The sequence below is a fragment of the Oryctolagus cuniculus genome, chromosome X (genome assembly GCF_964237555.1).
Source record: "Oryctolagus cuniculus chromosome X, mOryCun1.1, whole genome shotgun sequence".
Classification (NCBI taxonomy): Eukaryota; Metazoa; Chordata; class Mammalia; order Lagomorpha; family Leporidae; genus Oryctolagus; species Oryctolagus cuniculus.
The window spans coordinates 47,115,200-47,259,378 of NC_091453.1; positions in this window are offsets into that span (position 1 = coordinate 47,115,200).

Consider the following 144,179-nt stretch of genomic DNA (forward strand, 5'->3'; position numbering starts at 1 on the left):
GAGAGAGAGAACGAGAAAGAGGTCTTCCATGCACTGGTTCATTCCCCAAATGGACGAAATGGCCAGAGCTGGGCCCATCCAAAGCCAGGAGCCAGAAACTTCTGGGTCTCCCATGTGGGTGCGGGAACCCAAGCACTTGGAAGGCAGCTATGCTCACCACTACACCACCAACGCCTCCTGGCCCAATCACTTGGGACATCTGCTGCTGCTTTCTCAGGCCAAAGAAGAGAGGTAGATTGGAAGTGGACCAGTCGGGACTTGAACCAGCACCCTTATGAGATGCCGGCGCTGCAGGTGGTGGCTTTACCAGCTGTGTCATGGTGCTGGCCGCCTTATGTTGTTTCTAAGATCATGTCACTCAGCAACCTCAATGAGTGGTTGAGGAAATTGAGGCAAAGAGACAGGAAGACCTTTGTCTGAGATCACAGTAAGTAAGTAGTGAGGTTTGGACTAGATCCATAGTACCTTGTTAAACTTAGAGACTCATACCAGTCATATTAAGCTCCTAGGTCTGTCCTCTCATTCCTAAAATAAAAAGAAAAGTCATTTCTCTATCCCTGAGTTGTTATTGCTGATCTGAAGAGGCAATAAATGTGAGAGTTGTTTGGAATGATCACTTCTTGTGATTATAGAAGTAGGAGAAGTATCAAAACACTGGAAACCTGAAAAAGGCTGTCTGAGGTGTGGGGTCCTAAAATGGATTGAGACAGGGGACAACTTCAAAAAGGAGAGCTGGGGATCTCTTAATGTAGACTTCCCCTTGCTACCGGATGATTTGGACAGTTTGGTTTGTTTATAATTAAATCAAAACCCTGCCTATTTGGTTTATCAAATACTTACATAGTGTTCAGACCAAGCTGATTGATCACTTCCGGGGAACAATGCTCTTTCAGCCACGAGAGGGTTCCACTAGAGCAGATGATCTTCTACTTTTAAAGCCTCTAGATGCCTCAGTGAGAGTACGGTTCCATGAAAGTTCACTTTGTTGTTTTTCATTTAGATTTAATAAGGTAATTACTGTCTGTTATTTAAATGTTATTGGGTTATTAAAAGCATTAACAATTTCTTTCCTTTCATCATGTTTGTTTACTGTCTATTTGGGAACAAAATGTGATTAAGTAAGCATTATTGAACATATTTTTGTCTTTGTGCTATAGATGTTAATTTAATTTTGAATGGTAGCTCAAGACATTGTCACAATTTTCCCGCATGATCTTGGGACTATCATTTAACCTTGGTCATCCTGAATAACCAACCAGCCAGGAAGGAGACCCCTTAATAACCTGAGCACTGGCCTTACCGTTAAACAAAAGTACAGTGTTGTGGGGGGATGAAATGGACCTCTTATGTATAGCAGCTGCCATCCATTTTATGTTTGAGGAACCCAAGGGCAGAGAAAAAGGGAATTGCTCATGAGCCCACTATGAGTGGCTTGTAAAGACAGGCACTGGATCTAATCTATTTTCCACAGTCTCCTCAATATTGAATATAATTCCAGACTCAAAAAATGGCAGTTAGAAACTATCGTGGACCAACTGACACAATCCAGGACTCCTGACTTCCAGTTGAGAGGTCTTGTCATTTAACAATTTTAAGGAGCCTTAAAAATCACATGGTCATAGGGAACCATGGCCTGAAAGAAATGAAGCTGCGAATGAGACAATTTTTCTTTTGGGAAAAAAAATAACAAACTCTCCCACCTACTGTAATCCTCACAATCTCAGTGCTGGTCTTCATGCTCCAGCTCCTTACAGTCCCAAATAGGCTATGTTGTGTAACAAGGCGGATGAAAGATTTTGGGAGTGAAGACTTAAGGAGGAGTGGCAGCTGATACAGCCAGTCCAGTGTACTGTTACCCATTTTGTTTTTCTAGTTTTATTATCTATTGTTACACAACAAATTATACAAGACTTAGCATATTAAAACAATGCACATTTATTTTTCACAATCTTGGGGGGTCAGGAAATAAAGCATGACATAACTGAGTGCCTCTGGAACAGGGTCTCTCAAGGCTACAATTAAGGTGTCAGCTGGGATTGCAGTCATCACGAGTTTTGGCTAGTGTAGGATGAGCTTTGAGGCTTGCTCAATTGGCCGCTGACATGATTAATTCTTTACTGGCATTTGGACTCAGGGCCTTAGTTCCTAACTAGCTGTTGGAAGGAGGCATCCTTCAGTTTCCTGCCATGTGGGCCAGTTCGTGAAATAGCAGCATGCATCATTAGACCAAGAAAATGAACGTGCAAGACAGGGTAAGCAAGAAGTTATGGTATTTTATAATATAATTTCAGAAGTGACATCCTATCACTTTTGCCACATTTTATCCATTAGAAGCAAGTCACAAGTTTCAGTCCATACTCAAGGGGAGAGAATTATGCAGGGATATGAATATGGAAGGTAGGGATCAATGCATACCATCTAAGAAACTATCTATCACATTGGATTTTCCCAGCCCCAGCCTTAGCTTCACACAAGATAAGAACTACATGGTCTTAGGGGCAGTGGACAGCAGTGGTCAGAACATTGGAGAAGTCTGTTGTAGTCACTCCTCCCACTACTTATTGCGTGGTCTTTGGTGACTTGACTTTCTTTGCCATATTCATTGTCCTCACAAGCAAGACAGAGGTAAAGAACCTACCCTTAGAGAGTAGTTGTGGGAATGCAATAAGATCATGGATTCCAATGATCTGATAATCTAGCAAAGAGTCATATTCATCCTCACAGCAGCTACAGCAGTGCTAACTCATGTTGCATGGGGTGAGGAAGTATTACACACAGAGATTTTTGTGGTTGCTTTCTAGAGACATTATCCTCATGTAGGTTATACAAATGGTGACTATCAGAAGTGCGATGAAGGAAGTGAGCAGGAAGTGCTTTGGCAGACTGTTGTCTGCAATTCCATTATTAGTGTGTAACTGCTTTTGTTTAAGGCAGAATTAGAAAATGGAAACCCTGGAATCTCATGTGGCCTACAGGGATGTTTTCTTTAGTTTATTAAATGTTTTAAATGCATTTTAGAATTGGAAGATTTATTAGAACCCATGATTCTCAATGTATACAGAAAACTTGGAAGACCTGATAACCTTGAGTGAGCACAGTAGCAACATGTGGACTTAGATGAAGTATTTGCTTACAAGCTTACCATAGTCCCTGCCACTCACCAAAATATACAGGTATCATTTTATATTCAGCCTACTCTCATTACAAACTTTACTTTTCCAACCACTATAGGGATTGAAGTTAGTATTCACTTGGTAATATTTTGCTCCCCATCAGTCCCTCAGGAAAATATTAGCATCTCTTGGGACATACAGAGGCAACACAAGGCCTCCTGTCAGTCATTGACACCTCAGGGTGAATGAGTGTCTCTGAAACTTTCCTATGTACAGCATTTGATGGGGAAAGAGGATAGATCTCCTGGAGAGAGCAGGCATAAAGGTACAAGGAGAAGAGAGTGAGAGATGGCTTTTCTAATTGTGTCATTCATGGTGTATTATGTTATTTACTAGAGGATCAGCCAGGATTAAATAGTATGTTTTAGGGTGTATGGTGGCAGTAAGGCCTATGGAGTAGACCTTGAAAAGGAAGACAGATGATAAAGCTTAAATCACTTGAATCTGGTTGGATTTGATATGATTTTCATAATGTTGGGTTGATAAAAGAAATAACAGGGGTGAGTGTTTTGTCTAGTGGTTAAGACACCAATTTAGATGCCCACATGCTGTATCAGAGCCTGAGTCTGATACCTGGCTCCTGCTCCTGATTCCAGGTTCTGGCTAATCCAGACCCTGGAAGCAGCAGTGATTGGCTCCAGTAATTGGGTTCCTGCCACCTGTGTGGGAGACCTTGATTGAGTTCTCAGTTCCCAGCTTTAGCCCCAGCCATTTCAGGCATTTTAGGAGTAAAAACAATGGGCAGTTGATAAAGACCCTGTTGCTCTGTGTGTGTGTCTCTTTTTAAAATTCATTTATTTATTTAAAAGGCAGAGTTACAGAGAAAAGAGACAGACACACACACACACACACACACACACACAGACATACAGACAGAGAGATCTTCCATATGATGGGTCTCTCTCCAAATGGTCACAAAGGCCAGAGCTGGGCTGATCTGAAGCCAGGAGCCAGGAGCTTCTTCGGTATCTTCTGTGTGGGTACAGGGGCCCAAGCACTTGGGCCATCTTCTGCTACTTTCCCAGACAGATTAACAGAGAGCTAGATCGAAAGTAAAGCATCCATGACTCAAACCAGCATCCATATGTGATACTAGCACTGCAGGCAGCAGCTTTAATCGCTATGCCGCAGCGCTCGCCCCTCTCTATATTTTTCCCTCAATCTCTCGCTACCTAGAATAAATTAATATATAATGTTTTTAAACTAGTAAAAGTGTCTTTCCTTTTTTATGTTAACTGCCTGCTTGTCCTGGAGCACAGTATGTTTAAAATTACCATATAATCAGACTTCAAGCTCCTCCTTCCATAGAAAAGTGTCTCTGCTGAATCCTTAACCACTGAAGATTTGAGATGCACAGCTTGCTCCTTTCTGGACCTCTGTTTTCTTATTCATAGATGTAGGAATTTGTACAGTGTCAGAGAATCAACCAACCTTCCTTCCTTCCTTCCTTCCTTCCTTCCTTCTTTCCTATGTGTATTTTACCACTACTGTGTTCTATAAATGTCAAGTAGATGCTCTTGTTTTTTATGGCATTGTTGAGTTCAATATATTTGCTAAATTTTAAAAATGGTTTATTTCTTTTGAAGGCAGAGTTACAGAGAGAGAAGAAAGCAGACACACAGAGATTGTCCATCTACTGGTTCACTTCTCTAATGGTTGCAATGCCCAGAGCTGGACCAAGCCAATGCCAGGGGCCAGAAGTTTCATCTGAGTCTCCCATGTGGATGCAGGACCCTGAGTACTTGGACCATCTTCCACTGCTTTTCCAGGTGCTTTAGCAGAGAACTGGATCAGAGATGGAGCAGCCAGGACTCAAGCCAGCATCTGTTTGGGCCAGTCCCACATGTCAGAGAATCTTAAATTTCAAGGATGGAGTCAATTGGAAAGAGAAACCAATTATGTGTTATGCACAGCTATGTGCCTTATTTTGCAGAGAGAGCCTATATATTTTATCAGTTTCAAAGGAATATTTTTTCCTTAAAATGGAATCAATGAATTAATCATTGATTCCTTCCACATTTAATACACATGAATTCTCATTCATTTGAAAACTATTTTTGAGCTCCTATCTTTCTTATTACTTTCATTCTAGTTAGGAAGATAGCAACAAGGAGAATAGGTAGAGCAATTATGTTAGGTAGTGTTAATTGCTAAGCAGGATAAAAGTAAAGCAGAGCAGACTGTCAAGTATGGCCAAGGAAGACTGGAAGTAGCTGAGAGTGAGCCATGTGAGTAAATGAGGGAATACAGAGAGTGGCAGCTGCAAAGGTCTTTATGTATATGGAATGTTCAAGGAACAGCAAAGAAGTTTGAGAAGTTGAATTGAATGAACAAGGCAAAGAGTAGTGGGAGATGAAGCCAGATAGGTGGTAGGGAGATCTTAAAGGGTCTTGTGGTTCACTTCAAGGAATTCTTAGTGTCATTATCACTGGTACTCTTTAAACCACCTCTGGTTTCCTTCAGCCATTTCAGATGGCTCTTCAAGCTGACTTCACTTTGTTCCTCTGGGCCCTGATTCAGTCACTGAACTCCTGGGGTGATTAAGGCTACTGCTACTGCCTTGCCTTCCTGCATGGTTCTTATGTGTTTTCCTCATGGTTATTCTTTCAGAGGTCCCTACAAAGCAAGGCCCACACATTTTTGCATCGCTGAAGTCCCCACAACTAGCTCTGTGTTGACAAAATATATGACTGATAAGAATCATTTAGCTGAATTTTGTTGAAGGAAATGATTTTCCTACCTCAAGCCTGCCTCTCTGGGGCTTATGAGTTGACAATGCTCTTTTAAAATGATAAGTGTTGTGGTACAGTGGGTTAAGCTGCTGCTTGTTCAAGCTAAGTGCCAGTTCAAGTCTTAGCTGCTCTTCTTTCAATCCAGCTTCCTGCTAATGCACCTGGAAAGGCAGCAGATAATGGACCAAGTGCTTGGGCCCCTGCACCGACATGAGAGACAAGTATGAAGTCCTGAGCTCCTGGCTTCAGCCTAGCTCAGCCCCGGCTGTTGAGCCTTTTGGAGTGTGAACCACTGGATAGAAGATTGATCTCTCTCTCTCTGCCTTTCAAATAAGCAAATAAATATTCAAAGAAATGATAGATTGTGATGATCAATTCAGGTTACCCTCCCTTTATGGCCAGAAGTTAAGAGTCACAAATTCAGAAATTATTCAAATGGTAATACTATTCAGCCCAACCTTCTCCTAAGCTAGTGCCTGTTAGACTCCTATCATGTGCCAGACATGGTGCTAAATGATCTATTTTAACCTTTAGCATGACCATCTTTGCAGATAAGGTGAGAAAACTAATGCCCAGATAGTGAGAATCAGAAAGAATTTGCCTGACACCACACAGTTTGTCAAAGGTGATGTGTGTTGCTGATACTGTGGACTACATAAATGGGGATGGAATTTACCCTCCTGCCATCCCAGCATCAGCTCTCATGCTCAATGTAACATTAGCAAGATGACTCTAAGATGTGAGGGGTGGAGCTTGGGGCCATTGCTCAGACTCGAGAGGTTCACTGTTCAAAATAATGAAGGTACTCCATTTAGAGTGGGTAGAGCTCAAAACTTATCCCCTTTCCCCCTCTTTCACTAGACATGGCACCTTGGCACTACCCACTGACTCTGACATTGTCACTGGAAGAAAGGCAGTTTCTAAGTGAACTCTGAACACAGCTCCAGAGAAGCAAGGAGCTATGGGCCTGCTCTGCAATTCCCAGATCAAGAGGATAGTTGTAGTTGTCAGCAGAATACATAAGGAACCCAGGGAGACCATGGCCATGCTCTCCACAGCACCAGAGTTTTGGAGATCAAAGTAGAAACAAAGAGAGTTGCCATGGAGACTACCTATGAGCTTTCCATACCTAGGTGCTAGTTATGACAAGATTGAGGCACTGATAGACTTGGAATTGTGCGAGAGCAGATGTTCCCTGGACTTGAGGGCTGCAGGTAGAGTTGGAATGGTGAAATAATGTATTTAAATGTCTAATTTTCCAGGGTCGAGAAACTGGGCCTAGAAAAGAAACATTGCCAAACCCTATTCACCTTTTTTATAGTCCACAGCCATTCCCATCCTTGACTACAGTTCAATTCCTGGAATTTACCAAGTATCTAATTGCTCAGATCTCACATGAAAAACTGTTTCATGTTATGGGACCCACACTTTGGTGGGGATACATTAAATCAGGAAATTTTACAGAAGGGAGTGAGCAGGCTGATGAGTGAGATCCTCAAGACCCATGGGGAACAGTTGAAGGAAATGAGGCTGTTTGAGTGGAAGAAAAGAAAACTTGTGGGGATATGGTATCCAGAGGCTTTCCATAGGGTAAAGCAAATGGCTATAGTGTGGGGATACCAAGGGAACAAAGAGCAGATCTGTGGATAGACTCCACAGAGGTCCAGAGTTCAAAGTTTAGCCCAAGGAAATGAGCCATTTCTGGGAGCAGAGATCTCTCCATTGCTGGATTTGATTAGGAAATTGAAGCATATCATTTCATGTATTCCATAACCCTGAGATTCTGTTGTTTGTGGTCAGCTACCAAGAGATGAATCAAGGGCTTGAGATTCATGAATCCTGAGGCCTTGTAATGCTCTTTGGATCTCAGATCCTGCCTCTTGGCTAGTGTGGGAATACAGTCAAGGCTCAAACTCTAAAAAAAGTACCAATACTGCTTGTGGAATATTTCATGCCCACTTTGGCAAACCTCATTCTTTCAACTCATAAAGATCTACCATAATTTCTACCACACTGTCCCTGCCCCAGGACTCCTAGAGATATTCAAATGAAGAAGCCATGGAAGTCTGAATTTTCAGGGTTTCTCTTGAACCCTCTACCTCCTTTTCCTTTAGCCTGCCTTATTTCCTTTCACCAGTAGCCACAAAGAGTATGTGTATCTGTGGGTTCTGGTATAGTGGTGGGAGGCAGTAATTTCCCTTATGAAAGCTGGCCTGCAGGCAAGCTGAACACCTCCACTGCTCCTCAGAGATGAGAACTCACCTCAAGTGCACTCATTGCTTAAAAAGCTTCAGTTTCCACTCATTTTACTCACCATTTAATTTTCTTGAATTTGACAGGCAAGAAAAATATGAGGAGGGGGATAAAAGGAGAAAACAACCCAGAAAGGGCTGAAGGGTGTGTGTCGGGTAGTGGGGGCACTAAAACCTCTGCTATGTAACCAGCCAACAGTGATACTGCATGTTTATGGACTTCAGTTGCCATGGAGACAGTTCTGTAACTCCAACTGGTGGTGAAATTTCATACTGCTTGTGGTGGTGAACGATATTTCAGTCACTTAGGGCTACTTTTAAAGAGAACAAATAAAGTAGCTGAGGGGCCCTTTGTCTTGCTGGCAACAACCCGCACTGTTTCAGTCCCACATGCCAGTCGTTTTCCAGTTTTCTGTGTGTAGCAAAGTGTTCCCAATTATTCTTTGAGTGGAGCTGGGCATTTACTCCTCTCCTCAGCCCAGAATGGCTAGGCATGAGGCTCAGAGCGAAATGAAAAGGAAGTAAATAAATAAATAAAAGGCCCCTTTTGGGGTGGAAAGCCTGTGTGGAAAATTTCAGGTTGGAAAGCCTATTTTCTGAGAAAGTAAAGAGCTGAAAGGAAGGCATCTATTCACTAGCACACAGTTCAAAGGCTAGGGTATGTCCTTTGCTTTCTCCTGCTTTCAATCTTGCTTTCTCTCCAACGCATACACACATTTGAACCTGCATGCGTGCACATGCACTCCCATGCTCAATCATGTCTTTCCTTCTCAACACTTGCATTTGCATGCATGCTTGTATAGATTCATACTTCTACATGCTCTGCCAGCAATGTACACCTTTGATTGGGCACAAAATTCATTCTCATGAAAAATACATGTTTGCTTGAACATACACATTTACACATTCACACATGTGGCTTGGCTTACACACAATTCACTCATACATTTCTGGAGACATTTTTTTTTTGACAGGCAGAGTGGACAGTGAGAGAGAGAGAGACAGAAAGGTCTTCCTTTTCCGTTGGTTCACCCTTCAATGGCTGTTGCGGTCGGCGCGCTGCGGCCGGTACACTGCGCTGATGCGAAGCCAGGAGCCAGGTGCTTCTCCCGGTCTCCCATGTAGGTGCAGGGCCCAAGGACTTGGGCCATCCTCCACTGCACTCCCGGGCCACAGCAGAGAGCTGGACTGGAAGAGGAGCAACCGGGACAGAATCTGGCGCCCCAACCGGGACTAGAACCCAGTATGCCAGTGCCGCAGGCAGAGGATTAGCTTATTGAGCCCGGCGCTGGCCAACATCTTTAATAGATAGTAGGATGAACCATAGGAAACAGCCAGTGTTAGAGTGTTGTGGACATTTCCTACAATTCAACCTATACATTTACATTCATTCATACACATCCATGCAGACACACATACTATCAGCCACATTTACTGTCTTAAAGATTCTCCGGATTTCATAAGCCCACACATATCTGTATTTCCTCTTTCATATCTCTTCTTATGCACTTTCAAATACATTAACTTACATAAATATCCACACACAGTTATTTTCCACATCCCCATTTTCACATCTATCCTCTCCTACATACATTTGCACACCTTCCTCCATTTTGTCAGACCTAATCATGCATACTCAGTTACACACACTGACACACTGAAATTTGAACATCTATATACATTATATCATTCACCCAATCGCTCATATGCTCACCATAGAAGCATTCTGGACTCAGAATTTTACATAAACTTTAGTTTCCATCTGTGATCTCACTAGGTTCTCAAAAGCCAACTTGGGGAAGGATGCAGGAATAGGACTATTCCTATTAGGTGAACTAAAACAGAGAGAGCAATGATTAGCCCAAATTCTCAAAGGATTAAGAAGAGATTAGAACCCAGATGTTTTGATGCTATATATACAGCTACTGCACCTATGGCACCCGCCTGTCATGGGTAGAGACATTTTGGTTGAAAACACTCTACATGAGGGATTGATATCGTAAATCTCTGCCTCTGAAGAACCCTGTGGCTTGAAGGTGATATCTCTGGCACCTTTTCTATGTTACGTAATACTGGGAGAGAGGTCATTCCAATTAACTGGGTCAATATTTCCCTTGCATTTCGTGTCCCTTTTTGCTTTCTTAATCCTTTAATTCTCTCCCATTCTGCTTTGTTAGTCTCGGCAGTGTGCAATGCCAGCCTTTGCTTTATGATACTCATCTTTCAGATTACTTACAGAGTGAAAACAACTCACCTGTATGGTGTCCAGAGGATCAGGGGAATCCAATATTTGTCCTGAGGATGAAGCAACTTAACTGTGCTGCTCGTACTCTAGAAAAATTGATGGGGAAATCATTTCTCAGGGTCAATTGGACATTCAGAAACAAAAACTTCAGAAAGTTCTTTGTGGTAGTAGATTTCTGAAGTCAAAACTATCCAGAAATTGCTGACCCTAGATGCTTCTGAAAGTAGAATATTTGGGATTGAACGTTAGAGCCAGAAGTCTCTGGAGTCAGAGGATTTGGATCTGAAAGAATGTTAGAAATAATGAGGGGCTGGCACCGTGGTTCACTAGGTTAATCCTCCGCCTGCGGCGCCGGCATCCCATATGGGTGCTGGGTTCTAGTCCTGGTTGCTCCTCTTCCACTCCAGCTCTCTGCTGTTGCCCAGGAGGGCAGTGGAGGATGGCCCAAGAGCTTGGCCCCTGCACCCGCATGGGAGACCAGGGGGAAGCACCTGGCTCCTGGCTTCGGATCAGTGCAGCACCAGCCGTGGCGGCCATTCGGGGAGTGAACCAACGGAAGGAAGACCTTTCTCTCTCTCTCTCTCTCTCTCTCACTGTCTAACTCTATCTGTCAAATAAATAAAAAAAGAAAGAAATAATGAGAGAGCACAGAAATATTTTGTTGTAGAGGTAAGGTGCACCTGCCTAGGTGCAACCAACCTAGGCAGGCTAGCTTTCATTTGCATGACCAAATCTGCTCTTCACCTCCCCACAACCAGCTCTCTGACACAGGAAGCTGACTTGGACCTCAACAGATTCCAGTGCGCTCTGACTACTGAGTGGTCTTACTCATGGGAACACCTGGCAGGAGATAGGAGGAACGGAAGAGAATGGAGTCAAGGTCTTTATTTTCTGAGCTTCCTCTTCACAGTATTACCTTGAGCTGGCTGTCCCTCTCAACCAAAGACCACATTTCCTCTCAACGTAGACCTCTTTTTTATTTATTTGACAGGTAGAGCCGCATACAATGAGAGAGAGAGACAGAGAGAAAGGTCTTCCTTCCTTTGGTTCACTCCCCAAATGGCTGCTACGGCTGTTGCTGCGCCGATCCGAAGCCAGGAGCCAGGTGCTTCTTCCGGGTCTCCCACGTGGGTGCAGGAGCCCAAGCCTCTGGCCATCCTCCACTGCCCTCTCGGGCCACAGCAGAGAGCTGGACTGGAAGAGGAGCGACCAGGACTAAAACCCGGCGCACACATGGGATGCTGGCGCTGCAGGCGTAGGATTAACCAAGTGAGCCATGGCGCCAGCCCCCAAAGTAGACCTCTTTACAGGATTCTTGCTTTCTAAATTTTAGTAGCTCCCTCTTCCCACACCTTCAGGCTTAACCAAGGTGACACAGCCCCTCTATAAGTACTGTACTATGCCTTGTGGCTTCCGTACAATCCTCTCATACTTTGTAAATAGTTTTTGAACACCTAATCAATGCATGCTGTCTGTTTTCTCGTGAGACTACAGTGCAAGGGAAACTTGTAGGGAGCACGTCTGTTACTGTTCCTCTGATTTCTAGATACAAGTTATGGAGAAGAGGAACTTGGTTAGATTTTTCTGTGTTAGTCATGGTGTCCTAAAATACCTTCTCTTTGTTACCATAGGGATTCTCTAACAGTGACCTCTAAGCCATACTCAACATATGTATGTGAGTGCATTTCTTTTCTTTTTTTTAGCATTTATTTGCTTATTTGAGTTACAAAGAGAGAGGGACACACACACAAACACACACAGAGAGGTAGAGAGAGGGAGGGAGGTAGGGAGAGAGAAAGAGAAAGAGAAAAAGAGAAAGAGAGAAAGAGAAAGAGAGAGAGATATCTTTCATCCATTGGCTCACTCCCCAAATGGCTACAATGGCTGGGGCTGGGCCAGATCAAATCCAGGAGCCTGAAACTCCATCTGGGTCTCCATAATGGGTGGTAGAGGCCTAAATGCTGGAGTTGTCTTCCACTGCCTTTCCCAGGTGCATTAGCAGGGAACTAGATCTGAAGTAGAACAATGGCTGGTGCTGTGGTATAGTAGGTTAAACCTCTGCCTACAGTGCAGCATCACATATGGGTGCTGGCTTGTATCCTGGATGTTCTTTTTCATATCCAGTTCTCTGCTAATGGCCTGAGAAAGCAGTGGAAGACGGCCCTAGTCCTAGGGCCCCTGAACCCATATAGGAGACCCAGAAGCAGCTCTTGGCTGCTTGCTTCAGATTGGCCCAGCTCTGGGCATTGCAGCCATTTGGGGAGTGAACCAGCAGATGGAGGACCTTTCTCTCTATCCCTCTCTGTCTGTAATGCTGCCTCTCAAATAAATAAATAAATAATATTAAAAAAATAAGTGGAGCAGCTGGGACTTGAACTGGTGCTCATATGGGATGCAGGAGTTGCAGGCAGTGTGACTTAACGTGCTGCACCACAACACCGACCCCATGTGTGTGGGGAATTTCTAAGCTACAGACACATTTTAAGGAGTCATAATCCCACTCATTGTGGAAATGTGTCATTTCTCTCATTTAAGCTTGCATTCTACTTCATGTCTTTCATGAGCAGGACCCAAGGTCTAGCTTCCAAGTTGATACATGTTCATTATCAGCTCTGGGAAGGGCCCAGAAACTAAAAACCAAAAACCAAAAACCAAAAAACAAAAACAAACAAACAAAAACTATTGATGACACTTGGCAAGACTGTTTGAGGGAGGAAAAATGCTGAGGAATGTTATGATAGGGTAGGGAGCAATCACAAAGGACAGGCTTTTAGCTCCAACAGCCAACATTTCCATCAGAGTTGCCTGAGCCTACTCATGATGTTGATTGATGTTGCCCTTCCTAGTGTCAAGAAGGTAGAAACAAACCTAGAAAATGAGAGTTATTTATTTAAGAAAAGTTGCAGAGCAATTTGGGGCTGAAATAATTTGAAGACTTAGGAACCCTTGATTCCTGATGCTGGCTACACCATTCCCGATTACAGCTCTTGAATTCCTCACTCTCCTGCCTCATTCTTACACTTAGAAGTATGGATGGGGAGGGGCATCACTTTCTCAACCTCACTCACTACCAAGGTGTCCACCAGTATTCTTCATTTTTAATTTTTCCATGGAATGTTGAGAAGGGCAGTTTTAGTTACCTTACCTTGGCCTTTTTTCTTTTTTCCTTTTCCCAGGAACCCGATTTTCCCTACCACCATTGATGGTAAGAACACAATTCAGATGAGAACCTTGAGACTATTTGGATGAGAAGGCTTCAGACTGTGTTCCATCAAGGTGTTTCAGGACTACCCTGGCAGTGTGAAGGAGACTATAAGCAGGTAGACATCTGTGCCCCCTAACCATTACCATTCCTGCTATTATCAACCCAATTTTCTGTTTTATATCTTGGGTAGTAGTTTAAGATTGCATTTAAAAAAGTAATTTCTGCCTGAAATAATTAGAAAACCATTGATTTACTCTAATTTCTTTGTTGTACAGATGAAAACCTAGGCTCAGAAAGAAAATGGATTTGCTCAAGATCACACATTAAGGGCCAGTACTATGGTACAGCAGGTTAAGTCACCATCTGCAGCACCAGCATCCCATATAGGCACCAGTTTGAGTACAGACTGCTCCACTTCTGATCCAGCTCTCTGCTAATGTGCCTGGGAAAGCAGCAGAATATGACCCAAGTCATTGGGCCCCTGCACCTAGGTGGTAGACCTGGAATAAGCTCCTGGCTCCTGGCTTCAGACTGGCCCAGATCTGGCCATTGCGGCCATTTAGGGAGTGAACCCAGTGGATGGGTGTTCTCTCTCTCTCTCTCTCTCTCTCTCTCTCTCTCTTTCTTTCTCTCATCTATTTGTAATTCTGACTTAAATCTTAAGAAAAAATCCACACAGTAAATCAGTAAGTAGAAGATCCAGTCAGACCAGACATACTGAAGATTCTAAATGACCCAGCCCAACTATCAGTTGGCATTAACCATATAGCCTTCTCTGCATTGGCCTTGTGGTAGATAGGGGCAGGAACTAACATATTATATCCCAGAGTGCTAGAGGATAAGTTCTCAAAAGACAGCTACTATCTGGATGTTCATGGTTCCTAACAGGTCCTATCCCAGGCAGCTTCTTGGAATGCTTAGGACTAGATTGTGCAAAGAGCACCACTTCTTGCCTGGCAGCCTCCTCAACTGAATCCAAGCACCTTAGTTGACCAGCCTAGTGTTACCAAACATCTTATGTAGCAGTCAAGAGCAAAGTCTCTAAAGTGGCAGATTGCTTTGGTTCAGATCCTGGATCTATCAGTTACTAGCAACATACTGGGTACAAATTATAGAGCCTTTTATATCTCAGTTGTCTTATATGTAGAATGGAGATAATAAACTATATTCCAGGAATGCTGTGAGGATTAAATGAGATGATACATGTAAAACATTTAGTTCAGCGATTGGGCCCATAGTAAGTGCTATTTAAGAGTTAGCTATTGTCATTACTGTTTTCTCAGCTCTAAGAGCCAATCTGGAGTCCTAAAGGGCAGGACTAAGTCAATCTAGGATGCACTCAGAAACAGAATGCTACATAAGTAGTTCCCAGGTGGGAATGGAAGACAAAGATGAAGAAGCTATCATTTGTCTAGTCCTTGTTCTATAGGGGATATTTTATTATTCCATGAAAGTTGTATCTTTATAACATTCCACTTTTATCATGTGGCTGAGAAAGTTTAAGTAATTTTCAAAAGTTTACACGGAATTCATAGCCCCGCATCTCCTTTTTTACATTTTATTTCAGAATAGTTTTAAACTTACAAAACAAAAATTGAGGTGTAATTATACTAAGAATTCCCATATACCCCTTATCCCATATTCCCTCTTTACATCTCATAATTATCTTTGTCAGAGTCAATGAACCACACCCAGCCTCCCCTATTTTTTTTAAATTCAAAAACCTGTTATCCTTCTCATCTCTCCCACACTCCAGTAATCAACATTCTGTGTTTAGATTGAATTTCATTAAAAAAAATTTTACCTTCTACAGTTAAGGAATAACATACAGTATTTTTTGTGTCTGGCTTATTTTATTCAACATGATGCCCCCCCAGTTGCATCCATTTTGCTATAAATCACAAAATTTAATTGTTTGTGTTGCTGAATGTTTCACTGTGCATATGCACCACATTTTCTTTATCTATTCATTTGATGATGGACCCTTTTGTTGATCCCATACTTTGGCTATTGTGAATAGTGGTACTATAAACATGGTGGGGCAGGCCTACTTACATCCAGGTAATTCATAGGGAGCTCCAGGGGAAAAGTTATTGTTGGAGAGGTGAAAGAAATGAATTAGAAGTGGTAGCACTTTGGCGGTGCCTCAGAAAACTGAGAAATCTTCAAAAACAGAAAGAAGGTCATGGGAATCTCTGGCATCTTGTTTTGGTATCTAAACTATTTTGGCCTCCTCCAAAAGGGGTTTAATGACCATTTCCATTTTATTATTCTCTGTCTTCGGAGCATCCAGGAATGAAGAATCTGGGACGATCATTTATAACTCCTCTCTGAAGTGTGCCTGTGCGCAGTGCGCCTAGGACATTCTCAGCAGTCAGAGATGATTTCTCTGAAGCTTCATTGGGCAATTGGGTACGAATACATAACCCAAGAAAAGCAACCAAGGTGGAGCCAGGGAAAGTGTTGGTAGATAGGATCTGATAACACTAGAGCTAACATAGTGGGAGAGTCGTTTCAGTTTCACCTTGCCCATTCTACTTTAGAATACTACTGCTAGACATGAGAGAACACATGGCTAACTATAAAGTTCTGCCTGCAATTTGAAATATGGGCTCTGTTTCTGTTTTTGTGGGAAAAACATGGGGTCAAGATAAGCAGACACGCTACTCTTTGTCAGGCTCAGTTCATAGGATAGGAGAGGAAATTGTGACTTGGACTGATGGAGGCAATTGCAAACCAGGAAACAATAATTTAGGCCAAGAAAGTGTAGGCAGTGACATGGATAATGAAGAAGTTGTCACACAAGCAGTACGCTTTTGACCAGATCACCAAAGAGTTAAACTTATAATGAGCATAACACAGCATAAATGGCTATGTTATGGGAAAGCAAGGAAGAAGTTTAGGCAAGCAAGGAGAGAATTTCAGCTGGCTGATAAAACAGTTGGAACATACTCTCTATACCAAACAGGGAAATTGGAGAGTTTGTGGGGATAGTTAGGTGTGAGTGATGGGTGTTTATGGTCTTCGGAAGAGTGAAAGGTCACGATAAGGAAAGGATGACACTAGGCTTAAGCTACAACTTCTCCACCAGTTCCCAAGTCCCAAGTGCTTTACACTGCCCAGCATACTGTTGGCATTCAGCAGAAAAGATTTATTATTATGTTCATCGGATGAGACAGGCAGGAGTCATGAGTCTTGGCAGAAAAACAAGGCCAAAAGATTTGCTTTGACTAAAAGTCGTATAACTTGAAAGGTTTATTGCTGAACTGATTATGTAATGTAGCTTCGAAAGAACAGTATTTAAGATAAAGATTTGAAGCCCTCAGGCAGGCTTGGAAAGAAAGTTGGGTAAAGGCCTGGATGCATTAATAGTCCATTTAAGAACTGCTTGCCTCTTAAACTCAGTTTCAGACTGTGAAGTGGGAAAGCAGTAGGGCATGGTAAAGGGCACTAATTTGGAGTCAGCAGATCTACACTCTGCCAATGTCTCACTGTAATCTTGGGCAAGTCTTTCCCCTTCCCTGGACATCGGTGTTCTGTACAGACTGGGTAAAGGGTTGCAGTGGGAAGAAAGAGTTAGACTTGGGAATCACTAAGGGCTCTTCCATATCTGGCATCTTCGGCTTCATTATAACTCTTCCACATCTAGGTGTTTGGTTACCTACAGCCTCCAGAGCCCATGGAAGGACTTAACTGGACCAGCACTCCAAGTGGGCATTCCTCCCTTATTCCTTTCTCTCTTGGTAGTATCCAGTTTTGCTTGGCCTATTCCAGTAGTTTTCCACTCTGGCAGTCCATTGTACTCACACAGGAACCTAAAAATGCCAAAATTCAGGTACCATCCCTGGAGATTTTGACTTAATAGTTTCTGTGATGATCCTAGTATACAGCCAGGGTAGAGAACTCTGACTTGGACTAACTGATAGACTCATGTAAATTTCTTGCCTTGTTTATTATTTTCACATTTGCTCAGTGGTCCTTTGACCATTCACAAACCACACACTTCTAATGCATTTCTTTTCATGGGCTTATTATTTTCAAACTGGTTAACTCTTCAAACTAAGTTTCCTAATGACTCCAACCAAGTTAACATCCACTATTATCTCTACGTACTTAGATAATTAATATTAAATTATTTTGTACTTGTTGGTTCATAGTTTTGTAATGATAAAAAATCTCATTCATAAATACCATATTAATTCAGATTTTGTGATATTTTATTAAGAGTTGAACTTATATTTATCTCCAATTATCTTCATTTAGTCAGCTATTCACTCATTGTTTCTTTTTAAAATCGTTTTATAGTTTTTAAGCCACATAGCTCAACCATTTAAAACGTAAAGTTTGATAGGATGGATATATCCACAGATATATACCATCACCATCATAGTCAATTTTTTAAAATGTTCATCATGCTGCAAAGAAGCCCCACTGCAACACCTCATCACATCGCTAAGTAATCACTAATCTACTTTCCATATCTACATATTTCCCTGTTCTGGAGTTCCATGTGAATGGGATTATATAGTATGACATCTTTTGTTACTGACTTCTTTCACTTAATATAATTTTTTTCAGGGATCATTCATGTTGTAGCATGCATCAGTACTTTATTTTGGTTTATATTGCTAAAATATATTCCATTGTAGGGATATGTCACTTTTTTATATATGTTATCAACTGATAGATATTTGGATTGTTTCAATAATGCTGTTCAAAAATTTTTAAAAAGGGCTGGCGCCGCGGCTCACTAGGCTAACCCTCCACCTGCGGCGCCGGCACCCCGGGTTCTAGTCCCAGTTTGGGCACCAGATTCTGTCCTGGTTGCTCCTCTTCCAGTCCAGCTCTCTGCTGTGGCCCGGGAAGGCAGTGGAGGATGGCCCAAGTGCTTGGGCCCTGCACCCACATGGGAGACCAGGAGGAAGCACCTGGCTCCTGGCTTCGGATTGGCGCAGCGCGCTGGCTGTGGCGGCTATTTGGGGGGTGAATCAATGGAAGGAAGACCTTTCTCCCTGTCTCTCTCTCTTTCTCACTGTCTAACTCTGAGTGTCAAAAAAAGAATTTTTTTAAAAGGTTGTGTCTGGGGCATGGTACTGTGGCATAGCAGGTAAAGCCTCTGCCTGCAGTGCCAGAATCCCTTATAGGAGCTAGTTCGAGTCCTAGCTGCTACACTTTCAATCCAGCTCTCTGCTATGGCTTAGGAAAGCAGTAGAAGATGGCCCAAGTCCTTGGGTCCCTGTATCCATAGGTGAGACCCAGGCAGAAGCTCCTGGCTCCTGGCTTCAGATCAGCCCAGCTCTGGCCGTTTTGGCCATTTGGGGAATGAGCCAGCGGATGGAAGACTTCTCTCTGTCTCTCAGCTTCTGCCTCTCTGTAACTCTGTATTTCAAATAAATAAATAAATCTTAAAGGAAAATTTGTTCCTGGAAATACAAAAGTACCTCAAAAAATTTGTGGGAAAGTGGAACTAATAATATGAGTTGGGGCAGCATTTGCATTAGCTGTTAAGAGACACCTGCCCGAGTTTGATAATTGACTGCTCCTGACTCCAGCTTCCTGGTAACAGAAACCTGGGGAGGCAACAGTGATGGGTCGAGTAATTGGATTCCTGATATCCACGTGTGAGACCGGGATTGTGTTCTTGGCTCCTGGATTTGTCCCAGCCCTTGACATTGTGGGTATTTGGGAAGTGAACCAGTTGATAGGAGATCTTTGTCTTTCTCTCTGTGTCTCTCAAATAAATTTTAAAAATTAAAAATTTTAAAAAATAACATCTGAGTTTTAATGCAAAAGATTAATGAAAAATTTCTTTTTATAATATATAGAAAGTGTGTATTATGAAAAGTTTATGTATAGATTTTTAAAAATTTCCATGAAAATAGGCTCACTCTTTTGATTCTATTTTTCTTTTTGATTCTATTTTTGAAGTGCGCTAATATATTTTCATTATTCTCTGGTATATGCCTAGGGTTGGAATTACTGAGTCATATGGCAATTCTGTGTTTTAGTGATTTGAGGAGTTGCCACACTGTTTTCCAATGGACTGCATAATTTTATATTGCCACCAAAACTATAAAGAAGTTCTAATTTCTCTATATCCTTGTTAACACTTCTTTATAATAAAAATTTTTAACTTTACCTGTTCTAGTGGGTGGAAAGAGGCATCTCATTGTAATCCTCATTTGCATTCCCCAGATAACTAGAATATTGAATATTTTTTCATGTGCCTGTTGGCCATTCTATTATATATATATTGAGAAATGTCTTCTCAGATTCTAATCTGTTTTTAGAATTGAATTATTTATCTTTTTATTGTTGAGTTGCAAGAGTTCTAAATTAAAGCCTTATCAGATGTATGGTTTGAAATTTTTTTGCCATTCTTTGGGTGGTCTTTTCACTTTCTTTACAGAATCCTTCAAACACAACAATTTTTAAATTCTGTTAAAGTCTAGTTTATTTTGTCCTTTGTTCATCATGTATTTGGCATCATATCGGATATTCTCTTGCCAAATTCAAGATCATATAGATTTACCTTCATGTTGCCTTCTAAAAGTTTCATGTTTTGTTTTTATATTTAGGGCTTTGATCCATTTTGAGTTCAAATATTGTACTTTTGTGTGCATCTTCATTTGTCCCAGCATCATTTGTTGAAAAGATGCTTCTCTATTGAATGGTCCAGGCACCCTTGTCAAAAATCGTTGGATCTTAGATGTGTTATTTCTCGACTTTCAAGCCCATTACATTTTTCTTTATATTCATCATTCTGCCACTATAATATTGTATTGACTATTGCTTTGTAGATAGTTGAGAAACTGGGAAGTGTGAGTTCTTCTATTTTATTCCTTCATTTTCGATGTTTTTATCCAGAATCCCTGAAATTCCATAGGAATTTTAGAATCATTTTGTCAATTGCTACAAATAATTGAAATTCTGATACATTATGTTGAAACTATAATTCAGTATGGGGAGTATTGCCATCTTAGCAATGTTAAGTTTACTGATCTAGGAACATGCAATATTTTTCCATTTTAAAAGATATTCTTTCATTTATTTCAACAATTTCGTACTCTTAGAGTGTAAGGTTTTTTTTTTTTTTTTTTTGAAGATTTATTTAAGGACTGGCCCTGTGGAACAGCAGGTTAAAACCCTGGCCTGTAGCACTGGCATCCCATATGGGTACCTGTTTGAACCCTGGCTGCTCCACTTCCAATCCAGCTCCCTGTTATGGCCTGGAAAAGCAGTGGAAGATGGCCCAAGTGCACGGGTCCCTGCACCCATGTGGGAGACCTAGAAGAAGCTCCTGGCTTTGGATTGGCTCAGTTCTGGCCATTGTGGCCATTTGGGGAGTGAACCAGCAGATGGAAGGCCTTTCTCTGTGTCTCTCTTTCAAATAAATAATTTTAAATAAATAAATTTATTATTTGAAAGGCAGAGTTACAGAGAGGCAGAGGCAGAGAGAGTGAGAGAGGTCTTCCATCTGTTGCTTCACTCCTCAAATGAACACAATAACTGGAGCTGGGCTGATCCTAAGCCAGGAGCCAGGAGCCAAGAGCTTCTTTTGGGTCTCCCACACAGGTGTAGGGGCCCAAGAGCTTCAGTCATATTCTACTGCTTTCCCAAGCCATAACAGAGAGCTGGACCAGAAGTGGAGTAGCCAGGACTCAAACCAGCACCCATATGGAATGCCAGCGCTGCAGCTGGCAGCTTTGCCCACTATACCACAACGTTGGTCCCCAGACTATGTTTTTAACTTCAATTCTTAGATTTATTCCTAAGTATTTTATTTATTTTGATACCATTGTGAATTGACTGTTTTCATTTAATTTTTGGATAGTTCATTGAATTTATATAGAAACACAATTGATTTTTGTATATAGATTTTGTATCCTGCAACCTTGATGAACTCCTTTATTATTTATAATTTTTCTAGTGGATTCCCTAGAATTTTTCTACAAATAGATCTGGCATCTGGGAATAGAGATAGGACTTTTTTTCTTATTTTCTAATTTGGATGATTTTCTTTCTTTTACCTAATTACTCTGGTTAGAACCACTAGTATAGTGGTTGGCGCTGTCGAGTAGCAGGAAAAGCCACCACCTGAAGTGCCAGCATCCCATATGGGTGCTGGTTCGAGCCCTGGCTGCTCCACTTCCAATCCAGCTCTCAGCTATGGCCTGGAAAAGCAGTAGAAGATGGCCCAAGTCTTTGGGCCCCTACACCCATGTTGGAGACTGGAAGAAGCTCCTGGCTCCTGGCTCCTGGCTTTGGTTTGGTACAACTCCAGCCATTGTGGCCATCTGGGAAGTGAACCAGCTAATGGAAGACTTCTCTCTCTCTCTCTCTCTCTCTCTCTCTCTCTCTCTCTCTCTCTCTCCCCTCTCCCTCTCCCTTTCCCTCTCTCTCTCCTTCTTCCTCTCTATAACTTTGCCTTCCAAATTAGTAAAACAAATCTTAAAAAAAAAGAACCACTAGTATAATATTAAAAATAAATGGCGCGGCTGGTGCCGTGTCGCACTAGGTTAATCCTCTGCTTGTGGCACCAGCATCCCATATGGGCTCCGGGTTCTAAGAAACTCCTGGCTCCTGGCTTTGGATCGGCATAGCTCCGGCCGTTGCAGCCATTTGGAGAGTGAACTAATGGGAGGAAGACTTTTCTCTCTGTCTCTCTCTCACTGTCTGTAAACTCTACCTGTCAAATAAAAAAAAAGAAAGAAAGAAATGGGAAGAGTGGATGAATATCCGTGTCTTGTTTCTGACATTAGAAGAAGAGTATCTCGTCTTTTATCATTAAGTATATTAGCTGTGGATTTTTTTGCTACTCCATATCAGGTAGTAGAAGTTCTCCTCTATTCCTAGTTTGTTGGGTGTTTTTATCAAATAGATGCTGGATTTTCTGAAATGTGTTTTTCTGTATCTATAGAAAAACATTTATATTTTATTCTTTTGATATTGTTATATTAATTGATCTTCAAATATTAAGGCAACCTTCTGTCCCTGGGATATATATGGTCATAGTAGTTAATGATTTTTATGTTTTATGGATTCTGTTCTGTAATACTTTCTTGAGAAATTAAGAATCTACATTCATAAGAGATATTGATCTGTAGTTTTCTTTTATTGTGTTGTCCTGTTTGCTGTTGGTGTTGGTAACACTGACCTCATAAAATGAGTTGACAAGTAAGCTCTTATTTTCTATTTTTGCAATAATTTGTGAAGACTGGTATCAATTCTTTAAGTGTTCAGAAGATTTTTCAGGTGAAGGCGTCTAGCTTTTCTTTGTGGGTAGTGTTTTTTTTTGATTAATAATTCAATCCATGTTTGTAGGTCTATACAGATTGCCTGTATCTCTTGAGGTACAGATTGCCGGTTTCTTAGATTTCCTGTGGCTTTTGTGTTTCTATAAATTTGCCTGTTTTGTCTAAGTTTTCTAATTGGTGGGCAGAGAGTTGTTCATACTATTCATAATCTTTTTTTCTTGTAAAGTTAGTAATGTTCAGTTTTCATTTCACACTTCAAAAATTTGGATTGTCTATAAATTTTGTTTTCCAAGATATTTTATTTTGTTGATATATTCAAAAATGTAGTTTTTGGTTTAATTGATTTTTCTCTACTGTTTTCTATTATCTATTTCATTAATTTCAACTTACTAACATTTCCTTCTTGTTGATTTGCTTAGGTTTAATTAGGTATTCTGCTCTAATGTCTTAAGTTTGGAAGATTAGGTTATTAATTTGAGAAATTTCTCTTTTAATACAGTCATTTACAACTATAAATTTCTCTAAAAACATTGCATTGGCTATGCGCCTTAAGTTTTGGTACACAATGTCTTAATTTTCATTCATTTCAAAATATTTTCTTTTTGACTTGTTCTTTAAATCATTGTTTATTTATGGATGTGTTGTTTAATTTCCACATATTTGTGAATTTTCTCTACTTCCCAATTTTTGATTTTATTCCAGTTTGATCACAGAGCATATTTTGTATTATGTTATGTTTTGAAATTTATTGAGTTTTTTTTATGACCTACCATATGTTCTACTTTGGAAAATATTCCATGTGTACTTGGAGAGAATACATATTCTGTTTCTGAGTGGAGTAAAATTTCTATTAGGCCTACTTGGTAGGTAGCATTGCCCAAATTTTCTAATTTTTTGTTGACCTTCTGTTTTTTTTAATCTATTGTTTTTTTTTTAACTTTTATTTAATGAATATACGTTTCCAAAGTACGAATAATGGATTACTATGGCTTCCCCCCCATACCGTCCCTCCCACCCACAACCCTCCCCTTTCCCACTCCCTCTCCCCTTCCATTCACATCAAGATTCATTTTCGATTATCTTAATATACAGAAGATCAGCTTAGTATACATTAAGTAAGGATTTCAACAGTTTGCTCCCACACAGAAACATAAAGTGAAAAATAATAGATGATTTTTTTTTAATGATGATGAAATCAGATCAGACCTATTGTCATGTTTAATCCCAGTGAGAGTCAAGTTGGGAGTTGATAGTTTCTTTTCTTTTCTTTTTTTTTTTTTTTTTTTTTTACAGAGGATCAGTTTAGTATGCATTAAATAAAGATTTCAACAGTTTGCACCCCCATAGAAACACAAAGTGAAATATATTATTTGAGTACTCGTTATAGCATTAAATCTCTGACATTTCCAGCTATTATTGTTAGATTGTTGTCCCCTCCTTCATTTATGCCACTTTTGCTTCATCTATTTTGGTGCTGTTATTAAATGCAAATATGTTTATAATTGTACTTCTTGATGAATGGAAGCTTTTATTATAAAGTATAATAATTTTTGTTTTAAAGTTAATTTTGTGTGATGTTAGTATAGCCACTCCAACTTATATAAAGTTCCAATTTGCATGGATGCATTTTCGCATTGAGTTCATTTTAACCCGCTTCTGTCTGAATTTAAAGTATGTCTTCTGCCATATAGTTGAAACTTCTGTTTTATATAGTCAACGTCTTTTGTTTGTATTATTTAATGTATTCAAAATTCTTGTTAGTATATTTGGAAATATGTCTGACATTTCACCTTTCATTTTCTGTATGTCTCATGTTTATTTTGTTAATCTATTCCTCCTTTAGTTCTCTTACATCGAACAAATATTTTTAATGTAGTATCTTAATTTCACTTGTGATTTTTAGCATATTTTCAAGCTTAATTTTAGTGGTTACTCTAGAATTTTTCAACATATGGTAACATCAAAATCAACTTTAGACTTTTACTGTTAACTATAGTAATACATAGAAATGCTGTTCCCATACATCTTTTTTTCTACTCATTTTTTAGTATTTTTGTTGTATACACTGCATCTATAATGTGTGTACCTTAACAGTATATTGTTATAATTATTATTTTATCATTTCTTTTATTTTCTTAGCCCATTACAATTTTTTTCATCTACTTTCCTTGTGCTATAATTTGCAAATATGTTATTAATGTATTACATTTCTAAGTTATAGGCCACAAAGTACTTTCTATTTTCATGATTTTATGCAATTGATTTTTTTTAATTTTTTGACAGGCAGAGTTAAACAGTGAGAGAGAGAGACAGAGAGAGAGTTATAGACAGTGAGAGAGAGACAGAGAGAAAGGTCTTCCTTTCTTTGGTTCACTCCCCTAATAGCCGCTACAGCTGGCGCTGTGCCGATCCAAAGGAGCCGGGTACTTCCTCCTGGTCTCCCATGCCGGTGTAGGGACCCAAGCACTTAGGCCATCCTCCACTGCCCTTCCAGGCCACAGCAGAGAGCTGGAGTGGAAGAGGAGCAACTGGGACTAGTACCTGGCACCCCAACTGGGACTAGAACCCGGGGTGCTGGTGCTGCAGGCAGAGGATTAGCCAAGTGAGCCACGGTGCCAGCCCTGCAATTGATTTTTATTGATTGATTTTAATTTTTAAAAAAATCTAGAAGATTTTTTAAGGTGAACAAATTTCCCTTACTTCATATGTACAGATTTAGGAGCATTGTGAAACTTCCCATCCTACTCTCCCTCCTGGCCAGGCTCTCACCCTCCCTCCTCTTTCCTTTCTTATTGTCTCTTTTAATTTGTGCAATGATTTACTTCCAGTTTATTATGGTTAAATTTATTCCAATGTACTTTACTATACTTAGTAAAGAATTTAAAAACTATCAAGAAGAAAAACACTGTCCCTCAACAGTATAGAAAAGGGCTATAAGCAATAATTGAATCTCAAAATGTCAATTTTGCTCTTATAGATTACATTTTGTGTACCCTGTTACCGCAAATCAGGGAAAACCTATGGTATTTATATTTTTGGACAGGATTATTTCGCTAAACCTAATGATCTACAATTGCAACCATTTTGTTCTGAAATACAGCATTTCATTATTTTTTACATGTAATCCATTATATATATATATGTATGTGTGTGTGTGTGTGTGTGTATATATATATATCACAATTTCTTTATCCAGTCATCAGTTGATGGACATCTGTGCTGATTCCATATTTTAGCTATTGTGAATTAAGATGCAATAAACATGGAGGTACAGAAAGCTCTTTCATATACTGATTTCATTTTCTTTTAGTAAATTCCAAGAAGTGGGATTGCTAGGTCATATGGTAGGACTATTTTCAGATTCCTGAAGTATCTCCACACTGTCTTGTACAATGGTTGTACTAGTTTACATTTCCACCAACAGTGAATTGAGGTACCTTTTTCCCTACAGCCTCAGCAGCATCTATTGTTTTTGGATTTCTGTATGAAAGCCAATCTCACCGGGGTGAGGTGAAACCTTTTGTGTTTTTGATTTGCATTTCCTTGATGGCTAGTGATCTTAACCTTTTATTCATGTTTCTGTTGTCCATTTGAACTTCCTTTTTTTAAAACTTTTATTTAATGAACATAAATTTCCAAAGTACAGTTTATGGATTACAATGGCTTCCTTGCTGGCTCAAGTCCTTTGCCCATTTCTTAACTGTATTGTTTTGTTTTTTTTTGATACTGAATTTCTTGAGCTCTTAGTATATTCTTGATAATAATATTGTATCAATTGTATAGTTTTCAGACATTTTTGCCCATTCTGTCAGTTGCCTCTTCACTTTGCTGAGTGTTTCCTTTGCAGTGAAGAGGCTTCTCATCTTGATATAATCTCATTTGTCAATTTTGGCTTTGATTGCCTGTGCTTCTGGGGTCTTTTCCAAGAAGTCTTTGTCTATGTCAGTGTCTTGCAGAGTTTCCACAATGTTTTCTTCAAGTAATTTGATGATATCAGGTCATAGATTTAGATCTTCGATCCATTTTGAGTGTATTTTTGTGTATGTTGTAAGGTAGGGGTCTTGTTTCATACTTACGAATGCAAAGATCCAATTATCCTAGCACCATTTGTTGAAGACTATCCTTTCTCCAAGAATTGATTTTAGGTCTTTTGTCAAATATTAGTTGGTTGTAGAAGTGTGGACTGATTTCTGGAGTTTCTATTATTGTATCATAGATCTACATGTCTATTTTTGTGCAAGTTCCAGGCTGTTTTGATTATGACTGTCCTGTAGCATGTCCCAATCTGGTATTATGATGCTTATAGTTTGTTTTTTTGTTGTTTAAGGATGTTTTTGCTATTTGGGATCTCTTGTGTTTCTGTATGAATTTTAGCATTGTTTTCTCTAAATATTAGGAATTAAAGTGATGCTGGCCTCATAGAAGGTGTTTAAGAAAATTATCTCCCTTTCAGTTGTTTTGAATAGTTTGAGAAGAATTAGAATTAGTTCTTTAAAAGTCTATTAGAATTCAGCAGTGAATTTAGGTTTTCTATGTGTTCATGACTCAATTTTGGTAGTGTTTATGTGTCCAGATATCTATCCATTTCTTCTGTATTTTCCAATTTGTTGGCATATAGCTGTTTGTAGTCATTTCTAATGGTTCTTTTTCATTTCTGTGGTATCTATTGTTACATATTTTTTCATATTTGATTTTGTTGATTTGGGACTTCTCCCACGTTTATCTGGTTATTTAGTGCAAGATGTAGCTGAATCTCTAGGCAATCACTGGGTATGGCTCCACATACTCAGAGCTCCTTGGTTGCTCATAGCAGGTCCTTCCACTGGGAACTGTGCTCACAGTGAGGACTACACAGGTCATTTGTGGGGTTTATATGATGTTGTGGAACACACTAGGGGCTAACACCCAAGCATTGTGATCTACCATGCCCAACTTGGGTGTTACCCTGAATATTCACCTCACCCTGGAGCACTGACCAGGGCTCCCTGGCCATACCCACCACACATTTCTTGGTATTCACTGAAAGTGTGGACATTCAACTAAGCTACAGAGGCAAAGTCCAAAGATAAAAGCCATCAGAAGAAAAAAAAACAGCATTCTACAAATGCTTAAAAAAATGCAGCAATTAAAGAAATAAGAATAAGGAAGACACAATGAATCCCAAAGGAACATAATAAAATTTCAATATTAGGATGTAAAGAGGAAGATATTGAGAAATCAAATTAAAATTTAATCATAGATTTACTCAAAAGCTATCAGAAGCAAATCCATGAACTAAAGAAAACCATAGATGATATGAATGAAATTTTTCCCATAAAACTGAGATTTAAAAAGAATTCAAAATGAAATATTAGAAATGAAGAATTAAATAGATCAAATAATAAATGCAGTGGAAAGTCTTAACAGCAGACTTGGCAAGGCAGAAGAAATAATACCCACATTAGAAGACAAATCTTTGGAAATATTACAAGCAGACAAAAAAGAGAGAAGAAAATAAAAAACTGAAAAAGAGTGTTGGGGATTTATGGGATACTATCAAAGGATCCTCCATACAGGTCTTAGGAGTTCCTGAAGGCATGGAAAGAGAAATTGGACTAGAAGGCTTAATTAGTGAAATAATTATAGAAACCTTCCCCAATTTGGAGAAAGAAAAGGACTTCCAAGTAGAGGAAGCACATAGAACTCCTAACAGACACAATTAGAAAAGATCTTCACCATGACACATTGTAGTCAAACTTTCCACAGTAGGGCATAAAGAAAAGATCCTAAAATGTGCATGAGGAAAACACCAGATTACATTCAGAGGATCTCCAATTAGACTTACAGCAAACTTTTCATCAGAAACTCTTCAGAATAGAAGGGAGTAGTGAGATATAATCTAAGTCTTAAAAGAAAAAACTTGGCCAGTGCCGCAGCTCACTAGGCTAATCCTCTACCTTGTGGCGCCAGCACACCGGGTTCTAGTCCCGGTCAGGGTGCCGGATTCTGTCCCGGTTTCCCCTCTTCCAGGCCAGCTCTCTGCTGTGGCCAGGGAGTGCAGTGGAGGATGGCCCAAGTGCTTGGGCCCTGCACCCCGTGGGAGACCAGGATAAGTACCTGGCTCCTGCCATCAGATCAGCGCAGTGCGCCGGCCGCAGCACACTGGCCGCGGAGGCCATTGGAGGGTGAACCAACGACAAAGGAAGACCCTTCTCTCTGTCTCTCTCTCTCTCTCACTGTCCACTCTGCCTGTCAAAAAAATTAATTAATTAATTAATTAAAAAAAGAAAAAACTGTCACCCCAGAATACTGTACCCTGCAACCTCTCATTTATGAATGAAGGTGAAATAAACGCCTTCCATAAAAAAAAAAAAAAACAGAAATTGAAAGAATTTTTGACCACTCATCCAGCCTTACAAAAGACGCTTAAGGACATGTTACACACAGACAAAACAATAGCCACCATCATCATGAGAGGATGTGAAGGCAGAAAAGCCCCCAGTAAAAATACAAAAGAAATCCAAAGTAAGAAATGAAATATGTATGGAAAATTTCAGGACTGAATTGTTACTTATCAATAGTCACCGTAAATGTAAATGGCCTCAACTCTTCAGTAAAAAGATACAGACTGGCTGAAAGGATTAAAAAACAAGACCCATCTATTTGCTGACTACAAGAAACACATCTCACCAACAAGATACACACAGATTGACAATGAAAAGATGAAAAAGATATTTCATGCTAATGGAAAGCAATAAAGGGCAGGTGTTTTCATCCTAATATCAGACAAAATAGACATTAACATAAAACTGCTAAAAGAGATGAAGAATGGCACTATGTAATGATTAAGGTATCAATTTAACAGGAAGATGTGACTATAATAAATATATATGCACGCAATTAGAGGGCAACTGGCTATTTAAAAGAAATGTTAATGTATCTAAAGGGAGACATAGACTCCAGTACAGTAGAAATGGGGAAATTCAACACCTTACTTTCAACAATGGACAGATCAACTAGACAGAAAATCAGCAAGGAAATAACAGATTTAATCAACACTATAGACCAAATGGATATAACTGATATCTACAGAACTTTTCAACCCACAGTTGCAGAATACACATTCTTCTCATCAGTGCATGGAATTTTCTCTAGAATAGAATGTATGCTAGGCCATAAAGCAAGTCTCTAAATTCAAAAAAATTGAAATTGTACCAAGGGTCTTCTCTGATCACAGTGGAATGAAGCTAGAAATCAACAACTCAATGATCTCTAGAAAATATGCAAACACATGGAGACTGAACAACATGCTCCTGAATGCACAGTGGGTCATAGAAGAAATCAGAAGAGAAATAAAAAAGTTTTTGGAAACAAATCAAGACAACAATACATCATATCAAAACTTATGGAATTGACCGGTGCCATGGCTCACTTGGTTAATCCTCCGCCTGCGGTGCTGGCATCCCATGTGGGTGCTGGGTTCTAGTCCCAGTTGCTCCTCTTCTAGTCCAGCTCTCTGCTGTGGCCCGGGAGGGCAGTGGAGGATGGTCCAAGTGCTTGGGCTCCTGTACCCTCATGGGAGACCAGGAGGAAGCACCTGGCTCCTGGCTTTAGACTGGCACAGTGCCGGCTATGGCAGCCATTTGGGGGGGTAAACCAATGGAAGGAAGACCTTTCTCTCTGTCTCTCTCTCACTGTCTAACTCTATCTGTCAAATAAATTAAAAACAAAACTTATGGAATACAACAAAAGCAGTGTTAAGAGGGAAATTTATAGCCATCAGTGCCTACATTAAAAATGGGAAAGGTACCAACTAAATGAGCTCTAATGCATCTCAAGGACCTAGAAAAACAACAACAAACCAAACCCAGAATCAATAGGAGGAAAGAAATATTTAAAATTTGAGAAAAAATTAAACAAAATTGAAACATTACAAAGGACCAGTGAAATAAAGAGCTGTTTTTTTTAAATAAACAAAATTGACACACCATTGGCCCAATATCCAAGCAAGAAAGAATACCCAAATCAATAAAATCAGAGACAAAAAAGGAAATGCAACAACAGACACCCAAGAAATAAAAAGAATCATCAGGAATTACTACAGAAAGCTGTTTTACAACAAATTGGAAAACCTAGAAGAAATGGATAGATTTGTAGACATATACAATCTACCAAAATTGAGTCATGAAGATATGGAAAACCTAAACAGACGAGTAACAAAGATGGAAATTGAATCAGTTATAAAGACCTTCTCAGCAAAGAAAAGCCCAGGACCGGATGGCTTCATTAATGAATTCTACCAGACATTTTAAAGAAGAACCGATTCCAATTATTTTCAAGCTATTCAAAACAATTGAAAGGGAGGGAATCCTCCCAAACTCCTTCTAGGAGACAGAATTACCTTAATTCCTATACCAGAAAAAGATACAACAGAGAAAGAGAACTATAGATCAAAATCCCTGCTGACCATAGATACAAAAATCCTCAACAAAATATTAACTAATAGAATCCAACAACACATCAGAAAGGTCAATCACCCAGATCAAGTGGGATTTGTCCCTGCTATGTAGGGATGGTTCAACCTTCGCAAATCAGTAAATGTGATACATCACATTAACAAACTGAACAAAAACCGTATGGTTATCTCAATAGATGTAGAGAAAGCATTTGATAAAACACATCCTTTCGTGAGGAAAACCTTTAGCAAATTGGGTATAGGAGAAATATTCCTCAACGCAATCAAGGCAATTTATGACAAACCCATGGCCCCATCCAATTGAATGGGAAAAAGCTGTCCTATTCCCAAGTTCTCTATGCCAAACTAGCTGGCCTACATTCCAAACTGTATCACCATAAGGCTTCTGAATCTCTCTTCAGTTATTTTTCACCAAAACCTACACTATTCTTATGAGTGCCCTCAAGATTAAAGTTACCCTTCCTTGTTCCAAATGAAGTAATTTCCTTTGTGAAAAGATTAGGAGATATTTTATGTTCTGCTTCTCCAGTGAGGCATAATTTCTCCATTAGGGCTCTGAAACTGAAGGTGGGGACAATGTCAAGCTTCTTTTTAAGTGCTGTAGGAACTGAGCACTCATTAAAGGTGTATAGAGGCCAGCGCCGCGGGTCACTCGGCTAATCCTCTGCCTGCGGTGCTGGCACCCTGGTTTCTAGTCCTGGTTGGGACGCCGCTTCTGTCCCGGTTGCTCCTCTTCCAGTCCAGCTCTCTGCTATGGCCCGGGAAGGCAGTGGAGGATGGCCCAGGTCCTTGGGCCCTGCACCTGCATGGGAGACCAGGAGGAAGCACCTGGCTCCTAGCTTCGGATTGGCGCAGCGCGCCGGCCGTAGCAGCCATTTGGGGGGGGTAAACCAACAGAAAGGAAGACCTTTCTCTCTGTCTCTCTGTCTCTCTGTCTCTGTCTCTCTCTCTCTCTCTCTCTCACACACACACACACACACACTATCTGAATCTGTCTGTAAAAAAAAGTGTAGAGACATCAGCAGCCTGGAGGGATTGAGTGATCATATCCCTGGGTAGAATCATCAGTACTTCATATAACTGGGAATATGGATATCAAGGCCCTGGTATTCTTATTATGCTACATCTAGGGTATAACCTCCATTCAAAAAATAGGGTTCAAATAGATGATGAGAGACTCATATCTCTCAATCATACTCACCTGAGACTTAACATCAGGCTACTGGGTCAGAATGAAAAATGATGAGGATCAACTCCTCTTAAGAAGAAACCATTTAGCTGAGTTGTGAAGAAAAAGAGCCCAGTGTTTCTGGCTAGGGCTGTCTGGAGTGGAGTCAGTGTCTCATCAATTTGAGAATCAGAAGGGAAGTAGTTATCGTGGTTCAAATGCCAGAGGCCCTCATCTGTGTTACAGAATTATCATAGATTTTCTTAGTAGATGTTTCATCATTTTCTTATTGATCTTTGGACTATTTCCAGAAACTTTAAATGCATTTTTAAAAATTACTTTCATCACTTTTACTGAGCAGCTAGTTGATAAAACCCCATGCTATCCTGCAAGAAAAAATTCACATTTGCTCATTCTTGCAAAAGTTATCAAGGTTTTATGTGTGTCAGACACTGTGATGGCTAACAGGTATTGCTATGGGCTGAATTTGTGTGTCCCACCACAATTCATTTTTGAAGCCCTTATAATCAATGTTATATTTGTAGATAGGGACTTTGGGACTTGCTATGATTGAACATGGTTTTTCCACTCTGAAACTCATGTTGAAATTTAATCTGTATTATGAAGTATTAAAAGTTTGGCCTAAGGGTTGGTGTTGTGGCATAGCAGGTAAAGCTGCCGCCTATGATGCTGGCTGGCATCCCATGTGTGCGCTGGTCTGTGTCCTAGCTGCTTCACTACAGATCCAGGTGCTTGCGAATGGCCCTGGGTAGTAGCAGAAAATTGTCCACGTACTTGGGATCCTGCCGCCCATGTGGAAGATCCACATGGAGTCCCTGGCTCCTGGCTTAGGATTGACCCAGTTCTGGACATTGTGTCCATTTATGGAGTGAAACAGTGAATTAAAGATCTCTCTCTTTCGCTCCCTCCATTCATTCCTCCTTCTCTCTCTCTTCCTGTATTGTGTTATAAGGAACAGTAAATAGGTTAAGACAGGAGGTAAATAGGGTTATATGGGTTCATGAATGTTTAGCCCTCATGAAGGGATTACTGTCCTTATTAAATCTCTGCCTCTATTTGTTTCTCTTTTCCTTTCTCTGCCTGGACTCTTGTATGCAGAAGGAAGGTGACATATGAATACACAGTGAGGTGGCAGTCATTTCCAAGACAATACGGGCCTTTGAATGAAACTTACTTTGCCAAATCCTTCATCTTGAACTTGTCAACTTCAAGAAAATGATAAATTACTATTGTTTTAACCAGTCTTTGGTATTTTGCTATGGCAGCCTAAACATACTAAGATAAGTATACATGGGTGAATAAACCAAATATAGTTGCCATTTTCAGGAGAATTCTAGGTAGACATTATCAAGTGATCACACAAAAACATGTAAGATTACATATGTGACAAGAGCAACAAATGAATGTGGTACCATAAGAGTACAAAAAATTTCATGTGGCCTTATCAATAAGGCCATAAAAATATTGAATTATCAAAAAGAATAGAAAGTACTTTTGAGGGAAATGCATTCCAGGAGTAAGCAACAGCTGTTGCTGTCTGAAGACCATCACTGGGAAAACCATTTAAGAGTTTTTAACAAAGAGATGATATGACTATCTTTGTCTTATGTAAATATCTTCCTTCATCACTGTAGAGATTGTTTTGTACGGTAACTTTGAAAAACGCTCATTATTTCTTTACACTCTTTTTGTTTGTTTGTTTGTTTGTTTGACAGGCAGAGTGGACAGTGAGAGAGACAGACAGAGAGAAAGGTCTTCCTCTGCCGTTGGTTCACCCTCCGATGGCCGCCGCGGCCGGCGTGCTGTGGCCTGTGCACCGCACCGATCAGATGGCAGGAGCCAGGTGCTTTTCCTGGTCTCCCATGGGGTGCAGGGCCCAAGCACCTGGGCCATCCTCCACTGCACTCCCTGGCCACAGCAGAGAGCTGGCCTGGAAGAGGGGCAACCGGGACAGAATCCGGCACCCCGACCGGGACTAGAACCTGGTGTGCCGGCGCCGCAAGGCGGAGGATTAGCCTAGTGTGCCGCGGCGCCGGCCTCTTTACACTCTTATACAGAACAATTCTAACATTTGATGTGTGGGGGTATTTCCAAGATCAAGCAATTATTTGATGCACTGGGAGTTCCCACAGCTCACTCCTTGGGTTTGATAATTTGCTAGAATGAATCACAGAACTCAGAGAAATGCTTTACTTACACTTGCCAATGTATTATAAAGGATATCATAGAGATTACAAATGAACAGCCATATTAAAAAAGCACAAAGAGCAAGGTTCAGAAGGGTTATGAGAGCAGGAGCTTTTATCCTTATGATGTTGAAGCATATTTGAGCATGTGGATATGTTCACCAACCTGGAAGCTCATCAAACCTTGTTCAAGTGTTTTTATATAATCTCCTGCCACCCCCACTTTCCAGAGATTGATGGGTGGGATTGTAAATTCCAGCCTTCTAGTCTCTTGATATTTCTGGTGACTGTCCTACATTGAGTCTATCTAAGGGTCTCACCTTAAGTTACCTCATTATCATAAACCCAGGTGTGATCAAAAGGGGCTCATTATGAAAAGCATAAGACACAACACCTGTCACCAAGAAGATTCCAAAGACTTCAGGAGCTCTGTGCCAGGAACAAGGGACAATCCATCTATATCAATATATATGCTTTAGATCCATCTATATATATAGTATATTTGTATATATATTTGTATATATAATATAACTATATATAGTTATATTTTGTGTGTGTATATATATATATATATATATATGGAACACAAGGATAAAAGCAGAAGCAAGGAGACCACACAAGATATGACAATAAGTTGGACATAGGAAGCTGATAATAAAAGAAGAGGAGATATTAGGTGGATGTATATAGGATAAACTTAAGAAGACAATTTTATGAACTGAAAGAGTGGCAAGGAATGAGGAGTGCATGGCTTCAGTTCTACCATACAGAGAGATAATGAATGCTAGAGGAGGATCAAATTTGATGCAAGATAAGTTTCATTTTTTAAATATTTACTTGTTCATTAATTTGAAAGGCAGAGTGACTGAGAGTATGTGAGATCCTCAATCTGCTGGTTCATTTTCCAAATGTTCTGAACAGCCAGGATTGGCCAGCCAAAGCCAGGAACCCAGAACTTGATGTGGGCCATCATCTGCTGCCTTTCCAGCCACTTTAGCAGGAAGCTGGATCAAAATCAGAGTAGTCAGGACTTCAATCAGCACTCACATGTTGGATGCAGGTGTCCCAAGTAGCAGCTTAACCTGCTGTACCACAACTCCCTCCTTGAAATGTTTAGCTTTTGATAATCTGTCCTGTTTGTAATTGCGACTTTCATAGAAATATAATTATTTTCTTACTATAGACAAAGTTCTTAAAGGTATAAAATTGTAAAGGCAATATAAGGGTGGTAATGAGTAGATTGCATTTTTTCTAAAATGTTTTCATATTATCTGAATGTTATTGTTTGTCCTAGTTATCAATATAAAAACAGTCCAAAATGTAGTGGCCTAAATCAAAACCCAATTTATTATATCTCATATTTTTGTGGGTCAAGAATTTTGTTGGGGCTAAGCTGAGCAATTCTTCTGTTCCTTACTAAGTAGATTTGGGGTCACTCCATATTATTAAGCTGACATCTGGGCTGGTCTGAAAATCCTGAGATTACTTCATTCACACGTCTGGAGCCTTAGTGGCCACATATGAAAAGCTGAGTTTAAATGAACCACTTTCCTTTTCCATGTTGTCTTGGGGCTTCTTTACGTGATCTACCCATTAGAATACTTGGACTTTTTATACGATGTTATGAGTTGAATTGTGTACCCATAAAAGTTATGTTGAAGTCCTAATCTCAGGAGCCTCAGAATGTAACTTTATTTGGAAATAAGGTCATTACAGATTTAATTAGTTAAGATAAAGTCATACTAAAGCAGCGTGAGCTCTATTCTAAGATCAGTGGTATCCTTATAAGAAGAGGAGAGACAACAGAAACATAGATTCACAGGAAGAACTACATGTGATGAAACAGGCACAGATTGGAGTGATGCATCTGTAGGCCAACAACTGCTAAGGACTGCTGACAACAGCAAAAGCTAAGAGAAAGTCATGGAACAGATTCTGCTTTAGAATCTTTAGAAAGGAGAAGAGACAGAGCATAGCCCTGTCAGCACTATTTGAGACTTCTAGCCTCTACATTTGTGAGAGAATTATTATTTTCATTAAAATTAACCAGTTTGTGGTCCTTTTATGGTAGCCCTAGGAAACCAATCTGCATGGCACTTCAGAATTCCAAGACCAAGTGATCCTAGAGATAGTAAGGGAAATCTGCAAGTCTCTTAAGGGCAAGAAGTGGATACTTTTGCAGTGTCACTTTCAACATATTCCATTGGTCATGGTAGTTAGGAGTTCCTACTCAGATTCAAGAAGAGAGGCTATAGACCCAATTTCTTTGTGGTAGAGGTATCAAAACATTTGTTAATATCATAAACTATTTTCTTGTTTATGTTAGTTAAATTTACATTTTTGTTATTGTGTTTGTTTCCTTATATCCATGATTCACATAAAAAAATGTGTCTGTTGTATCAGACAAATAGAATGTTCATGGCACAATCAGAAAACAGCCTAATTACCTTCCCCCTCTGCCTACTTGAATTTATTGTGTAAGTGAATTTATTTCCCTGTTATTGAAAGAAATCTTGAGCAGACTCCATAGCTTATCTACTCATACTTTGGTAATAAAAAACTTCATCCACTTTCACTCACAAGAATAATCTCATTTAATAATTCATGTGCCCATTCCAGTATAATAATAAAAAACTCTGACTTCATTCAAAATTAACACACAGTCTCCCTTTACCCAGCTCTGATCTGCTTTAGGCTGGTTGCTTATAGTGGAGATTACCATCTACAGGTTCTCATCATGTCTTTATCACCCAGCTCTGCCCTCATTAGACTCATGACAGTTTTTCCAAGGTGAGAGAAGGAAGTGAATAGAAAAGATAATTTTTTTTAAAAAATAATGTGTGTGGTTGTGCAGATTTTGCATTATAAAACTTACCCCACAATGTATGACCATTCTGGTTTGGGATTGGAAAGACTTGACATGATGGTCAGAGAACTAATCTGGAATTTGTTTTCTCTTTTCAGGGCAAGTGTTTAAGGTTGACTATCTTGGGGTACACTTTCTGCCCTAGTAAGAAGATCTTCAGAGAGACCACCTAGATAAATTTAATATTTGACTCTCTGGTATTTTAAAGACACTGTCGATATTGAAAGACTGGCCAAAATAGTCTATGATGGGAGAGCAGAGGAATGTGTATGGTAGTAACAGTAACTGCTGTTACGTCAGCCAGCAGGTCAAAGGTAAACAATTTAAAATTTGGCACAATCAAGGGAATTTGAAAACTATATGGACATTTGATGAAAAGAAGAAAACATTATCAATCTTTGTGGTAATTATATGTAGACTGTGTTTTTATAAATGTAGTTGCATTTGGAGATGCATACTAAAGAATTTACAAATTAAATGGTATAATGCATATATATAAATAAATTATTTATAGACTAAATGCTGAATTCATTATAGAAATGTTGGCCTGAAGCAATTTATAAAAGTGATTCTTTCAAGAGAGTTTTTAAACTTATTATTTTTGAATTATTTGAAAAGAGGAGAGAGAGAGAGAGGAGAGAGTGGGGAGAGAGGGGAGAGAGGGGAGAGAGGAGAGAGAGGGGAGAGAGAGAAAGAGAGAGAGAGAGAGAGAGAGAGAGAGAGAGAGAGAGAGAGAAAGATAGATGTTCTAGCTGCTAGTTTGTTCTCCAAAAGCCCACAGTAGCTAAGGCTGGGCCAAGCCAAAACCAGGAGCTTGGAACTCAATTCGACACTCCATAGTGAGCAGCACAGACCCAAGTACATGATCCATCACCTGCCACCTCCCAAGGGGTGCATTAGAGAAAGCTGAAATTGGATGCAGAGCTGAGACTCAAATCCAGGTGCCCAAGTGTGGAATGTAGCAACCCAAGCAGCATCTTAAGTGCTGCACAAAATTCCTGGCCCCAAGAGGGAAAGGCAAACGTAGAAAGAGGTGAAAGATATATTACTGAATGACAGTGGTAGCAAAGCTGGATGCATCCTGCATGAGAAGCCCATGAGAGAAAAGTCTATGAAAGAAAGAAAGCAGAAACATGGTAGAAGAAATGAATACTAGAGTGATACATTTATGAAGTTGTCAAATAATGCTTGCCTTGAAAATTTTTTATTAAAATGTAAAAGGTAAACAGTAGGCAGAGTAACAGTCCTCCAAAAATGCCTGCAATCAAATCCAGCATACCCGTGGATATGTTTTCTTTCATGGCAAAGGGGACATTAAGTTTGCATATGGAATAAAAATTGCTGATCAGGAGCCAGCGCTGTGGTGCAACAGGTTACAGCTCTGGTTGCAATGCAGGCATCCCATATGGGCATTGGTTCGAGTCTTGGCTGTTCCACTTTTGATCCGGCTCCTTGATAATGTGCTGGGAAAGCAGTGGAAGAATGCCCAAGTCCTTGGCCCCCGGCATCCACATGGGAGACCCAGAAGAAGCCCCTGGCTCTTGGCTTTGAATCAGCCCAGCTCTGGCCATTGCAGCCATTTGGGGAGTGAACCAGAGGATGGAAGACCTCTCTGTTTCTATTTCTCTCTGTAACTCTTTCAAATAAATAAAACAAATCTACAAAAAAGAAAAAAAATTGTTAATGAACTTACATTAAGATGGAGAGATGATCCTGGATCTTCTGGGTGGGCATAATTGAATCACGAGTGTTCTTAAAAGTTGAAGATGAATGCAGGAAAGAGAGAGCACAAGCGAGATTGTAGCTTAAGAAGGACTTGTCCTGATGCTGTTGGCTTTAGAGATGGAGGAGGACCATGATTAAAGGAATGGGAATAGTATCTTAAAGCTGGAAAGGGTAAGGAAATGAACTCTTTTTCTAGGGGCTCCAGAAACTCAGCCTTGCTGATATCTTATATTTAGCCTGGTATGACCCATGCTAGAAGATCCAAAAGAGATGAAATCTTAGTATTAAAGTGACACCTGCTCCATCACATTCATTGCAGCAGTGTTCATAATATCTAAGACAGTATTAAACAAGGTGTTATCATCAGATGCATTGATAAAGAAAATGTGGCATATAAAAATAAATAAATGGAATACTGTTTACCTATATAAAAGAAGGAAATCCGGTCATGTGGTGGGCATTGTTGTGCAACAGGTTAAGTCCTCACTTGTGAGTCTGACACCCTGTATTACAGTCTTGGTTTAAGTCCTGGATACTCTACATCTGATCCAGCTTCCTGTTAATGCACCTGGGAAGGTAGTAAAAAATTGTCAACATGGGAAGTAGTCCACACAGCCAACTCATAGAATGACAATTGCTTTAAATAGCACTCTGGCCTCAGAAGCAGCCTTTAAGTCATTCTGGTCTGGCTGAAAAGCCCAGGAGAGCATTTCAGGCATGGAAAGCCAAGATATTGAGGTGAAAAATGTCCTACGTGAAGAGTCTCAGTGGATGAGACCCCAGTGGAAAGAAGTGGTCTTCAAAGAAGGAGATACTTTTCTCTGAAGGGAGAAGAGAACTTCCACTTTGCTTATGTCCTTGTCTAAATACTGATGGAGTTCGTGGATTCAAAAGTCTTCCATAGGCTGGGCAGCTCATGTCAAGAGCCTTGGGTGATCATTGACATTATACATAAGAGTGTTAATTGTTAACAACAAGAGTCACTGTGCACTAACTTCCCATGCAGGACCTCTGTCCTCAAAGAGTTGTATTATAACTATGTCTAAGTGCTCCCAAAAGATGTATCATTCTTGGGTGCTTCATTAAAGTTAATTAAGTTTCTAAAAAAAAGAAGTGAAATTAACTTCAAGATGCAATGACTTTGAACAGCCCTTGTCTTGACTATTGAGGAACAGTTATTTTGTTTTGTTTTGTTTTTACCGTGCAAATTGTTGAACTCTTTACTTAGTATAGAGTTGGTCTGTGTACGAAATAAATCAAAAATGGATCTTAGTGGAGAATGGGACTGAGACTGGGAGAGGGAGGAGGAGAAGGGGTGGGAGAGTGGGTGGGAGGGCAGGTGTGGTAGGAAGAATCACTATATTCCTAAAGTTGTTCTTATTAACTGAATCAAGTCTGTATTCCTTAAATAAAAGATTTCTTTGAGGAGAAAATAAATTAAAAAAATAAAGTGTTATGCTTTAACAACAACAACAAAAAGATGACCAAAGTGCTCAGACATCTGTCATCCCTGTGGGAGACCTGGATTGAGTTCTTGGCTTCTGGGTTTGGCCTTGTGGTGCTCTGATTTTCAAATAAACAAATAAACTTATCTTTTTTCCCTTTTTTGACAGGCAGAGTGGACAGTGAGAGAGAGAGACACAGAGAAAGGTCTTCCTTTTTCCATTGGTTCACTCCCCAATGGCCGCTATGGCTGGCGCACCGTACTGATCCAAAGCCAGGAGCCAGGTGCTTCTCCTGGTCTCCCATGAGGGTGCAGGGCCCAAGGACCTGGGCCATCCTCCACTGCCTTCCTGGGCCACAGCAGAGAGCTGGACTGGAAGGGGAGCAACCGGGACAGAATCCAGCACCCCGACCGGGACTAGAACCCGGGGTGCCGGTGCTGCAGGCGGAGGATTAGCCTATTGAGCCGCGGTGACGGCCAATAAACTTATCTTTTAACAAAAGGAATCCTGTAATTTGCAGCAATGGAAGGACATCCGTTAAGTGAAATAAGCCAGACACAGAAAGCTCCCATATGTGGGAGCTAAAACAGAAAACAAACAAAAGCCCCAACACACACACACACACACACACACACACAAACCTTAATTTGAACACAGAGAATGGTGATTACTAAAGGCTGGAAGAGGTGGGAGGGATAAAATTAGGGGTATCTGAGCATGGTTCATTAATTGTAATAAATACATCATACTAATATAAGATATGAATAATGGGAATATTGGTGTGGGATATATGGGAGCTTTTTGTACTACTTCTCAATTTTTGCTTTGTAAATTTAAAACTATTCCGAAATAAAAAGTTTATGTACAGAAAAGATCAGGCTTCAGATATTTAGCATTTTAAGAGAATACATCTTGGGGCCAGCACCATGGTGCAGTAGGTTAATCCTCTCTGCCTGTGGCACCGGCATCCCATATGGGTGCCGTTTCTAGTCGCTGTTACTCCTTTTCCAGGCCAACTCTCTGCTGTGGCCTGGGAAGGCAGAGGAAGATGGCCCAGGTCCTTGGGCCCCTGCATTCATGTGGGAGACCCGGAAGAAGCTCCTGGCTCCTGGTTTCAGATCGGTGCAGCTCCATCCATTGTGGCCATTTGGGGAGTGAACCAGTGGCTGGAAGACCTTTCTCTCTGTCTCTCTCTCTCACTGTCTATAATTCTGCCTGTCAAATATATAAATAAATTTTTTTTTAAAAAAAAGATAATACATCTTGTTTTCTTATGCCACCAATTACATGACACTGGCTATAATGGCAACAGGAAACTAATACAAATACTAATGTGAATAGTAACTTAGAATTTTTTAACTCATATGATTTCATCTTTGTAAGTAATAAGTAAGACTACAATATAAATTTAATATTGAAAATCATATAGATTGAAACAGCTGAATTTGCATATGTATTGATATCATTCAAGCAGAAAAGAAAGTGTGATGAGAAAATAATACAAATATCTTAACATCGTATTTTATTGGACTTGCAATGTATTCCCTTGTATTTCTCAGTGTATTGTTACAAAATTTTGTCAACTGGTGGCATGAAGTGGGAAAAGCTTCTCCATAATTTCCAAATAAGCACAATAATATCTACATTAAACCAATCAAATAGATATCTGGATGAACACTTTTATTACAAAAATTTAGAGAAGAAATAATAAGTACAACAGACACTATGCAAAGATGAAATCCACATAATAATAACAGGTGATACGGGGCTGGCTCAGTGGCTCACTAGGCTAATACTCCTCCTGCGGTGCCGGCATCCCATATAGGCGCCGGGTTCTAGTCCCAGTTGCTCCTCTTCCAGTCCAGCTCTCTGCTGTGGCCCAGGAGTGCAGTGGAGGATGGCCCAAGTGCTTGGGCCCTGCACCCCATGGGAGACCAGGATAAGTACCTGGCTCCTGCCTTCAGATCCGCGCAGCGCTGGCCGTGGTGGCCATTTGGGGGATGAACTAATGGAAGGAAGACCTTTCTTTCTGTCTCTCTTTCACTAACTCTGTCAAATAAAAAAAATTGAAAAAATAAAAAATAGTAGATGATACTATTACTAAGGATCTTGTACAACTCACTATAGCATTAGTATCAAATGTTAGTCTCAGAGAGAAAACAAAAATGAATTACTGGCAAACTGTTCTAATATTATATTGTCTGAGAGGTTTTTTTTTTTACTTTTTAAAAAGATTTATTTTATTTATTTGAACAAGGTACCTAGAGAGAGGTAGAGACAGAGAGAGTGAGGGGTCTTCCATCTGCTGGTTCACTCCCCAAATGGCCCCAACCACCAGAGATGATTAGATTCAAAACCTGGAGCCAGGAGCTTCTTCTGCATATCCCACATGGGTGCAGAGACCCATGGACTTGGGCCATCTTCTGTTGCTTTCCCAGGCCCATTAGCAGAGAGCTATATTGGAAGCGGAGCAGCCAGAACTCAAAATGACACCCATAGAGGATGCCAGTGCTACAGGCCAGGGCTTTAATCTACTGTGCCAGAGTGAAGGCCCCTTTTTGTACTTTTCAAATTTTTATATAGGAAACACATTTCATGGTTTTCATATATACAATTTTAAAAGCATAATGATGCTTCTTCACCCTACTCTCCTTCCCACCCTCCCTCATCCTTTTTAATTTTTCTTTTATGTTTTACAATGATATACTTTCAATTTACTTTACAATCAAAAGATAAACCTCCACTAAATAAAGAATTCAACAAGTAATAAGTAGAAAAACCACTGTTCCTCAAGAATATAGATAAGGGCTATAAACCATAATCAAATCGCAAAATGTGAATTTTGCTCACATACATTATATTTATTTGTACTCTTTGTATAGTTACCACAAATCAGGGAAAATATATGATATTTGTCTTTTGGGGACTGATTTATTTCACTAAGCACAAAAGTTTTCCGTTGCATCCTTTTTGTTGCAAAAGACAGGATTTCATTCTTTTCTACAGCAGAGTAGTATTCCAATGTTATAGTCAAAGGCTTATTGGATTGCTCCACTGAATAAACAGTTCAACAAATGCAAAGTGAAAAAAAAAGTTTTAAAGCTACGAGTATTGTTTACAGTGGCATCTGCATGTTTTAGCATTAATGTCCTTCATAGTTAGAAAAATTATATGATCTGCAGAAACTGGATCAATTATTAGAATATGATCATACATATATGATGGGGAAGTGTGGTGTGTTCTGTTTCTGAAAGAAAACTTTTATTCTGTTTTTATTGCTTTATTCTGTTAGGGATTCAATGTTATTTTATTTTATGGATATATTTTGGTTCTAGTGAACTTTGGTACAAACAGAAAAAGTTGCTTGTAGGAGAGCATACAGAGAATGAAGTTTTGTGTCAAGGAAGGGCATTGCTACACAAATAAGAGGGGGTTACTTTAGATGCCAGTAAACACACTGCTTTATTCACAGAGAGCAAGTGGTAGTGAATTATATACCTTAAATTGTGATTCAGCTTTTTTTTTTTACAGGCAGAGTGGACAGTGAGAGAGAGAGACACAGAGAAAGGTCTTCCTTTTGCCGTTGGTTCATCCTCCAATGGCCGCCGTGGCTGGAGCGCTGTGGCCGGCGCACCGCACTGATCCGATGGCAGGAGCCAGGTGCTTCTCCTGGTCTCCCATGGGGTGCAGGGCCCAAGCACTTGGGCCATCATCCACTGCACTCCCTGGCCACAGCAGAGAGCTGGACTGGAAGAGGGGCAACCGGGACAGAATCCGGCGCCCCGACCGGGACTAGAACCCGGTGTGCCGGCGCCGCAAGGCGGAGGATTAGCCTAGTGAGCTGCGGTGCCGGCGTGATTCAGCTTTAAATAACATATGGCATAATGAAAATGGTAAGTATGATCAAATTATGGCCGTCATATTTTTTCTCCAAACACTGTGTGAAGAAATGTACATCAATTAAAATAATTTTATTTTCCACATTGAGGTATGATGGATGTTGAGGAAAAAAGGTGTTCTCACAAACTTTTGAAAAAAATGATGAGATTAAAAACAAGGCAGGGGTCCAGTCTTGTGGCAAGGTGGGTAAAACCACCAAATGCAGTGCTGGCATCCTACATAGGTGCCGGTTTGGGTCCAGGCTACTCTACTTCTGATCCAGCTTCCTTCTAATGTTCCTGGGAAGCTGCAGAAGTTGGCCCAAGTTCATGGACCCCTGCACCCACGTGGGAGATCCAGAGTGTACTCCTAGCTTCAGCTTCACCCAGCCTGGGCTGTTGTTATCACTTGAGGGGTGGACCAGAGGATGAAAATCTCTCTCTCTCTCTTTCTCTCTCTCTCTCTCTCTCTCTCTCTCTCTCTCTCTGCAACTATACCTTTCAATTAAAGTTAAATACAATTAAACAAGGAAAAAAGAGGGCTGGTGCTGTGGTGTAGCAGGTAAAGCCGCCACTTGCAGTGCCGGCATCCCATATGGGTGCCAGTTTGAGTCCCGGGTGCCCTTCTTCCAATCCAGCTCTCTGATATGGCCTCGGAAAGCAGTAGAAGATGGCCCAACTACACCCACATGGGAGAACTGGAAGACACTCCTGGCTCTTGGCTTCAGACTGGCCCAGCTCTGGCCATTGCAGCCATTTGATGAGTGAATCCGTAGATGGAAGACTCTCTCTCTCTCTCTCTCTCTGTGTGTGTGTGTGTGTGTCTGACTGTAATTCTGCCTTTCAAACAAATAAATACATCTTAAAGAAAAAAGAAAACAAAATATGACACTGATAAGGTTAAATTTAATAATTTCAGTTCAAGATACAGGGGGCGGAGCCAAGATGGCGGAATAGTGAGGGCACGCACCGATAGTCCGGGAAAATTTAGTTTAATAAAAGGGGAGTTACGGTAGCCTCAGAAAAAAGAACCAGGAAAATATTGCAGAGGAAACTCTTCTGGATCCAGTGGCCATGAATCGGAGGACCTACTGGGAGAACAAGGTGGCCCACCGCGCGGAAGCCGAGCCGCGGGACCGAGCCGTGGGACCGAGCCGCAGAAGCCGAGCCGCGGGACCAAGCTGCGCAAGCTGCAGGGTCTGCGCGCCAATGCTCGAAGGGGAGTGCGTGCCACACAGACAACAGCGGGGAGACTTGGGACGTCCAGGGCTCCGAGTCCACACATCGGCGCTGGAAGGGGAGTGGACCTGCGTGGAGAGCGTGGGAGCCCACAGTTCGGGACACCAGTGGCAGACTCAACACACCAGCGCTGGAACGCGAGGTGAGCCGAACCTCAATAGCCCGAGACACCGGCAGGCAAACGGAGAGAGGAGACTAGAGGGAACGACCCCCGGGGGGGGGGGAACTTCACCAGGCTACCTGGAAGAGAGAGAGAGCAAAAAAAAAAGGTGACTGGTACGGACACGGGTTTCTCTCTCTCCGCTCACCTCTCAAGGGTGAGCAAGACAAAGAGCAGGCGCCATCTTGGACATACGTCATAAGCAGAGCGACCTCAGGTCTGCACCGGCCCTGAGCCTAGCAGAAAAACCTGACTCTGGGCAGGGCAAATTAACAGGAGATTAGGACCTAGTAAATTTGTGGTGCTACTGAACTGAGACTGTGAAAAAAGAGATGGTGGGGGAGAGAACTCACAGAATTCACGTGATCACTCTCCAGAGATGCTACAATTCTGTAACTTTGGCAACCTAGTGGGAGACTGAAGGAGAATTTGAGCCCACTCTGAGGGCCGAACAGATTCCCTGTGTGGTCCTTGGGAAAGAGCTTCCGATCTCTGGCTCCTGTGGGTATATCATTTGCCTGCTAACTACCTCCAACTTCGTTCAGCTGTGCAGAATAACTTCCCTTTTGAATCAAAAAGAGAGAGAGAGAGAGAGAGAGAGAGAGAGAGAGGTATACCACGCAAACCTGGGAGGGTCACCTTTGGCACACCAAACAGAGCTCTCAGGACACACCCATCTCAAGCCCTAAGGCTCCATCAAAAACAGATAGTCCACTTAATCTAGAGTCATAGTATAACAAGAAAAAGCACCACAGTGAAGAAACCAAATATCTCCAATATGCCAAATAACAAACGCAAAAACCAAGGTAATAAAAACAAGGAAGTCACCATGAAGCCCTCAAATGAAAAAGACACCCCAATTCAAGATTATGAAGATGATGACATAGAAGAAATGCAAGAAGCAGATCTCAAAAAATTGATAAGAACATTAAGAAGTTCTCAAAAACAAATTCTGGAACTACAGAAATCCTTAATGGACAAGATAGAAAATCTCTCTCGTGAAAATGAAATATTAAGGAGGAATCAAAATGAAATGAAACAACTAGTACAACAGGAAACTGGGATAGTGACTGAAGTGAAGAATTCAATAGATCAAATGAAAAACACAATAGAGAGCCTTACAAAAAGAATGGGTGAAGCAGAAGAGAGAATATCGGACTTAGAAGACAGAGAACAGGAAAGGATACAGTCAGACCAAAGAAAAGAAGAGGAAATTAGAAATCTGAAACATATTGTCGGGAATCTTCAGGATACTATTAAAAAACCCAACATTCGGGTTCTAGGAGTTCCTGAAGGCATGGAGAGGGAGAAAGGATTAGAAGGCCCTTTTAGTGAGATATTAGCAGAAAATTTCCCAGGTTTGGAGAAGGACAGAGAAATCCTAGTACAGGAAGCTCACAGAACCCCTAATAAACACGACCAAAAGAGATCCTCACCACGACACGTTGTAATTAAACTCTCCACAGTGAAACATAAAGAAAAGATCCTAAAATGTGCAAGAGAGAAACGTCAGATTACTCTCAGAGGATCTCCAATCAGACTCACAGCTGACTTCTCATCAGAAACTCTACAAGCTAGGAGGGAATGGCGAGATATAGCCCAGGTACTAAGAGAGAACAACTGCCAGCCCAGATATTATATCCTGCAAAGCTATCATTTGTGAATGAAGGTGAAATAAAGACTTCATTGCAAACAGAAATTGAAAGAATTTGTTGCCACTCGTCCAGCCCTGCAAAAGATGCTTAAAGATGTGTTACACACAGAAACAGAAACACGGTCATCAATATGAAAGAAGGTAAAGGAAGGAAACCAAGGAAGGAAACCTCACAGCAAAAGATCACAGGGAATTCAAAGCATATATTAGAACTTATCTTTGGCAAATGGCAGGGCAAAGTTACCACTTATCATTAGTCACATTGAACGTGAATGGCCTGAACTGTCCAGTTAAAAGACACCGATTGGCTGATTGGGTTAAGGAACAAAACCCATCTATTTGCTGCTTACAAGAAACACATCTTTCCAACAAAGATCCATACAGACTGAAAGTGAAAGGCTGGAAAAAGATATACCATGCCAACAGAAATGAAAAAAGAGCGGGCGTAGCCATCTTAATATCAGACACCATAAACTTTACCACAAAAACCGTTAAGAAAGACAAAGAGGGACACTACATAATGATTAAGGGATCAATTCAACAGGAAGATATAACAATTATCAATGTATATGCACCTAACTACAGGGCACCGGTTTATCTAAAAGATTTGTTAAGGGACTTAAAGGGAGACTTAGACCCCAATACAATAGTACTGGGGGACTTCAATACTCCACTCTCAGAAATAGACAGATCAATAGGACAGAAGATCAACAAGGATACAGTAGATTTAAACGACACCATAGCCCAAATGGATCTCACAGATATATACAGAACTTTCAATCCTACAGCTAAAGATTTTACATTCTTCTCAGCAGTACATGGAACCTTCTCTAGGATTGACCACATACTAGGCCATAAAGCAAGTCTCAGCAAATTCAAAAGAATTAGAATCATACCATGCAGCTTCTCAGACCATAAAGGAATGAAGTTGGAAATTAGCAACTCAGGAATCCCTAGAGCATACGCAAACACATGGAGATTGAACAACATGCTCCTGAATGAACAATGGGTCATAGAAGAAATCAAAAGAGAAATCAAAAACTTTCTGGAAGTAAATGAGGATAACAGCACAACATACCAAAACTTATGGGACGCAGCAAAAGCAGTGTTAAGAGGGAAGTTTATATCAATAGGTGCCTACATCAAGAAATTGGAAAGGCACCAAATAGATGAGCTTTCAATTCACCTCAAGGATCTAGAAAACCTACAGCAAACCAGACCCAAATCTAGTAGGAGAAGAGAAATAATTAAAATCAGAGAAGAAATCAACAGGATTGAATCAAGAAAAACATTACAAAAAATCAGCCAAACGAGGAGCTGGTTTTTTGAAAAAATAAACAAAATTGACACCCCATTGGCCCAACTAACTAAAAAAAGAAGAGAAAAGACCCAAATCAGTAAAATCAGGGATGAAAAAGGAAACGTAACAACAGACACCACAGAAATAAAAAGAATCCTCAGAAATTACTACAAGGACTTGTATGCCAGCAAACAGGGAAACCTATCAGAAATGGATACATTCCTGGACACATGCAACCTACCTAAATTGAACCAGGAAGACATCGAAAACCTAAACAGACCCATAACCGAGACAGAAATTGAAACAGTAATAAAGGCCCTCCCAACAAAGAAAAGCCCAGGACCAGATGGATTCACTGCTGAATTCTACCAGACATTTAAAGAAGAACTAACTCCAATTCTTCTCAAACTATTCAGAACAATCGAAGAAGAGGGAATCCTCCCAAATTCTATGAAGCCAGCATCACCTTAATTCCTAAGCCAGAAAAAGATGCAGCACTGAAAGAGAATTACAGACCAATATCCCTGATGAACATAGATGCAAAAATCCTCAATAAAATTCTCGCCAATGGAATGCAACAACACATCAGAAAGATCATCCACCCAGACCAAGTGGGATTTATCCCTGGTATGCAGGGATGGTTTAATGTGCGCAAGACAATCAATGTGATACACCACATTAACAGACTGCAGAAGAAAAACCATATGATTCTCTCAATAGATGCCGAGAAAGCATTTGATAAAATACAACACCCGTTCATGATGAAAACTCTAAGCAAACTGGGTATAGAAGGAACATTCCTCAATACAAAAAAGCAATCTATGAAAAACCCACAGCCAACATCCTATTGAATGGGGAAAAGTTGGAAGCATTTCCACTGAGATCTGGGACCAGACAGGGATGTCCACTCTCACCACTGCTATTCAATATAGTTCTGGAGGTTCTAGCCAGAGCTATTAGGCAAGAAAAAGAAATTAAAGGGATACAAATTGGGAAGGAAGAACTCAAACTATCCCTCTTTGCAGATGACATGATTCTTTATTTAGGGGACCCAAAGAACTCTACTAAGAGACTATTGGAACTCATAGAAGAGTTTGGCAAAGTAGCAGGGTATAAAATCAATGCACAAAAATCAACAGCCTTTGTATACAGACAATGCCATGGCTGAGGAAGAACTTCTAAGATCAATCCCATTCACAATAGCTACAAAAACAATCAAATACCTTGGAATAAACTTAACCAAGGACGTTAAAGATCTCTACGATGAAAATTACAAAACCTTAAAGAGAGAAATAGAAGATGATACCAAGAAATGGAAAAATCTTCCATGCTCATGGATTGGAAGAATCAATATCATCAAAATGTCCATTCTCCCAAAAGCAATTTATAGATTCAATGCAATACCAATCAAGATACCGAAGACCTTCTTCTCAGATCTGGAAAAATTGGTGCTGAAATTTATATGGAGGCACAAGAGACCTCGAATAGCTAAAGCAATCTTGTACAACAAAAACAAAGCCGGAGGCATCACAATACCAGATTTCAGGACATACTACAGGGCAGTTGTAATCAAAACAGCATGGTACTGGTACAGAAACAGATGGATAGACCAATGGAACAGAATTGAAACACCAGAAATCAACCCAAACATCTACAGCCAACTTATATTTGATCAAGGATCTAAAACTAATTCCTGGAGCAAGGACAGTCTATTCAATAAATGGTGCTGGGAAAATTGGATTTCCATGTGCAGAATCATGAAGCAAGACCCCTACCTTACACCTTACACAAAAATCCACTCAACATGGATTAAAGACCTAAATCTACGACCTGACACCATCAAGTTACTAGAGAACATTGGAGAAACCCTTCAAGATATTGGCACAGGCAAAGAGTTTCTGGAAAAGACCCGGGAGGCACAGGCAGTCAAAGCCAAAATTAACTATTGGGATTGCGTCAAATTGAGAAGTTTCTGTACTGCAAAAGAAACAGTCAGGAGAGTGAAGAGACAACCGTCAGAATGGGAAAAATATTTGCAAACTATGCAACAGATAAAGGGTTAATAACCAGAATCTACAAAGAGATCAAGAAACTCCACAAAAACAAAACCAACAACCCAATTAAGAGATGGGCCAAGGACCTCAATAGACATTTTTCAAAAGAGGAAATCCAAATGGCCAACAGGCACATGAAAAAATGTTCAAGGTCATTAGCAATCAGGGAAATGCAAATCAAAACCACAATGAGGTTCCACCTCACCCCGGTTAGAATGGCTCACATTCAGAAATCTACCAACAACAGATGCTGGCGAGGATGTGGGGAAAAAGGGACACTAACCCACTGTTGGTGGGAATGCAAACTGGTCAAGCCACTATGGAAGTCAGTCTGGAGATTCCTCAGAAACCTGAAGATAACCCTACCGTTCGACCCAGCCATCCCACTCCTTGGAATTTACCCAAAGGAATTTAAATTGGCAAACAAAAAAGCGGTCTGCAGCCTAATGTTTATTGCAGCACAATTCACAATAGCTAAGACCTGGAACCAACCTAAATGCCCATCAACGGTAGACTGGATAAAGAAATTATGGGATATGTACTCTTTAGAATACTATACCGCAGTAAGAAACAACGAAATCCAGTCATTTGCAACAAAATGGAGGAATCTGGAACACATCATGCTGAGTGAAATAAGCCAGTCCCAAAGGGACAAATACCATATGTTCTCCCTGATCGGTGACAACTGACTGAACACCAAAAAGGAAACCTGTTGAAGTGAAAGGGACACTATGGGAAACGGTGACTTGATCAGCATAGCCCTGACTGTTAATGAACAACTTAATGCATTATCCCTCTTAGTAGTTTTTTTGTCTGTTCTACTTAATATGACTGGTTTAATTCTGTAATTAATACACAGTTATTCTTAAGTGTTGAAATTTAACTGAAATGTGATCCCTGTTAAACATAAGAGTAGGAATAAGAGAGGGAAGAGATATATAATTTGGGACATGCTCAAGCTGACTTGCCCCAAATGGTAGAGTTAGAAACATACCAGGGGACTCCAATTTAATCCCATCAAGGTGGCATGTACCAATGCCATCTCACTAGTCCAAGGGATCAATTTCAGTTCGCAATTGATCATAATGAAAGGACTAAGAGTCAAAGGGAGCACATAAGCAAGTCTAGTACCTGCTAACACTAACCGATAGAATAAATAAAGGGGAGAGTGATCCAACATGGGAAGTGAGATGCTCAGCAGACTCATAGAATGGCAGATGCCCTAAATAGCACTCTGGCCTCAGAATCAGCCCTAAAGGCATTCAGATCTGGCTGAAAAGCCCATGAGAGTATTTCAGGCATGGAAAGCCAAGACACTCTGGCAAAAGATCTCTGTGAGTGAGATCTCAGTGGAAAGAACAGGTCTTCAAAGAAGGAGGTACCTTTCTCTGAAGGGAGGAGAGAACCTCCACTTTGACTATGACCTTGTCTAAACAAGATAAGAATCGGAGAACTCAGAGGGCTTCCATAGCCTTGGAAACTCATGACTGGAGCATAGGGAGACTACTGATGCCATAGACAGGAGTGTCAATTGGTAAAGTCAACAACAGGAGTCACTGTGCACTTACTCCTCATGTAGGATCTCTGTCCTTAATGTGCTGTGTATTGAGATTTAATGCTATAACGAGTACTCAAACAATATATTTCACTTTGTGTTTCTATGGGGGTGCAAACTGTTGAAATCTTTATGTATACTTAATGTATACTAAACTGATCCTCTGTAAAAAAAAAAAAAAAAAAAAGAAATTATCTACTCCCAACTTGACTCTCACTGGGATTAAACATGACAATAGGTCTGATCTGATTTCATCATCATTTAAAAAAAATCATCTATTATTTTTCACTTTATGTTTCTGTGTGGGAGCAAACTGTTGAAATCCTTACTTAATGTATACTAAGCTGATCTTCTGTATATTAAGATAATCGAAAATGAATCTTGATGTGAATGGAAGGGGAGAGGGAGTGGGAAAGGGGAGGGTAGTGGGTGGGAGGGACGGTATGGGGGGGAAGCCATTGTAATCCATAAATAGTACTTTGGAAATTTATATTCATTAAATAAAAATTAAAAAAAAAATAATTTCAGTTCAAATAATTAAATTAAATTAAATTAAATTAATGAAATTTCAGCTCAGATATATATTCAGTATTTTAAATAGCCCAAATATATCACTGCAGTGCCAAAAGATGACTATTTTCAATACTTTTTAAGACAATAAGAATTTCTAAGAAGCCTAAACTGATGTCCAAGTAGCTTCATCTCCAAGATACTTTCTTACATATAATATTTGGTGGTTTTTATTTCTTATTACAGAAAGAAGTGGATGTGATAAAATTACTTCAAATGCTACAACAGAACATTAAAGAATTAATTTCAGAAAAGAATAAATTACTCTATTCACCTCTATCACGTTAAAATTTTCAAATTTCATCTGATGGGTCTCTGACAGTGAGGAATCTCTACATAAAGTTTGGGTTATGTTCAATAAAATCTTCAAAAATGTCTACATTTTTCACTAAATGTTGCTGTTTTATTGGTAATTTATTACTGTGAGTTTGTAATTTTTTAAAGATTTATTTATTTGAAAAAATTATAGAGAGAAAGAGAGATCTTCTGTCTGCTGGTTCACTAGCCATATGGCTGCAATGGCCAGCCTTAAGCCAGGAACCAGGAGCCAGGAGCTTCATCTGGGTCTCCCATGGGGGTGCAGGGGCCCAAGCAATTGGGCCATCCTTCACTGCTTTCCCAGGTTCATTAGCAGGGAGCTAGATTGGAAGCGGAGCAGCTGGGACTTAATGCAGCACCCATATGGGACGCTGGCACTGCAGACAGCTGCTCTGTGCTACAGCTCTGGCCCTGAGTTTATGTTTTCTAATTTGACAGAAATAAAGAATAAAGTATATGAATCAAGCTATCCATCATCGGATCAGTTATAGGAGCTTTGGCTGAAGACTATAAACAATTTCACCTTTTTAAAATTTTATTTTACTTATTCTTAAATTTTAAAATGCCTTCCAATTTTTTTAAAAAATGCAATCTGTTGGCACCAAAGCATATTTTATGTGAAAATTTTATAAACACCAGACAATAGGATTTTTTTAAACTTTTATTTAATAAATATAAATTTCCAAAGTACAACTTTTGAATTACAGCAGTTTTTTCCCCCATAACCTCCCTCCCACCCGCAACCATCCCACCTCCCACTCCCTCTCCCATCCCATTCACATCAAGATTCATTTTCAATTATCTTTATATACAGAAGATCAACTTAGTATATACTAAGTAAAGATTTCAACAGACTGCACCCACAAAGAAACACAAAATATATATATGATTTTTAAAGCTTTTTTCCACGTCTGTAAATTTAATACTTCTTCCAACAAATAGCTTCACTATATTGAAGCCTGTCAGTTTTAGGCACTAAAAAGGAATGCTAACTGATATAAAAATTTCCTTGCTCTTCAGATTCTCAATACGGAGGATAAGACAGACCAAATTACAATCATGTGTATGTTTATGACATGAAGTAGAGTAGTTTCTTAACACAGGCTATAAATGTAGCTGCTGAAAACTCAAAATGTTAAACCTGAGGTAATGAAGATGGTGTGTTGTCTTTTAGTTTATAGTTATTAGGGGAGATAGGTATTGAACAAGCAATTAAAAATGCACTGAATAATAAAAAATGTACTGATTGAGTCTACTCCAGTTGCTATGTGTTGAGAATGGGTGGAAAAATCAGGAGACATTCTGAATAAATAATACATTTACTCACTCTTAGAATTCACAGTGTGAACTTTGGAAATTTGGGACTCTACCAATAGGCTCAGGTCATGAAGGCTCCTACATGTCATATTGAAAACTTTGGGATTTATCCTAAAAATAAAAGAGGACAACATTTGAAACTTAAGAACATTAGTAATATCTGAATTGTGTTTGAGTACATAGTATGGAAGATAAATTCAAGAGCCCCAAACAAGAATGCTGTTACAGTTATCAAGGTGATGAAGATTGAGATGATGAGGGTATTGACCAGGGACAGCAGTGGTACCTCAGGGTGAAGGGAAAAAGAAAGATTTGAGGAAGATGAAAAGAATGCTAATAATGATGAACATGATAAAGAAGAAATTGTTCCCATATGCCGTCCCATCTGGGAAATAATATACACAATACAAAATAGCAGTTTTTAAATTTTGTTTCCAATATACACTAATCAGAGTAAGTTGACTCATCACTTATTTTGTAGAACACTCAATGCACTTATATTTATATCCACCCTAATGACTGTTGTTTCTGATAAACCATAGTTCATCAGAAAAATGTGTTCCTTTATGAAAAAGATATAACAATCTCCAAGATTTTCAGAGTAAGTATTGGGTGGGGCTAAGGGCATCTGAATTTTGAATAAGACTTTTGGATGATTCTAATTATAGAAAAAATTTTAGAAAGTATTATCATAATAATAACAAAAATAAACACCCCTAAAAACACCACATTGCAAACAAAACACAATAACATGAATGACAATTTAAATTGATAAAATCTAGGGGCCAGTGGCCCAGCGGGTTAAAGCCCTGGCCTGAAGCATCCATATGGGCGCCAGTTCTAGTCCCAGCTGCTCCACTTCCCATCCAGCTCTCTGCTATGGCCTGGGATAGCAATAGAAGATGGTCCAAATCCTTGGGCCCCTGCACCCGCATGGGAGACCCAGAAGACGCTCCTGGCTCCTGGCTTCAGATCAGCGCAGCTCCGGCCATTGCAGCCATCTGTGGAGTGAACCAACGGAAGGAAGACCACTCTCTCTGTCTCTACCTCTCTCTGTAACTCTGTCTTTCAAATAAATAAAATAAATCTTAAAAATAAATAAGTAAATAAATTGATAAAATCTTCCACTATCTGGTACTCCTATTTCTAATTTGGATAAAACAATTATTCTAAATTTTGTTTATTATTTCCTCATCATTAAAAGTATTTAATCAGCCTTACATATAAGCTGTAAAAAGTATTTTGTTTTACCTTATTGAGATATAATTCACACACTACAAAATATACCTAAAGTATATGATAAAAAATGCAAAAGTTTTTAGTATATTCACAAAGTTGTACAGCCATTACCTAAAACTAATATGAGAAAACTTTGACTTCTTACTGTTTTTTTACAGATTTATTTATTTACTTGAAAGTCAGAGTTACACAGACAGAAAGAGAGGCAGAGAGAGAGAGGTCTTCCATCCACTGGTTCACTCCCCAGTTGGCTGCAACGGGGAGTTGGCTGTACCGATCCAAAGCCAGGAGCTTCTTCTGGGTCTCCCATGCGGGTGCAGGGGCCCAAGGACTTGGGCCATCTTCTACTGCTTTCCCAGACCATAGCAGAGAGCTGGATCAGAAGAGGAGCAGCCGGAACTTGAACAGGCGTCCATAGGGGATGTCGGCACTGCAGGTGGCAGCTTTACCCGCTACACCACAGCGCTGGCTCCTGGCTTCCTACTCCTCTAGCTTCTCAGACCCAGCCCAAGACTAGATTAAGTTAATTTCTGTCCCTTTAGAGAGAACGATCCGACATGGGAAGTGGGATACACAGCAGACTCATAGAATGGCAGATGTCCTAAGTAACACTCTGGCCTCAGAATCAGCCCTTAAGGCATTTGGATATGGCTGAAGAGCCCATGAGAGTATTTTAGGCATGGAAATCCAAGACACTCTGGCAAAAAAAAAAAAAAAAAAAAACCACAACACACAACCAACAAAACCAAAAAAAACTAAATGAAATATCTGCGAGTGAGATCCCCGTGGAAAGAACTGGGCCATCAAAGGAGGTACCTTTCTCTGAAGGGAGGAGAGAACTTCCACTTTGACTATGACCCTGTCTGGATAAGATCAAAGTCAGCGAACTCAAAAGGCTTCCATAGCCTTGGCAACTCATGACTAGAGCCTAGGGAGATTACTGATGCCACAAGCAAGAGTGTCAAATTGTTAAGTCAACAACAGGAGTCACTGTGTACTTACTTCTCATGTGGGATATGTCCTTAATGTGTTGTCCAATGTGAAGTAATGCTATAACTAGTACTGAAACAGCATTTTACACTTTGTGTTTCTGTGTGGGTGCAAACTGATGAAATCTTTACTTAATATATACTAAATCGATCTTCTGTATATAAAGATATTGAAAATGAATCTTGATGTGAATGGAATGGGAAAGGGAGTGGGAGGGAGAGACAGAGATCCTTTCTATATGCTGCAGGATTCATTTAGCTAGTATTATGTTAAGCATTTTGTAGCTGTAGTAATAAGGGATATTAGTTGGCAGTTTCATTGTGATACCTTTATGCAGACTTAGTGTTCTTTTCTTTTATATTTTGAAAGAGTTTGTGAAAGATTGATATGAGGTTTTTTCATAATGTTTTGGAGAATTCAGTAATGTCATTTGTTTTTGGCTTTTCATTTTGTTTCATTCTAATTTGATCTCTTTACTTGTAATAAGTATTAGATTTTCTTTTTAATTTTATTTAGTTTTTAACATACCCAGTATGTTTGAAGATTTAATTGAGAACATAATGATATTCCCTTCTTCCCTCTCTCTCTCCATTCACCTGTCCCTCCCACCCTTTCTTCTTTTTTTATTTTTTAGATACTATATTTTAAATTCACATTACAGTAAAATGGTTTAATACTTCACTAAATACAAAGCATAACAAGTAAAAAGCAAAAAGACACTAGTTTAGTGGGAATATAGACAATGACTATAAACAATAATTTAATGGAAAAATAACAATTTGATCCATATACAGTAATTTTTATTTTTTTTTAAAGATTTATTTTATTTATTTGAAAGAGTTACAGAGAGAGGTAGAGACAGAGAGAGAAGTCTTCCATCCGCTGGTTCACTCCGCAGATGGCTGCAACGGCCGGAGCTGAGCCAATCCAAAGTCAGGAGACAGGAGCTTCTTCCAGGTCTCCCACATGGATGTAGGGACCCAAGGACTTGGGCCAATTCCTACTGCTATCCCAGGCCATAGCAGAGAGCTGGATAGGAATAGGAGCAGCTGGGATTAGAACCGGCGCCCATATAGGATGCCGGCGCTTCGGGCCAGAGCTTTAACCCACTGCGCCATAGCACCGGCCCTGTAAATTTTTAAGTAATCACAAATCATTAAAACTATAGTACTATAACATTCTTAACCTCTGGTGTGACAAAAGTATAAAACAAAGTTTCACAAAATGATACACACAGGCATTTCTTCCTTTCTTTTATTTAAAGATTTATTTATTTATTTAAGAGGCAGAGATACGGAGAGAGTGAGAGACAGAGAAAAGTCTTCCATCTGTTGTTTGACTCCCCAAATGGCCGCAATGGCTGGAGCTGGGCTGATCTGAAGCCAGGAGTCGGGATCCAGGAGCCAGGAGCCAGGAGCCAGGAGCTTCTTCCATGTCTCCCACATAGGTGCAGGGACCCAAGCACTTAGGCCATCTTCCTCTGCTTGTCCAAGCCATTAGCAGAGAGCTGGATCAGAAAAGGAATGGGTGGGACAGGAACCTATGCCTGTATGGAGTGCTGGCACTACAGCCAGAGGCTTAACCTACTACATCACAACACCGGCCCCATCTTTTTTGTTTGTTTGTTTGTTTTTAAATTTTACCTCCCACATATAAGGGAGAACACACAGTATTTATCTGTCTGGGTCCAGTGTATTTCAACATGATGCCCTCCAGTTGAAATCCATTTTGCTACAATTGTTAGAATTTAATTCTTCTTATAACTGAATAATATTCCATATTTTCTTTATCCATTCCTCTGATGATAGACACTTTGATTGATTCCAATTTTGGCTATTGTGTACAGTGCTGCTCTATATATGGAGGTGCAAGTATCTCTTTGATTCATTGTTTTCAAGCCTTTTGTGTAAATACCTAGTGGTGGGATTGCTGAATCCTAGCAAGTCTATTCCTGCTTTTTGAAGAAATCTCCACACTGGTTTCCACAGTGGTGACACTAATTTACATTCCCACCAACAATGTAGAAGTGTTCCCCTTTCTTCACATCCTTGCCAACATGTGTTAACCTCTGTGTTTTGAATTTTATCCATTCTGACAAGGGTGAAGCAATATCCCATTATGGTTTTGATTTGCATTTCCCTGATGACTTGTGATGTTGAGCAATTTTTTCATATATTTGTTGGCCATTTATATTTCTTTTTGACAGAACTGGCTGTTGAGGTCATTTGCACATTTCTTAACTGGACTGGTTATTTTGTTTTTGTTGAGTTTTTAAAGTTGCTAATACATTTGGAATATTATCTTTTGTCAGATAGGTAGCTTGCAAATATTTTTTCCATTCTTTTGGGTGACTTCACTCTAGCGATCATTTTCTTTGCTGCACAAATGCTTCTGAGTTTGAAATAGTCCCATTTGTTTAGTTTTGCTTTTGTTGCATTGTGCTTTGGGGTTCTTGGCCAAGGAGTTTTCTCCTACTGCAATGTCTTGGAGTGTTTCCCCTACATTTTCTTTTAAAAAACAGATTTATTATTTGAAAGGCAGATTTTCAGAGAGGAAAAGGCAGAGAAAGAGAGAGAGAGAGAGAGAGAAAGAAAGAGAGAGAGGTCTTCCAATGTGCTGATGCACTCCCTAAATGGGCACAATGACTGGAGCTGTGCTGATCCGAAGCCAGGACTCAGGATCTTCCTTCGGGTCTCCCATGTGGGTACAGGGCCCAAAGCACTTTAGGCCATCTTCTTTTTTTTAAGATTTATTTTATTTATTTGAAAGACAGAGTTACAGAGAGAGGTAGAGACAGAGAGAAAGGTCTTCCATCTGCTGGTTCACTCCGCAATTTGCCACAACAACTGGAGCTGCTCCAATCTGAAGCCAGGAGCCAGGAGCTTCTTTCAGGTCTCCCATGCGGGTGCAGGGGCCCAAGGACTTGGGCCTTCTTCTACTGCTTTCCCAGGTCATAGCAGAGAGCTGGATGGGAAGTTGAGCAGCCGGGACTAGAACTGGCATCCATATGGGATGCCGGTGCTTCAGGCCAGGGCTTTAACATGCTGTACCACAGCACCGGCCCCTATGCCATCTTCTGCTGCTTTCCCAGGCAAGAGCAGGGAGCTGAATCAGAAGTGGAACAGCTGGGACTTGAACTGGCGCCCATATGGGATGCTGGCATTGCAGGTGGTAGGTTATCCGCTATGCCATATATTGTCTCAGGTCATAAATTTAGATCTTTTTATCCATCTTGAGTTGATTTTTGTATATTGTGAGTGATATGCAACTAATTTCATTCATATAAATTCATATAAATATGTATATATAAATTCATATATATATTATATATACATATATATATAACATATATATATATATATACTTTTTTCATATGTTTATTTTGTAACCTGCGTCTTTACTGAGTTGGTTTATCAATTCTAACAGCTTTTTAGTTAAGTGTTTAGGTTTTTCTATGTATTCATGCCATTGCAAACATGCATAAGCTGATTTGCTCTTTTCTAATTTTGATGCCCTTGATCTTCTCCTTCCTAATTTCTATCACTAATACTTCCAGTACTATATATAATGAATAAAAGTGGTGAAAGTGGACATCCTTGACTTGTTCCAGATCTGAGGGGAAATGCTTTCAGTTTTTCCCCATTCAGTATGATATTGGCTGTTATTTTGTCATGTATAACCTTTAGAAATTTGAAGAATATTCCTTCTATACCTAATTTGTAGAGGGTTTTTATCATGAAGGGGGTATTGAATCTCACCAAATGCTTTCTCTACATCTGTTGAAATGACCACATGGTGTTTGTTCTTCATTCTATTGATGTAATTTATGACATTTATTGATTTGGGGGTGTTTAACCACCCTTGCATTTCTGGGATAAATCCTACTTGATTGTAATGTATGATCTTTTTGACGTATTTTTGGATTCAATTTGTTAGTATTTTGTTGAGGATCTTTGCATATATATTCATTAAGGATACAGGCCTATATTTTTCTTTTTGTGTTGTGTCTTTACTTTTGGTATCAAAGTAATGCTGGCTTCATAAAAAGAATTTGGCAGAGTTCCATCTTGTTCAATATTTTGGAAAAGTTTGAAAAGTATTGGAGTTACTTCCTCTTTGAATGTTTTTTAAAATTCAGTAGCTATAGCCATCAGGTCCTGGACTTTTCCTTGAGGGAACACTTTGGATTACTTCTTCAGTCTCATTGCTTGCTATGAACCTGTTTAGATGATCTACATCCTCTTGATTTAACCTTGGTAAGTTGTATGTATCCAGATATTTATCCATTTCTTCATCTTTTTTTTTTTGGTTTCCACTTGCCTGGGGTGTCTTTTTCCAGCCCTTCACTTTCAGTCAGTGTGTATCTTTGTATAGTGAGTTTCTTGCAGGCATCATATAGTGGGTTCACTTTTTTTTTAGTCATTGAGCCAACTTAAGCCTTTCAGTTGCAGAATTTAATCCATTTATATTCAAGGTAAGTATTAATGGATAAGTACTAAGATCTGCCATTTTTGTTGATTCTACCTGTTCTGTTAATGAATTTGGTGGTGTCATGTGGCTTCATATTTATTTCTAATGTATGATGCCCTTCAGAGTTTCTTGTAAGGCTGGTCTGTTGGTGGTATATTCTCTGTTTTACTTGCCTGGAAAATATTTCTCCTTCACTTTTTGTTTTGTTTTATTTCATTTTTATCAATATAAAGAGAACAGATTTCATGTATATCATAGGTACTGTTCTAAGAAGATAGCCGCACTCTCCCCGTTTCTCCTGCCCTCAATCCCCTCCTTCCTTCTTTTCCTTTTTTTCCTAATTTTTGCAAAGAAATACTTTCAATACACTCTATAACCACAGGCTTAATTCACAACTAACCAGACTATTTAACAAGTAATAAGTTGGAAGACCACAGTTCCGCAGAATTAAAAACAAGGGCTAAAAGCAACAATCACAGGATGTCCATTTCATTTCTATATATTTTTGTATTCTGTATTAACTGCCACATATCAGAGAAAACATGATATTTTTCTTTTTTAGAGTGGCTTATTTCCCAAAGCATAGTGGTTTCCAGTTACATCCATTTTGTTGCAAAAGATAGGATTTCTTTCTTTTTTAAGGCTGGGTGGTATTCCATTGTGTAAATATACCACAATTTCTTTATCCAGTCATCAGTTGATAGACACCTGAGTAGATTCCATACCTTAGCTATTGTTAATTGATCTGCAATAAACAGGGGGCTATAGATAAATCTCTCATATGCTGATTTCATTTCCTTTGTGTAAGTTTCCAGGAGTGGGAAGGCTGGGTCATATGGTATATCTATTTTCTGATTTCTAAGGAATCTCCATACTGTCTTTCATAATGATTACACTGGTTTACATTCCCATCAGCAGTGGATTAGGGTACCCTTCCCCCACATCCTTTCCAGCATTTATTGGGGTTTATATATATATATATATATATATATAAAATTTAATTTATACAAGTTTCATGTATTTCCTTCATACCATTACAGGGATATAGTGGTACTCCCTTCCACCTTCCCTCCTACCCATGCTCCAAACCTTTCTTCTCCTTCCCCTCATATTCCTACTCTCAAATTGCACAATGATCTTTTTTTAGTACACTTAATGCTCATATAGTTAATGCTACCCTAAGTAAAAGAGTTCAACAAATAGTACGTAGAGAAAACAAAGCAAAACAAAACACTACTCCTCAATGAAAGAGGCAAGGGCTATAAACCCTCATCAATCATCGAAATGTCTATTTCATTACATTATATTTCAGGTACTCTATTGATTACCTCTGATCATTGAAAACATATGATATCTGTCATTTTGGGACTGGCTTTAACTCAGCATAATGATTTCCAGTTGTGACCATTTTGTTGCAAAAGACAGGACTTCATTTTTTTCTTACAGCTGGGTGGTACTCCATAGTGTAAATATACCATAATTTCTTTATCCAGTCATCAGTTGATGGACTTTTTTTTATTTTTGGATGATAGCCATTTTAACTGGGGTGAGATGAAACCTCATTGTTGTTTTTACTTGCATTTCCCTGATAGCTAATGATCCTGAGTAGTCTTCAGGCATTTGTTGGCCATTTGTATTTCATCCTTTGAAAAATGCCTATTTGTGTCCTTCACCCATTTCTTAAATGGATTCTTAGTTTTGTTGCATTTGAATTTCTTGAGATCTTTATAGCTCCTGGATATTAATCCTTTATCAGTTACATAGTTTGCAAATATATTCTCCCATTTCATCGGTTGCCTCTTTATTTTGTTGAGTGTTTCCTTTGCAGCACAGAAGTTTCTTAGCTTGATGCAATCCCAGTAGTCTGTTTTTGTTTTTGTGTCTGTGCTTCTGGTGTCTATTCCAAGAAGTCTTTGCCTATGCCAATGTCTTGCAGTTTCCCTGATGTTTTCTTCTAGTAGTTTGATGGTATCAGGTCATAGATTTAGATCCTTGGTCCATTTTGTGTTGATATTTGTTTAAGATGTAAGGTAGCGGTCTACTTTCATACTTCTGCACACAGAGATCCAATTTTCCAGGCACCATTTATTGAAGAGTTTCCTTTCTCCAGGGATTGATTTAACTCACTTGTCAAAGATTAGTTTATTGTAGATGTGTGGATTATTTCCTCATGTTTCTATTCTTGTTACATTGGTCTGCATTTCTACCTTTGTGCCAGTACCAGGTTGTTTTGATTATAACAGCCTTGTAGTATGTCTTGAAGTCTGGTATTGTGATGCCTCCAGTTTTGTTTCTGTTGTTTAACATTGCTTTATCTATTGGGGGTCTCTTGTTTCCATATGAATTTTGGTATCATTTTTCCCTAGACCTGAGAGGAACATCATTTATATATTTTTAAAGATTTATTTATTTGAAAGGCAGAGTTGCAGAGAGGTAGAGGCAGAGAAAGAGAGAGAAAGAGAGAGAGAGAGAAAGAGAGAGAACTTTCATCCGCTGGTTAACTCTTCAAGTGGCTGCAATGGCCAGAGCTACACTGAAAACCAGGAGCCAGGAGCTTCCTTCAGGTCTCCCATGTGGGTGCAGGGGTCCAAGCACTTGGGTCATCCTTCACTGTTTCCCCAGGCCATTAGCAGAAAGTTGGATCAGAGTGGAGCAGCCAGGACTTAAACGGGTGCCTATATGGGTTATCAGCACTGCAGGCAGTGGCTTTACCTGCTTTGCCACAGTTCTGGCCCTAATGTCCTTTATATTTTGATTGCGATCATATTGAATGTGTAAATTGCTTTAAGGCAGTGTGGACATTTTGATGATACATGAATTCCATGTATGTCTCCATGTAGGTGATAAGGACTACATGCTAGAGCCATCATCTGCTACCTTCCAGGGTGTCCATTATCAGGAAGCTTCAATGTAAAGAAAAAAAAAAGAGAGATAATCTTTTTGCATGCTTCTAAGGACCTTATTATAACTTGATATGAACTATTTTTTCAAATCTGATTAATTTTCCATATTCTGAGGAAGTTGGTTTTCACAATTTTTATCAATGTTTGTTTTTTTAAAATAATTTTTAAAATAATTTCCTATTTATAGAAGTGAACAAATTTCATGTATTTCATATATAGAGATTTAGAGGCTCCCTCCCTCCCATGCTTCCACCTACCCTCTTTCTTCTTTTCTTATTATTTATTTAAATTTTTACAATGACATACTTTCAGTCTATTTATAATCATAATCTTAACACTCCACCACCTAAAAAGTTCAACAAACAATAAAAAATAAAACAAAACAAAAACTCTGTTCCACAAGAGTTTTCTTGCCTAATGGCTGTAGTTAAAACTTCCAGAACTATATTGAATAACAGTGGTGAAAGTAGGCATCTTTGGCTTCAAATGTTAATGGAAATACTTCCAGGTTTTTTTCCTCATCCAAAATGATGCTGGCTGTGGGCTTGTCATATACCACCTTAATTGTGTTGAGGAATGTTCCTTCTGTACCCAATTTCCTTAAGGTTTTTATAATAAAAAGATGCTGTAATTTATCAAATGTTTTCTCTGCACCTACTGAGATAATCATATGGTTTTATTCTTCAACTGATTAATGTGATATATCAAATTTATTGATTTCTGTATTTTGAGCCATCTCTGCATCCCAGGGATAAATCCTGATTCAGATAGTAACTATATATGTATTTGTCTGAGAAACTGTCAGACTGTTTTCAAAAGTGGCTATACCATTTTAATTACTATCAGTCCTGTATGAAAGTTTGAATGTTCCACACTCTCACTGACATTTGTTCTGATTCTCTTTTTGAGTACATCATAGTAGAAATGAAGTTTATTAATTGTAGTTTTGATTTCCATTTTCCCATTGACTAATGATGCTATACACCTTTTTATGCACTTGTTGGATATGTACACATCTTACTTGAAATCTTACTTTAAGACATATCTGTTCAGAAACTTTGTTTTTAGTTGGAATATTTGTCATTTTATTATTATTATTTAATACTATTTAAATATATTTATTTATTTAAAGAGAGAGAGAGATCTTCTATCCTCTGATTCATTCCCCAAATGGCTGCAATGACCAGAGTTGGACCAGGTTGAAGTCGGGAGCCAAGAACTGCATCCAAGCCTCTCACATGGGTGGTAGTGGACCAAGTACTTGTGATATCTTCTTCTGTCTTCCAGGCACATTAGCAGGGAGTTAGATGGTAAGCAGAGTAGCCAGGACACAAATTGGCACTCACAGGTGACAGCTTAGCTCACTGGGCCATAATGCTGCCCCCTGTTTTTTTTTTCCATATTGAGTTGTATTAATTTTTATATATTTGGATACAGTTTTTTAAATAAAATTTATGATTTGAAAATATTTCCTCCAATTCTGTTGGTTGTTTTCCATTTTCTTTATAGAGTCTTTGGATCAAACTTTCAATTTTGATGAAGTCTAATTGATCTATTTTTTTTCCTTTTATTCATCATACTTTCATTGCAATAGCTAAGAATCCAAAAGTAATGAAATTTTACCACTTTTTGATTCTTAGAGTTTTACAGTTTTAATCTCAGTTACTTATTTTTTAAAAGAGTTATTTATTTATTTGATAATCAGAGTTACAGAGAGAGGGAGGAGGAGAGAGAGAGAAAGAAAGAGATTTTCCATCTGCTGGTTCACTCCCCAGATGGCTGCAATGGCTAGGTCTGGGCCAGGCTGAAGCCAGAAGCTTCATACAGATCTCCCATGTGGGCAGCAGGGGCCAAAGCACTTGAGCCATCTTCCACTGCTTTCTCAAGTACATTAACTGGGAGCTGGATCAAAAGTGGACCAACCAGGATATGAACCAGAGCTCATATGGGATGCTTGGCATTGCAGGTGGTGGCTTTACCTGCTATGCCACAATTCTAGCCTCTTAATCTCATATTTAAGTGTTGGTTATATTTTATGTAATTTTATGTAAGGCATTAAGTAAGAGCTGTGTTTTATTCTTTCACATGTGACTGTGCAGTTCTTCAGTTCTTTGTTGAAAAGACTGCTATTGGCCAGCGCCGCGGCTCAATAGGCTAACCCTCCGCCTAGCGGCGCTGGCAGACCAAGTTCTAGTCCCAGTCGGGGCGCCGGATTCTGTCCCTGTTGCCCCTCTTCCAGGCCAGCTCTCTGCTGTGGCCCGGGAGTGCAGTGGAGGATGGCCCAAGTGCTTGGGCCCTGCACCCCATAGGAGACCAGGATAAGCACCTGGCGTCTGCCTTTGGATCAGCGTGGTGCGCCAGCCGCAGCGCACCGGCCGTGGTGGTCACTGGAGGGTGAACCATCAGCAAAGGAAGACCTTTCTCTCTGTTTCTCTCTCTCTCTCACTGTCCACTCTGCCTGTAAAAAAAAAAAGAAAAGAAAAGACTGTTATTATCCTACATGGATATTCTTGGCACCTTTGTTGAAAATCAATTTACCACCATAGACGTTATGTTTTGTTTTGATTTGCTTTTCTGGATTTTCAGTTCTATTCCACTGATCCGTATGATTGTTTTTGTAATAGAACCACACTATATTCACTATCATCGATTTGCAGAAACTTTTGAAAATAGATACTGTTAATTATCCACATTTGTTCTTTGTTTTCAAAGTAATTTCAAGCTATTCTGGGACCCTTGCCATTTCATATGAAGTTCAGACTCAGCGTTTCAGTTGTTACAAAGAAGTCAGATGTGATTCTGATCCTGATTTTGTTCAATCTGTAGATCAGTTTGGGGAATGATGACATATTAACAAATGCTAAGTCTCCAAATCACGGATTTAAGATTTATTATATCTTTTAATAAATTTATATTGATCTTTTTAATTTCTTTCAACAATGTTTTGCAGTTTTAACACAGGTAGTGTGTTCTTTTGTTAAATTTATGCCTCAGTTTATTTTTGATGCTATTATACATGGGATTGCTTTCTTTGTTTTTGAAAAGTTCATTGCAAGTGTATAAAAGTACAATTGATTTTATATATTTGTATTTTGTTCCATAATTTTACTGAAGATTTTTATTAGTTCAAATAGCTTTTTAGTGTATTTCTTAGGATTTTTATGTAAAAATCAAGTTATCCTTGAGTAAAGATTGTTTTATTTCTTTTGGGAGAATGGACATTTTGATGATATTGATTCTTCCAATCCATGAGCATGGAAGATTTTTCCATTTTTTAGTATCCTCTTCTATTTCTTTCTTTAAGATTTTGTAATTCTCATCGTAGAGATCTTTGACGTCCTTGGTTAAGTTGACTCCAAGGTATTGTATTTGATTGTTTTTGTAGCTATTGTGAATGGGATTGATATTAGCAGTTCCTTCTCAGCTGAGGAATTGCCTGTGTATACACAAGCTGTTGATTTTTGTGCATTGATTTTATATCCTGCTACTTTGCCAAACTCTTCCATGAGTTCCAATAGTCTCTTAGTAGAGTTCGTTGGATCCCATAAATTAAGAATCATATCATCTGCAAAGAGGGATAGTTTGAGTTCTTCCTTCCCAATTTGTATCCCTTTAATTTCTTTTTCTTGCCTAATGGCTCTGGCTAAAACTTCCAGAACTATATTGAATAGCAATGGTGAGAGTGGGCATCCCTGTCTGGTACCAGATCTCAGTGGAAATGCTTCCAACTTTTCCCCATTCAATAGGATGTTGGCTGTGGGTTTTTCATAGATTGCTTTGATTGTATTGAGGAATGTTCCTTCCAAACCCAGTTTGCTTAGAGTTTTCATCATGAAAGGGTGTTAAATTTTATCAAATGCTTTCTCGGCGTCTATTGAGATAATCACATGGTTTTTCTTCTGCAGTCTGTTAATGTGGTGTATCACATTGATTGATTTGCACACATTGAACCATCCCTGCATACCAGGGATAAATCCCACTTGGTCTGAGTGGATGATCTTTCTGATGTGTTGTTGCATTCTATTGGCCAGAATTTTATTGAGGATTTTTGCATCTATGATCATCAGGGAAATTTGTTTGTAATTCTCTTTCTCTGCTGCATCTTTTTCAGGTTTAGGAATTAAGGTGATGCTTTTTCTTTATTTATTTTGTTAAATTACCCAATTGCACCTCTACTGTAATGTTAAATGGGGCAATGAGAGTGGAAATTCCAATCTTGGTATTGATTTTAGGAGGAACACAATCAGTCTTTCACCATAAAATATAATGTTAGAAATTTTCATAAATGTCCTTAACAGGTTGAGGAAATTCCCATCTATTTGTGGAATGTTTTTATAATGAAAGCGTACATGCAATTTTTAGCTTTTCTTCTATTGATATGTTTTACATCAGTTGGTTTTCAGATATAAAACCAATTTTGTATTTCTGGGATAATCCCCATTTGGTCATAGTGTGTAATATTTTTATGTGTTCCTAGATTGAATTAGCTAGTAAAATTTCCAGTGAGTTTTTCATTTTGGTCATTATGTTTTTGAACTACAGAATTTCTATTTTAGTTTATTGTATTTTTTTCTCTTCAAGGATAGTTTGTATGTTATAAAGTAGCACAATACCTTTTTTTTTTAAAGACTTCTGTATTTATTTATTTGAAAGTCAGAGTTACAGAGAGAGAGAAGGAGAGGCAGAGAGAGAGAGAGGTCTTGCATCCACTGGTCCACTCCCCAGCTGACCACAACGGCTGGAGCTGTGCCAATCCAAAGCCAGGAGCTAGGAGCTTCCTCTGGATCTCCCACACAGGTACAGGGGCCCAAGGACTTGGGCCATCCTCCACTGTTTTCCTAGGCTATAGCAGAGAGCTGTATCAGAAGTGGAGCAGCTGGGCCTCGAGTTGGCGCCCATATGGGATGCTGGCACTGCAGGCGGTGGCTTTACCCACTACGCCACAGTGTAGGCCACAAACCTTATTTTAATTCTTTAAGCATGGTTTTTCCTTCAGTTCTTTGGAAATATCCATTATTCCTATTTGGAATTCTTTAATCCGTCTATCATCTAGGCCCCTTCAAAGGCCTTGTTTCTTTGTGTATGGTGACAATCTAACATTTTTTCTTTAATTTTTGTTGCTGTTTGAACCTCACCATATTGGATTCTATATATAAGCAACTCTAGATGCTGACCACACCCTCTATACTCTTTCAATTGTTGATGCTGTTTGGTTACTTAGCGCTTAGTTAAATTTCTATCCTTTCCCATTGGATGTATGTTTGCTGCCTGGAGGCTGCCTTCATAGCTAAGAAGTTTATGTGTCTCTTCTTTTTGCCCCACGTCCAGACAGAGAATTTTAGCATAGAGATTCTTTCCTGATGGCTCCAAAAATGGCATAGCCTTAGCCTTACACATAGTCTTTCAGACTGTCAGGAATGAGTAATATTATTTTTATTCTTATGCCTGGATTCTCAGGTGTCCTTCCTGGGCCAGAGTAGTTTATTATTCATTCAGTGTTTGATTAGAGGTTACACTCAATCCCCTTGTGCCAATGAAGATTTTTCCCTGTGTTGGCGGGTCTTTCTGTGGTTTGGGAAATGCTTTCAAGATGTTCTCATTACCCTCTCTAATTGCTCCTAAGTGGTGTAGCCTGGAGCATACACATAACCATTTTTAGCAGGGCTAGTTGACTTGGCTCCCAGAAGAGTTCTTTCTGGCTATCTTTTTTCTGCGAATCTATTAAACTTCTGACTGCTGTACTATTTTGGTTTTATTAGAGAGCTACCATCCATCCCCTTAATTGTTCTTCACTAACTTCTCCATTGGTTTTTGGCAACATCTATAGACATACAGTTTCCCATTGTCTGTTTCAGATATAGTTAGAACCCTCAGACAGAGCTGGTGAGCATTTGCCCTTAAGGACAGATTTTACCTCTGAGAAGAACTCTTATACTATTACATTGGGGCTAGATATGGCGAGTCCTTTCTCCCAGAGTGACATCTGCACTCTAGAAGTAGGCATTGGTGTGGCAGGGTGGTAACAATGGTTTTCTCAGCTTGCCCCTCTAAATATAGAACCTCTATCTTATGAAAAAGATAAAGTGGGAGGGATGATTGAGCCTCAGTATTCTCAAGCTACTCCTATTGGGTTAAACTTTGCAATTTAAGAGTGAAGACAAGATAGGGAAAGAGAGACCTGATCCTCTCAACCATGCAAGTCTGGAAAAGAGCTTTAGAGACACAGAGCCATGGGAACTGAGAAACATCAATTATCATCTACCCCTCCAAAGGTGAAAATAAAGCCTCAGACTGGGAACTGGGAGGAGAGGAAATCCCCACCTTCTTGTCAGCACATGCTCAGAGAGGATAGCATCACCTATAAAACAGGAGGACTAGATGAGGGGCTGAGTAAGGGACAGATTGTGACTCAAATGCTAGACTCTTGTTCTTAGAGAAATTCGGTAAATTTTCTTTTTTTTTTTTTAACTTTTATTTAATGAATATACGTTTCCAAAGTACGAATAATGGATTACTATGGCTTCCCCCCCCATACCGTCCCTCCCACCCACAACCCTCCCCTTTCCCACTCCCTCTCCCCTTCCATTCACATCAAGATTAATTTTCGATTATCTTAATATACAGAAGATCAGCTTAGTATACATTAAGTAAGGATTTCAACAGTTTGCTCCCACACAGAAACATAAAGTGAAAAATAATAGATGATTTTTTTTAATGATGATGAAATCAGATCAGACCTATTGTCATGTTTAATCCCAGTGAGAGTCAAGTTGGGAGTTGATAGTTTCTTTTCTTTTCTTTTCTTTTCTTTTCTTTTCTTTTCTTTTTTTTTTTTTTTACAGAGGATCAGTTTAGTATGCATTAAGTAAAGATTTCAACAGTTTGCACCCCCATAGAAACACAAAGTGAAATATATTATTTGAGTACTCGTTATAGCATTAAATCTCAATGCACAGCACATTAAGGACAGAGATCCTACATGAGGAGTAAGTGCACAGTGACTCCTGTTGTTGACTTTACCAATTGACACTCCTGTCTATGGCATCAGTAATCTCCCTATGCTCCAGTCATGAGTTTCCAAGGCTATGGAAGCCCCTTGAGTTCTCCGACTCTTATCTTGTTTAGACAAGGTCATAGTCAAAGTGGAGGTTCTCTCCTCCCTTCAGAGAAAGGTACCTCCTTCTTTGAAGACCTGTTCTTTCCACTGAGATCTCACTCACAGAGATCTTTTGCCAGAGTGTCTTGGCTTTCCATGCCTGAAATACTCTCATGGGCTTTTCAGCCAGATCTGAATGCCTTTAGGGCTGATTCTGAGGCCAGAGTGCTATTTAGGGCATCTGCCATTCTATGAGTCTGCTGAGCATCTCACTTCCCATGTTGGATCACTCTCCCCTTTATTTATTCTATCGGTTAGTGTTAGCAGGTACTAGACTTGCTTATGTGCTCCCTTTGACTCTTAGTCCTTTCATTATGATCAATTGCGAACTGAAATTGATCCCTTGGACTAGTGAGATGGCATTGGTACATGCCACCTTGATGGGATTAAATTGGAGTCCCCTGGTATGTTTCTAACTCTACCATTTGGGGCAAGTCAGCTTGAGCATGTCCCAAATTATATATCTCTTCCCTCTCTTATTCCTACTCTTATGTTTAACAGGGATCACATTTCAGTTAAATTTCAACACTTAAGAATAACTGTGTATTAATTACAGAATTAAACCAGTCATATTAAGTAGAACAGACAAAAAAACTACTAAGAGGGATAATGCATTAAGTTGTTCATTAACAGTCAGGGCTATGCTGATCAAGTCACCGTTTCCCATAGTGTCCCTTTCACTTCAACAGGTTTCCTTTTTGGTGTTCAGTCAGTTGTCACCGATCAGGGAGAACATATGGTATTTGTCCCTTTGGGACTGGCTTATTTCACTCAGCATGATGTGTTCCAGATTCCTCCATTTTGTTGCAAATGACTGGATTTCGTTGTTTCTTACTGCGGTATAGTATTCTAAAGAGTACATATCCCATAATTTCTTTATCCAGTCTACCGTTGATGGGCATTTAGGTTGGTTCCAGGTCTTAGCTATTGTGAATTGTGCTGCAATAAACATTAGGCTGCAGACCGCTTTTTTGTTTGCCAATTTAAATTCCTTTGGGTAAATTCCAAGGAGTGGGATGGCTGGGTCGAACGGTAGGGTTATCTTCAGGTTTCTGAGGAATCTCCAGACTGACTTCCATAGTGGCTTGACCAGTTTGCATTCCCACCAACAGTGGGTTAGTGTCCCTTTTTCCCCACATCCTCGCCAGCATCTGTTGTTGGTAGATTTCTGAATGTGAGCCATTCTAACCGGGGTGAGGTGGAACCTCATTGTGGTTTTGATTTGCATTTCCCTGATTGCTAATGACCTTGAACATTTTTTCATGTGCCTGTTGGCCATTTGGATTTCCTCTTTTGAAAAATGTCTATTGAGGTCCTTGGCCCATCTCTTAATTGGGTTGTTGGTTTTGTTTTTGTGGAGTTTCTTGATCTCTTTGTAGATTCTGGTTATTAACCCTTTATCTGTTGCATAGTTTGCAAATATTTTTCCCATTCTGACGGTTGTCTCTTCACTCTCCTGACTGTTTCTTTTGCAGTACAAAAACTTCTCAATTTGATGCAATCCCAATAGTTAATTTTGGCTTTGACTGCCTGTGCCTCCCGGGTCTTTTCCAGAAACTCTTTGCCTGTGCCAATATCTTGAAGGGTTTCTCCAATGTTCTCTAGTAACTTGATGGTGTCAGGTCGTAGATTTAGGTCTTTAATCCATGTTGAGTGGATTTTTGTGTAAGGTGTAAGGTAGGGGTCTTGCTTCATGATTCTGCACGTGGAAATCCAATTTTCCCAGCACCATTTATTGAATAGACTGTCCTTGCTCAAGGAATTAGTTTTAGATCCTTGATCAAATATAAGTTGGCTGTAGATGTTTGGGTTGATTTCTGGTATTTCAATTCTGTTCCATTGGTCTATCCTTCTGTTTCTGTACCAGTACCATGCTGTTTTGATTACAACTGCCCTGTAGTATGTCCTGAAATCTGGTATTGTGTTGCCTCCAGCTTTGTTTTTGTTGTACAAGATTGCTTTAGCTATTCGAGGTCTCTTGTGCCTCCATATAAATTTTAGCACCAATTTTTCCAGATCTGAGAAGAAGGTCTTCGGTATCTTGATTGGTATTGCATTGAATCTATAAATTGCTTTTGGGAGAATGGACATTTTGATGATATTGATTCTTCCAATCCATGAGCATGGAAGATTTTTCCATTTCTTGGTATCCTCTTCTATTTCTTTCTTTAAAGTTTTGTAATTTTCATCGTAGAGATCTTTAACGTCCTTGGTTAAGTTTATTCCAAGGTATTTGATTGTTTTTGTAGCTATTGTGAATGGGATTGATATTAGAAGTTCTTTCTCAGCCATGGCATTGTCTGTGTATACAAAGGCTGTTGATTTTTGTGCATTGATTTTATACCCTGCTCCTTTGCCAAACTCTTCTATGAGTTCCAATAGTCTCTTGGTAGAGTTCTTTGGGTCCCCTAAATAAAGAATCATATCATCTGCAAAGAGGGATAGTTTGAGTTCTTCCTTCCCAATTGGTATCCCTTTAATTTCTTTTTCTTGCCTAATAGCTCTGGCTAGAACCTCCAGAACTATATTGAATAGCAGTGGTGAGAGTGGACATCCCTGTCTGGTCCCAGATCTCAGTGGAAATGCTTCCAACTTTTCCCCATTCAATAGGATGTTGGCTGTGGGTTTTTCATAGATTGCTTTGATTGTATTGAGGAATGTTCCTTCCAAACCCAGTTTGCTTAGAGTTTTCATCATGAACGGGTGTTGTATTTTATCAAATGCTTTCTCGGCATCTATTGAGAGAATCATATGGTTTTTCTTAAAGAATCATCAGAAATTACTACAAGGACTTGTATGGCAGCAAACAGGGAAACCTATCAGAAATGGATAGATTCCTGGACACATGCAACCTACCTAAATTGAACCAGGAAGACATCGAAAACCTAAACAGACCCATAACCGAGACAGAAATTGAAACAGTAATAAAGGCCCTCCCAACAAAGAAAAGCCCAGGACCAGACGGATTCACTGCTGAATTCTACCAGACATTTAAAGAAGAACTAACTCCAATTCTTCTCAAACTATTCAGAACAATTGAAGAAGAGGGAATCCTCCCAAATTCTTTCTATGAAGCCAGCATCACCTTAATTCCTAAGCCGGGAAAAGATGCAGCACTGAAAGAGAATTACAGACCAATATCCCTGATGAACATAGATGCAAAAATCCTCAATAAAATTCTCGCCAATAGAATGCAACAACACATCAGAAAGATCATCCACCCAGACCAAGTGGGATTTATCCCTGGTATGCAGGGATGGTTTAATGTGCGCAAGACAATCAGTGTGATACACCACATTAACAGACTGCAGAAGAAAAACCATATGATTCTCTCAATAGATGCCGAGAAAGCATTTGGTAAATTTTCTTGAACTAATGTTTCTCCATTTGTTGTATGTCTTTAGGACTATTTCCAAAGATTCTATATGATAGAGTTTTTCACCAGTTAAGTCATTGGTTTACTGTGGGGAGAGTCTGCAAACTTCTCACTCCATCATTCCAGAAGTCCTCCTAAATGACATATTATTTTACTTGTTGAACTTTATATAAAGTTCATACATATAAGGACCATATTATATTTTGTTTTCATGGAGGTTCTTTTAACCATAACATTATTACTACATTTTATTGATGTTTTATACATAATTATTACACTCATTTTCAGATTTTAGTGTGAAGATAAACCAATTTATGTTCCACTATTTAGTATTATTCAACTTTTGAATTTTTGCCAAACTAATTTATATAAGAGGGTATTATTTTGTGGTCTTCATTTGGTGGACAAATCATTGTTTACATAGATTAAATGACTGCTAAGGAATCCTGAGAATGATGTATATGATGTTGTATGAGGTATCAGGAGCTTATTGAATAATTTCATGAAATGGCACTGACATGGTTTCCAGATCCAAGACCCTTGCTCTCTTCATTTGACCCTGGTTCTAGGCATATTCCAGTAGACTACAATGCAGAGTTGGACCCCATGGTCTCAGGCCTTAGGCTCATTCTTCTGTACTCATGTCCCAAGCCAGCCTTTGTGGGCACAGAATCCAGGTGAGCCTTCATGGGCCTAGATTCTAGGCCGGCACCTGAGCATCCAAGCTCCAGAGTGGCATCAATAGACACAGGCTCTAGGACTGAACTGACACTATGACCTTTGACTCAAGGAGCCCCAGTACCTCTAGATACCAGTTTAGGATCCAAGGTTATAGGCACTAGACATGCCCTTATATGTCCAAGCATCACTTAAGTATCTGCACCATGATGGGCTCAAGTTCTAGCCTGCTAGAGGTGGTCCCACACTTCAGAAGACACAGGGACAAGGCCTTTCAGCAAACACAGGTTCAAGGCTCACTCCAGTAGCTTCCTTTGCCAGCCATATCCCATGTAATGAGGCTCCAAACACATTCTCGTAGATTCATGGTGCAAACCCAGGTTTCAAGCAAACTCTCTGGATCCAGGACCAAGATTTAGCACCAAGAACTCAAACATGAGGCCCAGCCCAGCACCAGGCCAGTCCACATAGACTAAAGTTCCAGATCTATCTCAGCGGTTCCAGGCAACAGAACCATATCAGCACATAGCCAGCCCCTTCAGACACATTGGTCAAGGCCCACTCAATTGCCAAGTGTGCCTCTTTGGACTCAGGCTTTCTGGCCAGCCATGGAAGAATGGGTTCTAGGCTAAACCACATGGGCCCAGGCTCCAGGCCCATCCATGTGCACCCCCAGCAACACCAGTTGATGTGCACCCACCCCACACCACCCCAGTAGTTCCTGGGTACAGGCCCAGCCAGATGGATCTATATACCAGACCTGCTCACCTGCTGACCTAGACACCAGGCCAGCTTCCCCAATGGTTCCAGAAGCAAACTTGCCCTTTAATCATGCCAGGTGACCTATCAGAGTCTTTAGACAAACTGGTAGAACGTTTCCAAGACAAATTATTCCGAGACTGGAATAATTTCTTCATGAAATGTACAGACTTTAACATACAGCTAAAAGAAATATGAAAAGCTAAAGATATCTAACACTGCCAAAAGAACATCTTCTAGTCACCACAAAGAAAGGGAGATATACAAACTGTATAACTGTCACCGGAGGAAGCTGTGGGATTCTTGTCTTCACACAAGAGAGAATTCAGGCGTGAGACAGAGAGCAGAGTGATAAGGCTTTATTGGGGACAGGGCATCCATCAGGACGGAAGGGACAGAGTGAGAGCCCCCAGTCACTCGGACTGGGGGAGAGCGAGGTTACATGGTTGAATGGAGAGAATACACCTGGGCAGGCCAGGTGGGTGGCTCAGCAGAGAGGCAGAGAGCTGAGCGACAGTCTGTTTGGACTCCCTAGATTTTTAAGGGAGTCTGTTTACCCACCTCCCCCTCTTCTCCAGGACAAAGGATGGAGAGTCTTGGCAGTAGGGTTTGTTGGGTGAAAATTAGAAAATTCCTCCCCAGATTTGCTGGCGCCCAGGCAGAGTAGGGGGGCTTCCCTTAGGGCAGCTGAGAAGGTTTTATTGCCCCATGTTGTCCTGAGGAGAGAATTCTCCTGGGAGCTTTCCTTGGGGGAAGGGCTGGGACCCCCTCGGAGGTTATCAGGGTCTGCACAGGACTTTGAAGTGCAAAATGCTGGGCTTCTGGAGTTTCCACAGTAGGTGCTGGTCTTCAGGCTTGTCTCCACACACAGGTAGGCTAAATTTCTGACTTGCTACCTAACATAACAAATTATTTAAAATGATTACTTTAAGGAAACTCAATGGACTTCAGAGAAATGAAAGGGTACTTCAGAATATGGGAAAATGAAACTGAAAGATGAGTTTATTTTGGTGCAAAAATTCTGAAAATATGCATAGGTTTTCATAATATGCAATTGACACGAACTTTTGGATGGACTTTTCCACAAATAAATAATTCAACAAAATCAGGAAAGCAAAAAATGTCTAATACCAGAAGTTTAATGGAGATGAAAGTAAACAAATAAAAAATTCTGGAACTGAAAAATATACTGAATGATAAAAAATGCAATAGTGTATATCAACAGCAGAACTGATACAGAGGATGATAGAATATGTGAACTCAAAGACCGGTTATTCGAAAATATACAGGCAGAGGAGAAATAAGAATAAAAGATGAAGAAAATGAAGAATTGTTATGGGGTTTATGGGATAGAATATAAAATGGTTTTAAGCATTTAAAGGGGAGAGAAAAACAAAGGGGTTGAAAGTTGGTTTAAAGAGATAATAGTAGAGGCTGGCAGTGCCGCATAGTGGGTAAAGCTGCCACCTGCAACTCCAGCATCTCATATGTGTGCTAGTTTGTGTCCAGGCTGTTCCTATTCTGATCCCTGCTAATGTGCCTAATGTTCCTAGGAAAGTAGCAGAAGATTGCCCAAGCGCTGGGCCCCTGTCACCCATGTGGGAGACCTAGATGAAGTTCTTGACTCCTGGCTTCGGTATGTCCCAGCCCCAGCCACTGAAGCCATTTGAGGCGTGAACCAGCAGATGGAAGATCTCTCTTTTGCTCTTGCTCTCACTGTCTCTGTAACTTTGCCTTTCAAATAAATAAATAAAACTTAAAAAAAGAAAACCTGCCGACATCATTTAAAAGAGGAGGGAAAGAGAGAGAGAGAGAGAGGGAGACCAAAATCGAGAGAGATAATATTAGAAAACTTGGCCGGCGCCATGGCTCAATAGACTAATCCTCCGCCTGTGGTGCTGGCACACCAGGTTCTAGTCCTGGTCGGGGCGCCGGATTCTGTCCCGGCTGCCCCTTTTCCAGTCCAGTTCCCTGCTGTGGCCCGGGAAGGCAGTGGAGGATGGCCCAAGTGCTTGGGTCCTGCACCCGCATGGGAGACCAGTAGGAAGCACCTGGCTCCTGGCTTCAGATCATCGCGGTGCGCCGGCCGCAGCACTCTGGCCACAGCGGCCATTGTGGGGTGAACCAACGGAAGGAAGATCTTTCTCTCTGTCTCTCTCTCTCTCACTGTCCACTCTGTCAAAAATAAAAAAAAAATTAGAAAACTTTCCAAATTTGGAGAAATACATAAACATTCAGGTATAGGAATACAAAAGATTTTCAATAAAATTCAATGCAAATAAGACTACACCAAGATATACTGTAATTAACCTGTTAAGTGTTAAGGTCAAAGAGAGAATCCTGAAATCAGCAAAAGAAAGGAAGCAAATAACAAATCAGGAAATTTCAAAAAGGCTAGAAGTTTATTTCTTAGCAGACACGTTATACGCCAATAGAGTTGGAAAACTGTCAACTATGCCTGCATGGGATTGACATTGTGATGCAGCAGGTTAAGCTGCCACTTATACAATGCCAGAAATCCTATATGAGCACTGGTTTGAGTCCTGGCTGCCCCAATTCCAATCCAGCTCCCTGCTATTGTGCCTGGGAAAGTAGCAGAAGACCGCGTTCAAGTGCTTGGGCCCTTGCACCCACACAGGAGACCTGGAAGATGCTTCTGACACTTGGTTCCTGGCTTCAACCTAGAGCAGCCCAAGCAATGGGAAATCTCTGTGTGTGTCTCTACTGTTCACTCTGTACTTCTGCTTTTTTAATAAATAATGAATCTTTTTATAAAAAGAATACCATCACTGCAAAACTATAGAAATGAAGGAGAGGGGCAATAAGTTGGTGCTGCAGTCAAGATGACACTTTGTGACACCCATATACTATGTTCAAATCCCTGGGTATGAGTTCTAGTTCTGCTTCAATTTCCAGTCTCCTGTAATGCGTACCCCAGGGGGCTCAAGTACATAGGTCCCGGCAACCAATGACAGAGAATTGGATTGAATTCCCAGTTTCTGGTTTTTTAAGCCTACCCCAGCCCTGGATGTTGTGAGCATATGGGGGAAATGAGGGATCTCTCTCTCTCTCTCTGTCTCTCTCTCCTCTTTCAAGTAACTAAAAATAAATAACATGCTAGAAAAAAGAAATAAAGGATAAGTAAATATGTATGCATCAAACACTAGGCAAATATTAAATAATTCAAAAAGAGAAATAGACTGAAATACAAAAATACATGGGCTTCCTGGCACCTGACTTTGGCCTGGCCCAGCTCTGCCTATGGCAGGTATCTGGGGAATGAACCAATGGATGGAAGATTTTTTTCTCTCTGTTTCTCCCATTCTCCCTCTGTCACTCTGCCTTTCAAATAAGTAAAATAAATGTTTTTGAAAAATAAACTAAAAATGAGGCTTTTTGTATTAATCTGTTTAACAGTATTCCAAAAGTAAAAAAAAAAAAAAATGATCAGTAGAAATAATACATGCCAAATAAGGACTTTTCTTCTCGTCCAGCATGTAACTGCTGTCTAATAATCCCAATATTATTGGCATTCACAATTAAGAAAATTTTACAAATTGTAGCTCCTTTAATCCCAATTACACTTGCAATTGTACCATGGAACAAAGTTGGCTACCATGTTTATTTTTTAAAGATTTATTTAATTATTTAATTATTTTTTTAAAAGATTTATTTTATTTATTTGAAAGACAGAGTTACAGAGAGAGGTAGAGACAGAGAGAAAGGTCTTCCATTCGCTGGTTCACTCCCCAGATGGCCACAATGGCTGGAGCTGTGCCAATCTGAAACCAGGAGCCAAGAGCTTCTTCTGCATCTCCCACACAGGTGCAGGGGCCCAAGGATTTGGGCCATCTTCTACTGCTTTCCTAGGTCGTAGCAGAGACCTGGATCAGAAGTGGAGCAGCCGGGACTAGAACCGGCACCCATACGGGATGCCAGCGCTTCAGACCAGGGCTTTAACCTGCTGCGCCACAGTGCTGACCCCTATTCATTTAAATATTTAAAAGGTGGAGTGATAGCAAGACAAGGAGAGACAGACGGAGAAAGATCTTTTCTATCTGCTGGTTCACTCCCCAGATGTCTTGAACAACCAGGTCTGGACCAGGCCAAAGCCAGGAGCCAGGAACTCCATATGGGACTCCCACCTGGGCCATCTTTCACTGCCTCCTTGGGTGTTTTAGCAGAAAGCTGGATCTGAAGCTGAGTATCAAGGACCCAAGTTGGCACACTGACATGGGATGCCAGTGTCACAAGTGGTTGCTTAATCTGCTGTGCCACAATGTTTGCCACACTATCATGTTTAAAAATTGGGTAAATGATCTGAATTGACATTTCTCCAAAAAAAAAGGGACATACAAATCATGATATGAATATGGAAGACCTCTCTCTCTCTCTTTCTCCTTTTCTGTGGGTGTATGTGTGTAACACTGACTTTCACAATAAATAAAGCTTAAACAAAGAAAATGTTGGTGAAAAGATACAAATTTTAGTTATATACAGTGAATGGATTCTGGATATGTATTTTAGGAATTTTTTAAAGAAGAATTTATTTATTTGAAAGACCAAGTGAGGGAGAGAGAAAGAGAGAGAGAGAGAGAGAGAGAGAGAGAGAGAGATCTTCTATCCTGTATTTGGTTCACTACCCACAATGCCAGGGCTAGGCCACAAACTCCTATGGGTTTGTCACAGAATTGCCAGGAAGTCTAGTACTGGGCCTGTCATCCACTGCCTCTCATGCACATTAGCAGGAAGTTGGGTGGGAAGTGTGTAGTAGCTGATAGTTGAACCAGACACTCCCATATGACTCCCATATGACTCCCATTTGGATGTCCCAAATGACAGATGACACCTTAACGCACTATATCACAACACCTACCACTGGAGATCTATTTTACAGCATGAATGAGCATACTTAATTGCAACATATCATATTCTTGAAAGTGGGTAAAAAGGTTCCCACTATTGGTAGGAATGCAAACTAGTGCAGCCATTGTGGAAGACAGTGTAGAGAAACCTCAGAAATCTAAATATAGTCCTACCATATGACCCAGCCATGCCACTCTTGGGAATTTACCCAAACTAAATGAAATCAGAATATGAGAGCATGATCTGCACTCCCATGTTTATTGCAGCTCAATTCACAATAATGAAGATATGGAGTCAACCCAGTTGTCCATTCAACTGAAGACTGGGTAAAGTCTATGGAATACTACACATTGTAAAAAAAAAAAATAATAACATCCTGTATTATGCAACAAAATAGATACAACTGGAAACCATTATACTTAGTGAAATTAACCTGTCCTAAAAAGACAAATACTATGTTTTTCCTGATCTGTGGTAACTAATACCTAAAAGGTGTGTATTGGAGTGAAGTGGACCTTTTGAGACTTGATGATTATTTACAACCCTTGTCTCTTCTGTTGAGGAACAGTGGTTTTTTTAATACTATTTGTTGAACTCTTCACTCAGTGTAGGATTTGTCTTATGAGTATAAAGTTACCTGAAAATATGTCTTTGTAAAAATTAAGAATGGGAAAAGGAAAGGGAGTGAGGATAGGAAGGGAAATATCATTATGTTCTTGAATGTGTATATAAGAAATACATGAAATTTGTATATCTTAAATAAAATTTTAAAAAGTAAAAATAAAGCCGGCGCCGTGGCTCAATAGGCTAATCCTCCACCTTGCGGCGCCGGCACACCGGGTTCTAGTCCCGGTCGGGGCGCCGGATTCTGTCCCGGTTGCCCCTCTTCCAGGCCAGCTCTCTGCTATGGCCAGGGAGTGCAGTGGAGGATGGCCCAGGTGCTTGGGCCCTGCACCCCATGGGAGACCAGGAAAAGCACCTGGCTCCTGCCATTGGATCAGCGCGGTGCGCCGGCTGCAGTGGCGGCCATTGGAGGGTGAACCAACGGCAAAGGAAGACCTTTCTCTCTCTGTCTCTCTCTCTCACTGTCCACTCTGCCTGTCAAAAATTAAAAAAAAAAAGTAAAAATAAAATAAAATGAAATAAACAGTAAAAAAGAAGCAGGACACAAAAATCATATATTGTATGATTCCATTAATATTAAATATCCAGAATTAGGAAATCTATTGAAGAAGGAAGATAATTAGTGGCTGCAGGTTCTGGGGAAGCGAGGAATAGAGTATCTGCTTGATGGGTATTGGGTCTGTTTGAAATTGATGAAAAAATTTTGGAAGAAGATAGAGGTGTTGGTTTATTTATTTATTTATTTAAATGTACTAAGCATCATTGAATTGTGTACTTTAAAATAATTGGCTATATGTCATTTGCTTCATTTCAAAGTAATAAAAAGAAAAGGGCGGGCATTTGGCAAAACAGTTAGGATGCTACTTGGAAGGCCCACAGCACACCAGTCCAGGCTCTTCTTCCTATTCTAGCTTCTTGTTCATTTGCACCCTGGGAGGCAGCAGGTAGCAGCTCAAGTACTTGAGTCTTTGTCCCCCGACATGGGAGATTCAGATTTTATTTTAAAAAGTTGTTAAGAAAGTACATTTTAACTGTTTTTACCACAAAATGATAAATATATGAGGTAATACATGTGCTAATTAGCTCTAAAATTTAGCCATAATGTATTTAGGTATGCATGGGAATACATACAGACTGTATTTGCATTTTATTTTTTCAAACATTGCTTTTACTTAAACTCCTTCATTCTAAGATTCTCCAATTTGACTGTGCATCTGTATCACTTAAGAAGTTTGTAAAAACTCAGATGCCCAGAGATGCAGATTCAGTAGGTGTGAGAAGTGGCTCAGAATTTGCATTTAAACCCTTTCAGCAAGTCTTATTCTGCTATCAAATGTCATTGCCCATTTCAGAGCTGATCTAAGACATTTATGGGTCCAGTTTGTGTTATTGATGTGTTATTGAACCAGTCTTCTCTCTTCAGGCTCTTATTCCTAGATTCCTACAGCTGATCAGCCCTACAAGCTTTTTTTTTTTTTTTTTTTTTTTTTTTTTTTTTTTTTTTTTTAACAGGCAGAGTTAGACAGTGAGAGAGAAAGACAGAGAGAAAGGTCTTCCTTCCGTTGGTTCACTCCCCAAATGGCCGCTACGGCTGGAACTACGCCGATCCAAAGCCAGGAGCCAGGTACTTCCTCCTGGTCTCCCATGGGGTGCAGGGCCCAAGCACTTGGGCCATCCTCCACTGCCTTCCCGGGCCACAGCAGAGAGCTGGCCTGGAAGAGGAGCAAACGGGACAGAATCTGGTGCCCCAACCGGGACTAGAAACCAGGGTGCTGGCACTGTAGGCGGAGGACTAGCCAAGTGAGCCATGGCGCCAGCCTCTTTTTTTTTTTTTTTTTTGAAGATTTATTTATTTATTTGAAAGTCAGAGTTACACAGAGAGAGGATAGGCGGCGGGGGGGGGGGGTATCTTCCATCCGATGGTTCACTCCCCAATTGGCCGCAACGGCCAGAGCTGCGCGAATCCAAAGCCAGGAGCCAGGAGCTTCTTCCTGGTCTCCCACACGGGTGCAGGGGCCCAAGGACTTGGGCCATCTTCCACTGCTTTCCCAGGCCATCAGCAGAGAGCTGGATCAGAAATGGAGCAGCCGGGTCTCGGGCCAGTGCCCATATGGGATGCTGGTGCTTCAGGCCAGGGCGTTAACGCGCTGTGACACAGCTTTCTGAACAGGGGAAAGCTAGTGTTATTTTTAACCCAGTCTTGAAGGAAAAAACCTGTGAAACCCCAGGCGTCACATTGCCTGTTTCCTAGTTCATTCAGTTAACATGCTTGACTGTTATATCCACAGTCTTCACCTAACTCTGGAACCTAGATTCTCATCAGAACTTAGCGTAATGAAAACAGAATATAAGGAGGAGTAGAAGCTGTTTCTCTGAGGTTTGCTACTCCATTTCCTTAGACTCAGGAAATTCAGATAATAATTCATTTAACTCCTATGTACCCTAAGCCAGGCTTGGCTTGCCTGAAGCTCTGTTTGGAGAATGTAGGGAAAGGGAGGATACAAGAGGGATGCCATGATTATCCTGTGTACAGATAAATCAGATGTTAAACAAAGTTGAGTCAAAGTTTACAAGTGTTCTCATAACTGTTATTCTGGCATTTGGGGGCTGTAAGTAATATTTTTTAGATCACTCATTCAAGCCCAATTTATATTCCATCCCTCCCAAATAGTGTGCCAGAACCAGCTTTCCTGCCCCAGCTGATGACGTGATCACTCCTCTCTATCCAATGACAGCTACAGCTCTAATCGATAGAAAATTCTACCTGTTTGAGCTGATAAAATCCATCCTCCCTATGGCTTCTTAAAATCTTATGAGGATGGCCTGAGAATATTTACACATTCTGTTCTGTGATAGCCTTTTAGTTGTTTGATTTTTGAGTTCATGACCCCCTGATTCTCTTCTGCAGACCAAACAGCCTCAGTGACTCCAACTATTTCGCATCAGACTTGTTTTCCACATCCTTCCTGTAATGAACTAAACACTCGTGTCTCCTCAGAATTCATATGTTGACATCTCAGCCCTCCAGTGTGGTTGTATTTTGAAGAATAAGGAAGTAATTATAGTTAAATGAAGTCATAAGCTTAGGGCCCTGATCTCATAAGATTAGTTTCTTTATTAGAAGAGACATCAGGGGGTGGGCATTTGTCACAGCAGTTAAGTTTCTACTGGAGACACTCACATCCCATATTGGAGTGCCTAGACTCAAGTCACACCTCATTTTCTGATTCCAGTTTCCTACTCATGTGTACCCAGGGAGAGAACAATTAATTGGGCCCCTGCCACCCAAGAGGAATTCACAGATTTAGTTTTGAGCTCCTGACTTGGACCTGGCCAAGCCCTGACCGTTATAGGCCTTTGGGGAGTGAACCAGTAGATTAAAGATGTATAATTGAGTCTTTCTGTATCACTGCCTTTGAAATAAAATGAAAAAATATTTTTAAAGAAGAGACATCAGAAATCTCACTCCCTCACACCCTCTGCCATTGGTTGTTTTCTGATGATGTAACAGAATAACACAGACTGGCAATTTCTAAGGAAAAAGAATATGTTTCTTATTTTTCTGGAGACTGGGAAGTCTAAGAGCATAACACCAGTATCAGGCAAGGACCTTCTGGCTGTGTCATCCCATGACAGAAGCAAAAGGGAGAGTACACACAAAATAGAGCAGGGGAGGATGCTTCTGCAAAAATGGCATTGATCCACCCATGAGGATGTACCCTCTTACATAACCTCCTGTTAAAGACCTCACTTTTTAATACTGCTAAAATAGAAATTAAATTTCAACATGAGTTGCCCAGGGAATATTCAAACCATAGCACATCTCCACAATTCTCCCCCATGTCCACATACACTAAGGAAAGGCCATGTGAGAACATTATGAGAAGGTGGCCATATACAAGCTGAGAAGGGAGTCCTCATCAGGAAACTAATCCTGGCACCTTGACCATGAACCTCTAGACTGCAGAACCACGAGAAAATAAATTTCTGTTGCTTAAGGAACTCATTCTGTGGTTTGTTGTTTATGGCATCCCAGTAATACTAGTACACTGGACTACTTGATTTCCTCTGTACAGGCCTCAGTTCGTATGTATCTCTCTTAGTGGGCAAGATCTAGAACTATTCCTCTGCTGTGGGCCTGGGTAGGAGATAAGATGGCCAGATGATCAATTTTGGTAATTAACCCTCACTGGAATGTTGTTGATGCTTACTTCACAGATTTGCTGACCCAGCCCAGCATGTCTGCCCTTAATGGGCACAGACACACAGACACACCCCACTCCCCAGAGCACTGGTTTCTGAGGCAGCTAATCAACCCTTGCTCTGCATTACTCCTACTCTATCAACGTATTTAAGAAATATTTACTATACTATTTACACAAGAAATATTACTACTGTGTGCCAGGCAGTGCTCTGGGCACTGCAGATAGAGCCGTGAATAAGGCAGACACTTTCCTGCTCTGCTAGCCTTTTATTCTAGTGGGATGGAACAGATAATGAAAAGCTGTTTTCTTGCCTCTTGGCAAGGAACAAAATAATACTTGGCAGGACTCAGTCTCAGACACAGGGTTGCAATACTCCTACATCAGAACCCACCCATAACAGAGCTCTTCCCATACTTGAGAGATCCAAAGCTTTCCCTAACCCCCCCCCCCCCCCCCGCAAGGAGTCTGGAATTTTAGCTGGGCTGCAAACTGAGGGCTAGCTGCCAGAATGCTGCAACAGTCACAAAAACGCTTTGGAGCTGGAGGGTTAGAGAATCCACGATAATAAAGGGAGCATGAAGCTCAGTAGAGTTTTCTCATAAAAGCCTCCAAGTCTTCTGGGATAGCAGCGCTAACACAAAATGTTGCTATTGTTATCATTAATAAAAATTACAATAAATTAATTAGGGAGACACACCCCGGGCCAGTTCTGGTGTTTATGGAACATCTTGACCTATTTTACCAAATGTTTGGGGTTCAATGTACGCCAACCTCTGTTTTACTTGGTCTTTTTTTCTGCAGTTAGGGAAAAAAATCATTCATGTGTATTTTAAAGAAAATACGGTCTTCTGTTGTTCAATCCATGTGCATTTAAATAATTGAGATGTGCTTTTTGAAGAATGATTTTAGGGTCCAGAGAGCCTTTGAACTTTTTAAATAAGTTTTCTGAGTTTCTTTTCTCTTTCCATGTAAATAGGAAATTATCTTCACTTGGGGCCCAGTACTGAGGTTGGGTGAGTGGGAGTGGAAAAAGTTATCATATTCTGAAGTTTCATTCTGAAGCAAAACAACATTTCTTTTTCCTGTTAACCTTCAAGTGGTTTAGCTGCTTTGACTGTGAAGCTTATTTAATTTTTTTCAATTCTGTTGAATCTGGAATAAACTAAATATTAATTTCTCAAGACCTTCAAGGCAAGAATATGATACTAAGATGGCAGGTGGATAGATATCACCTGGTAATCAATGATAACCACTGCCTAATATCCTGCAGATGGTGGTAAGAGTATATAGCAAGTAGCTTCCTCTTCAGGCTTCCTGATAATGCCGTTTCCCCATTCGTTTGTACTCCTCTGCCACAGTCTTTGATATTTCAGATTTATTTGTAGTTATTATAGTCTAGTACCAACACACTGGAGCAATGAAGTTGTGCTTTGTAGCTAGATAGGCTTTGGTTCAAATCCCAGCCCCATCACCTGAGCCATATAGCTTATGGCCTTAGGCAAGCTAGTGAAGACACTGAACCCCAGTTTCCTCAACCTACTTCATGAGTTTTTGTAAAGCAGGATGTAGACAAAAGAGCTCTCATACTCAGTTAATGCAAGAAGTCACATTTTTAGAGGTTCTCTTCCCCAGAATATTTGTGGGAGTTTCCAAGGAATGAATACATGTTATATTAGCATGCTGGTCTTTTCTTGTCATTTCTTTTATTTAAAGATGTATTTATTTATTTGAAAAGCAGAGAGAGAGAGAGAGAGAGAGAGAGAGAGATATCTTTCATCCACTGGTTTACTCCCCAAAAGGCTGCAGGGGCTGGAGTTGGGCCAGGCCAGAGCCAAGAGCTTCTTCTGGGTCTCCCACATGGATGGCAGGGAAATCAAGCACTTGGGCCTTCATCCAGTGTTTTCCCATGTGCACTAGCAGGGAGCTGGATCTGAAGTGGAACAGCCAGGACTTGAACCAGCACCCATATGGGATAGTGGTGTCACAGGCAGCAGCATAACCTGCTACACCACAGCACTACTCCCCTCTTCTTCCTTCGTAATTGCTTTCTTCAGGATGCTGCAGATTTCTGCCACATTGCTGTCAGTCCCCACCTCCCACCTCTCACCTCCACATTCAAGGATGAATACAAACCTGCAGCCCAACTGAAACATCTATGACGTTTTTTCAAGGTCTTAAAGGTTCCATAGTTATCTTCTTCAGTGGTAATAAGTGAGAGAACATGGGACTCTCATTTTCCCAGGAGTCTTTATGAGCAGAGATTGCTTCCTCAAAATCAGAACATTGCATTGTGGGCCCAACACTGATGTGGGCAAAAACCAGAGCTACTTCTGTCTCCCAAAGTAAATCTCAGGAAACAAGATTTTGTTTCCTGGTTATAGATGAAAAGCCTATGGTATAACTTTTTCAACACTGAGTATGTGTGTATGTGTGTGTGTGTGTGTGTGTGTGTGTGTGTGTGTATTCCTTAACACGCAACACTGTAGAGGAGGAAAATCCATCTGAAAGTGGAAGACATGCTTGGGAGATTACCTTTGCACAAAAGGCCTATATTATCTTGTAGAAGGGAGGGTTATTAATCCCTTCCACTTAGTCTTTGGGAAAGTAGTCCTAACTGGACTTTCTATTGGTAAACTCTGCTGATTTTAGCCCCAGCTTTCATAAGAATCTTGATCTGTAGGGCTCTTTTAATGCCTGATGTTCTCTAATTAAGCCAAGATGTTCCTTAAGCATCCTGCTTGTGTTTTTGTGACTCTTGAGGAGCAGGATCTTCCAAGTCCAGAACTCTTGAGGTCCTGGTAAATATGCATATGCCACGAGCTAAAGTCCCAAATTACTGTTAGCTTTGAGTCTTATGATGCTTCCGCTCAACTGTGAGCTTTTAAGGATGCCTCTTGCACCACTGAAACTTCCCTGAGAGTACCATTATGCCAAACAAGGAAAATATCTTCTGATTGTATTATTTATGTTCTTTAAGGAGAAGGACAAAAAGAGTATGGTCATCTAACCTTCAGATTTCTATGCTATGCTCCAGAAATAACCAAATGTTTGCTACGTTTTAAACACACAGTGCATTTTTTACATGTACATTCCTCTGCTTGGAATAATACCTCCTGTCCAACATCTTTTGTCATTACCAACAAAACACTGTATTATCTGGACCCTGACCACATCTGCAACTTCATCTCATACTACTCTCTCTCCATGTGCAGTTTTCTTTAAATTTCATCCATTGGTTCTATCAAGCTCATGTGTCTTTATGATCCCTAACACTACTAGGTTCTTCCCCTACTTCTATAGCTCTTATATTATAATTTCAAGCTTTATTTTATGTCTCCTTTTTTTGTCAGTCTCTTTGACTACATTATAAAGTTGATGAGGGCCAAGATTTCTTTCGAGGGCTAAGATTTTTGTCTTGGTTGTCTCGTGCAGAACCTGGAACTCAGTAGGTGTTCAATGAATATATTTAGAATGAACATGACTGTTGCTATGCTTCTCAAGTGAAGAGGTGGAGTACAAACTCAGTGCCATCCTCACAGGCTAATTTTCTAGTAAGAGACAGTGATGGTGGTGGTGATGATGATGATGATGATGATGTAGGATTACCATCCTTTCATAAAAGTCATGCTGGAAATTCAAATTCCTCATCTCCAGCCTTTGCTCTAATCGATTTTCCACACATCATCCAAGGTGAACTTCTCATTTACGTTTCTGTACAGCTTTATTAAGGTAAAACTTACAAACAAAACATATGTATGTGTGTGTGTATTTAAGGCATACAACCTGATGATTTGATATATATATCTGATGATATATATTTATATTATCCATAATATATATGGATGATCATCACAATCAAATTAATTAACCATAGTTAGTTACCTTTTCTGTGTGTATGGGGGATGTGAACATAGAATCCACCCTCTTCACAAATTCCAAATAAATAGTATTGCACTATTATCTGAGTCACCAGGCCAGATATTGGATCCCCAAAACTTATTCATCTTTTAATGAATGTACCACCGACCGATATCTCCTCATTTTACCCACTCTTCAATTCCTGAATAATATCGTTTTACTCTCTGCTTCTATGAGTTCAACTTTTATATTTTATATCCCATATATAAAATATATATAAATATATATTTCATATACAAATGGTATCATTCACTGTCTTCATTTTCAAGCTTATGTTACTTAGCATATTATCTTCCAGATTAATCTATGTTTTTAAAAATGATACAATTTCTATCTTTTCTATGACTCAATAATATCACATTGTGTTTATGTATTCGTATTTTCTTTATACATTTATTCATCAAGGTACACATAAGCTGTCTCCATATATTGGCTACTGTGAATAGCACTGCAATAAACTTGTGAGTTCAGATGTTTTTTGACAAACTGACTTAATTTCCTTTGTATATGTACCAGTGTTAGCATTACGGGATAATATAATAGTTCTATTTTTAATTTTTTGGGGAAACTCTACACCATTTCCTATAATGGCTGTGCCAGTTTGCATTCCCACCAACAGTGTAAAAGGTTTCTGTTTTTCCCAAAATCTCACTAACACTTCTTATCTCATGTATTTTGAATAACAGCAATCTTAATAGATGTGTGGTGACATATTGTTGCAATTTTGATTTACATTTCTCTGATGATGGGTGATACACTTTTTTCAGATACTTGTTACATTTTGTATTTATTTTTGGAACTTTTTTTATTCAAATCCTTTGCTTATTTTGTGTTGTTATTTTTTATTTTGTTATTGAGCTATTTTTATTCCTTTTACATTTTATATATTAACTCCTTATCAGATATGCAGTTTGCAAATATTTTCTCTCATTTTGTTATTTATTTGTATATTTTGGCATGTGGAAGCTTTTTTTTTTTTAACTTGATATAGTCCCATTTGTTTACTTATGCTTTTGATGCCTGGGCTTTTAGTGTCATGTAAAAAAAAGTAATAATTGTCAAGACTTTGGCCAAGATGTGTATGTTTTATTCCAGGAGTCTTATGATTTCAAGTCTTAGATTTAATCCAATTATAGATTATTTGTGAGTTTGACCTGAAATAAACATCTAATTTCATTTTTTATATGAAAGTCCAGTTTTCACAACATAATTAATTAAAGAGTCTATCCTTTCCCCATTATATATACTTAGTGTCCTGGGCAAAGATTGGCTGATTATATATGCATGGAATTATTTCTGGGCTCTCAATTCTGTCTTATAGGTTCCCGTGACTACCTTTATACCATTAGCATACTGTTTTGATTACTATAGGTTTGTAATATGGTTTGAAATCAGGAAGTGTGATGCTTCATTCTTTGTTCTTTTTCAAGATTGCTTGTTATTAGAGATCTGTTTTGGTTCCATGTATGTATCAGGATTATATTTTTTATTGTTGTGAAAAGTGCCATTGAAATTTTGAGGGATCACCTTGAATCTGTAGATCACTTTGGGTAGCACAGATATTTTAACAATATTAATTGTTCTAATCCATGAACATTGATATATATATATTATTGATATATATTGATATATATATTGATATATATATATTCTTCAGTTTCTTTCATCAATGTTTCGTAGTTTTCAGTACTCAGATTTTTTACCTCCAAAGTTAAGTTTATCTATTTATTTATTTATTATTTATATTTTGACAGGCAAAGTTAGACAGTGAGAGAGAGAGAGACAGAGAGAAAGGTCTTCCTTCCGTTGCTTCACCCCCCAAATGGCCGCTATGGCTGGCGCACTGTGCCAATCCGAAGCCAGGAGCCAGGTGCTTCCTCCTGGTCTCCCATGCAGGTGCAAGGTCCAAGCACTTGGGCCATCCTCCACTGCCCTCTCGGGCCACAGCAGAGAGCTGGACTGGAGGAGGAGCAACCGGGACAGAATCCGGCACCCGGCGCTGCAGGCGGAGGATTATCCTAGTGAGCCTCGGCGCTGGCCAGTTTATGTTTTTTAAGATTAATTTATTTTACTTGAAAGTCAGAGTTACACAGAGAGAGGAGAGGCAGAGAGAGAGAGAGGTCTTCCATCTGATGGTTCACTCCCCAGTTGGCCGCAACGGCCAGAGCTGTGCCGATCTGAAGCCAGGAGCCAGGAGCTTCTTCCGGGCCTCCCACGTGGGTGCAGGGGCCCAAGGACTTGGACCATCTCCCACTGCTTTCTCAGGCCATAACAGAGAGCTGAATCGGATGTGGAGCAGCTGGGTTTTAAATTGGCACCCAGATGGGATACTGACACTTTAGGCCAGGGCGTTAACTCACTGCACCACGGCGCTGGCCCCTTATCATATATATTGATTTTCCTATGTTTACCATCCTTGCATACCTGGGGTGAATCTCACTTGAATGATCTTTTTAATGTACTGTTGAATTTAATATGCTGGTATTTTGTTGAGGATCTTCGCATCTACACTCATCAAGGTTATTGTTCTGTAACTTTCTATTTGCATTGTGTCCTTGTGTAGTTTTGGTATCAAGATAACCCTGGCCTCATAAAATGAATTTGAAAGTATGCCTTTTTCTTCTATTTTTTAAAATAATTTAAGAAGGATTGGTTTTCATTCTTTTTTTTCATTGATATTTCCATTTATTTTACTTTCAGTAATGCTTTTCTGTATTTTTTACATGATTGAACACATACTTTGCTTTAAAATTAACAGTCACAATTGAAGAAACAATGGTTTATTTTTCTAGCCAAGTGATCATGCTGCTGAATTGTAAGGCCTCACCAAAATGTTGCATCATATTATTTTCACTGAACAATAAGACTTTCTGTTGCAGTTATGCCTGGTGAATAGCAATTTTGGTTTCTCGAGTAAATTTCATTTGCCAAACAATCATGAGGGATAGCTTATCATGGTACCTACTGCTTTCAGGGTATTCTATCAGATGAATCCTCATTGTTCAGTGGAATACCCATTGACAATCTTTCACCAAATGTCCATCCATGAGGACTTCTCTATCATGATTGGTTCAGGATTCCTGCTTTGGCTGCCAGTGCTACATTCTGTTGAATATGAGATTCCTGAAATCCCATGGATATTCTTTTTTTCATTTTAAGTATTCCTGTAAACAATGTTCTGAACAGGTGATCTCTTCAGGCCTTACTTCTCTTATTGTGAAATCTTTAACAGCGTCCAAAAACCAGGTTTCTCTAAGTTTGTTGTAGGTTCTAAGAAATTCCTTAAACTGTTTTATCTGATCAGATTCTGGTTTATTCCATCTATATTCTTTTCATATTCTTATTAGTTATCCTTTTTTTCTATATAAAGAAACATTTAGTGAATGATCAACAACTGGATCTTTTCACAGTTAAGCTAAAGAAACTATCTTTACAGCCTTATTTGTAGCTTCACTTAGTTCCTTGGTTTTATGCTAATATACATTTGCTCCAGGAATGTTTTTATCATTTGTTTTCAACTGTTATTTTTATGTGGAAAACAAGCAGATTTCTCTGTATACTGACCTCACTAACTTTCTGTATCTGAATTTGTAGTTAACAATAGGCACTACCTGTCTACCATTTCCCTCCTACCCATACATACATACATACATACAAAACTACATAATAATTACATAACTGTTTACATATCACTGATAATTTTTAATTTTTTTTCCTTTTATTTGAAAGGCAGGAGAGAGAGAAAGAGAGAGAGAAAGAGAGAGAGAGAAAGAGAGATCTCTCATCCACTAGTTCATTTCCAAAATGTCTTCTACAGCCAGGGCTGGGCCAGGTCAAAGCCAGGAACCTGGAACCCAGACCAGGTCCCTCACATGGTTGGCAGTAATCCAACTACTTAAGCCATCATTTATTCCTCCCAAGATACTAACAGGAAGCTGGATTGTAAGTGGAATAGCCATGACTCAAACCAGGCACTCAGATTTGGATTGTGGGTGTCCCAAGCAGCAACTTAACTCTGCACCAAATGCGTAATTTTTAAAATTCTTTCAACATGCCAGTAAACTTTATACTTCCTAAATATTTTTAAATTAAATATTTAAGAGGCCAGTGTTTAGCACAGAGGGTTAAGCTGCCACCTGGGATGCAGGTAAACCATTTGTGTGCCAGTTCATGTCCCTGGTGCTCCACTTCCAATCCAGTTCCCTGACAATGTGCCTGGGAAAGCAGTGGTGGATGGCCCAAGTGCTTGGGACCCTGCACCCACGTGGGAGATCCTGAAGAAGCTCCTGGCTTTGGCCTGGCCCAGCCCTAGCTGCTGTGGCCATTTGGGAAATGAACAGTGGGCAGAAGCCCACTCTCTAACTCTGTCTTTCAAATAAATAAATACATCTTTAAAAAAATGTTTAACATTGAAAACTTTACAAAAACATTACCTCTGCTAAAGTGACTGAGGTTGTTCCTTTTTGCCTTTAAAGAGTCAAGGTTGGGATGGGTCCTTGTAAACACCTCTATTTTTTATTCCAAGGAGCACATGGGTCAAGGCTCTCAAGCCTATTTGTCCCGAATAGAACCCTAACCCAGATCAAGGAGAAAAAGAAAAATGAGCTTCTGCAGAAAGCCATCCTTATACCTGAACTTGAAAAAAATTACTGTGTCCCACCATATAGTTAATCAAAGCATCAGCTTCAGGAAAAAAAAAAAAAAGCAAGAAAGAGCGACAAAAGAGCGACAAAAAACTGCGGGTGATGGCTGGTTTGGTATGAAAGCTCCAGAATTGACAGATGAACTGAAAAATGATCTCAAAGCTCTGAAGATGACAGCAAGCATGGACGCAAAAAGGTTTTATAAGAAAAATGATAGAGATGGCTTTCCCAAGTATTTCCAGGTTGAAACTATCGTTGACAATCTGGCTGACTTCTACCATTCATGAATTCCTAGGTTACCCTTTTTGATACAAGAGTTTCCTCTCTGCTCTGGAAAAGCAGTTGTTCAACCTTTGTGTGAATGTGTTCAGTGAGACCTAATTTCATACTTATGCAAGATTTTCACAGTCGACACCAGTATGACGGAGGAGGACTGTGCTGCCAGACAAGTCTGGAGACTGTTGGTCAGGATCAGGGTGCGGGTGCCATGGCCTGGTGTTCATTCTTCTTTAAAGTGTTGTATAATTCAGCAGTGAAGCCATCTGGTTCTGTGTTTTTGTTTGATGGGATATTTCTTTAAATTATTGATTCATTTTTGACACTTATTTTGGTCTGTTTAGGTGTTCTATAACCTCTTTATTCAATCTTGGTAAGGCATACATGCCCAGGAGTTTTACTGTTACTATATAGAAACCCAACATATTTTCTATTGTTATGTTGTGCTTCCATTTCAAAAATTTTTCTAAAGATACTTTTTATATATTTGAAAAGCATTGAGAGTGAGAGAGAGAGACAGAGAGAGAGAGAGAGAGAGAGAGAGATCTTCCATTTACTGGTTCATTCCCCATGGACTGGGCTGGGCTGAATCCAAAAGCCAGGAGTCTGCTTTGGGTCTCCCACATGGGTGGCAGGGCCCAAGAAATTGGGCCATTATATGATGCTCTCCCAGGCACATTGTCAGGGAACTGAATCAGAAGTGGAGCAGCTATAACATGAACCAATGCCCATGTGGGATGCCAGCCCAACATTCTACACCACAGCACTGTCTTTAAAGATGCTTTTTTATTTTCTTTTGATTTCATCTTTGGTTAGGTGGTTTTGCAGAAAAGTGCTGTTTAATTTTCATGTATTTCTGAATTAGTTTAGAGTCTTACTGTTAATAATTTCTAGTTTCATATCACTGTGGTTGGACAGGATACTTTATGTGATTTCTTTTTTCTTTTCCTTGAAAACAGGACTATTAATATCACAAATTAATTGATTCATAACATCACAACGTGGAGGAAAGAAGGTTATATTGTTATGCACATGGTATTATTTAATAAAAAATAGTTATAACTATATAGTGAATGATGTGACATCCTTAAACATTTTTTTTATATTCTCTATATATTCATGCTTCTGAGCTTGGATTATTTCACTTAGCATAGTGATCTCCAGTTCCAGTATTCATAAATATTTTACATTAATAAAAGAATAAATAAAATAAAGTAAATATTTGTTTTTGTGGTCCTCAATATAGTATATCACAAAGAATGTTTTGTGTGCACTTGAGAAGAATATATATTCTGCTTCTGTTGGAAGGAATGTTCTATACATGTCAGTAGAAACTATAGTTCAAATCCAATGTTTCCTTATTGATTTTCTGTCTGGAGGATCTGTTGTTGATAGTAGGATCCTGAAGTCTCCTACTACAATTGTATTGCTGTTACTTTTCTCTTCAGTTCTGTTAATATTTCATTTATATATGGGGGAGAGCTCTCTGTATCTGTCTGTATCTCTTCTCTCTGTCTCTTTGCTTCTTAAATGAAGAAAAATAATTTTTTAAAGTGAATAACAGTATTAAAAGATTTATTTTGGTGAAAATATTTTTGAAATGCATGCATAATATCTTAATAATATGCATTTCCATGAACTTTTTGAAGACTCCTTGTAGTTCTTTTTAATACTTTTATCTTTTACATTTGTCTAGAGTTAAAAGTGATTTACCCCCACATTAGAGTATTTCAAATTCGACTATGGTTTACTTTAAGCCAGGAACTCCATCCTGGTCTCCCTCATGGGTGGCAGGGGACCAAGTACTTGTTCCATCATCTACTGCCTTCCCAGGTGCATTAGCAGGGAGCTGCATGTGAAGCAAAGCAGCTGGGACTCAAATCAGCACTCAGATATGTGATGTTGGCATCGTAAGTGGTGGCTTAATCCACTGTATCACAAATGTTGGCCATGCTCTTGTATTTCTGAAGTACAGTTTTGCCGAGTATAGTACTTGATTTACTTTTTAATTCTTTTAGAACTTTGAGCATAGCATTCTAGTTCCTCCTGTCCTGCAAGATTTCTGTTGAGAATTTTTCTTATAGCATTTTTGAGATTATTTTTATTTATTATTTATTTATTGTATTTTATTACATTGCCTTTAAGATTCTCATTTTGTCTTTGCCTCTCTACAGCTTAATTATAGTAGATCTTAGAATATTCATCTTTGGGTTCATCTTGCTTGGGATCTTTTGAACTTCATAGGTCTAGATGTCCATGTGTCTCCCAATATTTTCAAAAATATTTGAAGGAACTATTCTTTAAACAAATTTGTTCCTTTTTCTATTTCTTCTAAGGCCTCCATACTTTGACCTATCTGATGCTTGATGGTATCACATGAGTTCCTTTTGCTTTCTTTATTCCTTTCTTTTTGTTTCTAATTTCAAATGTCCTGTCATGATTTTGAAATTCTAGTTCACTTATTACTTATTCTACAGGATCAAGTTTGTAGTTGAAGTTCTCCATTGAATTTTTCAATTTTGTAATTTTTTCTTCTCCTCCAGGATTTTTAATTGTTTCTTTTTCATGAAAGATGAAGTCTTTTCCACACCAAGCTATAAAGACTGGAAGAGGTATTTTCTCCTGCTGTGGGCTCTGATGCAGACCCATGTCCCAGTGCCAACTCTACTAACCAAGATTTTAAAGACAGTCAGGTCCTTCTAGTGAGCAGACAGGATACAAATCTGCCTAAGAAACAAACAGATCTTGTGTATTTGAAAGAGCATGGAAAGGCACCAAATAGATGAACTTTCAATTCACCTCAAGGATCTAGAAAACCTACAGCAAACCAGACCCAAATCTAGTAGGAGAAGAGAAATAATTAAAATCAGAGAAGAAATCAACAAGATTGAATTCAAAAAAACATTACAAAAAATCAGCCTAATGAGGAGCTAGTTTTTTGAAAAAATAAACAAAATTGACACCCCATTGGCCCAACTAACTAAAAAAAGAAGAGAAAAGACCCAAATCAATAAAATCAGAGATGAAAAAGGAAACATAACAACAGACACCACAGAAATAAAAAGAATCATCGGAAACTACTACAAGGACTTGTATTCCAGCAAACAGGGAAACCTATCAGAAATGGATAGATTCCTGGACACATGCAACCTACATAAATTGAACCAGGAAGACATCAAAAACCTAAACAGACCCATAACTGAGACAGAAATTGAAACAGTAATAAAGGAACTCCCAACAAAGAAAAGCCCAGGACCAGATGGATTCACTGCTGAATTCTACCAGACATTTAAAGAAGAACTGACTCCAATTCTTAAACTATTCAGAACAATCGAAAAAGAGGGAGTCCTCCCAAATTCTTTCTATGAAGCCAACATCACCTTAATTCCTAAGCCGGAAAAAGATGCAGCATTGAAAGAGAATTACAGACCAATATCCCTGATGAACATAGATGCAAAAATCCTCAATAAAATTCTCGCCAATAGAATGCAACAACACATCAGAAAGATCATTCACCCAGACCAAGTGGGATTTATCCCTGGTATGCAGGGATGGTTTAATGTGCGCAAAACAATCAATGTGATACACCACATTAACAGACTGCAGAAGAAAAACCATGTGATTATCTCAATAGACGCAGAGAAAGCATTTGATAAAATTCAACACACGTTCATGATGAAAACTCTAAGCAAACTGGGTATAGAAGGAACATTCCTCAATACAATCAAAGCAATCTATGAAAAACCCACAGCCAACATCCCATTGAATGGGGAAAAGTTGGAAGCATTTCCACTGAGATCTGGTACCAGACAGGGATGCCCACTCTCACCACTGCTATTCAATATAGTTCTGGAGGTTCTAGCCAGAGCTATTAGGCAAGAAAAAGAAATTAAATGGATACAAATTGGGAAGGAAGAAGTCAAACTATCCCTCTTTGCAGATGATATGATTCTTTATTTAGGGGACCCAAAGAACTCTACTAAGAGATTATTGGAACTCATAGAAGAGTTTGGCAAAGGAGCAGGGTATAAAATCAATGCACAAAAATCAACAGCCTTTGTATACACAAGCAATCCCACGGCTGAGAAAGAACCTCTAAGATCAATCCCATTCACAATAGCCACAAAAACAATCAAATACCTTGGAATCAACTTTACCAAGGACGTTAAAGATCTCTATGATGAGAATTGCAAAATTTTAAAGAAAGAAATAGAAGATGATACCAAAAAATGGAAAAATCTTCCATGTTCATGGATTGGAAGAATCAATATCATCAAAATGTCCATTCTCCCAAAAGCGATTTATAGATTCAATGCAATACCAATCAAGATACCGAAGACCTTCTTCTCAGATCTGGAAAAAATGATGCTGAAATTCATATGGAGACACAGGAGACCTCGAATAGCTAAAGCAATCTTGTACAACAAAAACAAAGCTGGAGGCATCACAATACCAGATTTCAGGACATGCTACAGGGCAGTTGTAATCAAAACAGCAGGGTACTGGTACAGAAACAGATGGATAGACCAATGGAAGAGAATAGAAACACCAGAAATCAATCCAAACATCTACAGCCAACTCATATTTGATCAAGGATCCAAAACCAATCCCTGGAGTAAGGACAGTCTATTCAACAAATGGTGCTGGGAAAATTGGATTTCCACGTGCAGAATCATGAAGCAAGACCCCTACCTTTCACCTTACACAAAAATTCACTCAACATGGATTAAAGACTTAAATCTACGACCTGACACCATCAAATTGTTAGAGAGCATTGGAAAAACCCTGCAAGATATAGGTACGGGCCATGACTTCTTGGAAAATACCCCAGAAGCACAGGCAGTCAAAGCCAAAATAAACTATTGGGATTGCATCAAATTGAGAAATTTTTGTACTGCAAAAGAAACAGTTAGGAGAGTTAAGAGACAACCGACAGAATGGGAAAAAATATTTGCAAACTACGCAACAGATAAAGGGTTAATAACCAGAATCTACAAAGAGATCAAGAAACTCCACAACATCAAAACAAACAACCCACTTAAGAGATGGGCCAAGGACCTCAATAGACATTTTTCAAAAGAGGAAATCCGAATGGCCAACAGGTACATGAAAAAATGTTCAGGATCACTAGCCATCAGGGAAATGCAAATCAAAACCACAATGAGGTTTCACCTCACCCCGGTTAGAATGGCTCACATTCAGAAATCTACCAACAACAGATGCTGGAGAGGATGTGGGGAAAAAGGGACACTAACCCACTGTTGGTGGGAATGCAAATTGGTTAAACCACTATGGAAGTCAGTCTGGAGATTCCTCAGAAACCTGAATATAACCCTACCATTCAACCCAGCCACCCCACTCCTTGGAATTTACCCAAAGGAAATGAAATTGGCAAACAAACAAGCTGTCTGCACATTAATGTTTATTGCAGCTCAATTCACAATAGCTAAGACCTGGAACCAACCCAAATGCCCATCAACAGTAGACTGGATAAAGAAATTATGGGACATGTACTCTATAGAATACTATACAGCAGTCAAAAACAACGAAACCCGGTCATTTGCAACAAGATGGAGGAATTTGGAAAACATCATGCTGAGTGAATTGAGCCAGTCCCAAAGGCACAAATATCATATGTTCTCCCTGATAGGCGACTACTAACTGAGCACCAAGGGGGAAACTTGTTGAAATGAAATGGACACTATGAGAAACAGTGACTTGATCAGCTCTTGTCCTGACGGGTGATGTACAATGTAATACTTTATCCATTTTTGTATTTTTTTGTTCTAATACCATTGGTTGAACTCTCTAATTAACACACAATTATTCTTAGGTGTTTAAATTTTAACTGAAAAGTGATCCCTGATAGGAAGTTGGAAAACATTATGCTGAGTGTAATAAGCCAATCCCAAAGGGACAAATACCACTTGTTCTCCTTGATAGGTGACAACTAACTGAGCACCAAAAAGGAAACCTTTTAAAGTGAAATGAACACTATGAGAAATGGTGACTTGATCAGCCCTCACCCTGACTGTTGATAAGCAACTTGATATGTTATCCCTCTTAGTATTTTTTTTGTTTGTTCTACTTAATACTTTTGGTTGAATACTGTAATCAATACACAATTCTTCTTAAGTGCTGAAACTTAACTGAAAAGTGATCACTGTTAAATGTAAGAGTGGGAATAAGAGAGGGCAGAGATGTGCAATTCGGGACATGCTCAAGCTGACTTACCTCAAACGGTAGAGTTAGAAACATACCAGGGGATTCCAATTCAATCCCATCAAGGTGGCATGTACCAATGCCATCTCACTAGTCCCAGTGATCAATTTCTGTTCACAATTGATCATAATGATAAGACTAAGAACCAAAGGGATCACAGAAACAAGAATAGTGTCTGCAAATACTAGCTGATAGTATAAAAAAGGGAGAGAATGATCCAACATGGGAAGTGAGATACACAGCAGACCCATAGAATGGCAGATGTCCTAAACAGCACTCTGGCCTCAGAATCAGCCCTTAAGGCATGCGGATCCGGCTGAAAAGCCCATGAGAGTATTTCAGGCATGGAAAGCCAAGACACTCTGGGGAAAAAAAAAAAAACCTAAATGAAAGATCTCCGTGAGTGAGATCCCAGTGGAAAGAATGGGTCATCAAAGAAGGAGGTACCTTTCTCTGAAGGGAGGAGAGAACTTCCACTTTGACCATGGCCTTGTCTAACAATTAGCAGAGTCAGTGAACTCAGGGGGCTTCCATAGCCTTGGCAGCTCATGACAAGAGCCTAGGGGGATTACTGATGCCATAAACAAGAGTGTCAATTTGTTAAGTCAACAACAGGAGTCACTGTGCACTTACTCCTCATGTAGGATCTTTGTCCTTAGTGTGCTGTACATTGAGATTTAATGCTATAACTAGTACTCAAACGGTATTTTTCACTTTATGTTTCTGTGTGGGAGCAAACTGTTGAAATCTTTACTTAATGTATGCTAAACTGATGTTCTGTATATAAAGAGAATAGAAAATGAATCTTGATGTGAATGGAAGGGGAGAGGGAGTGGATAAGGGGAGGGTTGCGGGTGGGAGGGACGTTATGGGGGGGAAGCCATTGTAATCCATAAGCTTTACTTTGGAAATTTATATTCATTAAATAAAAGTTTGAAAGCAAAAAAATAAATAAATATAATCCCGTGTGGAATGCAGTTCATTAATGTTGATCAGTATCTATCAAAATTAAAAATAAATAGTTTTTTATCATCTTTAAAAAGAAAGAGCAAACCTCTCTTCCAATATTTATAGACAGGTTGTAGAAAGAAAGACCTTATCCATTTGGGGTTCCAAGCTTATGTGTTTGCCTTCAGGATCACAGAAAAATGAGATTTGAGCCACATGATGTGACTTTTGCTGCATCTTCAGAGTGGTTCGTGGTTGTCAGGATGGTTACCAGGGACTTGGGCGACTTTGGATCCTGTCTGTTGCCCAGATGGACCTAACTGGATCCAGGATCTTATGCAGTATGGCTGGCATTTGACCAGAGATCTGCTTCAGAGTCCACTGACATTGGGCTTGATACTAAGGTACAGAGGTGTTTGGCTTGCTCTGGATCCCTGGCAGGGCTCCTGCTGTGTCCATGTGTGGTTTCCTGGGCAGCACTGCATTTGGACTAAAGCTGAGAACTAGAACTGAGTAACAGCGCTGCTTCAGGGTTCAGAGAAATATGAAATACTATATGCATGCCTTTTGGAGCATAGGTAGGCATGTCCACTCTGGGCCCAGGTATTGGAAGAAATTCTCCAATAATGTCGACTGGAGGGGTTAAGGACAATTTATAAGACCATTTCAAAATCTTCTTCTAGACTGAGGTTGGGAATTTTGCCTTGGGAATACTGATGGGCAGGTCTCCTGGAAGGTTCCTGTGCAGACAGGAATTCTCTCAAACAATAGCTAAGAGGAGCTTAAGCAAGCTGCAGAGATTTTCTAGGGTCCATATCCAGGACTAAGTTCAGCAGAACGAAGGTCCACATCAAGGACTAAGAGCAGGTCCATCCCCTGAGAATGAGTGGATGTGACTACTGTTATGTCCCTTGGAGGATGGCTCCGGAGAAAGGTCCAAAGCTGAATGGAGTTGTAATCTCCTATAAAGGTACTTTTGTCAGTAGACTCCTGCAACATCAATGCTGCTGCACTGGGGAATAGGAGTGGAAAACTTTCTATTCTGCCATCTTGCTGAAATCACTCCTGCAAAGTGAAATTTTTTGGAAAATATTTATTCATGTTACTCCCTTGCTTAAACCCTTCAGTGACTTCCCATTGCCTAGATAATAAACTCATTCATTCTGTTACAAAACGTTACTGAGTACTGTATTCATTTTCATTGTTTATAACAAATCACCAGAACCTGAGAGATTTAATACAGCACCCACTTATTAGCTCAAAATTCTGTATGTCAGAAGTATAGTCACAGTACATTACGGTTCTCTGATTGGGATATCACAAGAATGAAATCAAGGTAGCAGCTTGTATTGAGTTCTCATTTGAAAGCTCTAGTGAAATTTTTTCTTAAAACATCATTCTTAGTTTTGGCAGAATTTAATTCCTTATAATTTTAGAGCTATTTAATTCCTGGCCATCTGTCAGTTGCCACTCTCTGCTCCCTCTACCTTTAAGCCAGCAGTAGCATATCAAATACTTCTTGTGCTTTGAATCAGCAATAAAAACTAACTTGTCAAATAAAGCCTAGGACTAGAAGATTTCACTGCTAAAATATACTTAACATTTAAAGAAGAACTAACACCATTTTTTCTTAAATTATTCTTAAAATACAAGAATATTAATCCAAATTAATTCTATCTGGTCAAGATTACCCTGGCCCCTACATCAGACAAGGATCTAACAAGAAAAGAAAGGTATATGTCAATATAATTGATGACCATCGATACAAAAACCCTAAACAAAGTACAAACAAACTGAATCCAATAGCATGTTGAAAATATTATTCACCATGATGAAATGGAATTCATCCCAAGGATTCCAGCATGGTTCAATTTGTAAAAATAATAAATACATCACATTGACAGAGTGAAGGAAAAAAAGCATATGATCATCTCAACAGATGCAGACAAGATATTTAATAAAATTTAACATCCCTACATGATTAAAAACTGAAAAAAGTAGTTCTAAAAGGATCATGCCTCAACATAATAACAGTAAGTCAATAGCTAACACTACACTGATTAGATAAAAGAAGGCCCTTTTCTTTCTTTTTAAAAAAAAGATTTACTTGTTTATTTGAAAGACAGAGTTAGAGAGAGAGAATGAGGGAGATCTTCCATCCCCATTTCCCTAATGACTGCATTGGCCAGAGCTGGTCTAGGCTAAAGCTAGGAACCAGGATGTTCATTCAGGTTTCCCAGGTATATGGCAGTGACCCAAACACTTACGCCATCTTCTGCTGCTTTCCTAGGCACATTAGCAGGGAGCTGAGTTGAAAGCTGAGCAGCCAGGATTCAAACTGGCTTCCATATGGGATGCAGGCACTACAGGCTATGACTTAACCTACTGTGAATCCAATCAAAATACCAAGGACATTCTTCTCAGATCTAGAAAAAATGAGCCAATAATTCATATGGATACATAGGAGACTCCCGAATAAATAAAGCAATTATAAACAGTAAAAACAATTTTGGAGGCATCACTGTACCAGATTTCAAGATATATTACACATCAGTATCAGTTAAATGGCCTGGCACTGGCAAAAAAATAGACATGTGAACAAATGGAACAGATTAGAAACCCCAGAAGTTAATCCATGGATTTACAACCAATTGATCTTTGACAAACTAGCTAAAGTCATTCGCTAGATAAAGGGCATTTATTTAAACAAAATGATGTTAGGAAAATTGAATCTCCACATGCAGAATTATGAAGCAAGACCCTACCTTACACATTATACAAAAATTTACTCAAAATGGATCAAGGATCTAAATGAAAGATCCGATCTCATCAAAATGTTAGGGGGAAATATTGAAAGACACTGGAATAGGCAAAGACTTCTTAGGGAAATTTCAAGATGGCTGAATAGTGAAAAGATACACTGCTTAAGATGAGGGGAAAATAGCAGAAAAAAATGTAGGAAGTGCACTTCCAGGGGAGAGTTGGAAAGAAATCTGCACTGGAAATTCTACAGAAGGAAGATTGATGGTGTGGATCAGTGTAGAAGGTGCAAACATGCAGCAATGAGCATGGACACAACTTGTACATGATCCTGGTAATGAGAAAACTTAAGCACACTAATAACCAAGACAGAATGAATCGTTAAGAAAGACCTTCCCAACAAAGAAAGCCCAGGACCAAATGGCTTCACTGCTGCATTCTACATGACTTTTTAACAAGAACTAATTCCAATTCTCCTCAAACAATTCAAAACAGTTGAAAGGGAAAGAATCCTCCAAAACTGGTTCTATGAGGCTTGCATCATCTTAATTCCAAAATCAGAAGAAGATAACAACAGAGAAAAATAACTATGGACCAATATCCCTATTAAACATGAAAGCAAAAATCCTCAACAAAATACTAACCAATTGAATCCAACAACATATCAGAAAGATTATTCATCTGGACCAAATGGGATTTAGCCCTAGTATGCAGGAATGATTCAACATTTGCAAATCAATGCATGTGATACATCACATTAACAAATTGAAGAATAAAAACTATATATTTTTCTCAATAGATGTAGAGAAAACATTTTCTAAAATGCAACATTCTTTCATTATAAAAACCTTGAGCAAATTGGGTATAGAAGAAATGTTCTTCAACATAATCACAGTGATTTATGACAAACTCACAGGCAGCATCTTACAATGGGGAAAAGTTGGAAGCATTTCCACTAGTATCTGGAACTAGACAGGTATGCCAACTTTCATCATTGCTATTCAATATAGTCCTGGGGATTTTTGCCAGAGCCATTAGTCAGGAACGAGGAATAAAGGTATCCAAATTGGAATGAAAGAAGTCAAATTATTCCTATTTGCAGATGATATTTTGGGGAACCAAAAGACTTCACTAAGAGACTGTTGTAACTCATAAAAGAGTTCGGTAAATTTGCAGATTATAAAATTAACAGATAAAAATCAATAGGGCCGGCGCCGCGGCTCAATAGGCTAATCCTCCGCCTTGTGGCGCTGGCACACCGGGTTCTAGTCCCAGTCGGGGTGCCGGATTCTGTCCCAGTTGCCCCTCTTCCAGGCCAGCTCTCTGCTGTGGCCAGGGAGTGCAGTGGAGGATAGCCCAAGTGCTTGGGCCCTGCACCCCATGGGAGACCAGGAGAAGCACCTGGCTTCTGCCTTCGGATCAGCGCGGTGCACCAGCCGCAGCGCGCCAGCCGTGGAGGCCATTGGAGGGTGGATCAACGGAAAAGGAAGACCTTTCTCTCTGTCTCTCTCTCTCACTGTCCACTCTGCCAGTCAAAAAAAAAAGAGAGAAAGAAAAAACAATAGCCTTTGTATACGCAGACAATGCCATGACTGAAAAAGAACTTGTAAGAGGAGTCTCCTCACAATATTTACAAAATATTAAATACCTTTGAATAAATTTAACCGAGCTTTGAAAGATCTCTATTATGAAAATTATAAAACAATAAGAAAATAGAAGGCATAAAAAATGGAAAAATCTTCCATGTTCATGGATTTTAAGAATTAATATCATCAAAATATCCATACTACCAAAAGCAATTTACAGATTCAATGCAATATCCAATCAAAGCACGAATGACACTTCTCGAATATAGAAAAAATGATGCTAAAATTCATATGGAAACACAAGAGACCCAGAATATCTAAAGCAATCATGAACAATGAAAACAAACCCAAGGCATAATAATACCAGATTTCAAGACATACTACAGGGCAGTTATAATCAAAACAGCCTGGTGCTGGTACAAAAACAGATGGCAGACAAATGGAGAATAGAAACTCCAGAAATCAATCATGCATCTACAACCAACTAATTTTTGACAAAGGAGCTAAAATCAATCCCTTGAACAAGGACTTTCTCTTCAATAAATAGTGTTGGGAAAACTGGATCTCTGTGTGCAGAAGTATGAAAGAAGACCCCTACTTTACACCTTATACAAATATCAACACAAAATGGACCAAGGGTCTAAATCTGTGACCTGATACCATCAGATTTAGAGGAAAATATAGGAGAAACTCTGCAAGATATTGGAATAGGAAAAAAAGACTTCTTGGAAAAGACCTCAGAAGTACAATAAAAGCCAAAATAGACAAATGAGATTACATCATCTAAGAAGTTTCTGTGCTGCAAAGGAAACCCTCAGTAACGTGAAGAGTCAACCAACAGAATGGGAGAAAATATTTGCAAACTATGAAACTAACAAAGGATTAACACCAAGCATCTATAAATAACTCAAGCAACTCACCAACAACAAAACAAACAATCCAGTTAAGGAATGGGCAAAGGATTTGAACGGGCATTTTTAAAAGAGGAAATTCAAATAGCCAACAAACACATGAAAAAATGCTCGGCATCACTAGCAATCAGAGAAATGCAAATAAAAACCACAATGTTTCACTTCAACCCAGTTAGAATGGCTATCATCCAAAAATCAAAAAATAACAAATGCTGATGAGGATGTGGGGGACACCCTAATCCACTGTTGGTAGGAATGTAAACTAGTACAACCATTATGAAAGACAGTATGGAGATTCCTCAGAAATCTGAAAATAGGTCCTACCATATGACCAAGCCATTCCTCTCCTGGGAATTTACCCAAAGAAAACAAAATCAGCATATTAAAGAGTTACATGTACCCCCATGTTTAGAGCACTTCAATTCATAATAGCTAAGGCATGGAATTAACTCAGATGTCCATCAACTGATGACTGAATAAATAAATTGTGGTATACTATCCTGTCATTAAAAAATGAAATCCTGTCTTTTGCAGCAAAATGGATGCAATTGGTGACCATTATGCTTATCAAAAAAGACAATCTCAAAAATGCAGATTTCATATATTTTCTCTGATTTGTGATAGCTAATATATAGAATATAAAAAGTAATGCGGGCCAGTGTCATGGCATAAAAGGGTAAACCACCACTGCACCAAAATGCCCACCCCCATCAAACTCTATTTTTAAATGTTTGTGACCATATAAATAATCTAAGCCCTTATTATCAAATTTGTAATTAAACCCTGCCTTTTAATTTATAAAATGCATTAAACTGAATACCACTTATTTTTATCATACAGTTACCTTTCATGTGCACATTTGTTTTAATAAAAGCATCCAAAGATTTAAAAACGTTTAGGAACATTCATTGGATAAAACCTTTACATTAAAAAAGAATGGGAAACTGTGGCCAGAGAATTGGAAGGAGAGACTTGCCCAAAGTTATATGGTGAGTTGGTTACAGTACTAACATGCTGAATCAAGTCTTATCTTTGTCAGGTCATCTCCTTTTTCTGTCCTCTGGATATATCCAAATCAAATGTGTCCTGGTGGAGGATATGGAAGATGGAAACTGTGCTCTTCTGAGGACTCGGAAAGCAGCGGAAAATGTTGCTGGTGTCAATCTAAGACCTACAGATCCAGAGTTAAACTCATAGCAAAGTGCTCAAGGGCTCATAAAACAGTTGGAGAGATGCCCTCCAGCCCTAGGATATACACATACATAATTCCTTACTCTTCAACCCCAAAAGAGCACATAGGTAAATGTACCTGGATGTCTGATCACTTATTTATGACACTTGAAGGGGATTAATTCTAATGAAGCTATAGAACTGGTTTCTTTCTGGTATATAAGCTGACAAGATAACCAAAATCTCAGCGTTACATGATATATGAATTCACAAACGTGTATAGGGAATTGGCTTAGTATCAGATATTGTTGGATGCTAGGGATAATATTGAGTAAGTCATGGTTCCTACTTTCAAAGAGATGAAAATCTACTAGAGTATATAAATGAGAAAGCAGAAAACTACCAGGTATGATAGGACTAGAAATTATCATGAGGCTATGTATTATGTTTCACTGTTGCAGTATCATTGCTCAGTTGTTCTCTGATATCTTGAACAACCCCAGAGATGGAAAAGTTCACTAACTTTTTTTTTTGACAGGCAGAGTGGACAGTGAGAGAGAGAGAGACAGAGAGAAAGGTCTTCCTTTGCCGTTGGTTCACCCTCCAATGGCCGCTATGACTGGTGCGCTGCGGCCAGCGCACCGCGCTGATCCGAAGCCAGGAGCCAGGTGCTTCTCCTGGTCGCCCATGGGGTGCAGGGCCCAAGCACTTGGGCCATCCTCCACTGCACTCCCTGGCCACAGCAGAGAGCTGGCCTGGAAGAGGGGCAACTGGGACAGAATCCGGCGCCCCGACCGAGACTAGAACCTGGTGTGCCGGTGCCGCAGGCAGAGGATTAGCCTATTGAGCCGTGGCACCAGCCATACTCTTTTTTGATAAAGTTTCTCACTAGTTTCCCAAGTCTAAAAGGCAGAATATATTTCAAGGAAAAAACTAAGGACTGTGTGGAGTTGAAAGAAAGAAAGCCAAAATAATAGCTGATAAAATACAAAGAGTTCTGAAAATTCACTGAGAAGGGAAAGGGTTAAATAACTGAGGAAATAGTCCTTCTAAAAATTATTATACAACCTTTGAAAAGACTAAAGCAGCTTATGTATATACTGACATGAAAAATACTGTGTTATATGTTTAAGTGAACAAATCACGTCAGAACAGAATACATAAAATATGACGCCAATTATAGTCCACATTTAGGTAGAAGTACTATGTAAAAATATATGCACAAAATACATAAAGTACCCTGTAAAGATGCATTACAAATTCAAAGTACAAAAGTAGATTGGGATGGGGATTGTGAGGGGAGAACTGACATAGTAGTTTGGATATCTGAATCTTAATCCCAAATCCCCTACTGATTCAATGTAACCTCAGGCAATTCATAATCCTCTCCTGACTTCAGTTTTCCTTATCTGAAATGGAGTGGTTTAATATGTTGTTCCACAAAGTTCTTTCCAACTCCACTATTCTTACAATGTCCTGGAAATTTGTACAAATGACTATTGAAACTAAATTCAGGAGTTGGCATTCAAGTCTCTTAAATTTTGTCCTGTTCATTTTGGCCTAGCTTTCCAGATGTTTGAGATCATTTTCAAATCATGATGCTTCCCTCCATGGCAGTAGCTTTGGGTCATCTGCAAAAGTGAATATACATTCCTTTTCAGTCTTTATCTTTAATTTTTAAAAATGGTAAGCAGGGCATGGCTTGGTCAGTCCTTCCACAGTGACATAGAACTATTTCTCAGTATACTGTTTTAATAGTCGTGTCCCAATTGGAGAATCTATCAAACAATCTTATTCTGTTCTTATTTCTGCATCTTACCCATTAAAAGGGTTATAGGGAGCTTTGTGATGTATTTATTTGAAATTAAGATGATACTTTCCTGATTTACCAAACTAGAAATGCTGTCACAAAATAAGAGCAAAGCAGTTTTGAATAAATTAATCTTATTGAACCCAAGATGGTTCCTGGTGATCTCTTCTTTCTTTTCTGGGTTACACAGTTTCATATTCTTTTAGAGAATTTTGATTTGTATCAAGTTTCCTGGTTCCCTGTTTCCAGTATCTGACCTTTACCTATTTATTTCTTTTTAAGAAAATCAGTACACTTGCCAATCACTAGTCCTAAAAGATTAATAGGAATGTTCTTGGACTGACCTACTCTTGAAGAGCAGTGGCCAACTTCCAGTTCCAGGCCCTTTGAAGCCCTGCACAAGATGCTCCCTGGGTATGCCCTTTCCTCATTTAAACTCCTCCCAGAACTAATAAACAGTTGAAAGAATAGGCCATCAAAATATCTGAGCCCAAGAATATCATAACTTTGGTGATGCATTTAAAGAGTTCTTAAATTGGTTTATACAGTGTCTTAGATTCTGAAAACATTTCTTTTGGAAATTGAGTTACTAAATCTGATCATTTGAATATTCATTCATTTATTTGACAAAAATAATTTAGTACCTTTTAGAAATACAGAAATGAGTCAGATTATAGGACCTGCTCTTAGGAAGTCCAGAGAAGAAATAAGAAAGGTCCTGAAAAGGACCTTTGAGATTAAATGACATTATCCTAATGTTTTTGCAAACATACCCTTGTGTAACTTATATTTTGAGATATCTAGAAGATAGAGCATTAATGGAGATAGTATCAGAACAATTTTACCATTGTCAGGAGACATAAGCCCTAATTTTAGTTCTGTTACTGTGACCATGTAAACTCAGAGCAATCCTATTCTCTATCTATCCCTCCGTCTCCCTATCTGTAATCTGAGGAGATGGGAGAACATGGGATTACCACAATTAATTCTTTTCAGAATTACACTTACTAACTTAGGGTATATCATAAAACCTCTAGTTGGCCAGCGCCACGGCTCACTAGGCTAATCCTCTGCCTTGCGGTGCCAGCACACCAGGTTCTAGTCCCGGTCGGGGCACCGGATTCTGTCCTGGTTGCCCCTCTTCCAGGCCAGCTCTCTGCTGTGGCCAGGGAGTGCAGTGGAGGATGGCCCAAGTGCTTGGGCCCTGCACCCCATGGAAGACCAGGAGAAGCACCTGGCTTCCGCCATCGGATCAGCGCAGTGCGCTGGCCGCGGCGGCCATTGGAGGGTGAACCAACGGCAAAAGGAAGACCTTTCTCTCTGTCTCTCTCTCTCTCACTGTCCACTCTGCCTGTCAAAAAAAAAAAAAAAAAAAAAAAAACCTCTAGGGGTCTAGTAAGCTTCTCTCATGTGGATTGTGTTATCAAAAATAAACAGTGTCATACATTAAGTTCAAACAAGAGATAGGAGATCATCCATTAGCTCTGTATGAGCTCCAGGTCAGCTATGGTGAGAAAATCTATGACAATTTAGAGAAGGTCAATGAAAAATAGTCCCAGGCTGAAAACACAAGCAGTTCTTTGTTGAAATTAAATTCCAGAATATCTGGCACAGCTCTGTACATCTGAGCTTCCTCCAAATGGGGATGATCAATCTTTTAAAAATGAAAAAAAAATAAGATGGTCAATAGAAGAAAAAGATGTTAAGACAGAGGAAAGTAATCCATATATAATGAGTATCTACAATGTGCCAGACACTGTAGTGAGTTTTGAAGCAAGAGAACTGAATCTGATGTTAATCTTCGTTTCAAAGAGCTAAATTAATTTATTTTATTTTTTAAAGATTTATTTATTTATTTGAAAGGCAGAGTTACAGAAAGAGAGAGAGAGAGAGAGAGAGAGAGAGAGAGAGAGAAAGAAAGTCATCCATCCACTGTAGATGGCTGCAACGGCCGGAACTGCAACTATCTGGAGCAAGGAGCAAGGAGCCTCTTCCAGGTCTTCCACGTGGGTGCAGGGGCCCAGGCACTTAGGTCTTCTTCTCCTGCTATCCCAGGCTATAGCAGAGAGCTGGATCGGAAGTGGAGCAGCCAGGACACGAACTGGCACCATTTGGGATGCTGGTACTGCAGGCGGTGGTGGTGGCTTTATCAACTACACCGCAGTGCCAATCCCAAATTAATTTATTAATCAAGAGTATATTCTATACTGTGTGCCAGCTTACTGTTTTGGGTGCTTAAAATATTTTGATGAACAGAACAGATAAAATGCCTTGCATTTGAGGAGCTCAGGTTCAAAGTGGCAAGGATTTTAAAATGTTTGGCATTATAGAGAACAAGAAAATAAAATTATGATTGATAATCCCACCTCAAGATTCTCAAAATTAGTTGAGAAAATAATATGATTATTCTTTAAAACAAGAAATGAAAAGCAGGATACAATGAAGGACACACTTTGTGGTATGAATAGATTTTCCTCTTTTGCCAGCAATGATAAAACTTCTTAAAAATTCTTTATGACAAGGGTTGAGTTAAACATATTTCTCAGTTTCTCACATTTATTATCATTGGTTCATGCAAGGCTCCTCTCTTATTTCTGTTCATTGAATCATCCATTTATTTTTCCATTTTGCCCCCATTTTCCACTCCCATTTTCCTAACTAACCATTCCATCCTATAGGCACCCATGCCCTTGAGCAGCAACTTTGAGGCCCAATATGAATAGCTGAGTGCCACACAAGAAGCATTTACCCTCCAGGATAGCTGAAGCTAAGTTAAAATGCCTGATTCCCATAACTGTCAAAGTCAGAGGCTCTTTTCCAGGCAATTGAAAAGTCCAAGCCGGTGCAGCGGCTCAATAGGCTAATCCTCCGCCTTGCGGCTCCGGCACACCGGGTTCTAGTCCCGGTCGGGGCGCCGGATTCTGTCCCGGTTGCCCCTCTTCCAGTCCAGCTCTCTGCTGTGGCCTGGGAGTGCAGTGGAGGATGGCCCAAGTGCTTGGGCCCTGCACCCCATGGGATACCAGGATAAGCACCTGGCTCCTGCCTTCGGATCAGCGCGGTGCGCCAGCCACAGCGTGCTGGCCATGGCGGCCATTGGAGGGTGAACCAACGGCAAAGGAAGACCTTTCTCTCTGTCTCTCTTTCTCACTGTCCACTCTGCCTGTCAAAAAAAAAAGAAAGAAAGGAAAAGAGAAAAGTCCAGCAAAAAGGACTTTTGGCAGCCACTTGGAAGGAGGCATTCTTTGGAGAGAGAAAACAGAGGTATTAAGTGAACTCAAGTCAACTCTGCTAAGTAATCTAACATTGCTTCAGTTCCCTGAAATGGAAAGGTGAGCCTAAAAGTACACTCTGTTCCAATGGTTAGATCATGATGGAGCCAGCTTCTGAGATCTCAAAGCACAGAAAACTGAATTCATGGAATACATTTGAAATTCAATTAAAAAGTTAGCAGCAGGGGCTTCAACAGTATGTTTCAAAATGGTGTGGTAAAGGGTGTAAGTATAAAGTCTCCTGCTACCCTTGAATGACCTTACTTCTTTCAACATCTGTAGTTACTGGGAAGCATTTGCTTTGTTGTAAATCACCATTATAAGTCACAGTAGCAGAAGTTCCAAATGACTGACACTGATTTGTGAGGGAGCTACTTCTCAACTGGGAAACTTGATGTAGATAGCTGCAGAGTGAGGAGTTTCAGAAACTTACAGTGGAACAAGAAAAGTGGTCTATGAAGAACTTTATTTTGAAGCTGAAAATTATCATAGTTCCATATTAAACATTACAATTAAAATCAATAATGCATATCCAAGAGTAATTGTTTTGTTGATTCTATTAAATTATATTTAATAAGGTTCTTGAAGTCTCTAAGCAACTTTGTTTAATAGAGCTAGTAAATAAATATGAAATTTAGACACAACACACCTAAAACTTAGCACAAGCACTTACACTATCTATAATAGATAATTATCATAAGGCAACAGGTTGCATATTCTTTCTTTCATATTCTTCTCATATGGTGCAGCTAGCTGCCCATCATGTCCAGAGGAGTGCATGTGCTAAACCAACGGGCCTAAATCTTGGTTGTCTACTTGAGTGGGAACATACAGACTGAAATCAGAGAAAGACTAGGAAAAAAATTCACACTTTTCTGAAGAAGGTTAAATAGGTTAAATATAAAGTTCAGACATCCCAGGAACCTTATTTCAATGTCTACATGAAAAATTAACCAAGTTAATGTCTAACTGGTTTCCAAAAAAATACACATGTACTGGATCACATATTTCAAAAATTGTGTATATGTTATGTTTTATATACAGTTGTTAAAATTATCCATAAGATACATTTCAAAAATATAAGTAAATAAGTAAAATGTAAGTACAAAAAGTCTGGATTTCCTGAAACACTTTTTTTAGATCAGTTAATTGTTGCTCACTAGCTGAAAGTGTAAACAGCGAGGAAAGAAATTATCTCATTTCTTTCAAACCAGTGTTTTTCAAACTGGTTTATAATTCATCAGGAAGGCATGAAGCCAATTTGGTGTATAGATTAGGATCTCTTTCTCGCTCTCTCTCTGATGTATATGTATTAAATTCATATATGTATATTTGTGTGTATTCTATCATCTGTCAATTTGTCATATATATGTGACATATCACATCAGATTTCATCATTTTTGTCTTTGATAAACATTTTTAGGAAAGTCTGATTTCTGTCATACATCACCCATACAATCAAATGTATGCTTATATATGTATGTATGTATGTATAATATGGATCTCAGGCAAAAAATACAAAAAGTGCTTTAAAAGCCCTTTTCTTCCATGCACTAGAAGTTACAAAGGCCTCCATTTGTTTCTCAAGCCTAAAATCTTTGGATTTTACCTATCACCCATTTTCTTTTGACTACTTTTTTCAGGCGATTAGATGAAAGCTATTTCTGTCTTTGAGGCTTTGCTCCTCCCTATTCTCTTGCCTAGAGTGTCATTTACTTTCTCTGTACCTATGTAATTTCCATCCCTATTTCATGACCCACTATAAGTTTTATAACTTCCATGAAGCTATCTCTGACCATACATTTCTAACTATTGGCAGCAGCATTTCTCTTTCTGATTTAACCATGACACCTCTTCTCCATGCAGATACTTCAATACTTGAAGAACGGTAGGGGATCTCAAAACTAGGTACTTGTCCTATGGAGGGCAATCTGCCCCCAGAACAATCTGCATCCAAATTACTTAGGCAGTGTATCCTACATGCAGATTTCTGAGTCCTGTGCCCAGACCTCCTGGAGCAGAATCTCAGGGGTGAGACCAGGAAATCTTGTGTCCATCATTCTTTGCGGGATATCATGTCCAATCAAGTAGATAACTGAAGGTCTCATTAGACTTACTAGCAAGCCCAGAAACTGTGGCTTTCCATGTTTCATGGCAAATGACCAGGGTCACTATTTCCATTGATACCAATTCCTTTTTTTTTTCTAGAACAATCCACCTGGCCAGTACAGGTTCCTATCTTGCTGATTTGTATAGTCTAAGAGCTGAATTTTGCCACTCACTATAGGAACTCACTATAGGAAACCTCAGGGCTTTTTGCCTGTCTCGCTAGAAAGACCAGAATAATTTTCATCTATGGCTACATGTCATGAAGCTCAAAAATACTGCCTCCACCATCACTAGAAAATGGGCCCATAATCCCAGTTTCTGTATATGTCAATTAGTAGATTAACTGCACTGAGGCTGAGTTTCCTCATCTAGAAAATGGGTTACTAATGGTACTGACCTCACAGGGTGATGTGAGAAATAAATAAAATAATGAACAGGAAATTGGCTGTCATATAGGAGAAGTTCAATAAACTATGGTTGTTATTTTGATTCATATGGTCTCTCTGGCTCCAAATGGCATTCAATTGTTATTTTATCACCTAGAATCAACAGACAATTCCAAGGTACAGACGAGTTTTTATTGGATTCTATGAGGGTTGAATGGATCAAAAATCTGTACAGCCAGTCTTCCTATAGCATCAAAATCTACCTAGAGGAGGCTGGAGATAAGGATAGAGATATAAGCAGAGACCAATCATCAAGGGCTATTAATGTGCTCTGCATATGAAGCAATGGAATGATAGCATAGCTTGGAAAAACAGTTGGGGGAACTGAAGCCTAGATCAGAAGAGTTGGGGGAGACTTTCCAAAGTTCTGTTCAAAGATGTTTCCAGCCCCCATCCTGCTCTGGTCCCAGGTAGGCTGACTGGGATTGGGGTGTTACGGGAATGGTTGCTGTGGAATGAAAAAAAAGCAGGTAACCTGGACAGAGATAGGGAATAGCTTTGTTCAGGGAGCTGGCTGGAACTTGGTGTTTTCCCAGTGGTGGTATGGTCAGTATAGAGAGAGACATGGGTATAGGATTCAAGGGAGGTGCCAGAACTCAGATATGAGGGTCACAAGACCAAAGTGCCCTTCGTCGTCAGAAACAAGTAGTCTGGCAGATCTCAAAGCAGCTGGTTTCAAACTTCACAGTGGAGTCTCTAGGGTTTAGGTGGAGTATGGCGAATGAGCAAGGCATTCCTCCTACACACACACACACACACACACACACACACTAAACACACATAAAAGCTCAGTGTTTACTTCAAATATTGGCATTTTGGGGCAGGCATGTGGCCTAGCACTTAAGATGCCAGGTGAAATGACTGTATCCCATACTGAAGTGCCTGGATGTGAGTCCTGGCTCTACTCCTTATTCAAGCTTTCTACCAAAGTGGACCCTGGTAGGCAGTGGCAATGTTTCAAGTAGTTGGATTCCTGACACCCGTGTGGAAAACCTGGACTGAGTTTCTGGCTCCTGGCTTCAGTTTGGCCTAGTCCCAGCCATTGCAGACATTTGAGGTGTGAACCAGAGGATGGGTTCATTCTCAATCTCTCTCTCTCATAAAATGAATAAAAATATTTTAATAGTAGGGCTTTTGTAAGACTTTGGAGAAAAATTTCCACTGATTAAAATGAAAATATTTGAATAAATTCACTGTGGTATACACTGGGAAGAGAGGAACCTGGAACCTAAGCAGGGAAGGGACCAATAAAAGGTTTTATGGGGCAGGTTAAGAGCCAGGACAGGAGCCCTGTGCATCTACCAGTCCAGTGCTCTTTGCTCTCCTCACTGCTGGTATCATTAAGTATTATTCAGCCAACCTTCACCAGGCTGTTGCCCAAAATTTGGATTAGAATCACTTTGGAGTCATTTGTTTGAGATATACTTTGCAGGGCTCCACATGTCCTAAATTCAAACCTTGGGCTGAAAGCCTAGGAATCTGAACCTTTATTCCATTCCCCTAGGTGATAATGATACATTTCACACTCAAATTTGAGAACTGCTATTCCATTCAATTTTGAAATCTGATTTCACACTAACAAGTAGGCAGTATCTCTTTGAACAACTCTGCTGGCAAGAAATTTGCTACTCCTTGAGGGCACTCACACTATCTAAGAACATCTTTGGCTTCAAGTTCTTTCTTATAAAAGCTGGATTTTCTTCTTGCTCTGAGTTGGCCACTGGATCCCTCAGTCTCTATCTACTTCTACTGTGTGAGAGTACTTCAAAGGCTTGAAGACAGACATGTTGTCCCTCTGAAACATCTCCAGGCTAAAAAGTTCCATCTCCAACTGCTCTTCTTAAGGCCTGTGCTCAAGATCCTTCCCCAATCCCTTCACTATCCTCTGGGTACACTCCAGTGCTCCTGTCACCTTATTATTTGGGGCTCTAGGCTTTATATAATATATATTATATATGTGTGTGTATTATATTATATATTGTATGTAGTATATAATTATATAGTATATACTATATAATTATATATAATATATTATATAGTATTATATATTATATATCATATATTATATATTCTATAATAATATATAATATATTATATAATATGCAATATATATTATATAATATATTATATAATATATAAATATAATATATTATATGATACATAATTATACAGTATATATTATATTCATATTATATAGTATAATATTTTATGATTGCATTATATACTATAAAATTATATATTATATGTTATATATTATAGAATATATAATATTATATACAATATAATTATATATAATATATATCTACAATATATGTTATTATATTATATACTGTATAATTATATAATATACTATATAATACATTATATAACATACAATACATATTATATAATGTGTAATATATTATATAATATAATATAGAATATAATATATAACATAATATTTATATTATATATTATATTAAATTAAATATATTAAATATTAAATTTATTATTGTATAATATATAATAATATATAACATATAATATACTATATATTATAAATATATAATTATATATTATATATAATTATACATATTATATATATAGGAAGGGTCTATTCAATAAAGACAGGTTCTGAATGCTCCTTGACACTAGGATATTCATAAAAATATCCTCCCAATCTAAAACATATATTGTACCTCTCCCCTGTACTTGTATAGTCCACCCTATGCTTACACGGAAGCTTAATATTTTGCCACTAAATGTCACTTAAATCCAGCCTGCACCAATGTGTATGTAGATATTTGAAATCCTTATTATTATTCCATTCAGCTTAATATTATCCATAAATTTTTACAGTTGATGTCTTCTGATTACAGAAATCATTTTCTAAGTCACTGATGCAAATAGCAAGTAGGGCAGATCTCCAGATGGAACCTTCTGACACCCCAATACAGACCTTCACCAATTAATAGCCCTCATTGATATCAGTTGTTCAGTCACAAACTCACAATAATCCACAAAGATGTCACAACTCTGAATAATTTGACATCAGTTACATGTTAGGCAATATCTGCTTACATGAAACCTAGTAACCCTTTCAAAAATAAAAATAAGATTAATGTAAGTCACTTTCCTGTGATTCTATTTGCTTTATTTGCATGGACTTCTGAAAATGTAAAAATTTGCCATAATTTCCTTGTTTTCCATAATGTAATACTGCATTCTATATTTAAAAACATTACATTTTGGCAACAGTTCTGAGTTCCTACACTTATGCAGATTCATATACCCATCACCACAACCAATATGGTTTCAATGACCTAAAAATTATTTCCTTGGCCGGCGCCGCAGCTCACTAGGCTAATCCTCTTCCTGTGCCGCCGGCACACCGGGTTCTAGTCCCGGTCGGGGCGCCGGATTCTGTCCTGGTTGCCCCTCTTCCAGTCCAGCTCTCTGCTGTGGCCCGGGAGTGCACTGGAGGATGGCCCAAGTCCTTGGGCCCTGCACCCCATGGGAGACCAGGAGGAAGTACCTGGCTCCTGGCTTCGGATCAGCGCGGCGGGCTGGCCGCAGCGCGCCGGCCACGGTGGCCATTGGGGGGTGAACCAACGGCAAAGGAAGACCTTTCTCTCTGTTTCTCTCTCTCCCACTGTCTACTCTGCCTGTCAAAAAAAAAAAAAAAAAAATGTTTCCTTGCACTTCCACTTTGTAGCTATCTTCCCCCACCAGTATCCTTTGGCTACCACAGATCTTTTCCCTGGTCCTACAGTTTGCTTTTACTAGAGTATCATGTAAATGTGATCATACAGTGTGTAAATGCGATCACACAGTAGGTAGCTTTTTGTCTCTCATTTCCTTTACTTATAGCATAATGTGCTCATATTTTCACATACATCTATGCTGTCACATTTATCAGGAGTTGATTCTTTTCTGTTCCTGAGTAGTATCCAATAGAATGGATGTATTACATTTTGTTTACCCACTCAATTATTGGTAAGTGTTTTGGTTGTTTTTAGTTTTGGAGTGGGGGTAATAAGGCTGTTAGAAACATTCAAGTACAGGTTTTTGTCAGCATTTTTTTTTATTCTCTAGGTACATACTTAGAAGTAGCATTTCTCAGTCATACGGTAAGCTCATTTTAAACTTAGTAAGAAACTGAATCTTGATATGAATGGAAGGGGAGAGGGAGTGGATAAGGGGAGGGTTGCGGGTTGGAGGGACGTTATGGGGGGGAAGCCATTGTAATCAATATACTGTACTTTGGAAATTTATATTCATTAAATAAAAGTTAAAAAAATGGAAAAAAAAATAAAAGAAACTGTCAAGGTGTCTTCCAAAGTGATTGTACACTACCAACGGCTTCACTTGTTTTTGTGAAGTAGGCTGTGTTAGTTTCTTATCGATGAGACTCCAGAGGCTTCATCTCTGAATGTGGTACAGAACCTAGTCCAGAACTGAGCATAAAGCAGGTACTTGTTGGTATCATATATGGCTATCAGTTTTTTCTTCCGCTTTTTACCCATGCCTTTTAAAATTCATTCTGCTTAATGGGTCTCTTGTAACTTGTAGAATAGAAGCCAGGTTCTTCACAATCACACACAAAGTTTTTCATAAGCTGATCCTCACAATCCTTTCATCACCATATCACCACATATCCAAGTAGTGCCAGGAAACTTTAGTCTTTTCCTTCCACCTGAAATATCCTCCCATCTCATGCTAATTCTGCTATGAATGATGACAGCAAAACTTACTTGTATTTCTTACTGTTAGGGAACCATCCTCGGAGAAAGTAACTGTAGTACAGTTTGAAAGAAAGTAACTGCACAGTAGAAAAGTAACCGCTCTAGAGCATACGTTTGAAAAGGGACGGCTTGATCAGATGGCCTAACTGCAAACTACAAACCAACTGTCATAACCATCGTCTCCATGACTACAGGACCCTGGGAGGTCGACGGGTGGGCGGGGCTAGCCTCTAGAAACTGTATATAAGGGGACCCTCAGACGCTGTAAACCAGAGGTTGCTCAGCCTCTCTCCCTGGTCCATTGTGCCTTGTGCCCACGGGGAGAAGCTCCTGGTCCATAGTGCCTAGTACCCGCAGGAGTTGGCTTGATCGATCTCTCCTCCTAGTCGCCTAGAGTACCAATAAAGTGTATTTAGCTTGACTTTCCTCAGTCTCCTCGACTCTTCCTTCACAGCAACCCACCAGTTCCTGAAGGGGGAGATCCTGACACTTACCAATCTTTGGGCTAGGTGCTTTATATCACATCATGTTGTCAAAATATTTTACCATATCTATTTTTACACACTTGGAAATAAAGTTTCAGACAAATTAAGTAACTTGCCCAAGGTGACTCAGCTAGTGAGTTCTAGAGCAAAGAATAAAACAAAAGTCTACAAGATAGAGCCCCAAATCCTTGCCCCTGTGATTCAATGCCCTTCATGATCTTCTTGTAGCCTTTGACAAACAAGTAAAGTACCACAGAGATTGGGAGCATAGGGTCTGTCTGGATCCAAACTTCTTGGTTTGAATTTTTACTCTATCATTTGCTGTCTGTTATCTTTTGCAAGTTGCTTAACTCCTTTAGGCCTCAGTTTCTTAGCTGTAAAATAGGGTCAATGATGATAATTATATTAACCTATATGCTAGGACTGTTGTGAATATCAAATAACTTAACACGGGGCCAGCACTTTTATATAACAGTTACGGTGCTGCTTGGGACACCTCTGTCCCATATTGGAGTGCCTGGGTTTCAGTTCCAGCTCTGCTATCAACTCCATCTTCCTGCTAATGCACACCCTGGGAAGGAGCAGGTGCTGATTTGAGTGCTTGAGTCCATGCCATCCATGTGGGAGACCTGGATGGAATTTCAGCCCCTTCTGTGTGGACTGTTGCAGACATCTGGAGAGTGAACCAGGAGATAGGAGATCTTGGTATGTCTCTTTCTTTCTGCATTTCAAATAAATTAAACAAATACATTAGAATAATAAGATATGTTAAACTTATCATTGTTCCTGACATATAGTATGTGATCCAGAAAAATTAACTATTAGTTTAACTGTTATTTTCTTTCACTCTCATTACTACACATACTTTATCCTGCTTTAGCTTTCTTCTGTCCATTTGTCCATGCTGTCCCCTAATACCAAATTCATTCTTCCCAGCCTAGATTAAATATCACCTCCTTTGTGTAACCTTTTTGAATTCCTCTAACTAGAAGTCAACCTTCCTTCTCCAGTATTCTAAGTAATTTATAGCTATCTTTCTCCTATAGTTCTTATCAATTTCTGCCCTTGATAACTTGTGTAAGTATCTGTCTCTTTCACAACTTCTTATGTTCAAGGACAGCAACTTATTTCTTTATGTGCTGCTTACAGTGTACAGCACATTACATGGTACATGACTTTTTAATAAATGTTTATTTATTTATTTGAAAGGCAGTTACAGAGAGGCAGAGGCAGAAGAGAGAGAGAGAGAGAGAGAGAGAGAGAGAGAGAGAGAGGTCTTCCATCTGCTGGTTCACTTCCCAGATGGCCACAACAGCAGGAGCTGTGCCAATCCGAAGCCAGGAGCTTCTGCCCCATCTCCCACGCAGGTGCAAGGGCCTAAGGAATTGGGCCATCTTCTTCTGCTTTCCCAGGCCATAGCAGAGAGCTGGACTGGAAGTGGAGCAGCAAGGACTATAACTGGCACCCATATGGGATGCCAGCACTGCAGGCTGCAGCTTTACCTGCTACACCACAGTGCTGGCCCTGCACATGACCTTTAAGTGCAATAAATCGCTATTGAATTGTACTCATATTTTTCTTGTTATTCCTAGCAGTGCCAGCTGCAGCCTAGAACAAGCTGATGGAAGCTTCACTATGAAGTTAAGACAGCCAAGGCTTTCATCTCCTCTTTGCAGGCACTTTTATTTTGTGTTAATATTTTCCATGTGGGTGAACAAAAGCCCTGCCCGTGGGGGTGGCTAAAATAGGCTTAGTTCAGATAAGCCACCCTCTAGTTATTAGTTGTTATCCACCTGTAGACTGCCCTTCCAGTGGATATGGGGATGAGGTGCCTTTCTAAGTTTTTGAGATTGATACACACATTGACTCAGGACTCCACGTGTCCCCAAGTCATTACACAGAACTAGGATGCTTCAGCTTTCTGGCATCCAGAGTAACTTCTAAGTTACCCTTTCTGGTTTCACCCAGACCCCCTCCCTTCGCCCCCCCACACACTCCTTCACTTAACCACAAGTAATGAGGACCCTTATGCCTCTATGAGGAATTGCACATGAGTTTTACAGAACGGATAGTGCTCTGATGTGTGTTTTGGTGGTGGAGGGGGCAGCAGGGAGTATGGCTAGGTAGGGTGAGCATGAGATGAAACCTGCACTGATAACAGTGGCATTTCTAATGCTTCAGTTCCCAAAAATTGGAGATGAGCTCAGTAGAACAACTATTATTTATTGAACCAGTTGTACTAATTTAATCTTGATTCCCATGAAATAAAAAGAAAAAAAATCCTCTCATATGTAGACTCATTTCATCTGAGAATATTGCCTGTTACTCTTTTATATTACTGCTTCCTTAACTTCCTGGCCCATGTCTCTCATTTCATGTTTGGCACCTGGATCATTTTTTCCTTCTCTGTCATCATCCTGGGTGACTTCAAGGTTGTAAGAGAAAACGCAGCTAACATCTGGATCCCTTGGGTCCTTTAACTTCCTCATTTGCAGTGATTTTGTACTCTGTCTCTCCTCAGCTCCCCCAACTGCTGTCATCATGTGAAACTGCTCCACTCTTGTTTTCTCTTTCTGTTTAATCTGATGATTATTTGATTTTTCATAGAATTCCTAAAAGAGAAAAAAAAATCACTTTACCTCTGATTCAACAAAACACACATACATACATTCTTTTTTTGTAGATCATTCAAATTTCATATATTTAAGTGTATATTTTGGTGAGGTACAGTGCAATGCTTCATTATATGTATACAAATGTGTAATGATCAAACAGAGTGGTTGACATTTACATTTACATTTTTTGCACATTTTGATTAACTTGCAATAACAGTGCATTCCTCTGGGGTACAATGTGAAATTCTATTAAATGTGCCACTAGACAATGGACAAATCAGGGCAATAAAATCTCCATATACCGATGATCACCACATGCTTGGCTGTTCTACTCTTGGATTATTAAATTCAAACATCCAGTTATTATCATACAATATTTCCAGGGTACCTTTCAGTTACTACCAGGCAATTCCTTTATGTAAACAGGTTCCAATTATAATGCAATCTTATTTATGAAGTTTCCAAAAAGAAGGAACTGAATCCTCAATCCTCCCCTCTTACCTATCTCCCAACCCTACTCTTTGAGCTCATATTATCAAATGAAGTTCCTCCTCAGACTAAGCAACGTCGCCTAGGCAAAGCCACTATGGCCATGGTTTGTCAATCATTGTTTATTATAAGGCTGTTCAGCTTAAAGTTAACCAATGACTAGGTCTAATAGTCAACAGTAGAATGTGGATACAACAGGGACCTTCCTAGATTATTTTTTGTAGGAAGGCATGTAATTATAATGGTTTGGGGAGAATCTCTTTGGTGGCTTTGAACACCTATACACATGGCATTTTAAAATAGACTTTCCCTTTGGCCACCACAGTATTCCATTTTTTAAAAAAATATTTTATTCTTTATTTTTTAAACAATAAAATACTTTTATTATTTAAATTAAAACTATTTATTTTATTATTTCTTTGAAAGGCAGAATTACAGATAGCAGGGTAGAGACAAAGAGAGAAAGAGATCTCCAGTCCACTGATTCACTCTCCAAATGACGATGATGGCTGGGGCTGGACCAGGCTGAGGCCAGGAGCCTGGAACTCCATCCAAGTCTCCAACATGGGTGACCGAGAACAATGTACTTGAATCATGTTCTACTGCTTTCCTAAGCACATTAGCAGGGAGCTGAATCAGAAGTGGAGCAACTGGGACTCAAACCAACGCTGATATGAATACCAGCACCACAGGCAGCAACTTAATCTGCTCCACCACAGTTTTTATTTTTTTTAAAGAATTATTTATTTATTGGGAAGGCAATGTGATACAGAGTCCTTCCATCTACTGGTTCATTCCCCCAAATGGCTGCAACTGCTGTGGCTGGGGCCACACTGAAGCCAGGAGCCTTGGAACTCCATCCAGGGTTTCCCAGGGTTTCAGGGACCCAAAACACTTGGGCCATCATCCACTGCCTTCCCGGGCATGTTAGCAGCGAGCTGGATTGGAAACAGCAGCAAGGACTTGAACCAGCCCTTCAATATGGGATGCCATATGGCAGGCAGCAGTTTGGCTCACTGAACAGCAATGCCAGCTGCTCCTTTAATGATGGGAAGCCTGTGGGCCTTAAATGAAAAGCAAACCAAAATGACTTGATTTTCAATCAGCAGTTTCATTGGGCCTCATATACTGGATTTCAAACGTAAGAGTGGCTTATACTAATGGCTGCATAGGGCTGATGAATCTGTAGAGCCTGCAAAACTGGAGTTCTGGATACTTAGCTGCTCTTCTCTTGATAAGGGCTGTAATTATGCCTAGGGCCTTCTGTCCAGGACAGCCTGAAGTAACAGGGTGCATTTTCAGTCAGATATTGTTATCACTGCTAAAACATTCAGTAGGAATTATTTTGAATAAGCAAAAAAGAGAGACTGAGCCATCTGGAGACTCTCAAGCTGCTGCAAACAATGTTCATCATGCTTTTCTACAGTCTGTCCAAATAGGAGCAACTCTAATCATTTTCTCGCCTCTGTTTCAAATGAGGAGTCACTATAAAACTTGCATATGTTCACTTCTGTCCAATCTACACTTTTTGTAGGAAGGGCCACTCATTTAGAAGGAGGGAAATGCTACTCCTCACTGAGCTCCATCTTTCAAACTAGAACCGTGATCACAGTCAGATGAGGGATGGATGCTGGAAGGGAAGGGATGGGAGGACAAGTGGAGCTAAGTCACACCAAGAGAGCCCTGGACCACCAGCATACTGTGCAAGAGAGGTCAGGGAGTCTAATCTACTGCCAGTACATCTCCCCTCCCCAATACCAAAATGTAGTATCAGAGGAACTCCAGAACCATAATGCCTGTTTCAAATCATAGTACTTCCTATCTGTGTCAATTTAGGCAAGAAATTTCACCTCTATGAGCCTCAAAATCTCTGTCTCTCAATTGGGAATGCTAAAAAAATCCTATAAGGTTATATAGTTAGGTCTGAATGAAATGACAGGTACAGAAGCAATAGATTTGTTTGCTCATCTAATAACAACCTCGGTAGACAGGAAATATCCTGATTAGAACAAAGTATACAGAGGCCCAAGGGTAACAGAAGTAACAGACGGGGATATCTACTCCTTTGTGGTAATGCACCTTGTATTCTCATCCCACAGGGCCAGATGAGACAGTATTTACTTAAGAAACTATATTTGAGCACTCTGAATCCTCAGTACTTCTTTCTCAGGTCCTTATAGTAAATGGCATTGATTTAGGATTCAGGCTGATTGATTGGGTTCAAATTATACTACACCTTTTTCTAGCTATGAGGCCTTGTGCAAATGACTTAAGTTCTTAGGCCTCAGTATGTCTAATGGACATAATAAAGGCATAAATATGCTTAAATCACTTAAATATGCTTCGATATATGTAAATGCTTCATGTATTAAAAGTACCACAAAATTTGTTTACATATAAATATTTTAAAAGATTATTTATTTATTTGAAAGGCAGAATTACATAAAGAGATGAGAGAGGAAGAGAGAGAGAGTGATTCATTCCCCAAATGGCTGCAATGACCTTGGCTGGGCCAGGTTGAAGCCAGGGGCCAGTATTTTGACAGCACCCCAATGACTTGGGTCATCTTCTGTCTCTTTTCCAGGGAGCTGGATCGGAACCGAGCAGTTAGGACCCAAACTGGCATCTGTATGTGATGCCAGCCCTGCACGCAGTGGCTTAACTTGCTGTGTCACAGTGCCGGCCCCAGAATTTGTTTGCTTTTATTACCACTGTGTCAGTGCTAGTCACAGTGCACTGCCCTCATCTGTTATCAGTTTTTAGCACATACCCAAACTTGCCTTGGAACTCATGCAATTCAAATAGTACATATCATAAAAATTCCAAACAGTAGTGCATGAAGACAATGAAGAATGGACATCCTCTTTATTTTACCTGCGGCCAATTTACTTTTTTAGAAAATATTAATTATTTATTTATGTGTGTGTGTGTGAGAGAGAGAGAAAGAGAGAGAGAGAGAGGTTTTTTTTTGTTGTTGTTGTTGTTTTTTTTTTTTTTTTATCTCCTGGTTCACTTTGCAAATGGTAGCAACAGCCAGGAATGGGCCACGACAAAGCCAGGAGCCAGAAGCTCTATCTGGGTCTCCCATGCACGTGGCTTGCAGGAGTCTGAGGACTTGCCTCATCTTCTGCTGCTTTCCCAGGTGTGTTACCAAGGAGCTGGATTGGACACAGAACAGCTGGGACTTGAACCAGCACTGTAATATGGGATGCTCGCATTGCAGACAGTAGCTTAACCCATTGGCTTAATGTAAGCCCTGAAAACCAGTTTTCTTGTATGAGTTTATAATATAATGTTATATAATCTGCCCTTTTCAGTTCACAAAAAATCATGGGAGTCTTTTCTTGCAAGTTCTCCTTTTTAGTTTAAAAAATGTTCAGGTAATTATTAAGATCAATGCCAACATTTCAGTATAAAGTAATCGAGAAAATATTACACACAAAAATACACTAAATGTATCATAGCTACATCTAAAAATCTTTGAAAAATTTGTCTAATACAAATTATTTATCCCAGAGATTTACCTATGTGTTAAAGCTTCTGGGGTGCCATGACCCCAAGAATGGAAGCCTATGATGCAAAGTGGCCTTTACACATTAATTATATGGCTTTTTATAGGATGGTAGATACCGGTGGAACCTGATAGGTCCCTTTTGCTAATCAACATGATGAACTGTACTTAGACACAGGTAAAACTTCCCTTTTGCTCAGGAACAGTCTTACGTGTGGGCCAGGCTGTTAGGAGAGAGAAAAAAGGGAGCAGGAACAAGATGGAGTGGAGGATGCAAACAGCTCAAAGTCCACCAGGAGACAGTTTAAAGAAAATCTACATTCAGAGAGATAAGGGGGAATTTAGTCATGAGAAGGAGAAGAGAAGACAATTTGAACCCTGAAAAATTTGTGGTTCCTGCTGAGGCTTAGAAAGAACATTACTAAAAGAGGCCGGCGCCGTGGCTCAATAGGCTAATCCTCCACCTTGCGGCGCCGGCACACCGGGTTCTAGTCCCGGTCGGGGCGCCGGATTCTGTCCCGGTTGCCCCTCTTCCAGGCCAGCTCTCTGCTATGGCCAGGGAGTGCAGTGGAGGATGGCCCAGGTGCTTGGGCCCTGCACCCCATGGGAGACCAGGAAAAGCACCTGGATCCTGGCTCCTGCCATCGGATCAGCGCGGTGCGCCGGCTGCAGCGGCGGCCATTGGAGGGTGAACCAACGGCAAAGGAAGACCTTTCTCTCTCTGTCTCTCTCTCTCACTGTCCACTCTGCCTGTCAAAAAAAAAAAAAAAAAAAAAAAAAAAAAAAAAGAACATTACTAAAAGAGTGTGAAACACTCCTTTCATATTTCACATTATAAATGAAAAAAATAATAAACTAAAAATAAAAATCTCCCATTGCTCCTATACCTGGAAATCAAGATATACTTAGAAATTATAGACACTTGTTAACAAGGCAGAAGCTGTGATTCATACTTACTGTGTTTTTAGACCCAGAGTTTTTAGACTCAGAAGAGGAAGGCAAAGGAAACTAATTACTACAGTGCATCCCAACCAGCTTCGTACTTCAGAACTCAGTTGAAAGCTCTAGAACTATGGCAGTCTTTTGCAGTACTTTTCAGGTTTACAAATTTCATATACTAAAACATTTTCTCTAAGAGATTTTTCATAAGGTTATCACCTTCCTGCTTTGCCAATTAAGGACATTAAAACAACAACAAAACTACTCCTTACTAATTCCAACATTTCTGAAGATAATGGGCATTTCATCATCAAAGATTTAAATATGATTAATCTCAGTATAACCATATTTTTATCAGTCAAATTTAGACTTAGTGAAAAGCCCTATTTTTCTCAATTCACTGTGGACCAGTGCAAATATAGCCACATACCCTTATGCTCCATCATTTGAAAATATCGGCCTAAATTGTTTTTAATAATCTTGCCAATCAAGACTCAAATCCTGGGACCAACACTGTGGCATAGGTTGTAAAGTCGCTGCCTGCAGTGTCGGCATCCCATACGGGCGCCGGTTTGAGACCTCACTGCTCTACTTCCGATCCAGCTCTCTGCTATGGCCCGGGAAAGCAGTAGAAGATGGCACAAGCTCTTGGGCTCCTGCACCCACATAGGAGACCCGGAAGAAGCTCCTGGCTCCTGGCTTCAGATCAGCGCAGCTCTGGCTTTTGCAACCAATTGGGGAGTGAACCAGCAGATGGAAGACCTGTATCCCTCTCTGCTCTCCTTCTCTCTCTGTGTAACTCTGACTTTCAAATAACTAAATAAATCTTTTTAAAAAAGACTCAAATCCTTTAGTCAGAAATACCATTTTCTTTTTACTTAGTACACTACTATCCTACTGCAATCTGATTTTTATCATTTCTTCTATCCTCAATAGAGACAAAACACTTGGCCATCACCATACTAAGGATAAGATCAAGAGTAGCTTCAGGGCCAGCGCCATGGCTCACTAGGCTAATCCTCTGCCTGCGGCGCCAGCACCCCGGGTTCTAGTCCCGGTTGGGGCGCCGGATTCTGTCCCAGTTGCCCCTCTTCCAGGCCAGCTCTCTGCTGTGGCCCAGGAGTGCAGTGGAGGATGGCCCAAGTGCTTGGGCCCTGCACCGTCTGGGAGACTAGGAGAAGCACCTGGCTCCTGGTTTCAGATCAGCGCGGTGCACCGGCCACAGTGGCCATTGGGGCATGAAACAACGGAAAAGGAAGACCTTTCTCTCTGTCTCTCTCTCTCACTGTCCACTCTGCCTGTCAAAAAAAAAAAAAGGTAAAAAGAAAAAAAAATGAGTAGCTTCAGATTCAAAGAACTAAGTTGCTTTTCTATATCACCAGCTTGTCAGGAAAACAGGTGATACAATCAATTTTGGGTTTTAAGTGTGTCTAATAGAAAAATATTTACAGAAAATTCAGACAAGATAGTTTAGTATCTTGGGGTAGGGACCAGCATTGTGGCATATCTCGTGTGAGCACTGGATTGAATTCTGGCTGCTCAGCTTCTGATCCAGCTCTCGGCTAATGTGCCTGGGAAAGAAGTGGAAGATGGCCCAAGTGCTTTGGCCCCTGCCATCTATGTGGGAGACTGAGGTGGAGTTCCTGGCTCCTGGCTTCAGCCTGGCCCAGCCCAGTTACTGATAGGATATCTTTCTGTGTGTCTCTCCCCAATTCTCTGTAACTCTGCCTTTCAAATAAATAAAACATATAAAAAAAAAAAAAAACAGTGGAGGGTACACCTATTCCCCCAGGCCTGAAGAAGTGAAGGACACATGAGGATATAGCCCAGACACAGAAAAACCCCTTCCTCCAAAAAAGTCAATGTGGAAGATCAATACTAATACTCTAGGTTTACTATCTCTTCTCTTATATCCTTCCAAGGCACCTCATTGGCCAAAACCAACCAGAAACTCTACTCTGGCCAGTTTGCTTGCACACAGATTAAGGAGAATGAAGCATGAAATCTTAATGGACAACAAGAAAATTTGCAGTCTACACAGAGCAAATTTCTTTTTAATTCCTGGAAAATCAGATTTAGAGAAGTCTTAAGCCCAGGGTTTCATATATGGAGAAACTAAGACTAGAAGAGTGAAAACAAGTTATCCAGAATTACATACACATCAGTGGCAGATCCAGGAAGTAATATTATAGTATAGATTACATTTCAACTCTTTGAGTCACTTTTATGATATTTTTCAGGAATTGCTTGTTCTTTCAGTAATAAATAAACCCAAAGACTACAAAGACAAAAACAGACAATAAAAGGATTCTTTGCTTTATAGAATGTATATTTTCTGGGGCTGGCATCATGGTGTGGTGGGTTAATCCGCCACCTATGATGCCAGAATTCCATAAAGGCAGCAGTTTGTGTCCCAACTGCTCCATATCTGATCCAGCTCCCTGCTAACGTACCTGGGAAAGCAGCAGAAAATGGTTCAAGTACTTGTGTCTTTGGTACCCATGTGGGAGACGTGGATGGAGCTCCAGGCTCCTGGCATTGGCCTGGTTCAGCCTCAGCTGTTACAGCCACATGGAAAGTGAACCAGCAGATGAAAAATCTCTCTCCGTCTCTCCCTTTATCTCTGTAGGACGTTCAAATTAATAAATCTTTAAAAGTATGTTTTCTGATGGAAAGAAAATGGCCATATGTCAAATTTTACCCTACAGTTAAATTATAACAAATAATTGAAAATGTTTTTATAAACTGTTGGTTTTCAGGTGCCAGCTCTGTAATGAAAGTAACAAGTGAACATTTAATAAGTGTTATTCAAAAATAGAATTTTGAAACACTCACTAATAAATATCACTTCACAAATAAAATACAATTATCAACAGAAGGTAAAAACCATAAATATTATGTCTTTTTTTCAATTAATTTTATTTATTTGAAAGACAGAATTAAAGAGAGAGAGAGAGAAAGAAAGAGAGAGCGAGCGAGCGAGAAAGAGAGAGATGTCTTCCATCTGCTGGTTCACTCCCCAAATGGCCACAAGGGCTGGAACTGTGCCAATCCAAAGCCAGGAGCCAGGAATTTCTTCTGTGTCTCCCACGTGGGTGCAGGGGCCCAAGGACCTGGACCATCCTCTGCTGCTTTTCTAGGCACATTAACAGGGACCTGGATCAGAAGTGGAGCAGCTGGGTCTTGAACTGGTGCCTGCATGGAATGCCAGCACTGCAGGTCAGGGGTTTAACCCACTACACTATGGGGCCAGCCCCTAAATATTATGTCTTAAACAATTTCAAAAACTTGTATTTCCAAAAACAGATTTTTCAAATCACATATATAAAGGAAAATTAAATTTCTATTTTACCATTAAAACTCCAAGTGCTGCAGAAAACGGAAATTTAAAAATATCTGAAATTGAACTCCTGAGAAAGACGTCGATGTATTAGAATAAATATTGTGTGTATTGACTGGACCCTAAGTGTTTGTCAATGACTACATCTGTCCCTAGGTAAAAATATCCCCTTAAATTAAAATCTCAAGCATTTGTTTGTCTATTTTGAAATGGGTTATATTCTAGTGCTTATTTCTTGCTATTTCTCATTTTAGATAAGAGCAGCTAATTATTTTCCATGTGTTTAGATAATATCCTTTGCAAAAACATGGTGATGCTATCACAGTTTGTTGCAGTTACCATTAAATGAATAATTTCCAAATTAATTCGTGTGTATCTAGGTCACACTGCACTTGAATTTTAAATAATAAGCCAATTCTCTACTCTTCCTTTTTGTCTATTTAAAGACTTCACATTCCTTCCATATTTATTATAGATTTGTTTTGACCCTTTCTTTCATGATTTTATGCAACATAGTGTAAAAGAATGAAGACTATAAAATTTGGAGGTAGTTAAATGATTGTATACCTGTTAGCTTTTGACTTTGGCAAAATTTCAAATTTCTTTTTTCTTCAGTTTCTTGGTAGTTAAGAAAGGAATTAATCTATACAACCATGGTGTTTAAGGACTTGAGTAATCCCCCACTGCTTTCCCAGGTGCATTAACAGGCAGTTGGATCAGAAATGGAGCAGCTGGGACTCGAACTGATGCCTGTATGGGATGCCAGCATTGCAGGTGGTGGCTTAACCAGCTGCACCACAATGCTAGCTCCCAGGCTTATATCTTGACTGTTGTTTGTACCAGCTGTGTGACCTTGGGCAATTAATCTGTCTGGGATGAGTTTTTCCCATCTGAAAAAATGGACATCATGATTGTACTTTGCTCATTCATTTATTGTGTCAATCCACTAAAATAATTGTGAGAAATGTTCTTAAAACCATTCCCTAAGGAATGAGGTACCCTTGGGGCTCATACCTTACAAATCTATTCTTTGAAATATTTATTGCTTCAATACACACCACTGCTCCAACCTTCCATGATCAAGGGAATCCTAACTGAGGACCAGTATTCAAAAGTTTGGGAATTTTTCCAAGATCAAGATCTGTCCTTGTGCTCTAATCTCTTCTGATGGAATTCGGCTACAAAACCAAGAAGGATTTTTGCTTGGGGGATGGGACTAAATCCTCTTCCATCCTTATAGTTTTCTATTGCCACAGAATTATGGTGTTCAGACTGCTGGTTAAGTTGATCAAAGAATTCAAACCATCTGCTTGTTTAAAACCTTTCCATTCCAAAAATGATGGTAGGTAATGTACAAGAAAATACACACATAAAATAAATGTTTATTATGAACATAAAAGAAAGAATAGAGATAGCAAGAAGAGAAAAGAGAGGAAACTATAGTAGAAACCTTAAAATTGTTCTGAGCACCCTACCAGCTGAAACGAAAAGGATAGGATACAGGGCATTTTACTAATGAATGCAAATTGCCATTCTATCGGGAGTGGAATTCTTTCCTATCTTTGTGTTGATTTATTTTTTCTTGTCAGTTTTAGTATGTGACATACTGGTGTCCAGAATAGCAGCCTTACATTCAGTGCAGAGATAGGAGAATTCAACACACCCGTGGCTAATTCTTTAAGCAATTTAAGATTTTGAAAATGATTGAAGACATAGTTAAACTATAATTCCATGGCTTTATGAAGATTTTACTTAATACAAAAGAAGAAAGAAATGGGCATATGTTAAGTCTCTATTATGTGCCCAATACAAGTCATTATTTACTTCTCAACACCCTATGAGTAAGGTATCATCCCTATTAAATAATTTGCTCAGCTGCACCACATTTACTCATTTGCCCATTAAAAATATTTATCAAAGGGTGATGATGTGCCAAGTGCTATTCTAGGTGTTAGTTATACAGCAGTGAAAAAACTCTGCTAATCCTTGAACTCATGTAGCTAATATTTTAGAAGTATAAGCATTAAATAGCATAATGTGATTTAAAAAGTAGGTTTGGATCAGAGATGGATAATCTTTTGTGTTGTGTCAAGGAGAACAGAATATAATTTAGTAGGTTTAGTTTACAACAAGCTAGCCTTCCTCTCAGTATGTTTGACAAAAGTAGCATGTCTTCTATTTACTTATATTGTTTCTGAAAAAAAATGGAAGTTTCCTAAAACAACTGAGCACAATTATTCACATGCTATTTTAAAAATGATATAACTGAGAGCAATATTTAAAGCAAAAGAGGCTATTTTGCTACAGGTCAATCTCATTAAGTTATTTGTTTTTTAAGTGACATCTTCAATTTTTTTCTTAGTATGAAGATAATATTTACTCCTTGTAGGAATAAAGGTAAATGATGCAAAAATGTATAAAATATAAATGACATGTCTTCTATGAGTTTCATCTTTATTCCAAAGATGATAGTATTAATTGCAATACTTTGAAAATTTCATGGAAATAGAATTAAAGTTTTGATGCAAAAAAATTGAAATCCATGCTTAGTATTTTTTAAATATATATTTCTGTTACTTTTTAGAAAGATTATTTATTTATTCATTCATTCATTCATTCATTTATTTGAAACAAGGAGTGAGCGAAAGAAAGAGAAAAGGAGAGATGGAGGGAGGGTGGGAGGATGATAAAGAGAGGTGTCTTCCTCCAGGCAACAGATGGGACTGAGCCAAGATGAAGCCAGGAGCCAGGAACTACATCTGGGTCTCCCATATGGGCACCAGGGTCTCAAGTACTTGAGGTATTACTTGCCGCTTCCTGAGCACATTAGCAGGGAGTTGGATTGGAAGTGGAGCAAGAGGAACTCGAGCTGCCACTCTGATATGGGATGTGGATGTTGCAGGAAATGGCTTATCACATTGTGCCACAACACCTGCCCCTTCCATAACTTTTTGGACAAACTCTCATTTGCTGGATTTCAAAAATATTTGCACCAAAATAACTTATCTTTTATATCCATTTTTCCACAAACTTTTAAGTACTCAAGTTTATAATTTTGGATAATTTGTATTAATATATAATGTATTTAAGTATTTTTTAAGTTTTTCAAAAATGCATAATTCTATGTATTCTGTACAGTTTGTCATAGAAAAAACTAAACAAAACTTAATTAAGCCTAAATCTTTCACTGACTTCTAGTCATTTAGAAGCCACTAGGTTGTGCATCACACCTGTCTGGCGTATAGTAAATAAACTTAAAAAAGCTATTGGTGGTGAGAGAAAATAAAGTAAATAATGTCATGAAGAATCTCTAATAAACATCTGGAGATGAAAAAACAAAGAGGGTTGTGTAGGTACAAATCTTATCTCAGCAAAGGTCTGCCATTTTCATTTTTCCCTAGTTGAAAGTAAAGAAATATAGTGATTATGATCACTAAAAGGTAATTAATTCCAGGAATATTTGAGAATTTAACAGATTGGAAGAGAAAAGAAAATCTAAATTGGAGGAGGTTATTTAAGTAATTTGACACACCAGGGATAGGATTCAGAGGGAGAATAACAATTAAACTCTTAACCCTATAATGCTTCTGGTCTTGTAATGCATATGCAAAAACGTCTACTTATCTTGCCTACCCACTTTTTGGAAGGGTAGTAAACATGGTTGTGAGGGAGATAAGGTTGAGGGAAAAGAAGTAAACAACCTAAATATCTAATCCTGTATCCTGAATCAGAGAAGTGATGAAAAGTCAAATGATACTCTCCGTGGGAGACCTGGAAGAAGCTCCTGGATCCTGGCTTCAGAACAACTCAGCTTCCACCGTTCCTGCTATTTGGGGAGTGAACCAGAGGATGGAAGACCTCTCTCTCTCTGATTCTCCCTTGCTCTGTCTGAAATTCTGCCTGTTGAGTAAATAAATAAATACATCTTTAAAAAGAAAAAAAATAGCTGAGGGGCCGGCGCTGTGGGATCGTTGGTAAAGCCATCGCCTGCAGTACTGGCATCCCAAATGTGTGCCAGTTTGAATCCCAGCTGCTCCACTTCCAATTCAGCTCTCTACTATGGCCTGGGAAAGCAGTAGAAGATGGCCCAAGTCCTTGGGTCCCTGTGCCCATGTGGGAGACCTGGAAGAAGCTCCTGGTTCCTGGCTTTGGATCAGCACAGCTCTGGCTGTTGCGGCCAACTGCAGAGTGAAACAGCGGGTGGAAGACCTCTCTTTTTCTCTCTGCTTTTCCTTCTCTCTCTGTGTAACTCTGACTTTCCAAGAAATAAATAAATCTTTAAAAAATAACTGAGTTCTGCTACTCAAACCCTCAGAGCACAGAAAAGCAGATGAAATAAGCATGCCCAATCGTGAAATGAAAGTTTTGAGGAAAAACAGACCCAGATGAAGTGGGGCAGAAGTCAAGAATTTATCCAGCTTATATATAAACAAATATAAGGTTTGATTAGGCCACCCACTTTGAATATGTGAATAATTCAAAGAAATATTTTTGGCAGGTGTGCAAAATAACTACAATCATGCAGGAAGGAAAGAAAGAAGGAAGGAAAGATGTTACAAGAAGATATGAAGAATACATTCGTCAAGAAAGCATGGTGCAAAAACTGAAAGAAAAGTTCAATTGTTCCAAATTTCAGAATTACAGAGAGTATTAATTTAATGAGACAAAATATCAAAAACTACATGATAAAATCTGAATGTGATAAAAATGGAGGTTGTAAAGCTAATTAAATGACTAAAGCAATAACATTACAGAAGAAATAAATTAGAACCTCCCAAATATCCTAGAAAAAAAAAAAACATAAAACAGAGAACTTAGAAGAAAGGAGCTTGACATAACCAAAATGAATGCAAAATAATACTTACAATCATTAACAAAATTAGTGAAAAGATAGTAAGCCAAGAGGGTCATCAATGAATGGCCATGTGGCCAGTGCTGTGGTATAGCAGGTAAAGCCATTGCCTGCAGTGCCGGCATCCCATATGGGTGCTGGTTCGAGTCCTGGCTCCTCCATTTCCAGTCCAGCTCTCTGCTATGGCCTGGGAAAGCAGTAGAAGATGGCCCAAGTCCTTGGGCCCTTGCACTTGGGCGGGAAACCTGGAAGAAGCTCCTGGCTCCTGTCTTCAGATAGGCCCAGCTTCAACAGTTCCCGTTACAGCCATTTGGGGAGTGAACTAGTGGATCGAAGACTCTCTCTCTCTCTCTCTCTCTCCTTCTGCCTTTCTGTAACTCTGCCTTTCAAATAAATAAATAAATCTTAAAAACAAACACAACCCCAAAACTCATGAGTGGCCACAAAGAGACCAATTGTCCCTGAGGTAGAACACCAAAAAGATGCAAAGGGAAAAAAAAAGACAGAGGAAGGATTTCCTGAATTGAAGAAAGAACCGTTTCCATAGACATAAAACCATAGTGTATTCTAGGGGAAAAAGAGACAGACTTATAAACCTTTATTCACATCATCAAAAACATTTAAGAAGTTCAGGATAAAAACAGTATACTTTGAGCCTTTTATCAGTAGAAACAAGTTACAAAGAACAACCAATTTTATGCCTTGGAACTTTTCCTAATCATCATAATAAATAACATCATCATTTAACTGAACGTAAAAGCAAGAAAAGTAAGAAGTATATCAATAAACCCATCTTACATGAAAGGATTAAGGGAATATTATCTTATTATCTACAGTTAATAAATCAAGAGAAATAGGTTGATATATGTTATCTGAAGTTATAAATATATCTACTAGAAGAAGTAGAAACAGATTATGATTTTTGCAAATCACTGCAATGAAAAGAAACAACAAATGACAAGAAAAGATAAGCCATAAACCAAGATAAGAGAGAAAATATGGGGTGTTAATAATAGGGTGATGTGACTGTGGCTTACAGATTGTGACAAATATACCATACTAATTTTTTAAAATATTTATTTATTTATTTGAAAGTCAGAGTTACACAGAGAGAAGGAGAGGCAGAAAGAGAGAGAGAGAGAGAGAGAGAGAGAGAGAGAGAGAGGTATTCCATCCACTAGTTCACTCCCCAGTTGGCTGCAACAGCCAGGGCTGTTCAGATCTGAAGCCAGGAGCCAAGAGCTTCTTCCAGGTCTCCCACACGGGTGCAGGGGCCCAAGGACGTGGGTCATCTACTGCTTTCCCAGGCCATAGCAGAGAGCTGGATTGGAAGTGGAACAGCCAGGACTTGAACCAGCGCCCTGGGATGTCAGCACTGCAGGTGGCAGCTTTACCCACCAAGACACAGCATCAGCCCGTATCATACTAATTTAATAAGATGTTAATTATATGGGAAGTTGGGTGTGGGATTTATGGAAACTCTTGGTAGTACTTCACAATTTTTGTTTTGTAAATTTCCAACTATTCTTAAATAAAGAATTTAAAGTAAAAAGCAACAAGTATGAAGGAAGTAATATGAAATATGGTCTATGAAAACACGGAAATGGAAACAAGTCTACCTTTCCAAAAAGCTTCCTGATCAAGATAACATAGATATTACTACTCCATATTATATTCAAGGAATGAATATAGAAAAATATAACAACCCAGGGCCGACACTGTGGCACAGTGGGTTAAGCCACTGCTTACAATTTTGACATCCCATAACAGAGTGTTTGAGTCTTGTCTGCTCCATTTCCAATCCAGCTAATGCACTGGGAAGGCAGCATAAGATGGCCCAAGTAATTGGGCCCTTTCACAGATGTAGGAGACCAGGATGAAGTTCCTAGTTCTTGGCTTCAGCTTGGCCAGTCTCTCTCTCTCTTTCTTCCTCTCCCTCACCTCTCTCCCTCTCTCCCTCTCCCTGTCACACTGCTTTTTAAATAAGTGAATAAATAAATAAGTAAATATTTTTTTTAAAGCCAGGAATGCCAAAGTAAAAGGAAGGACAATTGGATTCCAAAAAAGACAGCTGGTGTGGTGCTATTAATGTCAGACTGGTTTGAATTAAATATAAATATTGTAAAAGGATGCAAAAGAGATAGTTTACAGTACAAAAGATAGAATCCACAATAATTATATACCTGTATAAACAAAATATCATCATAACTTGCAAACCATAAACTATAGGACAGAAGACACAAGTAGCAAGAGATGTTAACTCATCCACTGAAAAAGTAAACCAAAAAAACCCATAAAGGCTGACAGGTTCTGGATAGCAAGCACAACTAACAAAATTGATGTAATAAAGATATATACAGTGCATTACCATGAGTGCAGAGAGCATTACTTATTTCCACGCTCTATGGAATATTTACAAGAATTGCCCATATATAAGGCTATAAAAAAAACAAGAGTAAGTGTAGTATAGATCATATTCTCTGATCAAAATGGAATAAAACTAAAAATCAGTTTATAAATAGAATACAGAAACTGTCAGTTTCAAAATCTATAAACTCTATCAAATAAATAGAATTGATAAATAATTTGACAATTGATTCTTGTAAAATTTGTGAAATGTAAAAATTACTTTCTATATCAATATTAGGAAGGAAGCAATATATGTGAAATTAGAAAAAAAATAGTTAAAATTGAGTACAAATTATATTTGAAAGACTTGTAAAAGAGTACCTTTCCAGGGCCACCACTGTGGCACAGCAGGTTAAACCACTGCCTACAGTATCACCATTCCAATAAGCGCTGGTTCAAGTCCTGGCTCCTCCACTTCCAGTCCAGCTCCCTACAAATGTACCTGGGAAAGCACTGGGGAATGGCCAAAGTGCTTGGGACCCTGCACCTATGTGGGAGACCCGAAAGAGGATCCTGGCTCCTGGCTCCTGGCTCCTGACTTTGGCCTGGCCCAGCCCTGGCTGTTGCTACCATTTTGGGGGGTGAACCAAAGGATGGAAGATTCTCTTTCTCTCTCTCTCTCTCTCTCTCTCTCTGTCTTCTGTAACTTGGCCTTTCAAATAAACAAATATTTTTTTAAAAACAGAGTATCTTTGCAAAAGTCTGTATCAATTATCTTGCTAACTATATTAGATAATTGTTTTTCCAGAAAATGCAAGTTAATAAAATAAACACCAGAAAAATATTACAAATTATGTAGACCAAATATGTAAGAAATCAATAAAGTTCTAAACATCTTGGTCCTAAAGAGCACTTTTATAGAACACTTATTAAAGATGCAAACACTTAAGTAAACTATTGGCTAATGGAATAAAGCTGTATGTTAAATGAATGCAAAAGTGTTTCAATATTGTTAAGTCTATTAAAATAATATATCATATTAAATGACCAAAGAGAAAAATGTAGTCATCTGAATTAGTGTAAAGAAGGAATTTAAAAAATCCAATACACATTTCTTGATTTGAGGCTGTTATTTTTCTTGTCACTCAGTAGTGGAACATATGGATACTTCCCTAAAATAATAAATATTTCCTCAAGCTAAAGTCAAGATATTATTTAAGGCTAAAATATAAGGATGCTTAAAATGAAAATCAGTAATAATAAAATTGGTCCCACCATAATATTTTTACTTGCATTGCTTTGTAAGTTTTGGACAACTGCATTTGACTAGAGTAAAAATTAAAGGTTAATTATTGGCCGGCGCCGCGGCTCACTAGGCTAATCCTCCGCCTAGCGGCGCCGGCAGACCGGGTTCTAGTCCCGGTCGGGGCGCCGGATTCTGTCCCGGTTGCCCCTCTTCCAGGCCAGCCCTCTGCTGTGGCCAGGGAGTGCAGTGGAGGATGGCCCAGGTGCTTGGGCCCTGCACCCCATGGGAGACCAGGAAAAGCACCTGGCTCCTGGCTCCTGCCATCGGATCAGCGCGGTGCGCCGGCCGCAGCGCGCCGACCGCGGCGGCCATTGGAGGGTGAACCAACGGCAAAGGAAGACCTTTCTCTCTGTCTCTCTCTCTCACTGTCCACTCTGCCTGTCAAAAAAAAAAAAAAAAATTAAAGGTTAATTATTAAAATATTAGGCAAAAGTTATGCTTATTGATTATATGATTATACACTTAAAGATTCTTATGAGAAACTGAAGAATGTAAAGGAAAAGTATTGGCAAAGATGGTCACTTACAAGATTAACATAAAAAGAATAGATTTTCTTCTTTTGTTGAAATTTTTTATTATCACATAGTGATTGTATGGAGTACAAAGTGATGCTTCAAATCAGTACATATTGTACAATGATCAAATTAGGGCAATAAACATATCCATCACAAAAATATTTATCTTTTCTTTGTGGTGAGAACATTCAAAATATCCTCTTCTAGCTATTTTGAAATTTACAATGAGTTACTGTTAGTTATATTCACGACCCTACTGCACAGTTGAACACCGGAACTTACTCAACCACACTGGAAAGTTGAACCTATTAAAGCACCCTGCTCCTCACTACTATCCTTGTCTCTGATAAACCCTATTTTACTTCAATTCCTATGAGCTCAACTTTTAAAGCTTCACATATAGATGAAATTATGCAGTTTTTGTCTTTCTGTGCCCAGCTATTTCCCTTAAAGAATGAGTTAGAGGCTGGTGTTATGGCATAGTAGGCTAAGTCTCTACCTGCAGTTTAAGCATTCCATATGGGCGCCGGTTCTAGTACCGGTTGCTCCTCTTCCAATCCAGCTGTCTGCTATGGCCTGGGAAAGCAGTAGAAGATGGCCCAAGAGCTTGGGACCCTGCACCCATGTGGGAGACCTGGAAGAAGCTCCTGGCAATTGGCTTCAGATCAGATAAGCTCTGGCCTTTGCGGCTATTTGGGGAGTGAACCAGAGGATGGAAGACCTCTATCTCTGTCTCTGCCTCTCTCTGTCTGTAGCTCTACCTCTCAAATAAATAAATAAATAAATAATTTAAAAAAATATTGTGGACATAAAAGAATGTTAATAAATGAAAATACATGTTTTTAGATAAGAAGATAACATTGTAAAAATGCCCACATTCAGCAATATATGTATAAATTCAATGTGATCCCAATCAAAATTCTCACAAGGTTTTCTTGAGGATATGACATAACTTTAAAATTCACTCAGGAAAATAACTATGTGAAAGTAGCCAAGAAAAATTGAAAAAGAAAATAATATGAAGAGATGACCTTAGGCAGATACTTAAATATATCAGATGGTAAAGGAATTGAAATTCTCTGAAGCTAAATAAGAGATACACAGAAAGCAAAAAAAAAAAAAAAAAAGAAAAAGAAACAAATTGGAGTCAATAAGTAGACCTCAGTACACTGAGGGATCTCATATTTTCTAAAAGTGTTATTTCAAATAATTCAAGAAAATGGACAAATGGTACTGGTGTAAACGGCTAACAATTTGAAAAAATAAAACTGGAATTTTCCTCATTCTTTAGACTCCCCCTTTTAAAAATTCATTGAAGAATGACCAATAAAATATGGATTTAAAAGAATAAACATGTGAGACCCCAGCGGAAAGAATGGGCCATCAAAGAAGGAGGTACCTTTCTCTAAAGGGAGGAGAGAACTTCCACTTTGACTATGGCCTTGTCTAAATAAGATTGGGGTTGGTGAACTCAAGAGGCTTCCATAGCCTTGGCAGCTCATGACAAGAGCCTCGGTGATCACTGACGTCATAAATAAGAGTGTCAATTGTTAAATCAACAACAGGAGTCACTGTGCACTTACTCATCATGTAGGATCTCTGTCCTTAATGTGTTGTACTATACAAAATAATGGTAAAACTACTACTCAAACAGTACTCTATACTTTGCGTGTCTGTTGAGGGTGCAAGCTGTTGAAATCTTTACTTAGTATATACTAAATTGATCTTCTGTATATAAAGATAATTGAAAATGAATCTTGATGTGAATGGGATGGAAGAGGGAGTGGGAGATGGGATGGTTGCAGGTGGGAGGGAGGTTATGGGGGAAAAAGCCACTGTAATCCAAAAATTGTACTTTGGAAATTTATATTTATTAAATAAAAGTTAAAAAAAGAATAAAAATGCAATATTGCTTCAGGCTATCCACTGAAATTAAGCCACACACTATAAGCAGATATTGTGTCATAACAGGTAAAGCTGCTGCCTGTGACACCAGCCTCCCATATGGGCACTGGTTCGAGTTCTAGCTGCTCCACTTCTGATCCAGCTCCCTGCTAATGCAACTGGGAAAGCAGAAGAGGATGGCCCAAGTGTTTGGGCCCCTGCACCCATGAGGGAGACCCAGAAGAAGCGTGTGGTTCCTAGCTTCAGCCTGGCCCAGCCCCAAAGATTGCAGCCATTTGGGGAGCAAACCAGAAGATGAAAGACCCCTTTCTCTGTCTCTCCCTCTCATTTGCCATAATTCTGCCTTTCAAATTAATAAAATAAATCTTAAAAAATAAACAACACACCCAAAGAAAAACTACAAGGGAAAATAGAAAAATGTTTAGAAATATGAAAAAAATTAAAAATATATGGAATACAGGTAAATCAGTGCTTACAGAGAAAGGTAAAACTATAAATACTTATACTAAAAACAAAGAATAAAGATCTCAAGTCAGCGACTTAACTTTACAACTTAAAAAATGACAGGAGAGTAGGCACTTGCTTTAGTGGTTAAGACATTACTTAAGACATCAGCATCCCATACCCAAGTACCTATATTCAAATTCTGGCTCCACTTCTAATTCTAGCTTCTTGCTAATGTTCATACTGGGTGGTAGCAGGTAATGGTTCAAGTAGTTGGGCCTTGTCACCCATGTGGGAGACCCAGATTGGGTTCCCAGTTCACCAGGTTTGGCCTAGCCCAGCTTCAGCTGTTGCCTGTTGTAGGAATTGTGAACAAGCAGATGAGATGAGAGTGCTCTCTCTCTCTCTGTCTCTCTCTGTCTCTCTCTGTCTCTCTCTGTCTCTCTCCAACTCCCTCCCTCCCTCCCTCTCTGTTTCTCTCTCCATCCAAAAATAAATGAATATTTTTTTGAAAACCTGGAAAAAGAAAAGAAACTAATCCAAAGGAAGATAAAGGGGGAAAGTAATGAAGACAGGAGTGGAAATAAATGAAAAGA